Source organism: Tasmannia lanceolata, unplaced genomic scaffold, assembly GCF_043159265.1.
Source record: "Tasmannia lanceolata isolate RefF3 unplaced genomic scaffold, GAP_Taslan_0.1 ptg000003l, whole genome shotgun sequence".
NCBI lineage: Eukaryota > Viridiplantae > Streptophyta > Magnoliopsida > Canellales > Winteraceae > Tasmannia > Tasmannia lanceolata.
Window position 1 is genome coordinate 15,870,768 of NW_027518680.1, and position 121,896 is coordinate 15,992,663.

The 121,896-nt window shown below is 39.0% G+C and overlaps 6 protein-coding genes across 7 annotated transcripts; 2 read left to right on the plus strand and 4 right to left on the minus strand.

The window, feature by feature from the left end:
* Nucleotides 1-28,675: 28,675 nt before the first annotated feature.
* On the minus strand, nucleotides 28,676-30,469 carry LOC143861539 (uncharacterized). Its single transcript, XM_077372453.1, has one exon. It carries the CDS (start codon nucleotides 30,342-30,344, stop codon nucleotides 29,781-29,783), a length of 564 nt encoding a protein of 187 aa, XP_077228568.1. The 5' UTR covers nucleotides 30,345-30,469; the 3' UTR covers nucleotides 28,676-29,780.
* A 17,292-nt stretch (nucleotides 30,470-47,761) lies between these two features.
* On the plus strand, nucleotides 47,762-60,791 carry LOC143852460 (alpha/beta-Hydrolases superfamily protein). The gene is made up of 7 exons (XM_077361846.1): nucleotides 47,762-48,222; nucleotides 51,014-51,052; nucleotides 51,257-51,327; nucleotides 53,459-53,523; nucleotides 53,740-53,829; nucleotides 53,913-54,005; nucleotides 60,063-60,791. Exons 1-7 carry the CDS (start codon nucleotides 47,834-47,836, stop codon nucleotides 60,477-60,479), a joined length of 1,164 nt encoding a protein of 387 aa, XP_077217961.1. The 5' UTR covers nucleotides 47,762-47,833; the 3' UTR covers nucleotides 60,480-60,791.
* A 5,491-nt stretch (nucleotides 60,792-66,282) lies between these two features.
* On the plus strand, nucleotides 66,283-100,523 carry HMG (high mobility group). The gene is made up of 16 exons (XM_077361854.1): nucleotides 66,283-66,441; nucleotides 66,809-66,994; nucleotides 72,380-72,485; nucleotides 75,805-75,941; nucleotides 77,530-77,613; nucleotides 77,704-77,798; nucleotides 77,967-78,075; nucleotides 78,271-78,357; nucleotides 78,466-78,558; nucleotides 79,582-79,779; nucleotides 80,041-80,192; nucleotides 80,286-80,433; nucleotides 81,048-81,146; nucleotides 81,366-81,551; nucleotides 81,882-81,960; nucleotides 100,271-100,523. The coding sequence occupies exons 1-16, from the start codon at nucleotides 66,388-66,390 to the stop codon at nucleotides 100,393-100,395; spliced, it is 1,938 nt and encodes a 645-aa protein (XP_077217969.1). The 5' UTR covers nucleotides 66,283-66,387; the 3' UTR covers nucleotides 100,396-100,523.
* A 1,930-nt stretch (nucleotides 100,524-102,453) lies between these two features.
* On the minus strand, nucleotides 102,454-103,056 carry LOC143866141 (uncharacterized). The gene has a single exon (XM_077375953.1). The coding sequence runs from the start codon at nucleotides 103,054-103,056 to the stop codon at nucleotides 102,454-102,456; it is 603 nt and encodes a 200-aa protein (XP_077232068.1).
* Nucleotides 103,057-103,826: 770 nt separating this feature from the next.
* LOC143861545 (uncharacterized) lies at nucleotides 103,827-105,928 on the minus strand. 2 transcript variants are annotated; one of them, XM_077372460.1, is made up of 3 exons: nucleotides 105,825-105,928; nucleotides 104,640-105,388; nucleotides 103,827-104,372 (listed from the first exon to the last, which is right to left on the minus strand). In XM_077372460.1, exons 1-3 carry the CDS (start codon nucleotides 105,866-105,868, stop codon nucleotides 103,894-103,896), a joined length of 1,272 nt encoding a protein of 423 aa, XP_077228575.1. In that variant the 5' UTR covers nucleotides 105,869-105,928; the 3' UTR covers nucleotides 103,827-103,893. The 2 variants fall into 2 exon arrangements, with proteins under 2 accessions (XP_077228575.1, XP_077228578.1); XM_077372463.1 differs by lacking the exon at nucleotides 105,825-105,928 and adding an exon at nucleotides 105,509-105,800.
* A 10,692-nt stretch (nucleotides 105,929-116,620) lies between these two features.
* LOC143866157 (protein FAR1-RELATED SEQUENCE 5-like) lies at nucleotides 116,621-118,996 on the minus strand. Its single transcript, XM_077375954.1, has one exon. It carries the CDS (start codon nucleotides 118,994-118,996, stop codon nucleotides 116,621-116,623), a length of 2,376 nt encoding a protein of 791 aa, XP_077232069.1.
* Between the last annotated feature and the right edge of the window lie 2,900 nt (nucleotides 118,997-121,896).

A 121,896-nucleotide genomic window follows, 5' to 3' on the forward strand; every position in this document is an offset into this window, starting at 1 on the left:
AAAATGTATCGTTTTGGGTTACTCTCGTACTAAAAAAGGATATTCCACTGGGGAAAACCTTTGTGTCTGCATATGTTACCTTCTTTGAAGATACTTCATATTTTCCTGCTCCGTTACACATCTAGGAAAGCAGTAACATCCGCACGCACAGCTACAGCTAAGCAGATAATCAAGATAAGATGAATAAATGCTACAACTAAGCAGGTGAGAGGACAGATAAGCACAACAGTAAACTACCAAAGCAATAGAATAAACACACTAGCATGCGAGCCTATGTAAGAGATAATGTTAAGAAAATAATAATTAATCTCATGCTAGGAAAGTAAGCAAGCTAACAGTAGCACATAAGAAGCCAAAGATAAACACACAATGAGCTAAAAGATACAGGGGAAGAAATGAATCGTAAAATCAACGGTACATGAGGACCAAGAATGCTAGGGAAAAGAAAGGGGAGCATACGATAGGCTCAGGGAGCGATTCTAATGAATCAAGCTCAGCGATCCTGATCCGCTAAAGATCGGATAAGTCTCACGATCGTCATAGCCTCTCGTTGGGCTCAGCGAGGACAATCCCTGTGAAGGGGCCACGCTACGTCGTCATCCATCCCAAAACCCGATAAAACGTCGAAAAATCGATAAAACCGGAAAACCACGATTGAAATCGGTAATTGAATGAAAAGCAGGCTCCGAGTGACCTGGCAATCACCATCCTTGCCCATTTTGATTTTTTGTTTTGAAAGATTTTTTAGAAAATGTTTGAATGAAGGGTTTAAATGATTTTATTGAAAAGTTTGAATGATTTTTTGAAGGGTTTAAATGATTATATTGAAAAGTTTGACTGAACTTGGGATGAAAATCCCAAGCTGCCTACGTACTTTATGGAAAGGGATCAAGCCAACTGTAGACACCCCATTTTGACCTTACCTTGAGCCTCCCGTGTTTGAGCAAAAACCCAACCAAATTAATCAGTTAGGGTCCCAAACTTCACCCTTAGCTAGGTCAATGTCCCACCAAGGTCCCTGTAAAATTTCGTCGAGATCCGAGCACGTTTGCCTAGCGAACGGGCTGAGACAGTTTCGTAGTGCAAGTTCAAAATGGGGGTGGATTATCCTGGATGGTGCCGAACCTGGATCGAATGGGACAAGAATGGCGGGCGCGCCATATCAACTTTCCGCTCACCCATCATTTTCGAGTGCCATTATCAACATTAATTTTTTTTTTTTATAAATACAAAATCAGATCTCATTTTTTTAAAAAGAGAAAAAAAGAAAAATTCGCTAGAGAGAGAAAGTGCGAGAGAAAGAGAGGATTTTTAGAGAGGGAAACCGGTCTTCTTCTCCGATCATCCCAAGCCAGATTCCGGCCACGTTCCGGCTGACTATCTCCCTCAATCTCTCCAAGCTTCGACTGGCCAGATCCACCGGAGCTCAGAGAGAGAGAGAGAGTTTCTCTCCAAATTTCCGATCCAAACCCTAACCCTTTATGTCATCTTCTCCGATCATCTCCGGTTAAATTCCGGCTATTCTCTGGCCAATCCACAGTCAAATTCCAAGCTTCGGTCAAGATCTGGTCTCAGCAAATGTTGATTTGTCTCTGCAATTTCTTTGTTGGTTAAAAGAGAATAGAGAAGAGCTTCTCGGACATAAAACGAGATCCAAATTCCAGAGGAATCGTAGAGAAGGTTTCGGAACTCATTTTCTCCATCAAATTGTTATTGTAATCTGAAAGAAGGAGAAGATCAGATTTTCTACTATGAGATCTCAAAGCAAGAGGAAAAGAGGATCAAATAAGAGAAGGTTTGAGGCTTGTCATTCTCAGGTACATTTTTTTTATCAGTTTATTATTAAATGAATTTTTGTTAAAATCAAAAGTGTGTCTATATACAGAGTATATTTCAAACTTGAATTTATCATGTTTTCTTACTCTTCTTACTCTTGTTAGCATTAGATACCCCATGTCCTTCTTGCAGAATAAATCTCTGAATCTTGACAAAGAAGGTCATTAGTTGTATCTTATTCTACTAATGGTATGGTATGTCAAAATGAGTAATTTTGTGGTCATTTGATTATTTTCTGTAGTATGAATATGCTCTGTTACTTATTGTTTTTTATAAAATAAATATTCAAATGTTGTACAATATTGTTTTCTTTCAGCTTTACTATTATATTAGTAAATGAAATTTTGTCCTAAAAGATAGTTAAGCAGGGAAGAAATTTGATCTTGCCTCATATTTTAATTTGGATCTCAAAATATTGTTATCTTGATCTAACAGTCCACAAATTCGTTTGTTGTTGCTCTCTTATTTTGGTTTTTGCATCGGAAACTGGAGAACATAAGTTTTCAACTTCCATTGTCATGACTTGAATTTTTGAGCCCATTCCCCTTCTTTATATGCCTGTACCCATTGTTCCTAAGTTTCTAGATGTGCTATCAAAATAATTTTCCTTCTTGCTAATATGATTCCATTAGATTTTGATAAGCAGCTTGCTTTTAGCTTTTTGGTAAACATATGATAATATCATATCAGATCATCTAATCAGCTGTGTAATAGACTATTTGGGCCTTTGATCCTTGTTTCGAATCATGTCTTGGAATTTATTTTTCAGATAAAATTCACGAAATATGTTTCATGTTATTTTTATGATATATGTTTTGTTTATGTTCATTTGAGTAATATGGTGGTAGGCCTAAGTCCATAGCTTCAGTTTTATTTAGATTTAGCAGTTCTTGTGGTGTTCAATGGCATGATGCAAACATTTTTTTTTTTTTAAAGGAAGAGAGGAGACCATGATTCAAGTGAATTTTCTTCATGTGTAAACCATTTTGGCAGCTGCTTAAGTGACCATGAGATGTAAAAAAAAAATGTCAAGTTCCTAGTTGTTCTACTGTCCTTTATCTTTCTTTTTAGATAAAGGACATGGATGTCTCTAGTTTAATCCTATTAGCTTTGGGATCTAACAAATGTATTCGTACTATATGGTTTGTCCGCATCAAGCATTTGATGGAAATTGAGTAAACTCATCATTTCACAATTCGATGGTCTCATTCTTTCATTTCATGGACTGTCCTGTTAAGCTTAGAATTAAAATTGAGTGCTCCTATCAGTTTTATGGCTTGACTGTTCTATTTTGTTAATTAAATAGAATGCCTTTACTAAGTTTGGGATTAAATAGTCCCATCAATCTATGATCCAATGGCTGCATTCATTCATTCTATAGACCATTTATTGAACCATCTTAAACATTTGCTCCTTTGATGTTCATTGTTTATTTCAAAAAGGAATAGTTGATATTAACACTTGAAGTTATCATTGATAGTCGGTACCTTGAATAGTTGCTGATGTTAATCGTTGTCGATTATCCTTGATATTCTTTGTTCATCATATGTTGGATCCTTTACACTGCATTTTCTTTTCTCTGTCAAGTTTTCAAATCACTAGTGGTTAGAAATCAAATTTTGGTCTTTCGGTCCCTCATCCTGTTCGGCTCGGAAAAATATGAGTAAAAGAAAAATGATAATAAAAAAAAAGCACTTGAATTAATTTGGCAATCGATCTGACTTTTGCATCCTATCAATGTGATACTTGATTTGCTTCTCTTGTTGTGTATAGAAAACTGTGGGCTTGGACACATATGATGAAAAGAAAAACCCCAGATCCTAAATAAATGGATAATTCACAAGTGATGAAATAGGGTTCAATTCAAGACATCAGACAATATATTTTTGGGTATTCAATTAGCAAGCAAAATATCTCCTTTCAGTGTAAAGGTAAAGGGCGATGAAGGCGTTAGCCCAAGCCCATCCTTAGGGGACTTGCTCAGTCCAAGTAGCACTCCCCTCTTTTATTCAAAAGACTTGCTCAGTCTTTAAGATAAGTATCCCCTAGACCTCAGTAGCCTTATCATCGCCAGGGCGATGAAGGCGTTAGCCCAAGCCCATCCTTAGGAGACTTGCTCAGTCCAAGTAGCACTCCCCTCTTTTATTCAAAAGACTTGCTCAGTCTTTTAGATAAGTATCCCCTAGACCTCAGTAGCCTTATCATCGTTAGGGCAATGAAGGCGTTAGCCCAAGCCCATCCTTAGGGGACTTGCTCAGTCCAAGTAGCACTCCCCTCTTTTGTTTAAAAAGACTTGCCTAGTCTTTTAGATGTACATTCCTTAAATCTTAGGTCCTCATTCATTGCAAGGGCAATGAAAGAGATATATGGAGCCCCTCTCTTTTTGGAGACTTGCTTAGTCTCATTGACACCCCTCCTTGTCTCCCCTCTTATTTATTTTTTTAGACTTACTCAGTGTTTAGAAACCATTAAAATTTGTCCTCTCATTGCAAGGGCAATGAAGGAGTTATCCAAAGCTTACCCTTTTAGAGAGACATGCTTTGTCTTGTAGGAAAGCTTACCTTCAGGGAGACAGGCTATGTCTCATGCAGAGAAAATTGTATCATTTAGAGACAAGTTTTGTCTCATTAGCGAGTCCATCTCTAGGAGACATGCCATGTCTCATTAGCACTCTCCTCTTAGGGTTGTGCATTGGGAGTCAATCCTTCCGTATATGAGTCTGTCCTTAGCTCAAAAGTCTATTTTTAGTTAAAGAGTCAGTCTTTCAGGAGTCTATCCTATCATCCTAGGGGTTAGGATTATGTCCAACCTCTCATCAAATCATGTGATTTTTTTATCCGCTCCTGCAAGGTATAGGATGCTGTCCAACCCTTGCAAAGTTGTTATTCTGTTCATTCCCCCCGTAAAGCATAGGATGTTGTCCAACCTTTGCGGGATATCAGGAGTCCGTTCTGCCCTTATGATGATAGGAGTCTGTCCTCTTGTGTCAAAAACATTTCAAAAACCAAAAATCTTAAAAATCTTAAGTCATTCAGAGTAGTTAGGAAAGTCTGTTCTGAACTACGTTGGCTTGATCCCTTTCCACAGGGTACGTAGTGCAGCTTGGGATCTTTATCCTAAGTCCAGCCAAACCTTTCAAAAAAAATAAGCATTTCAAAACCTCTAAAAATACAAAAACATTTCAAACCTTCCAAAAATACAAAACTTCTTCAAAACCTTTTTAAAAAGATCTTCCCCTAGAGTTAGGAATCTGTCCTAGTTATTTGGGGTGTTTAGAGTTAGGAGGCTGTCCTGATTTGTATTGATATGGTGTGTCCTGTCGTATGAGTGTCCCTAGAGTTAGGAGGCATCGAGTCGATCGGTTAGACATTTAGTCGAACCAATGGCTAGACTAGGAAGCATATAGTCAGCCCATGATTTTCATTAGGATGCACAGCCTAGATACACATAGGATGTAGGGCCCACCTGCATTAGTTTAAGGCTAACCAATTTGCATTAGTTAGGGCATATAGAAGAGTTCCAAAACTTACAATTCACATGAACTTAAGCAATCGTACAAAAAAGCTTTAAAAATCAGTCGAGTCTAGTGGATTGAGTCTAGGATAGCGGTTCTAGATGGTTAGGCATCGTAGTTTAGAATGGGTCATCGAACTACGTCGACTCTGATCCTTCCCGAGGCCAGGATACGTAGAGCAGCTGGGATGGACGGCCATCCTGGTCCGAGTCAAGTCCTGCATTAGAGTTTTATGATTTGTTTTGTCCAGTCATGTATAGAATTGATTTGTGTTGTGTGTTTTGCTGTGTTTTCTTACTTTCATGTACATATCCTATACCTTTAGCTGTAGCATGCATGTGTTTGCACGCCAGAACTCAGACACCAATTAGGTATGACCCTCATAACTTAGATATTCTTAGGCGACACTACTTTCATTTATTTTGTGTGTGCTTATTATTCCTCCGAGACATGCATGATTAGATAGACGTCTTCTCGGAGATATTCGTTCCCATTTCATATGACTTTCGTACAAAACTCTTCAAAATCAATAAGTAAATGGCATAAGAGACCAGGTGCTTGCACTTGGGAGGACGAGGTGCTCTTCGGACCTTCCAAATTCGTAACCAGGCACGAACCTTCTTTTTATATCTCTGGTTATCCGTTGCAATAGAGCATAGTATGGGATCAATGGCCCATTTCCTTGGATGGCGACTCTTCTTTGTTTAAGGTACGCCTCGAATCTGGGCTAGTCCCCGAATCGAGAGGTATCTCCCTTTGTATCGCCACTCATGCTGTGAGAGGCACATTCTTTCGAGAGTTCCTTAGTAGAGCTCTCTATTCACGTGGATGATCCTGAGACTTGTGTGGGGCTCGTTCTCCCACCTCTCTCGGATCGGGGTCCACACCAACGTAGTTCGAAACAGCTTTTCAAAAAATGCTTTTATTGTTTTTTTTATGTTTTTGTTGTTTTTGGATTTTTATGTATTTTTTATTCCTTTTGATTGAAAGAGGGTTTTGGCTCAAGAGGTTGCCGTCCGTCATCGCCTAAACCCGACGAGTGTTCCCAAAATCGATGGGGATCCCGAAATGCGAAGAGAATCCCAAGGAACGTGTGAAAAGATGAACACGAAGAAGGAAAGAAATGAATCTCTAACCCTGTAGAAAATGATCATCTCGGAGAGGAAAAAACCTTTAAGTCCTGTAATAAAGGATGCCCTCTAAGAAGGGAAAATCCCTAAGTCCATGAGAAATGATGAGATAAGTAAAGAGACATGAAGGGCAAAGGGATGGCTCAAGAAACATTCCGTCATCGCCTAAACCCGGCGAAGATGTGTTCCCATAATCAATGGAATCCCGAAAGTCGAAAAGGATCCCGAGGAACGTGCAAACAGTAATCCCGAATAAATGAAGTAGATCATGAATGATAGAGATGATTCAGAAAGTCCTAATGGACGACGAGTAAATTAAGATCACAAAAACCCTACAATGATCCCAAATGTCGAAGCAAAATCAATAGGAGAAACAAAAGAGAAGAGAATGAGGGGTTCGCCCTTTCGACCAACTTTTCCCTACGAAACGACGCTGGGCTTGACCAAGATATATCAATCACTTCGACCGACTTATTTCACGAGAGACTAAATTGATTCTACCTTGGTAAAAGAGGTCAACCTGTTCCATATCAAACGAGGCCAGCTCAATCAGTAAGCACAATCATTTCAACCCACTTGCCCCATGTGAAGCGAAGTCAGTTCGACCAAGGGAGAATGGAGGAGACCCCTTTTTTTATCATGAAAAGGACAAGGATACATGACAGATGGAGATTCGAGCATTCATGAATGGACTTAACTTCAAATGAACACAAGACCATTTAGCCTATAGGAACAGATGAAGAATCAATTCTTCGAATGGGGTAGAATATTAAATGCTCTCTAGAAAGGTCCCATCTAAAATCCTCTACATTCACTTCATCAAACGGTGGGCAAATGCCATGAGGGTCTAATTAAGATACTAAACAAGTGCCGTAAAAGCCAAACATTCTTTTCCTTGTCTCATTTACAATCAAATGCTCATCGAAAACTCAAGGACAATCAAAATAAAAATCTGATACGAATTCAAGCCCATTATCCAGAACACACCCATTTTACTCATTTAAAATTGAAACCCACAACCGCCAACAATTAAGCAAAGCCCAATTTAGAGGGATCTACTTGCGTCTGTCAGGTTTCTTCCCATACAAATCGAATGAAGACTGAAAGCAATAAGAAAATGTGAATCAACTCATGCGATCAAAACCCCCTAGACATCGGCTCGAAACCATTCGAAATACATGAATCATTTAGGAAAAGAGTAGATTAAGCAAGCATTTCATTCCCGAATTATAACTAAGGTATCTAGGATAAGAGTTGCACACCAAAAAAGAAAGAAATGAATAAAAAATCACTCACAGAGAAGACGGACAAAGATCAGTGAAGCCCAACCCGAATTCTCAGCCACAATTGCTCGTTCAACTTGCGAAGTGAAGCTGCCCCTCTATCTCCGCTGTTTTTTTTATATAAAAATGAGAGCCCCATGCTCAAATCTCTCTCTTTCACACCCCTATCTACTTCTCTCGATCTCACACCAGCCCTTTCTGCTCTTCTCTCTATTTCTTTGTGTTTCTCCTCTTTTACAGATCTGAAAAATGAAGGAGGAGAAGAAGGGGGTCGGTTGTGGAGATAGGAGGTGGAGTCGAATTTGTAGAGGTGGCTGACGGTGGAAGAAGAGGCCGGATTCCGGCAAAATTTTGACGGAGAAGATGGAGTTGCAGAGATAGGAAATGGAGATGGGTTTTGGGTTTTGGTAGATGGTTTTAATGGTGGTGGATTTCAAAGGGGTTTTGGTTCGGGATTCCGGCGAGGGTTCTTGGAGAAGAAAATTGCAGCGGTGGCTGAGAAATGAAGGTGGAGGTGGAGGTCAGCTAGGGTCGCAATCGGATGGGGTTGGATGTGTGGGTATATGCCATGAAAAGCTTGGAGATGGTGGTTGGTTTGGATGTTTGAGAGTGGAAATGGGTTAGAGGTGGGTATTGAGGAGAGGGTTTGATGGGTTTTGAAGAAGGGTTTGGGAATTTCAATGGAGGAAGATGAAGATGGCTTGGCCGGATTTGGAGTACGGTGGCTGAGGGAAGAGGGTATGGTGGTGGAAGGGTTTGGTGGTAGGAGATTTCAACGGACGTTTGGGTGGTCGGATTCCGGCAAGCTTGCCGGAATCAATGGAGATGGTGGTTGCTGCAAATGGAAAAAATAAAACAAATGGGTTTGACGGTGAGGTGGGTTTTGATGGTGGAGATTGGTGGTGGATGGGGTAGATGGAGGTGGTGGCAAGATGGAGATGGTGGCGATGGAAGCCAAGACCAAGCTCCCTTTCTCCCTTCTTCCCTCCCTCTCTGTGTATTCTCTCCTCCCTCTGCTATCCTCCCTCTTTTTTAGAAAAATCTCTACCCCCCGGTGTTCCACGAGATTTGCTATTTTTATAGCTAGGGTTGCCACCCTCCTCTAATCTCAGCCATCCATTTCATTCCCTTCTTGATCCTATGGCCCTTGCTTCGCTATCCCTCTTGCCCTAATTCTATCCTAGAAACCCTAAAAACCTAGAGTGTTTAGTTGATCTAAGACCTACACCTCACCTCTTTAATCCAATGGCCCATGCCTGTTGCTTGCAAAGAAAGTAATGTCCATTTTACTAAATATCCCAAGGAGAAGGCAATTTTACCCTCTTGCCACTATACTCTATTTAGCTTTTCTTCTCTTAAAGGGAATGGTATATTATTCCCTCTCTCTTCTCCAAGCAACCCCAAGCTGGCTAATTCACTCCCCTCCTGCTTAACATGGGAAAGTGATTTAACACACGCACGCTTTGATAAATGCACTCCTAGGGATATTAGCAGCCTCTTAGGAATTTTGCACTGTAGTGGGTGGGTAACATTTTGAGTTTTCTCTGCACTTGGGGCCCACCTCTTCAAGAATTTCGGGATTGGGATCTCGGAACTTCATTCGGGAATTTACTCGATTTCATAAATTTATTCGATTTTGGGAAAAATGGTCGGGTCAAAATGGGGTGTCTACATCTAGTCATCAGTCGGCGATGTGGATCACCAACAGAGATGAAGGCGTAATAAACTCCTAGCTAAAACAAACTCCTAACTCTAACACAAACACAAACCATACACAAAATCAAACAACACATCAAGGACAAACTCCTGACTCTAAAACTCTCTATCTAGGACAAACTCCTAACTCTAGAGAAAGAGCTTTTCGAAAACATGTTTTATGAAAGATTTTAGTATTTTTAAAAGGGTTAAAATGATTTATTTACAAAATTTGACTGAACTTGAGATAAAAATCCCAAGCTGCCTACATACCTCGTGGAAGATGATCAAGCCAACGTAGTTCAGAAACAAACTTCCTAACTACATTCCTAAAACTATAAAATCTTTTGAGTTTTTCAGATATTTCAGTGTTTTTGAATTTTAAAATGTTTCCAATGTTTTTGGATTTTTAAATTTTCAAGTGTTTTTTAGATTTTTAAAATTATTTTCAAAAAGGGTCAAAAATACCAAACAATTCATGAAAATTATTCAATATATGATTTAAAACTTGCTCCTAAGCTCAACACATCCAAAACAATCATTAAAATTGAATAGAGCCCATGTTGTCCATGATTTTTAAGAAATGGCACAATTATGTCATAAAGTGTGAAAAATACAACTTTGCATTGAATTTCGGACCCCTCAAACATCAAAATCATAAAAACCCTACTAATCAAAATTGTAGATCTCAGCATTAGTGACATTATCTCAGTTGACCACTTCACTTGGATCCAGCCAGAAGTGGCCGGAAAATGGCCGCTTCCGATCCACGCCATTAAAAGACATTAGTGTTTTAACCAAAAGTTCAGACTCAGTTTTGACATTTAGAACATCGTTTCTAGAAAATTTGCTCAGAAACAAAGTTTCAGGAAATCACCAAGGAACAACTTTGTCTTCTAGGGCCCTGGCCACATCCGGCCAGAAACGCCTAAAAAATAACCGATAATCTGCTGTTATAACGAACACAATTTTTTCAGAAAACTGAAATTTTGAAAGTGATTTTTGACACACCGGACATTGTTTCTGGAAAAATGCACACATTGACAAAGTTTTAGAAAATATCTTAACGAACAACTTTTATTTCTACGGCTCTAGCCGAATCAGGCTAGAAGCGGCCCAGAAGTTACTTGACGCGATAAATTTCCATAAAACTTGAAAAATTAACACATTGAATGGCTGAAACAACTCCACACCCCCTGCTACCTAGACATGCCCTCAAGCAGGAATTAGAAGAGGAAACTCTTCTTTTGAGCACACACCTTTCATAATAATATACACACACATGTACTCTCACAAATGCATACTCTCTCTCTCTCTCTCTCTCTCTCTCTCTCTCTCTTTCTCTCTCTCTCTCTTTCTCTCTCTCTCTCTCTCTCTCTCTCTCTCACACACACACACACACACACACACACACACACACACACACACACACACACACACTCATACACGGGCGCACATACACACGTAGACGCACACACACATACACGCATTCACATACACATACTCACAGACACTTACTAACACACACACATACACGTACACAAAACTCACTCACTCACACACACACACATATTCAAGCATGTATTCACATACTCACAAGCACATACACACACATACTCTCACAGACACACTCACATACATTCATGCACACACTCACATGCATACCTGCACACACACACACACACACACATGTATTCTCACACACATATTCGCAAACACATATATACACATATAAGTAGAAACACATACACTCACACACATATTCATAGACGCGTGCACTCACACTTATGCACACAAACACTCACAGACACACATTTACATATTTACAGACACACACCCACACGCTTACACACACATACACTCACTCACAGCTACACACACTTACACACATATGCACACTCACACACACAGACACACTAATGTGAACATTACCACATATCATTGGAGCAAGCTGCTCCCATTCACGCCCACTAATTTATGCATTTACAAACACCATCGTGACTGTAATTATCTAAGTGAAAATATGGCTGCCAAAATCAAACTCGTAAGAGGGCAGTCATTATCGAAGTGATGATATTGCTGCTCATATCAAAGTGGCAAGGGCTGTACATATCAAAAAAGGTGAGGGATGTACATATAAAAAAGGTGAGGGCTGTATATATCAAAATAGATGAGGGTTGTACATATCAAAAGGGTGAGGGCTGCACATATCAAAATGGATGAGGGTTGTACATATCAAAAAGGTTAGGGGGCGGCAAATATCATAGTGGAAATGGTTGCCAAAAATCAAAATGGTGAAAAGGGCTGTGCCATTATCAACATAAAGAGATGGTTGCCAAAACAAGGTTCATCTATGAGGGACTCAATTTAATATTTCCAGGGCCTTACACACAACTTGTTTTGAAAAAGAAACAAGACAAAATCTGCTAAAAAGTGAGCTTGTATGGCTGTTATCTCTTGCAAAAGTAAGTTACCAAATAGCATTCCTCAAAATTGACTTAGCAAATAAATTCGTTTCTAAACCTAACATAAGGTATAATACCCAACAAATATTATCATCCTAACCTCAATTGAAAAATGCATTTCTATTCAGCTCAAAACAATAATTTATAATTTTTAAAGTCCACCTATCTACCCTCATTCATTTTTTTTTTAAAATTTTGCAACCATGAAGATAACCTGTTCAGGTAACACAAAAACCACATCCTCATATAGCAGGTTCACCTTGCATCACCCAATTCATACAACAATCAACTTAATTCCAGACATAAGTGATATCTAATTTTATTTACATTCAAGATGAACAAGTTAACACCGCCATTAAGACAAACACTGGTTATCAACATCCAAAGAACTTTCAAGTAACATTATGACAGCAACTCAGTTCGGCCGGAAAAAAATGGTGGACAGGTTATTTTGAAGAATTTCTCATACTCTCTATTTCTCTCCTCTCTAGTTTAGCCCAAAAACGAGAATGAAAATAATCCCCCCTCCTTTCCAACCCGGATTCGAATGGGTTTTATAAGAGAAACAAAATATTATGCTTCTTTTTTTATTCGGACAACCCCTCTCTTGAATAATCCACTCCCCTGCTTTGAATAACGATGGAAAGAAACTGTTTTTACCTTTTTTTCTTGGACAACCCCACTTAGCTAATCCACTCCTCTTTCACCTTTAGAGTATTAATTTTATTTCCTTGGGTCGCCTAATAAGATAATTCACACCCCCATTCCACGACCTCACACTACACTACGCTACGAATTAGGCTCGTCATATTAGGCAATTTATGACGGATTTCGATGAAACTTTACAGGGACCTACTTGGGACACTGAACTACCCTAAAGTTGATTTTAGGATACTACTTCACTGGTTTAAAGGGATTTTTATTCAAAATGATGGGTTTAGAGTTCGGTCAAAATGGGGTGTCTACAGGTCTAAACTTGAACGTGGCGAACGATCAGTGGAGGAACACTATGGTTCTTATGTTGCTCTCTGCCAGCAACTTGATCTACTTTGGCCCTTTACAGTTGATCATGTTGTTCTTGCTAAGCGTCAGGAAGAACTGCGAGTTGTTCGGTTTTTAGACTCCTTAGGGCCAGATTATTCACAGCTTCGCCATCATATCTTCAGTTCGGGTTCCATTCCCTCTCTTGCTGAGGTATTCTCCAGGGTGCGATGTATGAGGGAAGCTCCGACTATTGCTTCTTGAGTCGACGAGGCTGCCCTTGCCACCTACACTGGTGGAGGTCGCAGACGTAGTTTTGGTCGGTTTAGTCGTGGTCGTGACGGTGGTGGTCGTGGCCGTGGGCATGATTCAGAGGGAGGCCGTGGCCGTGGCCATGGGTCACGATATTGTACCCATTGTCGATTGGAGGGCCACAATATAGATTTTTGTTATGATCTACATCCGGAGGTTCGCCTTCGCCATGCTATTATTGCTTCAGTCGCTACATCTTATGACACCCATCCTACCCAATCTACTCAAGCTGCATCAGCTTCTGCTGACTCCATGGTTATTAGCTGTACGGACTATGAGGACCTTATGCGCATCTGAGATAAAGGAAAGCAGCCCGCTGCTACATTTGCCCAACCAGGTAGCTTGTCCTGTTTCGTCTCTGGTTTTGCCTCCGAGTCATGGCTCATTGATTCAGGGGCGTCTCATCACATGACTAGTAACCTACATCTTCTTTCATCATTTCAAATAGATATTTCTCGGCTTCCTCCTACAGCCACATTAGCAGATGGAACCAAATCCCCTGTCTTTGGGGTTGGAATGATGTCCATCTCACATGACATTCATTTATCTTCTGTTTTACATGTTCCTTCATTTCCAGTAAATCTGTTATCTGTTCATCAACTGATGAAATCACTAAACTGTTTTGTCTCTTTCTTTTCCTCTTATTGTCTGTTTCAAGATCTGAAGACTGGCACGAGGATTGGCTTGGGCCGTGAGGTTGGTGGGTTATACTACCTTGATTTGCCACATTCAAGTGCAGCTCTTCGATCTTCTGTTGATGCCTATCAGTGGAAATGTCGCTTGGGTCATCCTCTGGCTAAGAAGCTTCTCAAATCCCCCTTTATTACTTATTATGTTGAGTCGTTGTCTTGTGAGTCCTGTGAGTTGGGAAAACACCATCGTGTGTCCTTCCCTTCGCGTGGTAGTCGTAGGTCGTCCCGTCATTTTGAGCTTGTACATTCAGACATATGGGGTCCATCTCACACTATTTCGTTATCTGGTTTTCGTTATTTCGTTATCTTTGTTGATGAGTATTCTCATGCTACATGGTTATTTCCTCTTAAAAACAGATCTAGTGTGTTTAATGCATTTAAATCATTTTACTTTGAAATTGTAGATCAATTTAAATGTTCTCTTTCTTATTTGCGTATTGATAATGCAAAAGAATATTTTCCGAATTGTAATGGCTTTAATCAATTTCTCGAATCACGAGGTATAATACATCAATCATCATGTGAATATCGTCACAGAAAAATGGTGTTGCTGAGAGAAAGCTTCGTTACTTTTTAGGAGTTAGGATTTGGATTGTTATTTTCTTTCGCCCATCCCCGGGTCATGCATGCTTAGATAGACGTTTTCTCGGGAATACTCGTTCCCATTTCACATGATTTTAGCCCAAAACTCTTCAAAATTAATTAAAAATGGCATAAGAGACCAGATGCTTGCCCTTGGGCGAATTGGGGGCGCTTAACACCTTCCCCATTCGTCATCAAGCACGAACTTTTGTATCTCTGGTTATCTGTTGCAACAGAGTATTTCATGGGATCCAGGGCCCATTTCCTTGGATGGCGACTCTTCTTTGTTATAGGTACATCTTGGTTCCGGGCTGGTCCTTGAATCGAGAGGTATCTCATTTATATCGCCACCCATGCTGTGAGTGGCATCATTTCGAGAGTTCCTTGGTAGAGCTCTCCTTCACATTGTGGAGATCTTAGAGGACTGACGGGGGATCTCGTGTCCCTCGCCCACCGTCCTCGGGATCTAGGTCCACACTAGAGTAGGATGCGTTAGATAGCCCATTATTTTCCTAAGGTTACAGCCTGTGGACCCCGATTCGAGAGAGGCGGGGGGGGGGACGAGCCCCCAGAGAGTCTTTAGATCATCCACGTGAAGGAGAGCTCCACCAAAGACCTCTCGAAAGAGTGCCCCTCACAGCATGAGTGGCGATGTAAAGTGAGATACCTCTTGATTCGGGGATTAGCCCGGATTCGAGGCGCACCTTAAACAAAGAATGAGTCGCGATCCAAGGAAGTAGGCCCTGGATCCCATGCTATGCTCTGTCGCAATAGATAACCAGAGATACAAAAGGTCTGTGCCTGATGACGAATGAGGAAGGGGTTAGGCGCCCCCAATTCGCCCAAGTGCAAGCACCTGGTCTCTTATGCCATTTATTATTAACTTTGAAGAATTTTGGGCGAAAATCATGCGAAATGGGAACGAATATCCCCGAGATAACGTCTAGCTAATCATGCATGTCTCAGAGATGAATAAGAAGCACACACAAAAGAAATGAAAGACATGTCACCTAAGAATAGCTAGGTTATGAGTGTCATGCCTAATTGGTGTCTAAGTTCTAATGGGCAAACACATGCATGCTAAAGCTAAAGGTATAGGGTCTGCACATGAAAGTAAGAAAACACAGCAAAACATACAATATGACAAACCCTAGACTCTAATGCGATACTTGACTTGGACCAAGATGGCCATCCATCCTGGCTGCACTACGTATCCCGGCCTCGGAAAGAATCAGAGTCAACGTAGTTCGGCGACCTATGCTAAACTACAATGCCTAACCCTCTAGGACCGTTATCCTAGACTCGATCAACTAGACCTGACTAGTTTTTAAAGTTTCTTGCTATTACTTAAGTTCAAGTGAATTGTAATTTTTAGGACTCCCTATATGTCCTAACTAATGCAAGTGGACCCTACACCCTATGTGTGACTAGGCTGTGTGTCCTAAGGAAAACCATGGGCTATCTAAGCGCATTCGAGTCTAGCCATCGGCTCGACTAAGTGTCTAACCGACCACGACTCGAGGCCTCCTAACTCTGAGGACACTCACACGACAAGACTAAGCATATCAACACAAACAGGACAGACTCCTAACTCTAAGACACCCCAAACGCCTAGGACAAACTCCTAACTGAAAGTTGTGAAAGATGTGGAAGTTTTTAAAGTTGTGAAAGTTGTGACTGAACTCAAGATGCCAGCTGCACGCCTGAGCTGCCTACGTACCCCTCAGCTAGGGATCAAGCCATCCGTAGTTCGGACCTAAAAGGATGATGACCACACTCAAGGTATTTGGAGAAACTTCGGCAATATAACGGCTATACCAGGAGATGTGGTAAGGTAAGCACATGGTTTGTCAACGAACCCAAAAGGATAATGATTACGCTAAGGGTTCTGAAAAAAATCGACAGCATGACAGCTATACTAGGAGGGTCTCAGTAACTAAACATGAAGAGTATACCGTCATGGTCAAGATAAAGCAAGGCTCTCAGCAAGAACACACACTCCAGTAATGATAATGGCAAGATAGACTCATAATCGACATGCAGAGTACATCTGATCAGGATCAATCAAATGATCAAGCTCATGAGAGATAGATCATGGCTAAAAGAGCCAAGCATCTGATGATAATCCACAGAATGGACAGAGAGGAATAATTGATTAGATTATGAACGAAAACTTAACTAGGAAGTAAACCCTAATCTATATATATATATATGAGGAAAAGGATTGTGAGCTTGAGCATTGGAACATATTCGTGAGCTTGAGCTCTCAAACCAATGAGGCCCACATTGTTAGGATGATCCAAAGCATTCACTAGAAAGGGCCTTACATAGATAGGGTGTGTACAAAAAATCAGCTCCATAGGATCATCCTAACCCATCCATTTGTGGAGGTCAAAATGGACAGACCACAAATCTGCCCATTTTTGCCCTCCACTTTTGGAGGGGTTAGGATGATTCAATGGAGCTGATTTTTGGTACACACCCTATCTATGATAGGCCCTTGCAAATGAATGGTTTGGATCATCACAGAAATTGTGGGACCCATGTGATTGGTGCACTCAAGCGCACCATTCCTTATTAGAGCTTGAGCGCACGAACATATTCCTCTCTCTCTCTCTCTCTCTCTATATATATATATATATATATATATATATATCCTAACCAGGGGCACCAGCCCTAATCCTAATCTAGCGGAGTCAATTAAGTCCCGACTCAAGACAGACTGATGAGTGTACTAGGACCGTGCTATAGCCATATAAAATGAACTACCGTGGTCTACAAAGGGGACAAGGTTCCTGACTCTAAGCTTTACATGTGTAAGCAACACATGTTCGACCATAATATGAATGCAATATAGATGTATATAAACACGGGTACTTCCTAGTTGAGTTTCACTAAGTCAGTAAGTATATACATAATATATAAAACAAAGTAGGGCTCCGGACTCAATCTATCGGGTACTATGCGTATGAACCATACTTAATATGTATAACACAAGTACGCCCCATGTTATACATAGTATGCTTCATTGCTCATCGGCTGCTGTAGACAAAAGTACGCCCAATGTCTATGGCTACAGCACCGGTGCATAGCTTGAAAATAAATCTAGCAGTTCCGTCAGGGTAAAGAACTGCCAGTCTGGTACGCACTGTATCTATTTTCGTAGAGCCAATAACGAAAACAATGAAAGAAATAAAGAATATGACAATGTATGATGTACAGTGTGTGAATCCCTCGTTTTATTTACGCACCTACTTGGTGCCCTTGGATTTTTATCTATAAAGTTCCCATTTAACTTGGTTTTGACCCAAATTTCTTCAAAATTAATTAAAATGGCATTTTTACAGAGTTAGGCAACATTTTAAAAATTCCCCAGCAGAGTCGCCATCCTGTGGACCCCGATCCAAGAGAGGCGGGGGGGACGAGCCCCCAGAGAGTCTCTAGATCATCCACGTGAAGGAGAGCTCCACCAAAAACCTCTCGAAAGAGTGCCCCTCACAGCATGAGTGGCGATGTAAAGTGAGATACCTCTCGATTCGGGGATTAGCCCGGATTCGAGGCGTACCTTAAACAAAGAATGAGTCGCCATCCAAGGAAGTAGGCCCTGGATCCCATGATGTGCTCTGTCGCAACAGATAACCAGAGATACAAAAGGTCTGTGCCTAATGACGAATGAGGAAGGGGTTAGGCGCCTCCAATTCGCCCAAGTGCAAGCACCTGGTCTCTTATGCCATTTATTATTAACTTTGAAGAATTTTGGGCGAAAATCATGCGAAATGAGAACGAATATCCCCGAGATAACGTCTAGCTAATCATGCATGTCTCGGAGATGAATAAGAAGCACACACAAAAGAAATGAAAGACATGTCACCTAAGAATAGCTAGGTTATGAGTGTCATGCCTAATTAGTGTCTAAGTTCTGATGGGCAAACACATGCATGCTAAAGCTAAAGGTATAGGGTCTGCACATGAAAGTAAGAAAACACAGCAAAACATACAATATAACAAACCCTAGACTCTAATGGGATACTTGACTCGGACCAAGATGGCCATCCATCCTGGCTGCACTACGTATCCCGGCCTCGGAAAGAATCAGAGTCAACGTAGTTCGGCGACCTATGCTAAACTACAATGCCTAACCCTCTAGGACCGTTATCTTAGACTCGATCAACTAGACCTAACTAGTTTTTAAAGCTTCTTGCTATTACTTAAGTTCAAGTGAATTGTAATTTTTAGGACTCCCTATATGTCCTAACTAATGCAAGTGGACCCTACACCCTATATGTGACTAGGCTGTGTGTCCTAAGGAAAACCATGGGCTATCTAAGCGCATTCTAGTCTAGCCATCGGCTCGACTAAGTGTCTAACCGACCACGACTCGAGGCCTCCTAACTCTGAGGACACTCACACGACAAGACTAAGCATATCAACACAAACAGGACAGACTCCTAACTTTAAGACACCCCAAACGCCTAGGACAAACTCCTAACTGAAAGTTGTGAAAGATGTGGAAGTTTTTGAAGTTGTGAAAGTTGTGACTGAACTTAGGATGCCAGCTGCACGCCTGAGCTGCCTACGTACCCCTCAGCTAGGGATCAAACCATCCGTAGTTCGGACCAGATAGCGAGAAATATTTGTAAAAAATGGTGACTGGACTCAGGATGCTAGCTGCACGCCTGAGCTGCCTACGTACCCCTCAGCTAGGGATCAAGTCATCTGTAGTTCGGACTGGCGATTTTCCTAACTACACTCCTAATGACTCAAGATTTTTGTTTTTCAGATGTTTTTTGACTCAACAGGACAGAATCCTATCATCATAAGCGGTAGGACAGACTCCTGATATCCCGTAAAGGTTGGACAGCATCCTATGCTCTGTGGGGGAATTGGACAAAATTACGACTCTGCAAGGGTTGGACAGCATCCTATACCTTGCAAGAGCGGATAAAAATCATATGACTTGATGAGAGGATGGACAGAATCCTAACCCCTATGATGATAGGATAGACTCCTGAAAGACTAAAGGACTGACTCTTATGCTGAAGACTGACTCTGAAAGATGGAAGGACGGAATCCTAAACTTTATGAAGGGATAGGACAGAATCCAAAACTCTACAAGGGTAGGACAGACTCCCAAACCCTAGGATGGTAGGACAGACTCCTAAACTCTTTATGACAGACTCTAAAGAGGAAGAAATCCCTTAACCTGCGAAAACTCTAAGGCCGGAAGGGAAGGGGTTGGCTCAAGAAGCATTCCGTCATAGCCTGGTCCCGACGAGAAATGTTCTCAAAAGCCGATGAAGAGACCCAACACTGATGTTAGCCTAAAACTCAAATGAAGGTCCTGAATATATAAAGAAGTGCCAGAACACAAAATCGAAACATGATCATTAACATAAAATCTGCAGGGAGACTGAAAAGAAGAGATGGTATGGTTACATAGATCCATCATCAATGAAAATAGACCAAATGAAATCCAAATCAATTATACTGACATTCATGGACTGACCTTAAGACTTTAAAAGTTCATAAAACGAAATAACATCCGATTAGCCTGAATAGAAAACATCCTCAACCATATCTAGCTGGCTACTCGGAAATAAAAATAATAATAAAAAATCATCTAGAGTTCATATTGCAATTTCTTAACATAATGAGCTAATTAGACCTGTTGCTTTAAGAACCAATTAGGATTGTAACCATTGGATGAAATAAAACTCCGGGCAGAGCAAATTAAATGAGAGATGACTATAGGATTTGATACCTGCTCGAATGAAATCGATAAAGCTCAGTTTCTTCTTCTTCTTCTCCCTTCTGACCTTTTTGACTACGCCCGACGAGAGTGAAAGAAACAACACCCGGCAAGGTGGATTTTCCGGAGAAAATGGCTGCAACGGTTGCTCGATTTTGATCTACGGACAATGCAAAAGGATGGTCGGAGTTTGCAGAGCTCGGAGATGGAGGATGAAGCTGGCGCTGGGTTTTTAATGGGATCGGATTTACATCTTGGGGGAGTTGGAGATGGTGGTTTGGAAAGGGAGGTGGTTGATGGGGTTGAATATGGGTTTTAACGGGGGGTACGGTGGCTGTGATGGTGGGAAATAAAAAAAAAAGAAATGGGTTTAGAGTTGAAAGGAAGAAATTCCCAAATGGTGTTAATGGAGGTGGGTTTAGAAGTGGTTGTGGAGAAGAAGGAAGATGGTTTTGATGATGAGGCTTGTGGGAAGGGAGGTGGCTGAGGCAGAGGAGAGAAGAAAATGGGAATGGGTGGAAATGAAATGGGTTTGGGCAAAAACAGGGGATGGGCTCTTGGGTTTCTAAACGGGATCGGAGCTGGTTTGGTTTTGAAATGGAGGAGGGTGAAGGGAGAAGAAGACGATGGTGGTGAATGGATGAGATGGGGGTTAGATGTGGAGGAGGAGAATGGAGGGCACGGCCGGAGCTCCGGCGATGGGCAAATTGCAGAGATGGTGGAGATCGGTGAGGTGGGTTTTGACCGGATTTCATGGAGAAGAAAAAGGGGTGTAGTGAAATAGGGTCGGAATCCGATGGGGGGTTTGTCGGAATCCATGGTGGTCGGGGTTTGTAGGAGTGGAGATGGGTGCGGTGATGGGGTACGGGTTTGGTAGTGGTGGTTGAGAAATTAGTGGTGGTGGTGATAACGGTGGGAATGGCAGAAATGGTGCTGCCGGATTCCGGCCGGTGGATGGTCGGAGGTAGAAGAAGGGAGGTGGTGATGGGGGTTGCCGGTGCCGAGATGATGGTGGTGTGGATGGTGGGTTGCCGACGGCAAGGGAGATTGCTGGAGGAGATGAGGATGGTCGGCGGCTTCTTCTCTTCTTCTACCCCTCGTAATGAAGAAAATGAGCCACCTTTTCTAAAGCCCTAATTCGACGCATATATAAAGGGGAATGAAAATCCCCCCCCCCCATCCTCCATGGACACCCCCATGGTTTGATTTATGACCACTCTTTTTCCCCTGGGACAACCCCTTCAAGTGTTATTCACTCCCCCTTTTACATTGGCCAAATTACAATAATAGCACAAACTTGGCTCGCCCTATTCGCCATTTCTTATCCGATTCTTGCGAGATTTTGCAGGGGTACTCTTTAGAATATTAACAACTTCTCAGGAAATTTGTACCTATAAATGTACACAATAAGTTGGTAGAATTCGGGCTCTCTCCTCGCCTGGACCCACTTTCTCAAAATTTTATTCAACTTCGCGAGTTTTATTCGACTTTGGGGATTTTAGGGCCTTGTCAAAATGGGGTGTATACACAGCCTAGTTACACATAAGATATAGGAACCACTTGCATTAGCTTAGAGTTAAAAAACTTGTATTTAGTTAAGACATATAGGATGTCTTAAAATCTATAATTTACTTGAACCTCAATATCGCTCAAGAAGCTTTAATAACCAATTTGGTCTTTTAGGTGAAGTCTAATTTAGTGGTCTAGATGTCTTAGGCATCATAGCTTAGAATAGGCAAGAACTACGTTGCCTTAATTCTCGTTGAGGCGGGGATACGTAGGCGGCTTTGGATGAATACCAGACCATCCAAAGAATCAGGCGAAAACGTTTAGAGTTTTAGGGTTTGTTAGTATTTTAGGATTTGAGTCTCTTATTCAGCATTATTTCGTTGCATAAGATCATGCTAGTGTGGTTACCTCTTTCTTTTGATTATCTTTATTTCTTGCACAACTTCACATGTTTAGATATAATGTATTTATTTTTTTACTGCTTATCACATGCTTAGTTGTAGCATTTATTTACTTGCTTATCTCCTTTATCTGTTAGTTATAGTTGTTTACTGCTTTTCTTGCTTATTATCTCTCATCATATCTGCAGACCTTATACATTTAGTTGTAGCATGCATGTGTTTGTCCACCAGAATTTAGACACCCATTAGGCATGTCACTCATAAACTAGCTATGCGTAGGTGACACTTATCTTTTATTATTTTGTGTGTGCTTGTTATTTCTATCCCTGGGTCATGCATGTTTAAGTAGACATTTTTCTCGGGGATATTTGTTTCCATTTTACATAATTTTCACCCAAAATTCTTCAAAGTTAATAAATAAATGACATAAGATAACAAGTGCTTGCACTTGAGCGGATTGAAATGCTCTTCAGACCTTCCTCATCCGTAATCAGGCGCGGACCCATATATATTTCTAGTTATCCATTGCACAGAGGATTTATTTTTGGGGTTCCATGACCTATCCATGGATAGCGACTCTGATTTATTTTAGGTACGTCTTGGTTTCGAGCCCTGATTCCAGATCAAGAGGTATCTCATTTATATCGCCACTCGCGCTATGCTATGAGGGTAGCACCGTTTTGAGAGTTCTTTGGTAGAGCTCTTCTTCATGTGGATAATCCAAAAGGACTGACGGGGGACCCGTTCTCTCATCGCCTCTATTCAAGATCAGGGTCCACAAAACCAATCAGAAAAGAGATCACATACTTGAGTAACATTATCAGCGCTAGAGTATAAGGTCACTGCATAATCCCAGACTGCTTTCGATGTCTCAAGATACATCATTATAGAAGCTACAGCGGGAACCGTACAACTCCAGAGAAACGACATAATCGTAGCATCTTCCTGGCACCATCTCTCATAAGAAGAGTCTGTTTTAGCAGGAGGACCATGCATAAGAAATTTGAGCTTCCCACGACCTACCAGGTATGTCTGAACTGCTATCTACCGAGGAGCATAATTCTTCCCATCAAGTTTAATGGAGGTTATCAAAAGAGGAACCTCCACAGGAGAATAAGTAGGAACAAAAGAATGTGATGAAGAGGGAGGAACAACCCCATCAACTACTGGTGGAGAGGAGGAATCCATAAGAACCACAAAATGCAACTATCTGCAATCACACCACTAGAACCGAGAAACAAACACCCACAAACAGATCCAAAGGCAGCAAGATCAACACAACATCACTTGACCAACAATGGGAATGCTAAAAAAAAAGGAATCAGACATCCATGATCACCAACTGCGAGTGCCAATATCAATGTAAGATAACCAGTATCCCAAACACCAAAGCACCATATGCAAGAGAAGGAGCACAACTCGAGTAAAATCAACCCGTTGTAAATCTCAATAGAGACAACCCAAATGAACACCAACGATCTGCACCAGTAGAGTTACCTCCACCACCAGGAAGTGCCAAGCAAGACAGCACCACCAACCAACAATCAACGAAGACCAATCACTCCACTACTGATTATCACCAATAACGTCACCAACAAGAATCATTAACAACGAACAATACAATCACCACAACACTAACAACAACTCCACCAACTCCATTCACCTCAATCTTCTCATTCCCTCTAAAAAAATCTTGGTTTCCAAAACTCGCAAGAATTGCAAACTATACTATTTTCAAGCACTATTGCGTTTTCAATGTTTTTTGAGATTTTTTTTTCTTGCTATTTTTTAGGCCTTCTGCCGTTTCAAAGATTTTGGGATTTTTTCGTGCTATTCCTCCGAATATAAAAGCAAATACTTTTTTTTTGGTAGGTTCTTATACATTGTTAGTTCTTATACATTGACCATTGTTAGCCCCCACCAATAGCGTGGAGAGAGAGTGCACTTGGTCTTGGTCCCACAAAGTATGGAGAGAGAGACCCGGGGCAGCACGTAACTGGTGTTAAATTCTTGGGATTTTTGCAAATTAGTCCCTGACTAGCAAAATAAATGCTAAAACTGTATTTTTCAAAAAGAATTGCACGGACCACATCATAGGATGATTCGAACCATCCATAAGATGGAACACAACGTAAATAGGTTGTTCCCCAAAAATCATTTCAGTAGGATGATCCTAGCCCTCCAATCAACAGAGGTTTCCATAATATGTAGTTACTCTATAGATAGGAGGGTTGGGATCATCCTATTGAAATGATTTTTGGGGAACAAACTATTTACTTGTGTTCCATCTTATCGACGGTTCGGATCATCCTAGATGTGGTCCGTACAGTACTTTTTGAAAAATAAGGGACTATAAAGGCTTACACCATATAAAAACTCACATAGTTAATTTATCCCAATTTCGGCAAAAATTACACTAAACGTTTTAGCTTCTCCACTTTGATTAAAAAGTAATTTCAGTTTTTACCAATGATTAAGATCACATAGTTAAAGATGAGAAATTCTAAGCAGTCCAAAAATACAATGGGGTCCACATTGTTTGGGTGATCTAAACCATTCATTTGTTGGGTCCCAACGTAGATAGGGTGTGCCTATAAAATCATTTCCATAGGATGTTCCGAGCCCACTGATCCGTTGATGTTTCTATATTGTGCCGTTCATTTTATACCTTCGCAAATTGGAGGGCTCGGATCATCCTATGGAGAAGATTTTATAGGCACGCCCTATCTACGTTGGGGCCCAACAAATGAATGGTTTAGACCATCCAAACAATGTGGGCCTCTAGTAAAAAAAAGAGCTAGAGTGAAAGCCGACAGAGTGAAGTTGCCACAGAGTGGGCCGCCGCGGAAGGGGCGACCTGTGGAAAGAGCTACCTGGAAAAAAAGGCTAGAGTGAAAGCCGTCACAGAGTGGGCCGCCGAGGATGGAGGGTGCGGAAGCGTGGTGGTATGTTACGGTCCTAAGTGGGGGGGCCTGCCTAGGTATGGGACTGGGTGGGACCCATCTTGGTATGGGACATGTTTAAAGGGCTTTGCCTAACGCGTTTCATCAGCTCTGGAGTTTTTGGTGTATCGGTAAGGTACCTAACATTTGGAAAACATGGATTTTGTTTCTTTGGTTTTGGGGCCAATGGAAAGGATATTGTACCCACGTATCTGATAATGGCACTCCTAATACAAGTAAATTGTAGAGAAATTTTATGGTGGACGGTGTGCGTGCAGGTGCAGCCCCAAAAAAAAAGCAGGGCCCCACACTGTTTGAGCAATCCAAACCATTCATTTGTTGGGCCCTGATGTAGATAGGGTATGTCAAGAAATATTTATCCCATATGATGTTCCTAACTCTTTGATTTGTGGAGTTTTGAAATTGACACAAATTTATAAAAACCTCCACGGATCGGATGGTTAGGATCATCCTATGGAGAGGATATACTGGGCACAACCTATCTACATCATGGCCCAATAAATGAACGGTTTAGATCACCCAAATAGTGTTGGCCCCACTGTTGTTTTTGGCCATTGAGGTGGCTGTAGACATATATAAATGCCCTACATTCCAGAAACTTGACCCTATTTTCAAAGGGAAATGTTATCAGCGCTACCATATTTTGATGATCACACTCCTCACTTTATTAAAAAGTAAGGTATGACCCACACCATAGGATGATCCAAATCGTCCATTAGATGGGCCACAACCTAAATAGGTTGTGCCCCAAAAAAACATTTCCATAGGTTGATCCTAACCCTCCTCCGATCTATGGAGGGACTGAATGTTAGAGGGTTGATCCTAACCCTCTATAGATCGGAGGGTTAGGATCAACCTACGGAAATGATTTTTGGGGCACAACCTATTTCGGCTGTAGCCCATCTAATGGATGGTTTGGATCATCCTATGGTGCGGGCTATACTGTACTTTTTTATAAAGTGAAGAGTGCGATCATCAAAATATGGTAGTGCTGGTAACATTTCCCTTTTCAAACCAGGATATGTTAATGGGTAATTTTGTTATTTTGAAAAAATATTAACGGAGAAAACTAGCGATAGTTTGTTTTAGGGACTTTTTGACAATAATTTTCTAAAAGCAGGACTATTTGAATCCACAGTTCTTAGTAGGGGTGGACATGGTTCGGGTCCAACCTGAGGAACCGAACCGAACTGGTCACTTTGGTTTGGTTCGGTTCGGTTCCAATTTTAAATAGTTTACCTCAGAAAATTAGTTTAGAATTTTTTTCATTTACAAAATATGGTGGGGGTAAAATTGGAAAGTTGGCCAAAAAAATGTTTTTAAAACGTTTAAACGCATTTTAAACGTGTTTAAAACGTTTGCCTCAGAAAAAAACGGAGTTTTATTTGTTGTGAAAGTTTTAAACGGCACACCAATAAAACGAATTTTTTTTAAAAAAAAAACGGAGTTTTGCTAACTATGGTCCCAACCTTGTAAAATCCATGGTCAAAGCTCAATGTATAAACCATCCATCCTACCATCCAATATGTGCACTTGCCTATTGATCCAAACCATCTGTTTGATAAATTAGCGCTTAAGTGGACCATATATATCCCCAAAATTGCACCAAACAAATAATTGTAAATATTGGATTAATGGGTTATTTCAGATTGTCGCCCATAACTTCTGGTAAAATGGTACGACAAATCACTAGGAACATCGGATTGGTGCCCTTCTACGCTACGGTCCGATTGATTGATCGGGCCATCCTAGTTGATGGTTTTGATATGAATTACCATTTTCGCGTCGAGATGTATTATTCACTGAATTTCTGTGCATAGCTCATAGCCTTATATAATGGATCAGCAGCAAATAAAAGAATCTGGGACTCGGGGGGGGGGGGGGGGGGAATTTCTTAGTTAAATCTTTCTATCAACACCTAGTGTCTCTTGCTGCATCCTCCAAAGTAGCCAAGGTATGGAGCATCCAAGCACCACCCAAGGTACAAGCTTTTGCATAGACGGCTATTTTGGAGAGAATTCAGACAGTGGATTTCCTTCGATTGAGGAATATTATAATTGTTTATCACTGTGGTCTTTGCATAGAAGAGGGGGAATCAGTAGACCACTTGCTCCTGCATTGTAAGATAGCTAGAGAGGTATGGAATAGATTGTTATCTAGATTTGGTGTTCCATGGATTCTCTGAGAAAAGTTATTAGAGCTCTTTGAACATTGGCAGTGGTGCCCATGGAAAGGCAAGGGTAAAATTTTGTGGAGTATTTCCTTTCTAGCTATAATATGAGTGTTATGGAATGATAGAAATGCTAGGTCTTCAAAGATTTCTCCGGGCGTCCCTCGTTCTTCTTCAACAAAGTTGTAGCGCTTATCATTTCCTGGGTGAGACTCATCCCCGGCTTTGCTTTCGTATCGACCTTCGATTTGTGGCATGGTTAGCGGATGATATGTAATGAAGTTAGGGAAAATCTGAAGGTGGATCAAGTATGGGAACCACCTGTACAAGGTTTTTCGAAATTTAACTTTGATGGATCTAGCATGGGGAGTCCTGGTCCACCTGGTATTGTGGGGTGTTAAGAGATGATCAAGGGAAGGCTATATGGGCCTTCTCGGGTCCAATTGGGATTTCGGATGCGAACGAGATGGAGGTTCTAGCCGCACATTATGGAATAAAGCTTCTTAACAATGTCTTAAATAGGGTGGAAATTGAAGGTGATTCAAAAAATGTCATTAGTTGGATTAATGGGTCACACTCTCCTCCTTGAAGATTTGCGGCTTTATTTGATGAGATTCAAGATATAATTGGAGGCTTTCATCTTACGCATAAATTATCTATTTGCCCTTTAAAAAACAAGTGATATATCAACCCCTCTTCATTACTTAGGACACCCACTTTCAGTGTATCTACGATTGCGAAGGGGCTGTTGTAAGTATTCAACGGATTTGATTGCCAACGTACACTGCACGTGTCATCCGAGGCTTTATTCTTCTTCTTCTTTTTTACGAAGGGGATTCCCGTTAGGTCGTTAGCTCACCCATCAAAAAATAAAAATAAAGGGGGATTCCCGTTTTGCTAGCAATTTCCGGTTTATTAGCAGTTCTCTTAAAAACACATTGAGCACAAATAAAGGAGAATTTGAGGACACATTAATAATCGAGATTTTACATGGTGTTTGGCGTTATTGTCCAGTATTTTTAAAAATGTACTGTATGGCCCACTTGACCACTAGTACTTCATAGAATGATTCAAACCGTTCATTTGTCAGGCTACAATGTAAATAGGTTGTACCCCAAAAGTCATTTTCATAGGATGATCTAACCCTCCAATCTATAGAGGGACCACACATGATGAAAACCTCAATGGATCGGAGGGTTAGGATCATCTTGTGGAAATGAATATCTGGGAACAACCTATTTACATTGTCACCTGACTAATGAACGGTTTGGATCATCCAATGAAGTGAGCCGTAAAGTACTTTTTGAAAAATACAGGACTATAGGGCCACATATCAAATAATTTCTCTGAACATCATCTTAGCCAACTTAAGAACAAGAAATTAAGTAGAGTTATTTGTATTAATGCAATATAAGGGCACTGATTACACTTTAAGGCATATAGCCAAATTACAAGTGTTCTTAGTAATTAGAAGTCATCCATGCAAAATAGGGGCACATCATCTATTCGGGGAGCCTCGGGAGTCCAGGCCAAGATAGTTGCTCATCTCAACCTCTAACATCGAATCCGGGTAGAATCATGGAGTAGCCAATAAGCATTGATTGCATGTGAAACAATATATTGTTTACAGCTTTGATTCCTGATAATATATATGATATTGGTTAGAACTTAGAAGTGGGTTGGGAATGGGAAATTAAAGGGTTTTGATACAAGAGACACAGAGATATATAGGGGAGGGGGTGAATGTCAGCTAGAGAAATATACAAAGGAGAAAAGTCTGATCAACAAGAATGAGAGTCAGTTCATCACCCAAAAACGAAAAGCCCTCATGGGTGAATTGCTACCCTCCAAGAAGAACTCACTATGGGCAAAAAGGTGTTGATCAGCAACAAAAGTCTTCAAGAAGGCAGTTGGTCACTCAACAAGAAAAGCCCTCATGGGTGAATTGCTACCCTCCAAGAAGAACCCTCTAAGGGGAAAAGGTGTTTATCACCCAACAAAAGTCTTCAAGAGAGCAGTTGATCACTCAACAAATTAACCAAGAGATAGAGAAAGAGAGGAAAAAAGGGTTTGATCACCGATGAAAAGCCTCAAAGTTAGAAGTTCATCACACAATAAAAAACCCTATCACACACAGAGAGGGAGAGTGAGCAAAATAGGGTTTGATGACCCAAAAAAGCCTCATAGAAACAAGTTTACCCCACAAAAGAAACCATAGGGTAGAGAGAGAGAGAGAGACCAAAAAGTGGTTTGATCACCAAAAAAAGCCTCCGAGAGAAGTTTATCACACAACAGAAACGCTGAGAGAGAGAGAGTGAGAGAGCCAAAACGTGGTTTGATCACCCCAAAAAGCTATATCACATAACAGAAACACTAGGGAAGAGAGAGAGAGAGAAAGAGACAGAGGGAGAGGGAGAGAGGGGGAGAGAGATTTACTATGTCCCTTTATATCACCCTTGCCCCCCCGCCCCCCAACTACATACATACACACATACACTTCAACCAATGAACCCATCTTTCATGTCCTTGGTAATCGCTGGAATGCAACTCGAGCTCCTAGCAATCCCTCCCTTCTTTGAACTGCTCTTATCCCTAGGGCTAATAGACTTTGCCCTCATCCTCCCATCCAACCCACTACACTTCTTCAAGATCTCCCTCACAGCCTCAGCATGGAATAGAGCCGGATAAGGCCTACCTATCCTATTAAACCTCACACAAACACTCATATGAGCATCCAAAGCTTCTTGTACTCCCCCTCCCTTATTCTTCCCCATCTCTTCCTTCACTGCCTCACTACAAAGCCCACATATCCATTTCCCACAGAATTTCTCACGCACACGCCGAATGTACTCCGGCGTGCACTCCTCTGACATGCTACAGCACTCGCACTTGGCGTTCTCCACCTCGCAAATTGGTGGGAGCTTCAAATCCATCCCTTCTTTGCTCAGTTCCAAAGATAGGTCTGAAACTGCTCTTTGGAGCCCTTCCATTGAGAGCCTTGCAGGCTTGTAGAACTTGTCCCTAGAGTAAGAACCCACCAAAGTTTCTCCATTTGGTGCCATGACAATATATAGAACCTAGAAACAAATTGAGTGGTTTCAAGCTATTTATGTGCCAGAAGAGAAACACCCAGTTGAGGAAATTGAATTAGTTTTAGTAATTGAGAGTGGTGAAGGCTTTGCATAGATAGGTGAGAATTGTATGGAAGGGAAGTTCAATCCCTAGGGCCTAATTTATAGCATTTCTCTTCCCCTATCAGAATCCTAAAAGTGAAAATGTGTGTGGCCCATGGCGACCTCTCGTGTCTGCAATCAAGTCTAAATCATGAATGGAGTAGATTTTTCTTGAAAATGTTGAAACTTAAAATGTGCCATTATCTTTTAAGAGGAATACTAAACTGAAAGGCACCCTTACAAAAACCAGTTGCAATGGCGCCTCCCCACACCACCAAAATGCATTTGTAGTTTCTTTAATTACTTTTATTTTTTTCAGTGCCATTATAAATGGATATTGGTGATATGCATCCAATAGAGGAGCCCTTGCTGCTAGTTGTTTGCTAGGGTGCCCTTAAACTTAGTGCTCCTCATCTTTTAAGGTGGAACACTAAACTGAAGGGCACCCTTCCAAAAACCCGCTACAAGACCCCCTCCATTGGACATCTCACAAAAGTGCATTCATAATGGCATCGAAAAATGTAAAAGTAAAGAAATAAATAAATAATAAATTCACTTTGGTGGTACAATGGGGCGCCCAAGGGCGCCCTTCACTTTAGCATTCCTCTCTTTTAAATTATTTACTACTCATGCATGCATCCACGTAGATATGCACTCATGTGTTCTCAAACAAAGACTAGTAGTCAAGTAGACATGTGCTTACGTATTCTTAAACAAGATTAGCATTGGTCAGGGTTTTAGTCCTCTCATTTGTTTCTTAAACACCAAACAATAGTTTAGAAAGCTTTCTATATATAAATTCAAAGGAAAAGAAGCTGTGGTCCTCTAGAACTTGGAAGTCACATCCATATTTTGTGGTAATGAGAGTTCCCTTACATGTTTGCAGACCCCATTGAAGTAGGTTAAGAATTTCAGAAGTGACTTCCCATGTCTCTACGACCACTGAACAGGACCTATTAAAATTTTAAATCAATTAATAAAATTAAGAATGACAACTATAACTCATATTTAAAAATAGGAGTTTTTATACGGTGCCTGCATGTAAGTGGGCATTTTTAAAAAAATACGATGGGCCTTACCTTCTCCGAAGATTCAAATCATTTATTTGTTGGACCATTAACGCCAAAAGCCCCTTAACTTATGGAATGCGTTAAGCTAGGCTCTTAAGCCAATTAGGACCTTAACATTCGACCACGATCCATAGTCAACAGCCCACTCTGTGATGGCTTTCACTCTAGTTGTTTCACTAGTGATCACTTTTTAGTTGCGAACCTTCTGTCAGTGGTACACTATGTGAGTGCTCTCACTATAGCTGTTCCAAGCATGATTTTAATTATCTCGAAATTTACTTGAAATGATTGAAATGTTTCTGTTTCCATCCCTACCAAAACGAAATCTCAATGAACTTCTTCCGCATCATTATTTTCTTCGAAATTTCGACTTAAATTCTCAAAATTCAATCGGAATTCTCAAAATTCGATTGAAATAGTTAGAATGACGAAAAATGGAAAGATGTAATGTTTTATATTGTATAAAGTTATTTTCCCTCCAAAAAAAAAAACATGCCCTAATCTGTTATAAATAGAAAAATACTGCAAATCGAAGAAATACATTTCCCATAGAACTGAGGTCCTTGACGAGGAGACTGATCATTGTACTTTCTTGTACTTTATTACATTGTACTTCTTTATTAGCTTTAATGTTCCAAACATGTGCAATAACACATGTCGCATAGCATTCGATGTGATTTAGTTATTATGGATAGCTTTCTTGCTTATGTGAATGTTTCTAAGTATGTATTTGTGCTTATTCTAGCATTTTCCAAAGTTTCATCTTGAAATTTCATCATTTGCATATGTTTCCATAAATTTCTATGATTTTACAAAATTTCCAAAAATTTCCGTCGAAAATGAAATGTTTTCGTTTTCGTGCCATACGAAACCGAAATAAAAATTGAAATTAAAACCTTGGTTCCAGGTAGCCAGCCCGATCCTCACAACCTGCCTCTTTGTTCGGCAACACCCAATGTAAATTTGTTGTGCTCGAAAAATCACCTCCACAGGATGATCCTAACCCTATGTTGTTTAGAGATTTTTATATAATGCTATCCCCTACAAATTGAAGAGTTACCATCATCCAGGGTAAATGATTTTCAGGGCATATCCTAGTTACTTGATAATTAAAAATCCCCAACTCATGCAAATGCATCATGTAAGAACTCTTAAAAGCCATTCAAGAAGAAAAAAGAAACTCTTAAGAATGTAATAGGATAGCTTAAAGCAAATTAAGAAATATAAAGGAAGATACTTCTATTCCTCTAAGAACTCTTAAAAACGTTTTAAGAAAGCTTTAACCCAATTTAAGATATATAAATGGAAGGTACTTTTGTTCCTAAGGTGAAATACAAAGCTTCACATGTCGCACTATCTCAGCCATGTGTCTCTTGTTCTCTTTTAGGGCTTCTCTTTATGCAAGCTAAGCACCCACTAGAGATAAGGATATGGAGGATATGATTGTTCCTCAGCCATAGAACAGATAGATCAAAAGAACATTAAAATCACGAGCAGCTCCGAGAGAGAGGAGAGAGAGAGAGATCTCACGGGATGAGGTTTCTAGTCCCTTTTTCACAGATGTTATTCACAGATGTCTTGGACTTGGGTGTAAAGCAAGTGGTTCTACTTTTCATTTGGGATTAAAAGAAGGTACTCACTCAACCACCTAAATTGATACTCCCTCAATCTTGAATTTATCAGCAGATCAAAGGTGGTGATCAATGGAAACAATAATTCAATGCCTAGGATCTTCTAGTCAACAATGTTTATTGATTATTGCCTGTCGACGGTAGCTCCCATAGGATGAACTACTTTGTTTGCTATATGGACAACCAGTGTTCATGTTAAATAAATTTTATGGACTGATTTTCTTCAATTACTTCCACGTTGATTACTTTATACATAGGGAAGTGATATATTCGCACCCTCTTCTTCCCCAGGCCACCCCATCTAGTGTATTTATGACTACTATTTTTCCACAACAAGGGGTGGCCGGAGCAAGAAAATGAGGTGGCTCCTAAAAGAAAATACATGGCCCAATGAGAATGTAGGATAGCCACATCGGTTTACTGATGGCTATCCTAAGTGAGGTCTTTGAACTCCATATGCCCATGCAATTGCTGCATGATCAGGTTGGTGAGGTGGCTCCCATAAGATAAGAGATAGTTCTTTTAGATTACGTAGAGCTCTATCTCTTAGGTGAGGAAGTTGAAGCATGTGTCCAACTTGATGAAGCATATCCTTCTCTTAAGGAGGTTGTTCAAGAGTACGTACTTATTATATTAGAAAGTAGCATCCCCTCATTTTGATCTCTAATGCCTGGTTTCTTATGTCCGTTGGAAAATATCTGCCCTATAATTGATAATGGCACCCTTTTCATTTCTAAAATTTCCTATTTTTCTCTTACAAATTTTAAAGTGCCTAATTTTCTTGTAAATATCTCCTTCCATTGTCTTTTGTAAAAGACCCCCCAAATTTGATATCGACACTCCCAAAAAATCCTTGCACCGTCCCAAATTATTAGGTCGTTCGTGCTATCATTGATAATTGCCGCTATTTGCCGTCAATCATTTGTTGTCGCTCATCAGAATTTCTTTTCTCCCGATCCTTATTTTTTAAATCTCTATTTCCTATTTCAGTTGAGGTACCTCATTTGATATTAGAGCTGGCAACGGGGCGGGTCGGGGCCGGATGTTGGGGTCCCCTACTCCTTCCCCTCTGCGGGGAATTTTCCCCCTCCCCTTCCCCTCCCCACGGGGAATATCTAATCACCATCCCCTCCCCTTCCCCGCCCCGCATCCTTCGGGGACAATCACTTTACTTTCTCATTTTACTTTGTTAAATGTTAGGTTTAAAACTAAAGATTTGCTAGGGACAATCACTTCAGGCATGTTGAGGCTTGGCTGTTGCATGTGAGAGTAGCGACACAACCCACATAGGCTAAGATTTTGTCTTATTCATTTTATTAACCTGGGGACAAAGGTGGTTGCTCTCAGATTCATTTAATTGATCACTAGTCCCTAGTAGATCCCTAATTCCCAATCCCACTTGCCAAAAAGTACTGTACGTGCCACACCATAGGAAGATCCAAACCGTCCATTTGATGGGCACACCATACTACCATAGGCATAGGATGATCCAAACCTTCCACTTGATGGGCACATTGTAGGATGATCCAAACTGTCCATTTGATAGGCCACAACGTAAATAGGTTGTGGCCCAAAAATCATTTCCATAGGATAATCCCAACCCTCTGATCTATAGAGGAATTGCATATTATGGTACCTTCTATAGATCGGAGGGTTACAATCATCCTATGGAAATGATTTTTGGGCCGCAATCTATTTACGTTGTGGCCCATCAAATGGACGGTTTGGATGATCTATGGTGTGGCCTGTAAAGTACTTTTAAATTGTAGCATATCAAATGGACGGTTTGGACCATCCTATGGCGTAGCCCATACATTACTTTTTGAAAAATAATGGACTGTACGAGCGCACACCATATAAAATCTCATCACTCATCAGAGAGATGCTGCCTTTATTTGAGGGAGAGATTTTAGGGATTTCTAAGGGTAATATACTAATATAATGAGGGACAATGCCCAATGGATTATGGGTAAAAGAAAACATAAAAAGCTATGTCAGGGACAAAACTGTACTAATGGAAATTATGAAAATTTTGGGAGAATCTTGTAAATATGTTTTGATCCAAGGGGTTTCTAGTAGTTTTCCCAAAAAAAAAAAAAACACTTAAAAAAATACAAGAAAAAAATGACATTAATGCGGGGCGGGGCGGGGCCAACTCCATCCCCTTCCCCGCACCGGGTAATTTTTTAAATCCCCTTCCCCTTCCCCACTCAAATCGGGGAATCCCCTCCCCAAGCGGGGCGGGGCGGATCCCTGCTTTTCCGGGTGAAATTGCCAGCCCTATTTGATATGCGTGTCTGAAATAGAAATTCCTTTCAGTAGAGGTGCCACTGTTATTTAGAGGTGTGTGCCTGAAGAATTTCAAGCTGTAATTTATGTGGTCATGTAAGTTTCACTCAAAATCAATACGAAAAAGCCCATGTAACTGAGGTGGTTCCTGGTCTCTATTGGTGCAACTTGGGTCGGGTGAGCTAGAACCCGACGACTTCAGCCCGATTTTGGCTCAGGTTGGGTCAGCATTTCCTCAGGTTTGGATGGGTTAGGATTGGGAAAAGCCAACCTGATTTACTTTCGATCGAGTTGGGTTAGGGTTGAGGCTTTGGGACTGGAACCCAACCCCGTCCTCTAATTTTATTGTGATTTCTCAAGGTTATGCATTTTTTTGTTTTTTCTGTTTCGACCGAGGTTAATCGAAACCCAACCCGACGCAGCCCGACCCAATTTGGAAAAAAAACAGGTTAGATGGGTTGGTTAGGGTTGAAAGATTTAGAGGCGAGTTGGGTTTAGGGTTGACCATCCAGAGGCTTGGGTTGGGTCGGGTTAGGGTTGAAGGAATGCTATCTCAGATCGGGTTGGCCTCAACCCGATCCAACCCAAGGTTTTAAATTTCGGTTACGGAATGCGTTTCGGTCTTCACCGAAACCAAAATTTCAGCCAAAATCCAACAAAATCAAATAAAGTATTGTTTGGCCGAAATTTTAGTAATTTAAGTTGAAATTTTGGGAAAATATTAAATAATGAATAAATTCCAGATTTTTTTGGTGAAATCCCTTAAATATATGACCAAAATTTTGGGAAAACAAAATTTCGACCGAAATTTTCATCGAATAATGTAAGGTTTCGGGTAATATCGATTTTGATTTCTGAATTGACCAAAATTTCAGTCGAAATTTAACCTGGCCTTAGTTGCACAGGTCTCTTCTCTGATCACCTTTTACAATTTTTTGTAGTTTTTTTTATTGGATTATTGCGTGCCTGCGCATCTAACGTGCAAAAGACACAAATGGCGACTCTCTATTTATCCCCCAAATCCCAATCCGGCAAATATTGTCTACATTGTCTAAGAATCACTACATGGACTATGTACACCTCATGTTGTGGTCTTGTGATTCTCAGGTCCATCTCAAAAACAATAAAAAGTGGGCAGCTCAAAGATCTATGCGTGTGAATCGTGTATAGTACGCCTTAACTCCTGTTGCTCCTCATGCGCATACGCATCCAAATGGGGGCCAAGCAAGCAACTTGGGCTTCGTAACTTGGCTTCACAATGGCTAGAGAGTAATGGGTTTCCTTATATATAAACCTAGGAAACTTTGATTTTCAAATGTTTGACTAAGTATTAGGTGAGCAAAACCCAAAGTTCATAAAGGAATAATTTTATAAAAATGCCCTCATTTGACTGTTCAAAATCCAAGCATACAACGATAAACATGGAAAATAAAAGTCTAATAAACCTTTTAAACTTAAAATAATTGCAACAACTAAGTATATTATATGGTTATAAGTATAATTGGGGACCCCGTCAGCCTAGGTGAAGGTCGGCATAATAAAAATAAAAAGAAAATAAAAACAGGAAATTGGGGAATCGGGTCTCCCCAGGAAATTTACATCATGTTTTAATAGTGCGGGTTCCACAACTCCACTCAAACCCGTGCACAGGTGGGACCCACCATTTTACCTCATATTTTGATAGGGGTTGGGCCATTATTTTACTTTTTACACCCATGCCATGATCCAAGAATTCTAGTATTTTTCTAATTTTGTTTTACGCCACATAGCCTTTTGGAAAGTTTTGAGAAGGAAGTTCTTTTAAGAGAAACGTGATAGTGTACTCGTAGTTGTAATAGGTCCCACATTCTTCATAAGCATGAGGGAGGGAAGGAAAGAAAATGGCAAAGAAATGGAGAGGGGCATGTGGTTGGGGGTGAGTAAGAGGTTGCTTCTATGAGTTGTCAATTGTGGAGTGAGAGTTTAGAAGACAATGAGAACGAAAGACGAAAGAGAAAGAAGGGTGTGGTGGACCCATGTTGAGTAACTACTATCAACAAAATCAACCCTACCACGCCCCTTCACCAAACTCCTCTACTACTCTTCCCTCCTCTCTTCTTTACTTTCTTTTAATTAAGACTACGCTTCCTATTTATCTATTTGAGAGTTGTTTAGATGCAAAGGGACAAAAAATTAATGAAAAATTATCTTAAATATTAAAGAAATTTATATAATTTTATTTTCAAAAATTTATATTAAAACCCAAGTGATGAGAATATTTGTAAGCAAAAAAAAATCTCATTTTCTGCATTTTACAGCCATGCTCGAAGCGGAAATGGGACTGATGGTTTCAACTTGCCCAACGGCTCCTCTACTACTCTAGGCAGCAAAAATCCTCAAAACCCGAATGCAACCTAACTATTTTTATTTACTTCCTGTTAGTTTCTATTATGCTATATGATTATGTCTTGGAGATTTTATATGTTGTGTGGCTGTATAGTCCATTATTTTTCAAAAAGAACTTTACGGCCCACTCTATCGGATGATCCAAACGTAAAGATTGGAGGGTTAGGATCATCCTATGGAAGTGATTCTCAGGGGACAGCATATTTATGTTGCGGCGCAACAAATGGACGGTTTGGATCATCCTATGGAGTCCTTAATGTCAAGGATTTACGAGGGCTACATTGAGAGAGAGAGAGAGAGATTGTCACATTAGGGCTTTTTGCGGTAGACTCGTATCTAAAACATGAAGAGAGAGAACGAAGAATTGGAAGGGAGAGAACAAAGCAGAGGCAATATACATAAGAAAAAACAAAAAATCTTGGACTTTTCATGTATCCCTTCTTAATCGTGCTATATATAGATATAGATATATACATAAGCAAAGTAGTAGGAATTCCTAGATCATTGTGTTACCCTTCTGCTTGTATACCCATGCTATTATTGGATGGAAAAGTATTGTTTAGTATGGAGGCCCTGCGTGAAAATCATGAGTAAAGAGTAACTGTTGTGCGTGGCCTTAAAGAATGACTTTGTAATATGGCTTATAGAAACTTTAAAAAATAGAGAATGCAATGCTCTTGTTGCGGCAACAACCTGCTGCTAGAAATCCGATCACCGCTGACCACTCAAAACAAACAATAACAAATGGCCACCGGTAAACGACGGAATTAGCTCAAACGAGTGTGTGCAACAAATCAAGAGCGTAGTGAAATAAAGAAGGGAAATGATAAATGCGCCCCTTTTCATCACTTGGGAGACCCAGCAGCAGTGTACCAATGACTGCAAAGGGGCTGGTGTACTTCACGTCAGAAAGATTCAACGGATTTGATTGCCACGTACACTGCAGGTTGGGTGTCCCATGTGATAAAAGGGGCGCATTTATTATTTCCCATAAAGAAAGGAACAAGGAATCAAGAGACACAAGAGATTTACGTAGTTCAGCACTTGACCTACTCTACGGGCAATCCGGCAAGTAGAAATTTACTAACAATGATGGGAAATTACGAAAAAGGGTAAAAACCATTACCTCTTCAACAATGGTGAAAAACCCCACCAACATCCTCTTCTTTCAACCCAGGCAAAAACCTAATACTTTCTTCCCAATGTCTTCACAACCCCGAAACACCATAAGAAAATCCCAAATAACCTTGGATCAAAGCCCTGCAAGAGAAGAAGAAGAAGAAGAAACCCTTGGAGAGAGAATACCCCTTTTCTTATAGAGAAAAGCTCTTAAACTTCACTAAATAAACAAGTCACACCAACTAAAGATAAAAGACCTCTTCAGTTAACATATAAAAAACACATTCCAGGAATGTCCGAAGTTAACCCAAGTGATTTTATATCACAAATCCAACATTTGTGTTACGCTTCTGCTTGTATACCCATGCGGTCATTCTATTATTGGATGGAAAAGTGTTGTTTAGTGTAGAGGCCCTGCGTGAAAATCATGAGTAAAGAATAATTGTTGTGGGTGGTCTTAAAGCATAACTTTGTAAGAGTGGCTTATGGAAACTTAAAAAACTAGAGAATGAAATGGTCTTGGCTTCTTGGGTTGGCCTAGCAAATATAGAAACTTTCTAATTATTTCAATTTACAGCTTTTTACTGTTTATTTATTTATTTATTTTAGTAGCTTCTTACTGATTTTTTTTTTTCAAATTTAGGTTTTTAATAACAGCTACCATGATCAACCTAATTGGCAGTGTTGACTATTTGCATGTTAGTATTCTCTTCTCTCTTTTTTTTTGTGATACCAAGATAATGTGGTCTGTCTCATAGTGAAAGAGTTTTTGCCTACTTCCTTGGTCTTGGTCCTATTTTTATTTTGTTTTTGGTTTTTTCCATGAAAGGTATTTCTTGGTCATGATATGTTCAGATGAATTGTTTATTGGTATCCTTTTCAGAGTGCTTGACCGATATTACATTTTGAGTTTGGGTCACAATATATTTTAAATTGAACGGTCGATCAAAGTCTCCCCAGTCATACTTACGTTGTAGAGAGACTTCACATTATATAAATCTATATAGATCGGAGAGTTAGTATCATCTTGTGGAGATGACTTAAAGGGTACAACTTATTTACATTCTGGCCCAACAAATACCTTTTGAAAATTACTACATTTCACGCTCACAGATTTTATAAATTCTCTTGGGCCACGTTTGGATACCTCATGTTTTTGTATTTGGATTTGGATTTGTGTTTTGGATACAAAATACATCAATCATCCTCATGCTCATTTTGTACAAGAGAGAGAGAAAAGAGAGGGGGAGGTCTGGCTGCTGCAGCTCCAGCGGGGGTGAAGGTAATTGCTACAAATATTGATTTCCAAATAATGTCTTGCTGAAAAGATTTGAAAATCAGATTTATTTATTTTTTCCCACTGTTGTAGCTGATTTGGAAATCTAAGGATCTGAACAGTTCCAAATCTCAACTGCAAATGTGAGAAATCCAAATCTAAATCTTGTGAGTATCCAAACTAGGTCTTATATTATATAGATCTTGCATGTATAGGCCCACATGAAACATTGAAGGGCCCATCTTATATTAACAGAGGGGCCCACTAAATAAGAGAGCAACAATCCTACATTGAAAAATGATGCCAGAGGGACCCACCAAATGGACGATCCGGTCAGATGTCAACCCCGTTGTTTGTAGTTTTCTAATGGCTTCAAGCAAGTGTTAATACTACTTTCCTCGTCATTGTCCAAGTCATACTCATATGTTTCAATCGCCCCCCTCTTCTTTATTTTGAACGGAATACTTCTGAATGGATGAAAACGATGACTATAAAAGAAGAGGCGAATGAAGACTCGCGTGTCATTATCATTTCGTACGGGGAAGAAAAAAGGCTGAAGGGTTGCCTAATTCAACTTTTATTTTTGACTATTAGTAAAGGATTAGATCTATTAGGACCCACTTCTTGTAGTAAATAGATCACATAAATTAGGCAAGATGGAAGGCTAGGATCATCAGATTAAAGTAGGTTCAGTGAAATTGTGGTCCCCATCTGGATCAGGAAACCCAATCACGTCCAAGTCTAAATGTGGGACCCAAATAGTGTCTGTTAGGAAAGAACCTAACACCACCGTTTTTCTTTAGCACGGCAGTACTTTCAAACTGTATAATATTAATATGGCTTGCACCGTATATGTGATGATTTTTTCGCCCAACTGTAGGATAATGCGCCCCCCTTGTAACGCGATTTGACGTCAAAAAGGTTTAACACTGGAGCGCATTACTCTACAGGTGGGCGAATAAATAATTTACCTAAAACTGTACACGTGTCCAGCTGTCATAAAAGAGGAATTTTTCTCAGAAATCTGTAACGTGTAGATCGGGAAACGACACGTGGGAGAATCTAAGTGGCGAGGATTTAGAGGACTTAGAGCGTAGGAAGGTCCGTCCCTCTTTGGAAGTCTGTGAAGCGGCTCGGCTCCATGAGAAGTGAGAACTCGTATAAGCCGAGCCAAACATAATAGAGAGATAATTACACGCGTGAAATCTAAGCCGTTGTTTGTGATCAAGATTATCCAGGTGGATGGGCCCTGTTTTGGATGATTCATCCTCTAAAAATCACCACATCGGACGATCTTAACCATTCAATCAGCCCTAAATATCAAAATTGGGTCCCACACAGGCATATACATGTAAATGGGACCGTTGATCATCATTGATCTGGTGGGCCATCCCATCACCAAATGATTTTGGTCCTCTCTCTTCTCTCTTCTCTCTCTCTCTCTCTCTCAATTGCCATTTCACTTTCCAAAATAAATTTGGGTCCCCACTTTTCCTTTCTTATTTCTTCCTCGGGAAGTGATATATTTGCCCCGGTTTATTCACCGGACCACCTCCTTGTGGTGTAAATTACTAAATTGGGTGCAACTCGGGCTGATTTTTGGTAATTCGGGTCTAGCTTTTACCTTAAAATCAGGTTGGGTTCGGGTTGATTCCAATTCATTTTTCAGCAAAAGCTCGACCCGGCCCGACCCAAGTTGCAACCAATGGCACTTTAAAAGTACAAGATTTCAAATTTCAGTTACGGTATGCGTTTCGGTCCTCACTGAAACCGAAATTTCAACCAAAATTTTGAAATTTCTGCCGAAAGAAACTACTATTTCAGATTTTATCGATTTCGGTATCGACCGAAACCCGAAATTTCGGACATCCGATTCCGGTTGAAATTTGAAACCTTTGTCGTAAATACACAATAGGGGTGGCCCGGAACGAGAAGAGAGGTGAATATATCACTTCCCCATTAAAAGAACAATTAAAGCTAGAGTCCGCCGCCTCCCCCTCTCTCTTCTACTCAGGGTCACATTGCACCACTATGCGTTCGATGTTAGATTTAAAATGAGGGAACTGATATATTTGCCCACTTTTCCTCCCCAGCCATCCCTTGTTGCGTTAAAAGGGTCATAAATACACTATAGGAGTGGCTCAGAAAGAAAAGGGACTATCACTTCCCTTAAAATAAGCATGGTCGGACTCTACCAGTAATTGTAAAGAAGAACATTAATATTGGTAGGTAAGCAGGGGTTGAACCTCCACCTCAAGGTTGAAGACCAAAGCCTTAACCAATTGAGCTGGTATGCTTTTATGACAAATTTTTATGAGGTGAGAAAACTGTTGAAGCCAGAGGTTGTCATTTATAGCTATAAACAAAGTACCATCTAAAAAAATAAATATATAAGATATTTAATAGTTGGGATTTGCTAGTGTCCATCCCAAAGGGCATTTTGCAGATGGTCTGTTGAGTCTGTGTGGCTAGTCTGACATCCAACAGACCATATGCGAAATGCCTTTTGCGATGGACACTAGCAAATCCCTTAATAGTTATAATTGTATTTACATTTATAATTTATTTACTAGTTAAAGCAAAATTTACACAAGGTTTTAAATTACACAAGGTTTAGCAAAATATATAGCATATATAAGATTTTGATAAAAAAAAAAAATTGTGCATGTTTGTAGGTCATATATAATTTTTGCATTGCCCAAATTTGTGCAAATTTGTGCCTGATTATTCCAAATTCGTGCATGTTAGTTCATATATAAACATGACCAAACCGATTATAAATACGATTAGGCAAAATATCTACATTTGGTGAAGGTTGGGTAAACCCAGAACCGAACCGAACCGATTATATATGGTTCTGGTTCGGTTCAGTTCCAAACATATATGGTTCGGTTCAGTTCCAAACATATATGGTTCGGTTCTGGTTCCAATTTCAGGGAACCGATTATATGGTTCGGTTCTAGGGTTCTGGGTATTCCCCAAAACCGAACCGAACCGAACCATGTCCACCCCTAATTATTACCTATAACACTATTTGAGAGTGAATTTTTTTTCGGCCGGGCGTATTTAGCTCTCATACATTTAGGGCATGATTGGCAACTGTGAAAATTAAATTCATGAAATTGTTTACTCAAGGTGGCAGAATGGTAGCTGGTGAGAGAAAGGTAGAGAAGGCCGGTAACAGAGATTTGAGAGGGACGTGAGTAGGGAGGGGTGTTCATTATTCGGTTATAACCGAACCGAATTGGTTTGGTTGGTTTGGTTCGGTTTCGGTTATCTCAAAAAAAAATTCAGTTCACCAAATAACCGAAATTATGACAAAAACAATTATTTTTTCAAAAAAAAAAGTGCTATATGGGCACTCCGTAGGATGATCAAAACTGTCCATTTGATTGATCACAACTTAATTCTGTTGTGCTCAAAAAATCATTCCGATAGGATGATCCTAGCCCTCTGATCCAAACGGAGATTTTGCTTTTTCCCTCTTTTTCTCCCACTATTTGGTTATTCAGTTATAACCGAATAACCGAATTTTTAATTGTCGAAATTTGATAACCGAAATAATTTCGGTTATCAAATTTCGGTCTATTCGGTTCGGTTATAACCGAACAAACACCCCTAGACGTGAGTGAGGAGAGCATGTGGGAAGGCTGGTAAACAAAGAAAATAAATCCATGTTTAAAATAAGATTTTTATTTTCCACGCATGTCTTCCAACCCTATTCCATGCTCTCCTCCTCCTCACTCACCACCCCCTCATATCTCTCGTTCTCTCTCAGCTCTTTGCCCCTCCCTTACATTACGTAAACAAAAATTTCATGATATTGACATGCCCTTAATCGTTTGACTGAACTTGTCCTGTTAAAAGAGGAGTGTGCATGTAATGGAGAGGGGGTGAAAATATCATCACCCTTTTTTTCTTGTTTTAACATACAATAGATATTAAGCTTTTAATAAATTGTCCTTATGCTTCCACACAAGGAGTGTAAAAATCCAAGGTATGGTAGGCTTGCAGATTTTCCTGAAAACAGAGAATATTTTCAATTTTAAAAATTCATGGAAAATGAACTTACCAAATGCTAAAAAATTATTTTCCATGAAAATATACCTAATTTTTTCCCTACATTTATCTGTTCTTATGAAAATGTCAATAATTTAGTATGAGAACAATGAATTAAATACTAAAATAGTTTTTTGGAGAAAAATTTTACTAAGAAAGAAAAGGGGGAAATCCCCAAGCCGAAGATGGTCGCTGCAAGGAGAAACAAGGAAAGTCAAACAGAATGCAGATGATGTGAAAACATAAGCCCTGGCTCGGGGGAGGGAGGATTGCAAAACTCCATTATGACCCTAGCTACTCTATCTCTTGCTAACCGACCTTCCTCACTATTTGTTGATCTTTTTACACGATGGAAGGAAATAGAAGAACCCCATGCTATATCCTCGATCTCACCCAACCAATGAGCAAACCTCCATAGATGTGACCGGCTGGCCTTCAACCACCTTGATACATTAAGGGAATCACTTTCTACTACTGGGTGGTCAAAGATGTTACTATCTATGGCTCCAATACCTTGAGGAAGTGAGGAACTACTCTCAGCTCTGCCTCGTTGGAATCTGATATGCCAATACTCCAATAGGTCTTGAGAATGCCCAACCCCAACTCGTCACCACATGCTCATCTTTAAGCGTCCCTCCTATACCTATGGACCATAAATTGTCCATACTAGATCCATCAAAATTGAATTTTATCTTGCCCTAGTTAGGTGGTGAATGCTAATACTAAAATAGTTTATGCAAAAAAATCACAAATTTATAATCATAAGATGGGATTTTGTCAACTAAAGTTTGATGCAGTACCTAGGGAATTCTTGAAAATATTTTTGAGAAAAGTTTGTCCATTTCACATTTTCTCTAAGAAAGATTTTGCAAATTAAATAAAGATACTTGAGGAAAAATCCATTTCAAAAATGAGGTCCAATTTTGTTATTAAAAGGCAAATAATTTTGGACTAAAATTAGGGGTGTCAACGGATCCACTTCGGATCGGATCCACCTATGTCTTAGTCACAATCCATTCAAATCACTTATTTGTCGGATTGGATTCGGAGTGTTCTTCTGAGCCTACTTTTTGTGTCCCGATCACTATCCATTTCAAATCGGACCATCCATTGGAATGTCCTTGTAGGTCCTTCTTACAAAACAAAAAAAATTCTCAGCTTTCTTCACTTGAAATGAACTCCGAAACTTCCTCAATTCAGAAAAGAATTAGTCACTACATTTAATTACAACCCGTGATTTTGATGAAAAATAGAATTTTATTGTTGAAAAGAACTCCAATGTTCGAGGGTGCATGACGATAAAACTTTTCTAGTAACTAATCCTTGTCGAGGGTGAGTGGTAAGTTTACAGGAAGAAAAACTGATTGAGGAAAGGAAGAGAAAAAGATGTCTGGAAAAGGGGGAAGTTGAAAGTCGTAAGCTAAGCAATATCTACTTCATTTTTAGGAAAATAGCCCTCATTTAAGACTTAATATAAGAAATATATTAAGGGTATTTTAGTAAAGGACTTCGGATCGTGACGACCCATCGGATATTTCTGTCATGTATTGATCACAATCCGAAATTTCTCAGATCTTACGAAGAGGATCCAAAATATGTCCATGGATCCTTCTAATGTGCCTAGATCCTATTTATTAAGATTCGGATTCGGACTATCCATCGAACCATCTGGTCCATTGACACCCCTAATTAAAATGCCATTATATGTTGGGAAATGATATCAGCACAACCATGTTTTGATAATTGCACTAACCCATCTTGTCTTTTATCATTTAAAGAGCTGTCAAACGTTATTGCAGTTACCAAAAAGCTCTCAGAAGCCGATTAAAAATGAAAATACAGGCTGAGTTTCTGCAATTATAAAAACATGGTGGTGCTGATGTCATTTCCCTATATCTTCCCATAATATGCATTTCTACATGTCCAACCGTTATGATAGACCGCACTATTTCTAGTTGGCCGATTGAATCTAAACTGTCCGATGAGTTATGCTCATCGTGTAAGCCCATATAGTCCTTTATTTTTCAAAAAGTAACGTACAGCTTATGCAATACGATGATCCAAACCGTCCATTCAATGTGCCACAACATAAATATGTTGTGCCCAAAAAATGATGATCATAGCGATCCGATCTGTAGAGGAAATGCATACTATGAAAACTTGTATATAGATTAAAGGGTTCGGATCGTCCTATGGAAATTATTTTTGGTCCACAACCTATTTACGTTGTGACCCATCAAATGGAACGGTGTGGATCATTCTATGGTGTAGCCTGTAAGGTACTTTTAAAAAATAATGGACTATACAGGCTTACACAATACAAAATCTACTCTTTCACATGTTTTAAGTTCTAACTTCTAAGTAGGGCTGCAACTTGGGTCGGGTGGGTCAGGTTTTGAAGAACCCAACCCAACCCGAGAAATATCTCTGGTCGGGTCGGGTCGGGTTTTTTTTTCCGGAAAACCCACGATTCCCAAACCCAGCCCTATCCATTATAAATCTCGGGTCGGGTTTTTTTACGTTGACGCAATTTTTTAAGGAAAACTCTTGTTTGACAAGGCAACTCAACTCATAGAAGTAGAAAAACTCAAGCATGGCAAACTCTTTAGTGCATTAACTAATAACTAGTCCAAAGAGAATAAATTGATACATTACCAAATGAAAATGATTTTACTCATATGAGATAACAAGAAACTATTTAGTGCATTAACTATTTAGTTGAAACTTGAAACCCTAGAGCTAAAGTGGGGAAACGAACAAAAGATGGAAAGAGTCACTGTGATTGTGTGCATGCGTGAGTTTTACTTTTAAGTTTTCACTTTTAACGTAACAAAGTTTTAGACAAAAAAAGTACATACTATAACTTAAGTAACTCTGGTCGGATCGGGTTGGGCCCCTTCAAACCCGGCTCGACCTGAGATTCATGCGGGCTTTTGGATCGTTGACCCGGCTCGACCCAAAACCCGAGAAACATGAACCCAACCCAAGCTATTTTCGGGTCGGGTGGTCGGGTAAAACCCGACCCAAGTTGCAGCCCTACTTCTAAGCATGGTTTTAAATTTCGACCGAAATCCGAAATTTCGTTGGAGACCGACACCGAAATCATGAAAACCCGATTCGGAATTTTGGTCGAAATTTCACCAAAAAAACCTATTTTTTAAATTAATTTAATATTTCACCAAAATTTCGACCGAAATTTAATATTGAATAAAATATTCTTTCCTTTGTTTCACGCCGAAATTTCGAAATTTGAGGGGTCCGAAACCCGTACCGAAACCGAAATGTTAAACCATGCTTCTAACTTCTAAGAAATAGACTCGAGTCCTCTTAGCAACGCGTTTGAAACATGTAGGAAACGCCGAGCCGAGCCAACAGCTTTACAATCCAATTAAACCCCAGTTAACTTCTAACCCTTCCCTTTAGTTAAAAATTTAAAACCTCCAAAACTCCATCGCCTATAAATACCCACCCCCGATAAATTAGCCGCGGATTTCCGACCCCCCTATTTCTTCCCCAACACCCCCCTCCTCCCTCCTCTCTCCTCTCGTCATGGAAAACCTCCCCGTAGAAGAACTAACCTCAGGAGCAAGCGGCCGTATAATACACGTATTCCGCAACCTCCGTAGGTCCGTATCTCTACGTTCCGTAAATCGTATCCTCATCTTCCTTCAATCCTTTTTCTTATGGTTCCTCCTCATCTTACCGCGAAACCGCTTATCAAAATCCGCCCTTCCGAAACGGAGAGCGGTTTTCCGGCGGAAGGAGGAGGAGGAGGATGTTTTGAGGCGGAGAGCGCTGGCTGAGGGATTGGAAATGGTGTCGTGGATGGATGATGATGATGAGAGCCAGGTGTGCAGATCTGGAACGTCAATTTTCTTTGGATCGAGGAGGAATGCGTTGTTCTCTCGTTCGTGGATTCCAGTCTCTGGTGATATTAAGTAAGGTCTTGATTCCGTTCTCCCTCACGCGGTTTTGTGTTTCTTTTTGGGCGATGATTTTTTCGCCCCCTTGTAGGATTATGCGCCCCCTTTTAGTTTGATTTGACGTCAGAAAGCGTTAAAGTGTGCCCACAGTTCACGTTAAAAGTGGGGGGCATAATCCTACAGTGGGGGCAAAAAAAATCATGACCCTTCTTTTTTTTTGCCCTTTTTGTTGTTTTGGATTGTGTGATTAGGGTTTTGAATTAGTGGTAGGAATGATTACTGTTTTGATTGAGTTTTTACTTTTATGAGCAATGGAATTTTGCGTTCCTGCTTAATGCCCTGTTCGTTTGAGATTATGACAACCGATGGTGAATCCCCAATCCGATTATTGGACTCATGATTACATTAATTTTGAGTCCAACATTCGGTTTTAGGGCTCACAATCCGTTGCCACAATCTCAAACGAACAGGATTAATTTCTGAACTCTAATGCACCGTTTGAATACATGAATTTTATAATCTAGGATTGTAAAATCCTGGATTTTACAAGCTAAAATCTTGAATTTATAAGCTAAAACCTAGAATTTATAAGCTAAAATCTGGATTTTGAAAGCTAGAAGTTGGATTTTACAATCCTAGATTATAAGAATTTTACAAGCTAAAATCTTGATTTTATAAGCTAAATCCTGGATTAGCTTGTAAAATCCAGGGTTTGGCTTATAAAATCTAGGTTTTAGCTATAAAATCAAGATTTTAGCTGGTAAAATCCATGCATCCAAACAGTTTCTAAGGTTCGATGTAAATTCTTCACTTAGGCAGTTGATTTCTACTTCTTTGGAGCATTTCTCATCCCATTTTATTGGTCGGGCATCTTAATTGGAAGAATTTTGATTGCTTGTTGAAGTTCTGTCTGGTTGTTTTTTCTTTCTTGAATGGTAATTACTGTTTGATTCGTTTGTTTTCTTATTTGTTGTTGACTAACTCGTCAGTGATAAGAACAGCCAATCTTGGTTTCCCACCATTGCTGTCATCATTATCATCAAAAACAGTTTCTCTTTGATACCCAAAAGACCTTGAAACTGTTGTCACAGTCAACAAGGTTGAAACTTCCATGAAAAAACTTCGAATTGGGAGGGCGATCCTTGGGTAGTAAACGTTACCAGACTTAAAAACTTGGGACTGGGAGCCTTGGCAAAAATTAGGCTGAGTACAAAACTGATTATTGGACTTAAATTTACGTTTAGGAACTTTGAGATTATGACAACCGATGGTGAGCCTCCAAACCGATTATTGGACTCAAATTACATTAATATTGACTCCAATAAACGGTTTTAGACTCACAATTGGTTCTCAAAATCCAAAACAAACAGGGCCTTATAAATCATATAGTTTGTAAACCCAAAGTACATGTTGAGATTAAGATTATGGAGTTGTAGCAGACCCAAGTTGAAGATCTATGCAACTGTGGTTATATGCACTTACCAGTGCATTCCCCTGCCATACCTGGTGGCATAATCATTGACTATCATAAGGTTAGCGCAAGCAACAATACATAGTAGGTTGTGTTATTTGGTCTGGAATTTGATGCCTCAACAGTTATTCTTTGTATTAAACCTTGTTATGGTGTTGGTACTTGATGATGCAAGTGTAATAATCGATTCTTGTCTGCTCTTACCAAGTGGCTTACCAAGTACGAGTTGGATCAAGGTTCGATCGATTTCCGCTATGCTAAAGAACTTAGGATTAACCACTTACCAACTTATTGTAGCTCCTAGCTTGTTATTGCAAAAGTACAATATCATATGCTATATGGTAGAACAAATATCATTTAGTGTTACTTAACATAGGCTAATTACAAGTGCCATATTGAAAAATGCAATTTGCGCTAGTGTTTAGACTTTAGAGTTTAGACACTTGGACTTGGACAAGAACTTGGCTAACATAAAAGGGAGTCAATGATTGGTGTGGTCAAATTTTTTATTAACGTGTGTAAGTCCAAGGAGTTTTGAATTTTGATTGACTTGTTAAGTCAAATAATTACCATGTACAATTTTATACCATTTGTTACTATCAAACAACCAATTACTCCAAAAGCTTAAGCGGTTGGAGAAAGGCGTTATTTATCTTTTATACTTTAACACTCCCCCGCACGTGTGGCCCACTTGGCAAACACGTGGCACATGTGGTCCCACTTTGGGCCGACCATCACAAATGGATTTTTGCTATCCGGGAGGTTTGAACTCGAGACCTTTGCTCTGATACCATGTCAAACAACCAATTACTCCCACCAACTTCTCCAAAAGCTTAAGCTGTTGGAGAAAGGCGTTATTTATCTTTTATACTTTAACACTCCCCAGCACGTGTGGCCAACTTGGCAAACACGTGGCACATGTGGTCCCACTTTGGGTCGACCATCGCATGTGGATTTTTGGTATCCGGGAGGTTTGAACTCGGGACCTTTGGCTCTGATACCATGTTAAACTTACCAACTTCTCCAAAAGCTTAGCTGTTGGAGAAGGGCAGTGTTTAATCTTTTATACTTTAGCACTCCCCCTCACGTGTGGCTCACTTGGCAAACACGTGGCACATGTGGTCCCACCTTGGGCCGACCATTGCGTGTGGATTTTTTTTTTTTGACATCGGGGAGGTTTGGACTCGATACCATATGAAACAACCAATTACTCCAAAAGCTTAAGCTGTTGGAGAAAGGCGTTATTTATCTTTTATAATTTACACCTTAACAATTACTTTTGTTTTCTCTCTAATTTCTGGTCTTAAACTTAAAGGCATTCTTCTATGTTTTCAGGGGCATGTTGATTATTATACATGGGCTTAATGAACACAGGTAATGGCAACACACATGGAATTTATTGCCTTGTGCACTTTACATACAATTTCTTTTACCTTTTTTTTTCTTGTCGGTAGCTATGCTATCAAAGTCATGACCTCAAGCTTGCATCAATCGTAACCTCAAGCTTGATTATTCTCTCATTTTATCTTTTGCAATTTGGGTCAAATTGCTCATTATTCTCTGATGGACCTTTTTCAGTGGAAGGTATGCTCAGTTTGCTAGGCAACTAACTGGATGCAACTTTGGAGTATATGCAATGGATTGGATCGGTACATATTCCTACTGGTTACTTTCAGCTCTCATTTTCATTTTTGATTGGTTTTCAGTTGTCGAATTTTTCTTTTTAGATATGTGCATGTGTTATATTTATGGGGCTACCCTTCTTTGAGTGTAGTTTAGTCTTTTGACAAAAGCTTGTATATATATGTCTATGAGGTCTGTATTTTTACTTAATAAAAACTGCAATCACTCTCCATGAAATGTCCCCTCTCTTCCTCTCTTCCTTCCTCTACTCCATTTGATTCAAGTACATTTTACTTGGTATCAGAGTAGACAAGATCACAAGGGTTGGATCTATATAATGAAAGAGGTGCATTATTTCTTTTCCATAGATCTTAATATTCTTACCTTCAAAAATCCCTATGGATGATAAGGATAAGGCTTGCTATACAGTTTTGGGATTTGGCGACGAGTACGTGATGTTTAACACATCAATTATCATGCATTCAGAGTACTCGACATTTTGTGTTCTCCTCTTTCAACCTGATGGTTTCCTATCAACTACAAAGACTTCCGCAAGGCCTCCCACACCACAATTTTCTCCATAGGACACCTTTGAGGCCTTATACACTATCGGCTCCTTTGATTGTGGTTGTGGCCTCGTGGGAGGGATTATGGATGTGGTCATGGTTGAGGCTACCACCAGAACTAGCAGTCGTGGAGTTTCTATAGCCCTAGCCTTCTACCTAGCTACTTCGTTGCTTGTCTTGAGTAGAGTGGTCCCCATCATGGGTTGTTTCCCACTCCACCCGCTGAGTGGCTGATGCCTCTTTTTACCACTGCACTCTCTACTCTCTAGGCTTCACCACAACATATTGTGCCAGCACTACACTTTTGACGATTGTTAGTTGCCAAATAGCCTTTGAAACCATAGAACAATTGAGTGCCATGACTTATTCACCACTTAGATGTTCATTCTTAAGAGAATTCCCTCATGGCTCACTCATATTTTTATATTCGAGAAGTAGTGAACAATTAAACTCTTAATTAGCTCTCCGTCTTCGACTAAGAGAGTGTGTGTGTGCGTGTACGTGTGCGTGTGCGCGCGTGTGTGTGCGTGTGTGTTTAGTTAGATGTAAACATAATTGTTGCATAGATATTGCTCTGTGGAAAAGGAAAGTGTTATGTGATGTCTTTCTAAATTTATTTCCATATAATGTCCAACATATCTGTCTACAATGAGTGGTTGGCCCTATTGTGGATCGCTACATCGCAAAATTTCAATCCAAGAATCGCAAATATCAGATCATTGGGCTGCAAATGGAAGGGTTCAAAAAGGCGTGGTTGGTTGGCCCTTTTGTGGATCGTTGCATCTCAAAATTTCAATCAAACAATTGAAAATATCAGATCATTGGGCTGCAAATGGAAGGGTTCAAAAAGGCATGTTTTGTATTTAAGTTACCATCCATGGGCCATTGAATCAGATTGTTAAGGTCATTCTGTGCAGGGGCGATGGCACTTGAGAGGGAAGGGGGACAATTGCCCCCCTTAATTTTTTTGGGGAAAAAAAATACCTTTATTTTTTAATACTTACCACCTTTTAAAAAAAATACGCCCCCCTTTCCAATCATCCCTAAGATAGAAAAAAAAAATTACTATAATTTTTGCCCCCCCCCCCCCCCCCCCGTGCAAAATTTCTGGTATTGCCCCTGATTCTGTCCATATATTTTTGCACTGTGGCCCATATTTACTGTGGGGCCAGCTAGATTGGACGGTCCTTTATGAATGATGGGTGACAGGCAGATGATTGAAAGTTGAAACAAAAAAGGCTTCTTTTGTTTTAAGAATCTGTTTGCACACCTCCAAGCAAATTGTCTAGATGATATCCTTGTGCCATGTGAGAGTCCTGTTGGGCGGGGCTTGCCTTGTATGATTACTTTTTAATCACTCTCTAAACAGCATTATTGTTGAAAAGCTTGATGAACAGTGTAATTTCCTTGCAATGCTCTCATTCTACATGTACACAAGTGACACATGACTCGGCTGAGTCACATTTTTTTATTCGTGTTTGTATAAAATGCCAATAAATTATCTTCATAAACTGGTTACTGCTTTATTGCCAGTTCTAATTAGTGTCAAGATACATCACAAAATGATCTCTAGTTTTGTAATCTTTTGTAGGCCATGGTGGAAGTGATGGATTACATGGATATGTACCTTCCCTCGATCATGTTGTGGAAGACACTGTAAGTTCTTTCATCATTGTGATTTCACTTCTTTCTTTCAGCATGTCATTGCTCTATCTTGTTTTGAGAACATGGGGTCTGTAGCTTACCTAGAGACATTCGGTTTTGGGTCTGCCTTAAATGTAGCTGAACTCCGATGTTAAAAAGATAGCTTCATTCTGCAATATTTTACTTGCCGACATTCTACTTGATCTCTCTGTATTTCCATTTATACAGGGAACATTTTTGGAGAAAATTAAATCAGAGAATCATGGTATACCATGTTTTCTTTTTGGTCACTCGACAGGTGGAGCTGTGGTTTTGAAGGTAAGATCGTGGAACTGTACTAGTTGAAAGTTTTGACTGGCACTCAATGCAAGGTTTCTCATTGCTCACAATGGTACTTATAGGCAGCTTCATATCCCCATATTGAGGGCATGTTGGAAGGAATTGTCCTGACTTCGCCGGCTCTGCGTGTGAAGCCAGCACACCCAATAGTCGGGGTAATTTTCTTTTTCTCCTCCTTTCTTGTATATAATACATGTGCAACTATGACGGATAGTTTTCTTGGTCAGTTAATTACGCTGTTTGTTTTTTTTATCAACAAACCCAAAGTCAGGCCATTTTTCTTAATTGGAAGCTATATAGGCAACCTTTTGCGGGAATAAGCGGTAAAAAAAAGATTGTGAATCTACAGATTTTTGAGTTTGGTTTGGCTGTGTTGTTGAAGAACTATGACCAAGTCTAGTCAACGAAAAGAATGGGAGAGGAGTGATGGGGAGAACTGGGAGAGGAAAAGGTCGGTAGTTTGATGCTTCCTTTTGGGCTATTTTTAGAAGAACAAGGGAAATCTTTGAGGGGTTGGAAGGAGGGAGTTATAAAAGGATTCATTAAAATTAGTTACTAAAAGCCATAGTTATCACTTCCTAGCTAGATAGGAAGCTCGCTTCCCCCGAAACTCGCTTCCCCCGAAACTCGCTTCGGAAGCTAAGTTCTTCTCGCTTCCCAAATTTAGAAGAAGTGCCTGCCCTACGCGTTTCCTCTTAATTAAGAGTGTTTCCTATTTAGGTGATTATCAATTCCTAATAGAATATTTTGTTCTTTTGATAATTCTGAAGGAGTGTATTTAAAAAAAAAATAGTATATTTAAAACTTGAAAACTCATCTTAATTTTCAAATAAAAATTACATGGATCTTTTTTCAAAAGCTTAACATTAAATATACATGAATAAAACATGTGAAACTGTAATTTCGTAAAAGCTGTAATTCCAATTAGTCATGAACTCTTCTTTTCTACTTGTAATCCTTCTTTTTTTTTGAATGATTTCTACTTGTAATCCTCACCTATGTTAAACTCCTTCTCCTTAACCTACTGCAATCTGACTCTTTCTATGTACTTTTTGGTTGCATCCAAGTTCCAATGAGGCTTATTATATGCTTCACGTTGGCTTTAAATGACTCTTCCCACACATTTTCTGTTTACTTTCTTTAGAGCTTCTCGCTTCCTACATTTTCTCTTTTCTAAACCCATCGCTTCCCGCACTCGCTTCCCACTCTTGTAACTATGTTAAAAACCTCCCATCAAATAGGTGCAAATTACACTAAAAAATCAACTTGGTCCAACAAGTAAACACTTGAGTTCGACTCTTCTTAACCTGGTCTAAGTTTACAAAAAATGGGGTTTCTGCTTAGAATTGAGTAATTGTCCTTTACCAGTACATATTGCCCAATTTCCTCTCTTGGGTATTATAACTAAAGGGGTGTGTATTCATCTGACATATATTGTCTACACATATTTGTGTTGGTATGTGTCAGTGAAATTCATCACCTTTCGGATGTTCATTATTTAATATTTATTATGTTTCCAAAGATTTTAATCCCTGGGGCAGACTGATTTGTTTGTCCGAGTTTTGCTTTGGGACCCTGCTTTTTTGTCAATATTTTAAAAAACTGGACTGGACCAGCTGGTATGGCTGGGTACAACCTGAACCAGCAATTGTTGTGGTGCGGTGGGACCAACCTTCCTCAGATGTCTGAAAAGTGCATGAGACATTCTATTCAACTGCCAAACTGCCAAACCAGATGAAATTTGGTTCTATTCTGCTAGAGATGTAAATTGCCCATATAGCATGGGGTTCTATAGGGCAAGAGAAAATCCTCCATTGGAGGTGGTTTTCATGCCACTAGAATTACAAAGAAAAGCCTTGTTAAAGATTTTGTCTTGGAATCATAGTTGTAAATTCCGTTTCGGTCACCATTTCGTTTTGGCCACCGAAACGAAATTTCGGTGGGATTTCGGTCATTTCGGTGCATTTCGGTCGAAACTTTTCGTTCACACAAAAAATATATTAAAAAATATGAGAAAAATTCAAAAAATATAAAAAATCAATAGAAAAAGATGAAAAACTAATAAATAGTCCAAAATATGTGTCCCAAAAGGCATATTCATTACTTAAACACATAAAGTCTTGCACAAGTCCAACTGATGGTCTGATACATAGAAAAACATAAAAAAAAAGAGATACATGAATGTGAAACATAGACAATAGCTAGTAGCAACAACTCTCAATCATTATAACCCGGATGATCATACTCAATGTCTTCTTCGTCGTCGCCGTCGCCGTCGTCGTCACCACCTGGACCACCAATAGGGACATCTTCTTCAAGAGGCATGAGAAAGTCGTCGTCGTCATCCCCGGCCCCAACCACAGCAGTAGGTGCTTCAAGATTTTCCCACCCAATGTCTTCCGGCGTGAATATGACATCTTCTTCTTCTGCAACCCAATCCATCATGACATCCAGATAGTCTATGCTCAAAGGGTCACTAGTGGTAGATGATTTCCTCAACAAGTCCCTGAAAAGGAAAACATTAAGTTTAATGTCAAAGGTTAAACTTAAAAGCTTAAAGTGATGGGGTGAGAGTTGAAAACATTATATTACGTTGTATACCTTTCTCGAAACTTAAGATTGTAATGGACAAACACCAAGTCATCTAATCTCTGGTGCTCCAACCTATTTCTCTTTGCAGAGTGAATGTGTTCGAAGGTGCTCCAATTCCTTTCACACCCAGTAGCACTGCAGGTCTGACTGAGGATTCTGATCGCAAAGGTCTGTAATTCTTCCACGTCACCTCCGAATTGATTTCACCATGCAACTGTAAAGTAAAAAATAGTAAAGCATTATTTGTTGAGAAACTGAAAGTTAAAATGAATTATACTTAATCAAACAAACAACTCAAATATACCTGGTCCCAATTTCGTTCGGTTGCGGATTGCAAGCTTCATTCCAAACATACCCTTAGCCTCTTGATAATCCTCAATCTGATTGGTGATGAGTTCTTGTGTAGCTTCATCAGGTACCAGTCGAATGATGCATGCCAACAAGCCTCTGGTTACTTCACTTTGCCTAGAGAAGGTAGGAGTGAAAAAGAGAGCAGGGTTAAGAAAATATCCTGCTGCATGGAGGGGACTGTGGAGTTGCCTATCCCATCTTTGGTCGATGATCCTCCAGATGGGCATGTAATCTGATTTTCTCTTCAACCTCTCCTTGATGTTCTCTTTGGCCTTATCCATGGCCTCATATAGGTAACCCATCGCCGGTTTGTCCTGCCGATCTACCAAACGCAGCACTCTCACTAAAGGCTCGCTGATGTTTAGAATGTACTTGCATTGGTCCCAAAAAGATTTATCCAACACAGTACTAACTACCCTTCACTCAGTGGGTGTTGGACAAACCTACTAGTACTATACTCATCAGACACAAACATCTGCTGAAGTGCTTTCCGATTCAACACCAGACTTTGTATGCTAATGAAATTTGTAGCAAATCTGGTTGCAGCAGGGCGGCACAACTCCTTCCCACTTATGAACTTCTTCCTCATCAAATTCAAGAGGCTTCCATGGTTGTAGATGAACTTTGTAATCGTCCGAGCCCTCTCAATTGTGGTTGCTATGTGAGGAAATACAGTCGGTTTGCACAGATGCTCCAAGATGAGATCTAAGCAATGAGCTGCGCACGGAGTCCAGAAGAATGTACCAAACGCGGCTTCTAGTCTTTTCCCAGCAGCTTTGTAACTTGGCTCACTGTCAGTTACAAATTGCACCACATATTCCGGATTCACCTCTCCGACAATCTTTTCTAAGATATTGTATAATTCATCGGTATTCTTCACTATGCCAAATGCATCAACGGATTTGAGGAATATGACTCCTTTAGGGCAGTACACCAAAAAGTTGATTAGGGAACGTTGTTTGGTGTCTGTCCATCCATCTGCCATAATGCTACAGCCAGTGTATCTCCATGACATCTTAATCTCCTCCAAATAGTTGTTTACCTCATCCACTGTATTCTTCAAAATGGAACCCCTTAAAGCATGATAAGTAGGTGCCTTATAACCCGAACCCACGGCATTCACAACATCAAACATAGGTTGCCAGAAAGGTGAATTGGCAACGTTGAAAGGGAGATTAGCATCGTAGCAAAGCATGCCAACCGACATGTCTGCTCTATCCATTGTTTCTTTGGTAGCCAAAGCACTTTTAATGCTTGGCTGGGCTCCAGGGGTTGTTTGTGGTGCAAAGAAATTCTTGATCCCTCCTGTGATTCCCTTCTTCTTCCTCTTTGTACCACTCGGTTCTACAAGAACTTCCTTACCTCTTCGTTGAGGCAATTGTGTGCCAATGTCTTCTTCATCCTGCTCTTCTTCTTCGTCTGGTGTGCCATAAAAACCTCCAACCTCTGCTCTGGATAGGCTCATCCTAGCCCTTTCTTTTCTCTTTGCATCTAAAAGTTGCTTCATTCGATATTTTACATATTCAGTCACTTTTTTGCATGATGCTACTTCACCAGGAACAGCCGCTAAATGTTCTTTCAAGCGGGTTATACCTCCACCCGATATGACTGGCACAGAATATGCAAGTTACTTTATTTTTTTGACCCGGAACCAATGTACCATAAGCCCATGCCGGGTCATCCGATCTAGCGGGTGCCGAACCAATAGAGGATGCTCCTGCAGAAGATCCCGAGCCCGACCCACTCATTCTGAAATGAAGTAGAAGAAGGGGAAAAATGAATTAGAAGAAAGAAAATTGAAACAAATTACAAAAAAATGAAGTAGAAGGGGACAAATGAAGTAAGAAATAAAAGAAAGAAAATTGAAACAAATTACAAAAAAATGAAGTAGAAGGGGACAAATGAAGTAAGAAATAAAAGAAAGAAAATGAAAAGAAATAAAGAGAACCTTGAGGTTGAACTTGATTTGAAGAGAATAAGATAATATTAGCCTTCCCTCACTTGAAATTTGTAGTGTAACTTGTAAGCCTTCACTTGAAATTTGTAGTGTAACTTGTAATTTGCAAGCCTTAGGAAATAGTTCTTGTAGTTGTAAGTTGAAGGTAGGCCTTCCCTTTGCTCCAAAATGGATTTGGATTGAGTTGAAGAAGAGTGTAGATTTGTAGGAAATTTATTAGAATAGATAGTGTAAGTGAAAGTAGAAAAGAGAAGGAGAATCACTTATGTGAAGGTGGAGGAGAAGAAGGTAGGGAAAATGTTATTTATAGAGTTTTTTATTGTTTGTGCAAGTAAAAATGACTAGAATACCCTTCCCAACAGCTATAAACGGTCACATTTGGAGGCTAAAATGGTCAAAATCCCAAAAGAGCCGTTACAGGGGCATTGATGTAATTTCTGCAAAAAACAGTCAAACTAGCCGTTATAGCCAATTTCGGACGAAATTCAAAATTTCGTCCATTTCGAACAAAATCCGAAATTTCGGTCAATTTTGAACGAAATGACCGAAATTGACCGAAATTTCGGACGAAAAGAAATTTTGAAGATTTCGTTTCGTTTTCGTTCCCGAAAACGAAAAGTTTCGTCCATTTCGGACGAAACGAAACGAAATTTATAACCTTGCTTGGAATCGATGATGTTGATTGCAATGCCCAAAGAGAGTGAAGGGCTTCTTTAGATACCACCAAAATGTGTCTGGTTTTGTAAGATTATTTTAAGGTAATCTAATTTGCAAATGAGACTTTTAAGGCCACTTTGGAAGCCATTAGCTAAGATACGTATAAAGCTATTATAACTATTATTTGTTTATAGGATCATATGTAAATATTTAGGAGTATCCAAAGAGGCCTAATGTCTTCGAATATGTTATCAGTGGTAATGCCATAATAGTGATGGCGGCAATATGGCTGCAGCAACAATGGAGGGTGTGGAGATTTGGAGAGAGGCATGTGGAGTGGTGTAGGGAGCCGGAAATGCTTTGACCTGTTAAAAAGAATAGCTTTTCGCCACTTTTTTGCTCTTTTTTTTTAGCATTTTTGTTAACTTTTTTTTTTTTTTTCTTAAAATGTTATAAACTCGGTATGGCATCATGGTTGGACCAGCTTGAACTCTCGGTTTAACCGATTTAAACGAAACCATCTAATCGAATAATAATCCAGTTTTCAGAACACTGTTTTGTATACAGTTTTAACAAATACTAATGCTTTCATAGTTTTAACAAATACAACACCAGACCCACTCTACTAATGGGCATTTCTTTCAATGTCTTGCAGGCTGTGGCTCCTATATTTTCTCTTGTTGCTCCCAAGTTTCAATTCAAGGGTGCTAATAAAAGAGGCATTCCAGTGTCAAGGGACCCTGCTGCCCTGGTGGCCAAGTACTCTGACCCATTGGTCTATACTGGCCCGATAAGGGTTCGAACGGGCTACGAGATCCTCCGCATCTCCTCACACCTAATGCAGAACATGAAATCCGTCACCGTCCCATTCTTGGTTCTTCACGGAACGGCAGATAAAGTTACCGATCCTTTGGCTTCACAGGATTTGTACAATGAAGCTGCCTCAGAATTCAAAGACATAAAGCTCTATGAGGGCTTTTTGCATGATCTTCTTTTCGAGCCTGAGCGTGAAGAGATTGCGGCCGACATCATTGACTGGATGGAGAAGAGACTCGAGGGCCGAAGCCTGTGAGAATCATTGGTAAATGATGGTAAATATTGTTCTTGTGATCAGCTTTAGCATTTATGGGGGCAAGTGTGCTGATCTGATTTAAAATTCAAAATCATTTCATCTGTACTGGGTTTCTTATATGAATAGGATTTAAGCTTGTATTATATAACAGTACATTTTCTTTTTCTTTTTTATATATGGATAGGAATGAAACTTGTCTGAAACCTAGATATAGTGGGTGCATTGTAGCGCAGATTACATATTTATCTCTGAAAAAACATTAGTTGTTGATGATTTTCTGTATTGTTCCCCTAATGGTATCTAGTTCTCTTATGACTCTGCATCTTTGGGCCAGCTTGGGTGTTTTGTTGTTTTCTATTTCCTTTTCTCTGAGGATCTGTATCAAAATTAAAAATTCACTTTGTTTTCTGGTTCTCTTGCTCACCTTGCTGTATGAATAGAAAGCGAATCCAGCTTTCGCCCTTGAATTATCACTGTGAAATATTCAATAAAACAAAAATTGGGTAAGATAATATTCCAAGAAAAAAAATTCATGGTAGCCAAACGTGAGCTTTGTTTCTTTTGACCTTCTCCCCCACAGGCTCTACCTTCTCTCACCACTTGGAAAAACTAATTTATCATTAAAAAAAATCATGGTTTTTAAACGCGGCCTAAATGAAAAATATCCCCTTACTTTATTACACACGAGAGGGAGATTTTACTTGCAGTGGATTTGAAGCAATGGAGAAATTAACATTAAAGCTACCGCACATTTCCTCAATACCTAAGTTCAAGTGGTTGTTTCTTGAACTGAATCCATTGGTAATAAGAGTAAAGAAAAAAAAAACCCACATAAGAGATTTAACAAACATATTTGGAAATCTAATTAACATAGGGCAATGATAAATTCACTCCCTTGAAAGAAGAATACTCCCCCAAGAAAGAAAAGAGAGGGAAAGAAAATCAAAATAAAGAATTAAAGAAAAATAATAATAAATAAGTAGAAGAACCCAAATGGTGCTTATAAAGAGCACTTACATGATAAAACATAGAAATAAATTAAAATAACTATGGAAGGAGATATGTGTAGAATATTCTAACCTAATTACTAATCATATCTAGTATCCTAATCAATCTAGGTTACCTCTTCTAGCCAACTTGCCTAGTATAATAAGATAATCCAACGGTGAGATCTCCACACAATCTACCAATGAGATCTTATGAGATCTCACATATTCTAACACTTAAGGCTACTGATGTTGGCACTACCAAGTTTTAATAATTGCACAACCCCAGCTTGTCTTTTCTTTTTTTAAACAACTGTCAAATGTTATTATAGTTCCCAAAAACCTCTCAAAAGCCAACTAAAAAGCAAAACACAAGCTAAGCTTGTGCAATTATTAAAACATCGTAGTGCCAAATACTCTTATTTTTTAGAGGTTTTTGGGAACTTTAATAACATTTGGCAGTTGTTTAAAAAAGAAAAGACAAGCTGGGCTTGTGCAATTATTAAATATGGTAGTGCCAAAATCACTAGCCATCACTTAAATACTCTTATTTTTTTAATAAATTACAAAATTACCTAAATACTAGTATTTTCAAATTTCAAAATAAAAAGCATTCTTACCAGGTTGGGTTTCCAAAGGCCCAACCCGGAAAAAAATCGGGTTGGTTTTTTACAACAATAACCCAACCAAATATTCTATAATGAAAACCCAACCAGTTCCAAAATCGGTTGAGCCTGCTTCAGGTTGAGCCGATCCGCCCCTAGACGAATGCATAGCTATTGGTGGGGCCTAACAAGTGAATGCTCATTGATAGACCTGGCAAACGCGACCCGTGCCCGCGGGTCGACCCGACCCACCCGCAAATTTGCTGGCACGGGTCAGAGTTTTAGTGACCCGTCAAAACTAACCCGCGGGTGACCCAACCCGCAAAAACACGGGTCGGGTCGGGTCAACCCGCGGGCACCCGCTTTTTTAAGGGTGGTGATTTTGTTATGCTAATCTAGTTAGATGGCTTTTTTTTCTAATGCCAAGGATGGTGATTTTGTCATTCTAATCTATTTTTAAGGGTTTGATGCCTGAATAAGTTATGGCTAGCACCATAGGTTGATCCCAACCCTCCCATTTGAATGTTAGAGGGTTGATCATTTGATCCTAACCCTCTATAGATCGGAGGGTTAGGATCAACCTATTGAAATGATTTTTGGGGCAACACCTATTTAGCTTGTGGGCCATCTAATGGACGGTTTGGATCATCCCACGGTGCCGGCCATACCGCCCTCATCAAAATCCAGTGATAACATTTCCCAAAATAAGCAACTGTTTGAATTTACAGGTGACCCGCGGGTCACCTAAATTCTGACCCGCAAAAATGCGAGTCATTTCCTCACCCGACCCGTGTGACCCGCACCCGCATCACCCAAGGGTTGACCCGGCCCGACCCACCCGTTTACCAGGTCTAGGTCTACTTATTGAGCACAAAACTGTGGTGCTGTAGAAAACTATGTTGTTGTAACAAAAGGAAAAGCAATAAATAGGATGATTTCATTCAATTAAATAGGTACATAGATATACAAAATACAAGACCAAATTAAATCCCTAAATCAAGGGATAAGTAAGGAAAGAATAAAAGAGAAATAAATTAGTATCTTATTACATAGTGCACATGATTTAATTTTCCAATATCCTTGTTTCCAATGTTGCCGAGCATGCCAAAGTTAGCTAGATTTCCAACATGCCAAAGTTGCCTAGTTTTCCAATATTGCAGAGTGTTGGTGCAAATAGGGAAAATTGTAAAATGAAAACTGCAAATATATGAACTTAAAGAAAGATGGAAAAGACCAAATCGAATATAGATGATTCTCAATATATGTTGAGCTGCTATACGTCTTCTAACGCTTCGCTTAAGACGTTATTCGGCCTTATTCCGGTGCAAGGATCTGACGACCGAACCGTTTCCAGGAACAACAACTAAGTGTTGGTGTGCACCTACCAAATACTTTAAAGGCAAAGCTTCGAGTCTCTTTAGTTAAGCAAATCGGGCTCTACACAGCACTTTGAGCCTTCTTGTGTGGACTTTAATCTCACACCAAAATATAGGACACACCCTTGGTTGGCTTTTCCTTTCTCACACCACAACAATGGTAGAGAACCTTTCTCCTTTCTCTCTTTTCTCACATTTGAAAATCTGTACTTTTTCTCTCTATTTAGAAGCTAGCTAAGAGTCTCTTCATTATTTTTGGAATCACCCTTAATGAGAGCACTTAAGACATTCAACTAAAATGAGAAAACCAAAGAGCCACCATTAAGGGAATACAAAGAGTCACCAAGAACTGTTTTGTCATTTTGTGAATGACTCTTGAAGTACTAAGGAATATGAAAAGCCATCTTAAAGCCTCAACCCTTTTATTAATATTTGAAACTTAATTTTGGATACAAAATCCAACACATAGCTTACTAATATTGCATAGCTTGCTAACATCATTGTTGCCGATAATAAGATATCCAAAATCTATCCTTTCCAATAATAAACCAGCCAGGGGTGGAGCAAGGAATTTGTTATAGGAGGCCAAAAAATGGTTGTTATAGCATGTTAGGGCTCACCATTTTACACATCATGTTTTGATGGGAGGGCCACCATCTCCCCCAAATCCATGCATAAGGTGGAGCCCATAATTTACCCCTCATATTTTGGTATAGAGGGCCACTACTTTACGCCGTGCATAGCACGGTCCAAGAATGTTAGTAATTTAATCAATTCCAAGCACCCCAATTCCTGAGATTTTATATGCGAGTGAAGTGAAGAATTTTAGAGAATTTCTATTATTCTTGAATAAATTACAAAGAGTAGGTTAGTGCTTATATAGAGCACTTACATGATAAGGATAGAAGGGAAATCAAGATAACTATAGAAGAAAGAATCCTAATCAAATCTACTTTTCTAATATTTCTCACTTGCCTCTTCATATCCACTTGCCTAATCTATGTAGTCTCCTCATTTAGCCAACATACCCAATCTACCTCCAAGATGATCTAACGGTGAGATCTAAACACAATCCAACCTTTGGATCCCACATATTCTAAAAGTCCAGTATTTTTCAAAAAGAAAAAAAAAACTGTGGGGCCCATTTCATTGGATGATCCAAACCACTCATTTGTTGGGCCATAATATAAATAGGTTGCACTGTGTAAATCATCTCCATAGGTTGATCCTAACCATCTGGTCTGTAGAGGTTTCAATTCAGGCAATCTCATCATACATAAGAGGGTTAGGATCATCCTATGTAGATGATTTACCGTGTGCAACCTATTCACATTGTAGCCAAAGAAGTGAACAATTTCGATCATCTTATGAAGTGGGTCCACAGTACTTTTTGAAAAATACTAGACTTTATATGCACACAACATATACAATCTCGAGTTTTTATACGGTGTAAGCTTGTATAGTCCAGTGTCTGTCAAAAAGTGTTCTATAGGCGGCACTGTTGGACGATATCATTTTCATAGGATGATCCTGCCTTCGGATCTATAGAGGAACTTCATATTACGAAAAAATCTATAGATTGAAGATGATTTTTTTTTACCATTTCAAAAAAATTGAAGATGATTTTTTGGCGCAACAACTATTTACGTTGTGGCCCGTCAAATGGACCATTTGGATCATCATATACTTTGAGCCGTCTAGTGCACTTTGAAAAATAAAGAACTAAATGGGCTTACACCTTATAAAAACTATAAAATCTGATAAACCTATGTAGCTAGCTGCCGTGCCATTCATTTCCTCGGCCACTTATTCAATATTTTTTGTCAGTTACAGATAGAGAGAGAGAGAGAGAGAGGCTTTGCATATAAATTCATCTCCGTATGAGGATCAGCCTCTATAGATATCATATGGAGATATTTATTTACATTGGGGACATTAAATGAACGATTTGGATATTGGAATAACTTCACTCACAGTGAATTTTCTAATAAATATGCATTTATCTGGTCTGTTCGAAGGTGCACGAGTTTTACAGTGGGGCCCACCTTGTTCAAAGATCTAAACCATTCAATTGTTAGGCCCCCAAAATAAATATGTCGTACCACGAACTTCAACTCCATTGGATGATCCTAACTCTTCAATCTATAGAGATTTCTATATGCTGTAGTTTATGTATAGTTTACAAGGGTAAGATCATCCGATGAATTTAAAAAAAAAAAAAAATCATCCATTGAAGTTGTTTTTTGGGGGAACAATCTAGTAACATTGGGCCCAACAACTAATGGTTTGGATCTTCAAACAAGGTGGACCACTTATTATATGACACCTATATGTATAAGGTATGTTTAGAAAATTCATTGGGACCACTTTGTTTGAAGATCCAAAGCGTTCATTTGTTGAACGTCAACATCCGATCTAGTACGACGGCACCTTATATAAAATCTCTAAGGATCGAAGGGTTAGTGACCATTCTTTGGTTGTGAGAACCCTACTCTGTTCAAAGATCTAAACAATTTACTTGTAAGACTCTCTACCTTTTGTAGAGGAAGAGAGAGGGAGAGCGGTGTACTGGTTTGGGACTTCTGAAGCCCAAGGCCCACAGCCCGTACAAAGCCCACAAGGGGGGGAATTTACCAGCCCCAGGCGCTGATAAATTCGCACCCTCAGTAAGATAATTCGCAACCCTGTAATGTTAAAGAGTTAAAATATGTCACATAGTACTTCAACGCCTTTTTTAACGTTCAAGCGGTGCGAATTATCCTATAGGAGGTGCGAATTTATCAGTAAACCGTAAAATATTTCAAACCGCTTCTCCCTTAGTTTACTTGTATAAATAAGAGAGAGAGAGAGAGAGAGTGAGAGACAGCTTTGTTCGTGGTACAAAATTTCAGAGAGAGAGAGAGAGAGAGAGAGAATTTCTTGGTTGGGATTTTCAGTCGAAATGACGGACGGTCCTCTCTTCAACAACATTCTTCTCGGAGGTCGTGGTGGAACCGTGAGTCTCTCTCTCTAGGGTTAGGGTTAGGGTTTTCTTTTCTTTCTCCTTTGTTGCAATGTCTATATTTATTACGAATAGAATTTGTTTCAGTTCTTCTTCTACTCCTAGGGTTTCGAATTTTGAGATTTTTTTCTCGGAATCTGGAAATAAACAAGAAAGATGTTGGTAGAGTATAAATGGTTTTAGGGATTTTTTATTATTATTATGAATAGTATTTGTTTCAGTTATTCTATTCCTAGGGTTTGGAATTTTGGGATTTTTTTCTCTGAATCTGGAATTTAAGAAGAAAGATTTTGGTAGAGTGTAAATGGAATTAGGGTTTGTTATAGGTATTGATTTTAATGTGTGTTTGGGAATGGTACAGAATCCAGGGCAGCTGAGGGTGCATTCGGGAGGGATAGTATGGAAGAAACAAGGAGGAGGGAAGGCGGTTGAGGTTGACAAGGGTGATATTGTTGGGGTCACATGGATGAAGGTCCCAAGGTCCTTTCAGATTGGTTTTAGGATTAAGGATGGTTTGTTCTACAAATTCACCGGGTTCCGTGAGCAGGTGATTCTTCAATTATGTACTTATTGATATTGATTTCTGTCATTCTTGTTGTTTTTGGTTGGTGGGATGTAATGGTTTGTAAAATTTGGGATTCTGGTTTTGGTTTTTTTTGCTTCCTTTGTTAGTTTTAGCACGAATGCTTATTGGTTAAGAACATTCTAGGGGAGGATGAGAAGAAATCCCATTTGTATCAATATAATCACCCCAGAACAGGAAAAGCAAAGGGGAAAAGAAAATTAGGAAGCGACACAAAAAATATATATTTTATCAACAAAATATAACACCAAAAAGATTGAACAAAGAACCCCGCTACCACACTCCTTAGAATATGAGAAAAAACAGAGTATGTGGCACAAAAAGGAAAAGAGGATAGTTTGAGGCATAAAAGGAATTGAAACTAATTTGAAGTCATTAAAGTAATAAAAAACTATTCAAAAGCTAATTCAAGCAAGCGAAACTGATCAAAAGATGAGAAAAGAATTCTGTGCAATCATAAAAAGCATGAGAAGGTAAATGGTGATGCAGAAAAGGTTGTCATTCTTCTCCTCTTTGAAGCTAAATTCTCTGTTGATCTCCATTTTCATTGTTGAAGATGGGAAAATTTCTCTATTTTGGAAGAGAACAAAAAAACTTAAAAATAGGAAGAAGGGTGTTTACTAGCTACTTTCTTTGAATTCTTCTCTCTTTCTTTTGTCACTTTGGAGGAAATGGAAACTTGTGCAGAAGATGGTCCCTTTTTTTTGGCCTTTTTATGGTGCATTGAGATTTACCATTCCAAAAAAAAAAAAAAAATGCTGCATTGAGAGTGAAAAATTCAATTAGTTGGGTTATTCTGGAAATATAGCCTGCCTTCTTCGACACTTCTCATTCTCCTATCTTCGGAGTGGACGAAACGAAACTGGCAAAACAAAATCACTTGGAGCAACTCCGCTTCGCTCTGAAAATTTGGCGCAAAATAAAGCCAAATAGTAATCGAGATTCTGAATTTGGAGATACAGGCAGAACAGGTATGATTTATTGAGTGCCATTCTCCTTTGTTTTCTTTCTCTGCGATGGAAAAAGCAAAGAAGCACTCCCAAGAATTGTTAAAGAATGAGACCATAATAGCCATTAGTGGTCCAAGTTAGGGAAGACCCGAATTGAAATGCGTTGAAAAAAATAAGGAAGGGTATGCTAATTTTTTAGATGGAAAGGATTTCATTGAAATTTTAGTGTTTTGTGAGGGGTTTCATGTTGTCCCTTCCCATTCGTTTCTTTTATCACCTTAAATTTTTTACTTGTAGGTTCGTTGCTTTATTATTCATTTTAATAATAATAATATTAAAATTTTGACTAGAGGGTGAGCCTTGGCGCAACGGTAAGGTTGCTCCAATTGTAACCTGGTGGTCACGGGTTCGAGTCACGGAAACAGCCTCTCTACAAAGCAAGGGTAAGGCTGCATACATCTAGCCCTCCCTAGACCCCGCAATGGTGGGAGCCTCGTGCACTGGGCCCTATAATATTAATGTGACGCTTCCAAGTAGTTGTTTGTGTTTTTATTGTGTTTGTTCTGATACCATTAGGTGATAATTATTGGCTTGGGTCGATATGGTTTATCTCATCAAAATGATATTTTATTTTTTCCAAAATCATTATTTTTCTCCACAAATATTGCTAGAATTTTGGAAAAAATATCCTTGGCTGGTTGGCATTGATTGGGTCTTATTGCACTAACTTCCTAGACTTGAAGAGCTAGAAGGTCGTTTTTGTGTGCGAATGGCTATATCTTATGGATTTTTGTTCAGTTTGCAATGGCGTGTGGTTTGGAATGAGAGAAATCGAAGATAAGGGGAGATTAGTGAGGAAGCTTATTTGGGATGTTAAGAGCTTAATGGTTAATTGGTCATTAGGGACAAAGGAGTTCAAGGGTTACAAGATTCAAGATATTTTAGAATGTGGGAAGGGATCATGAAGATTAGAAAGTACGCAGAGAAAGATAGATGAACTGAATTCCCCCTCTATCTAATACATTAAGCTAAACTCTGATGGGTCCTGTATTATGAATTTAGGCCAGGCGGGTTAGGGGTGTTTTATGGGGTACGGGAGGTCTATGAACCCAAATATAGATACACATATGAACGCGAGCCCAGGAGCACGGATACCAATCGTCATTTTCTAAAATGTAGGTCACATATACAAATTCCCACGCCATGAAATAAAACATTAGAATTATATAAATAAGACATTGGAAACCGTAGCTAGATTTAACTTAGAAGATGAAATTAGGAACGTGTATATGTGTCCTACGATTAATTGTGCTATCCTTTTCTGGACCAATAGGAATGGCGGATTCAAATGAAGCAACTGTTCTGACAATTCTTACCTGTCTACATATTATTGTTGGTAAGATCGGTGGTCGATTAAGATAGGAGGGTGACACATCTAGCATAATTTTTTGGGCAAATAAGAGTAGTATGTGTTGTGGAAATCAGCACATATTACCAATAAAAAAAGGGCAGCCCAGTGCACAAGGCTCCTGCCATTGCGGGGTCTGGGGAGGGCTAGATGTACGTAGCCTCCTTTTTTTTTTTTTTTTGAATGGTAAATGTACGCAGCCTTACCCCTGCTTTGCAGAGAGGCTGTTTCAGTGACTCAAACCCGTGACCACCAGGTCACAATGGAGCAACCTTAACGTTGCGCCAAGGCTCGCCCTCTACATATTACCAATCTGATTTGGAATTTATGTACTATAAATAATTCATTTTCACTTATTCCTAGATTTGCAAATGATGGAGCATAGTCACTTATTATCAATTCAGAGTGGGGTCTATAGTGATATACTTTTAGCGGGGTAATCTTTGACCTCTTTGTAAATCATTTTCTCTTTAATAAATTCCATTACTGTCTCAAAAATGGTGGTAAATCTACTAAAATTTCTTTTCTCTATGCGATGGACAAGTATGATAGGTGCTTCTCGTTTTAAAAACTTCCTTTTTGGGGAGGTAAGAGTGGGGTTAGATATGAATCCTACGAGGTTTATTAAAATATGCAAGAGTTTAGCCTTGTTACAATCATCATTAATAACGCTTATCAAATTGTGTGGAACAATGTTTCAAAATGCGGATGCCAGTTAATCTTCAAAAAAAAAAAAATGCGGATGCCAGCCAAAATGTGACTATCAAGTACTCGGTTGATGCAGCCAGGTAATCGGTTGACGCGGCTGAGTACTTGGTTGACATGATGATAGCTCATGATAGTCAAAGGTGTTTTGATTGACTTTGATGGGCAAAACACAGACTCGGAAGCGAACACGACCAAGGTAAAAGGGAGTCGGCTTGGGTGAGTCGATGTTGACATGGAGTTTTGAAACCTGTGGAGAGAAGAGGAGAGAATATTAGTGTTGTGAATGGGAAATGACTCCTTCTGGCAATGAATGAAACTATGAAGAACTTTCTTGATATCAGCAACAACACTTCTCGCTTTCCATGGGAATGAGAGCTTGACATGAACTATGTTCATGGCAAGGAGGGAGTCAGATTTGATTCATATGTTTGTGATTAGTAGCTTTGGTCAATGTATAATCTTTCTCAATAGTCAATGTTATGCAGTAACACTTGTAAATTACTGATTAGTAATCATAAGTTGTCACTTCTCAACTCAACTCAACAAAGCCTTTGTCCCAAACTAGTTGGGGTCACTTCTGTTCAAAATGTTATAATTTGTCACAAGATAAATGTGATATTTCCATTTAAAAAAAGAAGATAAATGTGATATTTTTTTTAAAAACAAAGAAATTTGAGGATTAACCAACTGCAAGTCTAAAACAAACGTGAGATACTCAAATAACAATGCATTCATTAACTTAAGCTATAACGAATCTGAACAAAAACTTGTTGTCAATAAGCCACTAACAAGTATTTATTTAACCTTTAGAATTAACCATATCTGGATCTCATGTAGATATATGACCAAGTATGTTAGATACTTTAGATTGGTACTTGATAGTGCCAATGGTCAATGTATAATCTTTCTCAATAGTCAATGTTATGCAGTAAACTTTCAAGTGTTACTCATTTAAAAACATTTCAACATACCTTTAAAATTAACCATATCTGGATCTCATGTAGATATATGACCAAGTATGTTAGATACTTTAGATTGGTACTTGATAGTGCCAATGGTCAATGTATAATCTTTCTCAATAGTCAATGTTATGCAGTAAACTTTCAAGTGTTACTCATTTAAAAACATTTCAACATGCCCACTTTATGTCGACATTCCTAGCAGTACGTTTAACCATGTTGAAAGTCATGTGGACATGCACACGTGTCAGCATTAAATTCAAACTGTTGGGTAAACATAGCTAATAGCTAATGCACAACTTGGAATGACTACCTCTATATAAGCATGTAGTCCAATTCACAGACCCTATTTGGAGATATTAGTAGGAGAATTTAGTTTGATTTTGGGTGTTTTCCTTCTTATTTTGAACCTTAATGCTATAAAGCTCTTTCTTTGAGCGTTTGATACCGTATTCGTTTTTCATTTCATTTTAAATTCCTTAATGATCAAATGCATTTATATTGCATTTTTGGAGTAGCTTGGGCTTAGTGAATGCTTCTCACTTGTATCATAAGAGCAATTATTTATGTAACTTCCATGTTTCGGAATAAGAGCTGGGTTTTATTATTAAACAGTGGCACTAGCTGCTTGGACCATAGAGCTCATGCAGCAGTGAAAGTAAAGGCATCAGTTCTTATGGAGAGAATTTTCTGTGACAATATTCCACTCAACTCAACTCCACTAAGCCTTTGTCCCAAACTAGTTGGGGTCAGCTAATGAATCCTTTAGAAAATTTTCATAAAGAAGGTGAAAGGATCTACCCGGCTCAAATTGACTAAGTCTAATCCTGACACTAGTTGGGTTCCTCTACATGGATCATTTTCTTCCATTCTATCCTATCCATGGTCATGTTCTTTGTTATGTTCCTAGCCCTCAAGTCTTTCCTTACTATTTCTACCCAAGTTGTTTTTGGTCTGCCCCTACCTCTTTTTACTCCATCAACTTGGCACGAGTCACTTCTTCTCGCTGGAGCATCCAAAGGCCTACGTTGGATATGCCCAAACCACCTTAAGTGGTGCTCTCTCAATAAGTGTGGGAGAATTTTCCGTGACAATATTCTGGAGAGAATTTACTGTGACAATATTTTTGTTTTCAAAATGAACTCAATAAGTGTGGGACTCTGAGATATTTCATGTCCCATTGCTTAAGTAGATTAGAGTAGTTCACATTTAGTATGTTGAGAAATTTGGAATTTTATTGAAGATCTTTTCTACCGATGTTATTTACAACACTTTCAGTAGTTAATTAATTATTCATGTCTTGTTGGTACGTCTTCTTTTGTAGGATGTCAGTAGCGTGACAAATTTTCTTCAAAATTCCATTGGAATAACACCAGAAGAGAAGCAACTTTCTGTCAGTGGCCGGAATTGGGGAGAGATTGATTTAAGTGGTCAGTTTATCATTTCTCTCAATTTCCATTCTTTATTCCTCATTTTTTTTGAATGGTATGCTTTATTCCCCATTAATTTCTGTTTTGGGAACTATGTCATCCTTCAAATTATCCTATGCGTGTGGCAATTCCATCTTAGCAGGATTTAACTTGTTCTCTATTATTTCACATATTCCATGTCCACCCACCCTCACCTTTTCCAGCTTCCTTCTTTACACTGTACTATCACTCAGTCTGTCAAGGGGATTGCATCCTTGGGAGGTCGTTTTTTTTTTCTTTTTTATTTAGGACATTCCATCAGCTTGCACGTGCAAATGCGTGTGAAATCACTAGTTATAAGCATTTTAGAAGAAGCAATTGTGCTTTCTCCTGTACCTTGGATTTGAACATGCTTACATGGTATGTTGTCTGGCACTTCTCATGGTTCCTATCTCACTTTTTTGCTGTTGAACACATTGTGGCATTTTGGATCCTAATTAATGGCTTAATGCATTATCTTGCACTTAATATGGGGTTGATGCATATTGTTTGGTAAAATTGTTGTGTTTACCCTTCTTACTTTCCATGATACCGGTTTGAATTGTTATAAATCAATGCTTAAGTAATAGAGAGGAAGAAAGAACAGATTAGAATAAGAGAAGCGAATGGGAGGCCCCTCCGATCGGGCTGCTAAAGCTCAATTTTGATGGCTCGAGTATGGCTAGCCCCGGCCCAGCTAGAATAGGAGGCGTTCTATGGAATTCTAGTGGTGAAGTGCTTTGGGCCTTTTTAGGTCCTGCAGGAATTGCAGATGCTAGTGAGGCCGAGGTTAGAGCCGTTCATCAGGGAATCAAGTGTTTGAATTATGAGTGGTTGGATAAGGTAATATTGGAGGGCGATTCCAAGAATTTCATCCGATGGCTTTGTGGATCCGTGGTTCCTCCTTCTCGATTTGCTCATTTCTTTGACGAGATCCAGGACCGGGTGGAAGGGTTGTCAATCATCTTTAAGCACATTATTAAGATCAGCAGTGAGGCTGATAGACTTGCCAGAGAGGGAATGGGGAAGTTGGGGTTGGAGATGTTTGATTTTAGTCTTCTTTTGATTTTGTTGGGTTTTTTTTTTTTTTTTTGAATTGCCTATACCAATCCTCAAAACCTCAACCTATAAGGTTTAAGAAACGTTCCAAGCCATCTCGACAAAGGAGAGAATTGATTGATTTTGTTGGCTTATTTTCCTTTTTCGTTATAGCTTCTCTTTGTATTGTTCGGCTGACCACCTCAGTTTTCCGTTTTTCTATTTGAATGAAATTGCAACCATTCAGAAAAAAGAAGAAGAAGAAGAAGAAGAGAAAGATGAAGGACAAGTAGAGCGAGAAGGAAGAAAGAGATGAGAGTGGAAAGTGGAGAAGTTGTTCATGTGGTTGGAAAACCCAACTCACGAACATCTTATTGCCGTGCAAGTCAAGAAAACCCAAAGAGGACCAACAATAAGTCACACTCACTTAATTGACTAAAATACACAAAAAAAAAGAAGTGAAAAAACTGACATACCCCCCTTTACAATAAAGTCCCTTTACAATAAAGTCCACGATTTCCCATTGTGGTTAAATGATGGGCCCCATCTATCTTTATTCTTCTACACCCCCCTCAAGCTGCTGCATTGATATCACACATGCTTAGCCTGTCAATAATATTATGAACATGAGCCCAAATTGTAGCCTTGGTAAATATATCAGCCAACTAAGCAATAGATTCAACAAATGGGCGGAGATAGTCTGAGAAGACACTTTCTAATGAATAAAGTTGCAATCCACTTCTATGTGCTTAGTCCTCTTTTGGGAGACAAGATTAAAGGCAATATGTATGACGGTTTGATTGTCACAATGGAGCTTCTTAGGAATAGAAACCTCAACACCCATATTTGTGAGAAGTGAGCAAAACCACATTAGCATGAGCCATCGACCAATGTTCAACTTTAGTGGAAGAATGGGCAATAAAAATTACTTGCTTCTCCTCTTCACCAAATTATTGCTAGCAAACATTTTATTATTACCCATAGAGAAAACCCAAAGAGGGCCCACATAGTAACACCCAAGCGATTCAAGTTACGGGGGAAAAAATGAAAATTCTAGAATGTTCCCCTATGCTATAAAACTCACGATTTCACCTTGCGGCTAAACGACGGGCCGATCTACTCTTTATTTGTCTATAGTAATAAAGTCCATCAAGGTTGAATTCATTCCAAAGTTCATAAGTAAAATATTTGTAATTTGCGCTTGTCTCTAGTCAATTATGTTAATCGTATGGATTCTTATATTTTGCATGTTAAACTGCTTGTGCAAAGTGATGGTTTATTTTTTTAGTCTTTATTGAATCCTTGGTGCCGGCACTTTTAAATTTTAGCAGACAAGGATGTCGGCACATGTCGACACGGAGACACATATTGATTTATATCAACACTCTTTTCTATACTTGTAAACGTACTGGTAGCATGGTTTTAAATTTCGGCCGAAATCCAAAATTTCGGATTTCGGTCAGGACCGAAACCGAAACGTTCGGAAACCAAAATTGCTGAAATTTACCAAATTTCAGTCAACGGCAATTTCGACTTTGATAAGATATTAATATTTTATTTCTTTACAGAATTTCGGCCGAAATTTTGGTAATTTCGGCCCTAAAACTGACATTTTGAGAACTTATACCGAATTTCGGGATTTCGGCCAAAATTTCAGTTTCGGTGAGAACCAAAATTAAACCCGAAACTGAAATTTAAAATCTTGACTGGTAGAACTGTTGGACATAATGTGGGCTTGTTGAGTCATTATTGTACAGTGTCAAGTGAAATACTACTTATTATCGAATGTTGGGTTTACCTCCTGTTTTAATATGCACTGTTCTTATTTTTTTTATTAACTGTTCTTTTAATTCTTTCGTAACTAATATTTGTTGTTATCCCCCCTCCCCTAAACCTAAAACACTAGACAAATACTATTTCAATATTATCTTCATTATATCCTATTGGTCTCTCTTTCTCAAGGCATATTGGAGACTAAAGACAACTAGATAAGATTGATGCATGCAATATTAATATATGATCTGATTATCTCATGTTTCTTTTATGGTCGCTTAATCTTAAGATTCATTAGTTTGTTAAATGAATGCTGTATTTATTTTGTTGCAAATTATGATCAGTAATTAGTAATTTTATATATAAGTACGCATACGGGCACCTCGTATCCATGTTGACACTCGACACACAAATCTGTGTCCACAGATCATAGCAAAAAAGGAAAAAAAGGAGATCTAGAATGTTTTCAAATCTTGGTTGTGCCTTGCAGGGAATATGCTGACTTTCCTAGTCGGTTCAAAGCAAGCATTTGAAGTATCTTTAGCGGATGTCTCGCAAACACAGCTGCAAGGGAAAAATGAGGTTGTTTTGGAGTTTCATGTTGATGACACCACCGGGGCTAACGAGGTCACTTGCCAATACTTTTTTTGCTTCTCATGATTTTCGTGAAACAAATCTCATGGTCTATCTGTTTTGAGAATGTAGTCCTATGTTGGCATTTTCTATATTTTTCCTTGTTCCATTTGAATTTGCAGATTTTGAGAGATGTTGATTTACTGAATTTGTTCACTGTGATGTGGGCATGGTTGTGTTATATATCACAATTTACTATGCCCCAAAAACTCTGCGACATTTGGGTGAGTATGCTAGATATCTCAACATGGCGAGAACCTAAAATGTGCCCAGCCTTGGTCATTTCTGACTTCCACGGGCTTCTGAAGTGATTGTTGTTCCCTCTTTTCCAATGACTTTGATAGGAAACTATTCTAAAAGAAATATTTGCTACATGAGATTGGTCAATTGGCAATCCAGTTGCTTGATGATCAGTGTTGGTTTTCCAATTTATAAGGCATGAGGAAATTCAGACAATCATTTATAACATCAATTGCATATGAACATAGGACAGTTATATGAACATACGAAGTTTCTTTGTAGGACTAGTTAATGCCTTATGGGACAGTGACTCATAGGATAGTTCATAACTAAACCTTGTCGTATCAGATCTTAGAAATCTGTTTCTTGTGTCGTCCTCATCATAAAAGCTTAACTGTTTGCCGTGAGTCGTGACAGCAAAGAACTATGGCAGTAATGTATTATAGAGAGGGATGGAGGGACAGAAATCATTAGTTTAAGTATCTTTTGGGACACTCCCCTTATGGGTTTTTGACATTTTGGTCGTTTTGTTGTGCCTTTCTCCTGGAGAATGTTCTCTATCTTATATTACATCTTGGGATGTAGACGGATGGTTAATCTTTTCCTCTAGCCGGACATTTCTCGGGAACACACCTATTGGAATGGGCCTCGTGCTCTTGTTGCTCAGGACACAAGGTTCCTGCATCAGGGTCATTAGAAAAAAGGATACAGCAGGGAGTTGTCCAAAACTCCGAATAAAGTTCAAATAAGGAACACATTGGTGGCTAGTTTAAATGTTTTTGTGCAGAGTTAATTCTTCCTCTATTTGAAGTTAGAACCTTTGATAAAACATTATTCGATCTAAACAAGCTCCCTGAGCATATCTGGTTCGTCCACAATCATATGTTATTTGACTGGAATTTCCTATCCGAAATACATTTCTGCCGGTATTACTCCCAAAAAATCCTCTGTTCATATATTTATTTCACTACTCCTCTTTATGACCATCGAAATTCTTCAGTTTGTTTAGACACCCCTTTTTCCTTTGTATTGTTGTAATGTCAAATATTTACATCCTTGGTTCTCATTATTCTTTTTTTTTTTTAATTGTTCCTTTGCCAAGTGTACCTACATATATTACAGAGTTTGTTTTGTCTTTTACATAACATCCTTTTCAATTACGAGTTGGGTATAATAGTTATATGTTATCAAAGGTTAGCGGGGTCAGTCGTAATACCAAAATGTCAAATTCTTACCACCCCGGCTGTCTTTTTTTTTAGAGGGAAAAATGTCTCTGAAAGTTACTGCTTCTGGAAGTTATTTATTATTTATTATTGTGACTGCTTCCATATTGTGATCACAGAAAGATTCATTGATGGAGTTAAGCTTTCACATACCAAATTCCAATACACAATTTGTTGGCGATGAAACTCGTCCATCAGCCCAGGTGAATTGGTACTCTGGTTTTAGTCAGATATGTCTAGCTACATATCCAAAATATGTCACTATGATTGTTGGATTTACTTCTTATGATTAGGTTTTCCGAGACAAAATTGTCTCTATGGCTGATGTTGGGACAGCAGGTGAAGAAGCTGTTGTCATGTTTGAGGGGATTGCAATTCTTACACCAAGGTACATATCGCATAATCTCCAACCTAATAATAGTCTCTTCAGGCATTCATTATTTTTTTAATGGCTTCTAGGCATTCGTTGTTACTTTCTTATATCGTTGATATGCCCCTTCAAGTTGCATTTGCTATTCTTGTTAATCTAAGATAATGGTTGAAATGCTTTCTGCAGAGGGCGCTACAGTGTTGAACTTCATCCTTCATTCTTACACCTCCAAGGACAGGCCAATGATTTCAAGATTCAATATGGCAGCGTCATGCGTCTTTTTCTACTCCCAAAGGTTTTGCTTTTAGCTATTCAAAGCAATATCAATATTTAAGATCTTTTAACAGAATTATCTCATGTACATGACTCTGTCTGGCTGATTTTCAATAAAAAAAAATTGGCTGGTTACTAGCTCAACACATTCATATGTTTTTTTGCATTGAAATTGGGTTTTATATCTCATCCATTTCTTGTGTTGTGGTTTATTCAGTCCAATCAACCGCATACCTTTGTTGTGGTGACTCTTGACCCACCTATCCGTAAGGGTCAAACTCTGTACCCACATATTGTTTTGCAGGTATTGTAACTATAACTAGTTAAGTTTATATACTCTGCTAGTTTTTTTTGTTATGGTTTCTTATTGGCACTTAAGATGTGTTGCTTTTTTGTCTTCCATCTTGTAAAGTTTGAAACAGATTATGTCATTGAGAGGTCCCTATCAGTAAGTGACGATCTCTTGGCTACCAAATACAAGGACAGATTAGAAGCTTCGTATAAGGTAATATATTAATTGGCAGGTCTAGTTACTAGTAAATCTCCACTGTATTTGATTATCAAGGAATTTCCTTGCTGTTGATTTTATTCTCAATAAAATAAGTAACTGTTGAGTTTAGAAGGATTGGAGCCCTGGTTCAAGATGTATGCATTTATATTTTAATTCTCAGATCCAGATTCCTTATTCGTCAGTAGGCAACTTGCATCCCATTTGTGTACCACGAGTTGTCTTTAGCTTCTTCCATATAGGTGTTCCTTTTTTGTGTGCTAGTTGTCTTGCCTGGTTGGCTGCAAAGGTTATAGATGTCTGGGAGAGTCTGGAATAGTTGCATAGAAGAAAAATCTTATAATTTCTGCCGAAATTTTTAAATTTCGGTTTCGGTTTTAAATTTTGGTCCCAGTCAAAATTTCTGTATTTTGGTCGAAATTTAAAACCATGGTTGCATAGAATATGGTTTATATTCTGCTATGTTCTTCCTTTATTTCATATCCTTCTGTTAATATCAGCATTGAACTTCACCTGAGCGCGGCATTTCATTCCAAAGGAGGAGTTTTAAAGAGAGAAATGATATCATAATTTCTTTTGGCATCAAATGTAATTCATTGAACCTGTCAATTCTGTGGCCTCACAATTTATCGTTTGGGCTTCAGGGTTGTTGGTCTTGGGTTGTTATACACTGCCTGTTTCACATTGTGTTTACATGCACATTTAGCTTGATTAAATGATTGAAATGTTGGTTTCAGTGTCAGTCAGTTTCGTCCACAGCCGAAACTGAAATTTTTCGGTTTCGGCCGAAATTATTTAAAAAAGAAAACAAATTTTGATTTTTTAGAAATTTTTAAAGAATTCTTTGGGAATTTTGTAAAAAAAATTTAAAAATGAAATTTCGGCTGAAATCCAGACTGACACCGAATCTATGTACTTTCGGAGTCGGTCCAGCCTGAAATCTGAAATTTCAGCCGAAACATTTCGGTTTCTGCCGAAATTTAAAACCTTGGCTTGATTAATTTCTCTATGGACCTTCAGGGACTAATTCATGAAGTCTTCACTTCAATATTGCGTGGCTTATCTGGTGCCAAAGTTACTAGGCCCGGAAAGTTTCGTAGTTGTCAAGATGGATATGCCGTAAAGTCGTCATTGAAAGCTGAAGATGGAATCTTATATCCCCTTGAGAAGAGCTTCTTTTTTCTACCCAAGCCTCCTACTCTTATTCTCCATGATGAGGTAAGTATTCCTTGAAACTACTCTTCAGCCCTGTTTGTTTTAGATTATGACAACTGATTTTGGAGTCCCAACCGATTATTGGACCAAAAATTGCACTAAATTTGAGTCCAATAAAGTCGGTTGTCATAATCTAAAACAAGCAGGCCCTTCATATTACACAATTTCACTTCTCTGATATAGTGTTCAACATATACAAGATGCCGGCATCACATTTGGTGGAGAGTTGCATGCTTCTAATTTTAATTCATTTTTTTTGTCTAGATTGAATATGTTGAGTTTCAGAGGCATGGTGCTGGAGGCTCAAGTGTGTCATCTCACTATTTTGACCTTCTTGTAAAACTGAGAACTGAATCAGAGCATTTGTTCCGTAACATTCAGCGGAACGAATATCATAACCTTTTCAACTTCATTAGGTAGATTCTGAAATTATGTATTCATGTAAAGGGAAAGTACCTTGTTGGGTTCAGACTTTAAGTAAACAAATTTTCCACTCCGCTTTTTCACAGTTCAAAGGGTTTGAAAATCATGAATCTCGGAGAAGCGCAAACTACGAATGGTGTTGCAGCTGTTCTTGACAATGATGACGATGACGCTGTCGATCCACATCTTGAACGAATTAAAAATGCAGCTGGTGGCGAGGAAAGTGATGAAGAGGTACTCCCCAATGACTTGTGTAGATTTCCCATACAATGCCTCTAAGTAAATGTATATTTAACATGGGTCGGGTTTAGAAATCATAGGTCTTGGGTAGGGCTGGGTTTTAGATTGAAAAACTCGACTCAATCTTTGGCAGGCTCGGGTTTAAAGAAAAAAAGCCCAAATCCGAAACTCTACCGGACTCATATATAGGTGTACTGTGACTTACTTAAATATCTCTTGAATAACGTAGCAAATTATTTCCCAATATATTGATATAATTGTTTTCATTGAGGTGATCATGTTTGTGATGTGAAAATATAGTTTCCTTAAATTTATACACCGGATGACACAAATTTAATGATTTTTGGTGTGAAGATTTGTTTTTTTCTACAATCTTTAAAATTAGTCACTGTCCTATGCTAAAAAATGAAAACCCGACCCAACTCGAGAAACTATCTTGGGTAGGGTCGGGTTTGCGAATCTCGGGTTTTCCTATAAAAAACTGGACCAGATCCGACCCAAGGTACTTTCTTGGGTAGGGTAGGGTTTGGTTTTGGAAAACCTGAGCCGCCCGACCCGAGTTGCAACCCTATATTTAACCTCTGCTTTCACTTTTTCAATGTTTGCAGGATGAAGATTTCGTTGCAGAAAAGGATGATGGAGGCTCTCCGACTGATGATTCTGGAGAAGAGGAATCTGATGCTAGTGAAAGTGGGGATGAGAAAGAAGTAAATACTTTCTGAACTTTTTTTTGAACTACTTTTTCACTGAATTTTTTCTGCTCCGGTAGTGTCTGAATTTCAAGTAATCACATGGAAATGCACCAGCCATTTTCTAATGTTTTGCTTCATCTGTTTGCTCGTGTTAGTATTTTCTGTAGCTCTTTGTTGATATCATTAACCCACATTTAACACTTGAACTTGAATGCTCTGATTTGTATACTTCAGAAGCCTGCCAAGAAGGAAGCAAAGAAAGATGCTGCTGTTCCCAAGTCATCATCTTCTTCTAAGAGGAAATCCAAGGACGGAGATGAAGATGGTTCAAAAAAGAGAAAGCAAAAGAAGAAAAAAGATCCTAATGCCCCAAAGAGAGCAATGCCAGGTTTCATGTTTTTCTCACAAACTGAAAGAGAAGTAAGTCTTTTTTATACACATTGGATGTGTTGTGGACATGCATACACCCACTTAATCTGTGTACTGGAATTGATAATATTGCACTTCAGGACAAATTTATACACATTTGTGCAGTAGTTAAGAAAACACGTGCAAGGGCTGGAATATTTTCTTAAGAGAAGCAATCTTGAACAATCTTACTATTTGCAACTATTATCTTCAGTTAAAATTGAAAATGTAGACCACAAATGGGACGATTAGGGCGTTTTCTAATCAACTGAGCTTTCTTTTACTTGATATGCTTTCTCTATTCTGGATCAAGGGTGACTTATTGTGCTTGCATGTTTGCAGAATATTAAGAAAAGCAATCCAGGAATGTCATTTACGGACGTGGCGAAAGCTGTCGGGGAGAGGTGGAAAAAAATGACAGGCATGTTTCTTTAAATCCTAGCTTTAACTCTTCAGCTTTCCCATTTTTTAGCACCACATAACCCAAGTTTGAAGAAGTGGAAAAAGTAGCTGATCACTATGGGCTGTTTGAATAAGCGGAGTTTAGAATCTTGGATTTCCTCAAAATCCTGGATGGGAGACGAGAGAAGGGGACCGTCCGTAGTTTTCTGATTTATCGCCCTTCTTTCCGTCAAGCGAGAGAGTAGGAGATCGCCCCATGTTTCCAGGTCTTAGAAATTTCAGGATCGGGAGGGATTTCTAAAACCTGGATTTCTTACTTAAACCCTTCATCTGCAACCTACTTCCCCCACATCTGCAACCTACTTCCATTGTAAAATCCAAAATTTTACACTGCTTTCAAACTAGAATCCAAGATTCTAAAATCTACGTATCCAAACGGCCCCTAAATGTTTTTCTTTTTAGTATGTCTCCCGATGTATGCATGTATAGGTGCAGATATACATGATACTTATTAGGGAAAATGACCTAAAAAAAGCTCTTTTTTGGACTATTATTCAAAAAGCAGTGGAGAGTTGAAAACGACCAAAGTGAAGTGCTTTCACTGTTCACAGCTTTTTTCCAGACAAAAATGCCCTTCTTGCCCATTCACCTGTCACACATCATTTCAGAGAGAAAAAAGTGTTATTTTATCCCTTTTTCCCTTCTTTAGACGTGACTTTCACCTACCACCAAAGCCGCCTTCTTCAACATCTACACTTTTTCTTTCTACCTCCATTAGAGCTACGTTTGGAGTTTGCAAGCTAGGTAAATCTGTGTAGCTAAATATGTCTGTGGTTGTGGTTGATTTAAACGTGTTTATTTTGTGCTTTGTATATTGTGTATGTAGTTTTGGAGTGTATGTAGTTTTGTAGAGTGTTTGTAGTTTTGTAGTGTATGTAGTTTTGTGGAGTGTTTTTTGTAGAGTGTATGTAGTTTTGATTTGTGTTATAATACTCAATCTTCAAATATGTGTTATAGTCAATCGTTAAACGCTATTAACGATTGGATTGGATTGGATTGGATTGTAGTTTTGTAGTAGATATTGTCTCATTGGATTGGATTACATCCTTTAATAGTCTTTGAGGATTGTTGGAATAGTGGTTAATAACTGTGTAATTATTGTTAGATTGGATTGGATTGTGTCATTGGATTGGATTTGTGCTACTTTAATAGTGGCTGAAGATTGTTGGAATAATGGCGATAAAACTGTGTGTCGAGGGTATTTATAGTGGTTGGAACACTATCCGTAGTGGTTAATGTTTCAAACTTACAGTAACACTGGTTTAGGGTTGTCCAAATTTTGTTGAAACTCTTTGGGTTCCATCTAGTTCATATAGTGATTGGATTGGATTTCATCTACTCTACTAGTGGTTGAGGATTCATGGAATAGTGATTGAAGCTGTGTAATGACTGGTTGAAATGGTATCAATAGTGTTTGCAACACTGTAAGTAGTGGTGTTATTGTGCATAAGGAGTTGTCCAAACTCTTTCCACACTGGTCCAGGATTGTCCAAATTTTGTTCATTGATTGTAGTGGATTCCATCTACTTCATACTGAGTGATTGTTTTAGATTCCATCTACTCCACTAGTGGTTGAGGATTGTTGGAATAGTGGTTGAAGCTATGTAATTACTGGTTGAAATGCTATCAATAGTGTTTGCAACACTGTGAGTATTGGGGTTAGTTTGCATAAGGAGTTGTCCAAACTCTTCCCACACTGGTGCAAGATTGTCCAAATTTTGTTCATTGGATTGGATTCGATCTACTTCATATTGAGTGATTGGATTAGATTCCATCTACTCCACCAGTGGTTGAGGATTGTTGGAATAGTGATTGAAGCTGTGTAATTACTAGTTGAAATTGTTAGAATATGTGAGATCTCATAAGATCTTATTAGTGGATTGTGTGGAGATCTCACCGTTGGATCATCTTATTATACTAGGCAAGTTGGCTAGCAAAGGTAACCTTGTTAGTTTAGGAAATTAGATTTTATTAGTAATTAGGTTAGAATATTCTACACATATCTCCTTCCATAGTTATCTTAATTTATTTCTATGTTTATCATGTAAGTGCTCTTTATAAGCACACCTTGAGATTATTGTAGTACATTCAAGAATAATAGAAATTTTCTAAAATTCTTCAGAAATGGTATCAATAGTGGTTGGAATACTGTGAATAGTGCTCAATGTCATTAAGAAGTTGTAAAAACTCTTCCCACACTTGTCCAGGGTTGTCCAAAATTTGTGGATTGTATTGGATTCCATCTACTTCATGTTGAGTGATTGGATTGGATTTCATCTACTCCACTAGTGGTTGAAGTTTGTTGAAATAGTGGTTGAAGCTGTGTAATTACTGGTTGAAATGGTATCAATAGTGGTTACAACTCTGTGAGTAGTGGTTAGTGTGCAGAAGGACTTATTCAAACTCTTCCCACACCCGTTCAGGGTTGTCTAAATTTTGTTCATTAGATTTGATTGCATCTACTTCATATTGAGTGATTGGATTGGATTCCATCTACTCCACTAGTGGTTGACGATTATTAGGATAGGGCTAAAGCTGTGTAATTACTGGTTGAAATGGTATCAATAGTCGTTGCAACACTGTGAGTAGTGGTTAGTGTGCATAAGGACTTGTTTAAACTCTTCCCACATTGGTTCAGGGTTGTCCAGATTTTGTTCATTAGATTGGATTCCATCTACTTCATATTGAGTGATTGGATTGGATTTCATCTATTGTACTAGTGGTTGATGATTGTCGGAATAGTGGTTGAATTGGTGTCAATAGCAGTTGCAACACTGTCCGTTGTGGTTAGTGTGCATAAGGAGTTGTCCAAACTCTTCCCACTGGTCCAGGGTTGTCAAAATTTTGTTCATTGGATTGGATTCCATCTACTCCACTTGTGGTTGAGGATTGTTGGAATAGTAGTTGAAGCTGTGTAATTACTGGTTGAAATGGTATCAATAGTGGTTGCAACTCTGTGAGTAGTGGTTAGTGTGCATAAGGACTTGTTCAAACTCTTCCCACACTGGTTCAAGATTGTTCAAATTTTATTCATTAGAGTGGATTGCATCTACTTCATATTGAGTGATTGGATTGGATTCCATCTACTCCACTAGTGGTTGAGGATTATTGGAATAGTGGCTAAAGCTGTGTTATTACTGGTTGAAGTGGTATCAATAGTGGTTGCAACACTGTGAGTAGTGGTTAGTGTGCATAAGGACTTGTTCAAACTCTTCCTACACTGGTTCAGGGTTGTCCAAATTTTGTTCATTGGATTGGATTACATCTACTCCACTTATGGTTGAGGATTGTTGGAATAGTAGTTGCAACCACTATGGTATCAATAGTGGTTGCAACTCTGTGAGTAGTGGTTAGTGTGCATAAGGACTTATTCAAATTCTTCCCACACTGGGTCGGGGTTGTCCAAATTTTGTTCATTAGATTGGATTGCATCTACTTCATATTGAGTGATTGAATTGGATTCCATCTACTCCACTTGTGGTTGAGGATTATTGGAATAGTGGCTAAAGCTGTGTAATTACTAGTTGAAATGATATCAATAAGTAGTGGTTAGTGTGCATAAAGACTTTTTTAAACTCTTCCCACACTGGTTCAGAGTTTTCCAAATTTTGTTCATTGGATTGGATTCCATCTACTCCACTTGTAGTTGAGGATTGTTGGAATAGTAGTTGAAGCTGTGTAATTACCGGTTGCAATGGTATCAATAGTGATTGCAACACTTTGAGTAGTGGTTAGTGTGCATAAGGACTTGTTTAAACTTTACCCACACTGGTCTAGGGTTGTCTAAATTTTGTTCATTGGATTGGATTCCATCTATTTCATATTGGGTGATTGGATTGGATTTCATCTACTGTACTAGTGGTTGAGGATTGTCGGAATAGTGGTTGAAGCTGTGTAATTACTGGTTGAATTGGTGTCAATAGTGGTTGCAACACTGTCAGTTGTGGTTAGTGTGCATAAGGAGTTGTCCAAACCAAGGAAGCAGGATTCGTTCCTCTAGGCGGGGAATCCGATTCGGGATTCGATTCGAATCCTCGAAAATTGGGAATCGGGGTTCAGATTCGTCGGAACCCCGATTCCCAATTTTGGGAACCCCGATTTCCACTTTATAGGAACCCCGATTCTCAGGCGATTCCATGCGAATCCCAACTCCCCAGCGACTCCCGGCGATTCCCCTTCGAGTCCCGGGCGAATCTCCGTCGACTCTCTGTCAAACCCACGATTCCCGCTTCCAACCTTCCCCCGGAGCCTTCGATTTCCGCTTTCAAATCCCAAATCAAATCCCGCTTTCAATTCCCGCCCTGGCAACCTTGGTCCAAACTCTTCCCACACTGGTCCAGGGTTGTCCAAATTTTGTTCATTGGATTGGATTCCATCAACTACACTTGTGGTGAGGATTGTTGGAATAATAGTTGAAGCTGTGTAATTACTGGTTGAAATGGTATCAATAGTGGTTGTAACTCTGTGAGTAGTGGTTAGCGTGCATAAGGGCTTGTTCAAACTCTTCCCACACTGGTTCAGGGTTGTCAAAATTCTGTTCATTGGATTGGTTTCCATCTAGTTCATATTTTGTCATTGGATTGGATTTCATCTGCTTAATAGTGGTTCATAGTGTTTGAATAGTGTTTCATAGTTCTAAAGTGGTGGTTTAAAGTGGCTTTTCATCCCGCATGGACTGCGCAAATGGTAGGGGCAAAGGCTTCCTTTATCTGGTTGAAGGATGCTGTGTCATTCGAATATGTTGGGGGGACGAAGATGTGTTTAATTGTGAATCGCGAAATAAATTTTTTAGATTTTCAGTCTCTAATACACAAAAAATTGAGACCAAAGTAGTCGAGGTTTCATTATCTTTAAAATTTCGATATGTTGTAGATCCATATGAGATTCAATACGACCTTTCGGCTTCCCTTTTTCTTTTCTTTTTTTAAATCGCTAAAGTCGACTCCAGAGTCAAATGTAAACCTACTGTCTAACTTAGAGTCGTCTCCGGAGTCGACCCTCAACCTATTGTTTACATAAGTGTCGACTGTGACTACTGTTACAAAAAAATTACACTTTAAATTATGTCCGGATTACATTATACAAAGTGATTCGTTTACAAGGTCGTTTATAATCAGTTACAAAATTTCAAGGTCATTTCCAACCATAAGTACAGAGTTCAACCACTAATTAAACCAATTTCAACCAGTAAAATAGAATTCAACCATTATGTCAACACATCTCAACTGCTACAACATATTTCAAATACTAATTCCTCACTACAAAGAAGACACAAATAACAACTAAAACAGATTTCAACCAAATTCAACCAAAAATTCAAACCCATTTGAAACAATAAGTACAGAGTACAGATTTTAATTGCTATTTCAACCAATTTCAACCACTAAAACAGATTTCAACCACTATTTCAACCATTAAAACAGATTTCAACTACTATTTCAACACATTTCAACCATATTTCAACAACTAGAACAGTTTTCAACTACTAATTCAACCAATTTCAAGTACTAAAAAGATTTCAACCACTATTTCAACCACTATTTGAACCAATTTCAACCAGTAAAACATAATTCAACCACTACAACAGATTTCAAATATTAATTCCTCACTACAAACCACTAATTGAACTCAATATCTTTAGAGAAAAACTTTAACAAAGCTGTTGCAAAACCCTAACAAAACCATAAAGGAATAGTACTCGAAATTGGTTTTCAAAAACCCTAACTATTTGAAATTGATTTTGCAAAACCCTAACAAAAGCCTAAAATAGTGGTGGAAATCAGGTTAGCAAAACCCTAACAGAATTGTGGCTGAAATGAGTTTAGCAAAACCCTAAATAGTGGTTGAAATTGGTTTAACAAAACCCTAACCAAACCCCATGAAAAAAGATTTCCAAAAGCAATGGAAGATGAGAAAAGATGAGAAGAAAACCTACTTCAAGTTCCTTCAACTACGGCGGTCGGTCTCCAACGGGATTCACCGGGTTGCAAAAGCGGTTCAACGGCGTGAATAAAGCTTTTGCGAAGTGAAGGATTCACCGGCGTGCATAAATGGGGTTTTCTTCTCCGTCGAAGGGGATTCACCGGCGTAGCGAAATGGGGTTTCTTCTTCGTCGAATGTGATATAATTTCCATAGGCTGATCCTAGCCCTCCGATCCGATCTAAATAGAAACTACATATTATGCAACCTCTATAGATTGGTGGGTTGCGATCATCCTATGGAAATGATTTTTGGCGCACAACCTATTTACATTGCGGCCCATCAAATGGAGGGTTTGGATCATCCTATAGAGTTGGTCGTACAGTAACATTATGGCCCAATCGTAGGCTCCACCCATATTTTTCAAAATAAAGTGTACGGTCCACACCATAGGATGATCCAACCTCTATAGATTGGAGGGTTGTGATCATCCTATGGAAATGATATTTTAGGGCGCAACCTATTTACATTGTGGCGCATTAAATGGATGGTTTGGATCATCCTATGGTGAGGGTCATACAGTAACATTAAGGCCCAATTGTAGGCCCCATCAGTGGAAATGATAATTTGGGGTGCAACCCGTTGCAACCCTCCATTCTATAGAGGTTGCATAATAAGTAGTTTTTATTTAGATTGAACGGCTAGGATCAGCCTATGAAAATGATATTTTGGGATGCAACCTTTGTGGCCCATCAAATGGACGGTTTGGATCATCCTATGGTGTTGTGTTCTTTTTAAAAAGTATGGCTAGGGTTCAAATGATGGGCCCACCAACGGTTGCTGTTGGGAGAGAGAGAGAAGTAAAAAGTTGGGAAACCTGTTATATACGTTACACTTAAATGTTTACAGCCTTCAAGGGGAAGAAAAATGTTTTTATTAGGTGAAAAGATGTCTGTCAGAGGGAATGGGCAGGAGGGGTAATTCGGTCCTCAAAAAAGTTGTGAACAGTGAAAGCACTTCACTTTGGTCGTTTTCAACTCTCCACTGCTTTTGCGTGAATAGTACAAGAAAGAGCTTTTTTTAGGTCATTTTCCCTACTTATTATGCAGGTCGCATATGTACTTACATGTATTCCCAGACACATTGAAATGCATCTGGAACAAAGTCACAAATATCGTTCTCGAGAATTCCTCGGCAAGAGAAAATCTCGGGTATATTAAAAAATTGTTGTTTTTGGGTTTATATCTGGAAAATATGATAAAATAAAATCAGTTAAAAATATATAATTTAAGAAAAAATATAAAATAAAATTATCGAAAAATATCACAATATTGTCTTGATATTTTCACAGCAAATGATAAAAATTGGAAATATTGCTATATTTTTTTAAAATCTCAGGATTTTGCTGTCTTGTCAAAATGTCGCAATAAAATCACGATAGTTGTAACGACCCGATTTCCGTCGAGCCGCTACAAGCAAAAGAAAAACCCGCTGAAAAATACCATAATTTTTTTTTTTTTATAAACTAAATTATTACATTTTTAAACTTGCCACAACCGCAAATCTTATTCAAATTTGAAACCCAAGTAAAAGTCGTAGTCTGAAATTAAACATAAGTCTTGCAAAATAAAATAAAATTTAAAGACAATGACATAGCACGTCATCGGAACCCAAGAACCAAACTCCACTACGCTCTCCTCTCCCCTTTCTCCTTCTAGGTCTCCTCATCAGCAAAGGCAGCATTCCCAATACTTTCGTTTCCTGTGGTTTAAACAACGTAAGCAAGATTTTCCAGTAACTAAGCTCAAGTACATCAAACAATAATGGTGAGAGGTAATGTAGAAGATCCCATGAAGAATATGCTGTTAAATGAAATATGAAACTATAAAGAAATAATATAAACCATAATGAAATAATTAAAGGAACTCACATCTTTAATGTATAAACTCTATAAATGACAATTCTATAAATGACATGCGACGGCTACACCCCGGGCTCATCTGGCATTTTCCCTTCTTTGTTTTATTCTTTCATTTATTTCCGTCCAGGTACCCTGCCTCACGACTTATCCACTACCCCCGTCTAAAGGTAGTGGCGGTTTTGGACTTTTGATTACGGATGACAGACATCATGTCAAGCCGCCTTAGGGATTATTTTCCCTTCGGTAAGATTATCAACACAAGGCTGCGCACTCTGATCGTGTTGACTTTTGACCATTTTGGTCCAAGGACGACACAACGGCCTCCCTTATATCCCCAACTATATGCCCATGACAAAGCAGAATAAAGCATAAAGTAATCCATTTTTTTGATATGCCCATGACAAAGCAGAATAAAGCATAAAGTAATCCATTTTTTTGACTTTTGATAAACATCATGCAAAGCTAACTAGAATCAATCCAACATTAACAAGCCCATATTGAGAGATATACAAGAATAGTATACTGTCACTTGCCTTACACTTTTGCCGGATGAGAGAACCCACGAAGTCCTAAATAAGGATAAAGGATCACTCAACCTGAAAGTGAGACCAACACCCGATCACACTTGATTCACACCATATTACTATATCTAGCTTATAGAGGTTTTGGGGTGTTAAATATTCTTTCATTTTGGGGTTTTAAGTCATTGCTGAAATTTCAGATTCAATGAGTTAAATTTCATATTTAATGAGTTCATAAAAGTGCTGAAATTTTCGTTTTAAAAGGGTTCATAAGTGCTGAATTTTTTTTTTGTTTTAAAAGGGTTCATAAATGTGCTGAAATTTCAGTTTAAGTTGCTGAAATTTCAGTTTTAAAATGGTTTATAAGTTGCTGAAATTTCAGTTTTAAAATGGTTTATAAGTTGCTGAAATTTCAGTTTAAAAGGTAAGTTTAAGTTGCTGAAATTTCAATTTTAAAAGGGTTTATAAGTTGCTGAAATTTCAGTTTTAAAATGGTTTATAAGTTGCTGAAATTTCAGTTTAAAATGCTGAAATTTCAGTTTAAAAGGTAATATCTTCGTTTTAAAAGGATTCATGAAGTTGCTGAAATTTCAGTTTTAAAAGAGTTTATAAGTTGCTGAAATTTCAGTTTTAAAAGATAATATCTTAACGTTTTAAATCTTGATCAAAGGTAATATCCTAACGTTTTAAATCTTGATCAAAGGGTACAACACTATGATCCATTTTTTTAGGTTAAGCAATATAGGGTACTTACTTGGAGTGGATTGAAGTTGGAATGGTTGGATCACCCACCTTCTTCACTTCTCCTCCTCTCCTTCTTCTTCTATTTCTCACTTTTTCTTTGCAAGGGAGAAATGAGCACACATTCTATTTGAAAGGAAAAAGAATATTTTCGTTTTAAAAGGGTTCATAAGTGCTGAATTTTTTTTTTGTTTTAAAAGGGTTCATAAATGTGCTGAAATTTCAGTTTAAGTTGCTGAAATTTCAGTTTTAAAATGGTTTATAAGTTGCTGAAATTTCAGTTTTAAAATGGTTTATAAGTTGCTGAAATTTCAGTTTAAAAGGTAAGTTTAAGTTGCTGAAATTTCAATTTTAAAAGGGTTTATAAGTTGCTGAAATTTCAGTTTTAAAATGGTTTATAAGTTGCTGAAATTTCAGTTTAAAATGCTGAAATTTCAGTTTAAAAGGTAATATCTTCGTTTTAAAAGGATTCATGAAGTTGCTGAAATTTCAGTTTTAAAAGAGTTTATAAGTTGCTGAAATTTCAGTTTTAAAAGATAATATCTTAACGTTTTAAATCTTGATCAAAGGTAATATCCTAACGTTTTAAATCTTGATCAAAGGGTACAACACTATGATCCATTTTTTTAGGTTAAGCAATATAGGGTACTTACTTGGAGTGGATTGAAGTTGGAATGGTTGGATCACCCACCTTCTTCACTTCTCCTCCTCTCCTTCTTCTTCTATTTCTCACTTTTTCTTTGCAAGGGAGAAATGAGCACACATTCTATTTGAAAGGAAAAAGAATGGCCAACTCAATTGGTTTCTTTCTTCCTCTTCTTTTTTTTTTATATTTTTATTTTGATGGTTAGATTCCTCCTCTTAGGTGTCATTTTTATATTTGTTGCAATAATAGGTAGTTGTTGAGTTTTTGTTTAATAGGTAGTTGTTGGTTGTTGAGTTTTGTTTAATATGTAGTTGTTGGTTGTTGAGTTTTGTTTAATATGTAGTTGTTGGTTGTTGAGTTTTGTTTAATATGTAGTTGTTGGTTGTTGAGTTTTGTTTAATAGTTAGTTGTTGGTTGTTGAGTTTTGTTTAATTTTTATATTTGTTGCTAAAACAAGGACCCTTGATTCTTAGATCATTAGATCCAAGATGGATTGATGATCTAGGCCATTGATTTGACAATAAGGATAAAAATTTAGATTTTACAAAAATCATAAGGGAGATTGAAAAAGGTGGTCTTTACATTCTACCCCCCTTGTAAAGGAATTTCGTCCCCGAAATTCAACTCCCACAAGTATAGATTTAAAATCCTAGAGGTAAAACTGGAAAAATCCTTTTATCTACAAGCATAACTTGCAAAAGACAAAGACAAATCAATCTACTCTAAAATTTATTTTATTTTATTACCTTAGAAGAGTTCCGGAAATTTTTTCTGAACTTCCGACTCACGCTCCCAAGTAGCCTCTTCGACGCCGTGGTGACGCCAAAGCACTTTGACTAAGGGAATTGTCTTGTTCCTTAGGACTCTCTCCTTGTGCTCCAAAATGCGCACTGGCCCCTCGGAAAAGGACCAATCTCCCTGCAGCTCTACTTCGTCATCCACAAGAATGTGAGAAGGGTCGGGATGGTATAAGCGAAGCATGGACACATGAAATACATTATGCATCCGATCAAGGTTTGGAGGCAACTCCAGCTCATATGCTCGAGTTCCGACTCGCTTAGAGATACGATAAGGTCCGATGTAACGAGGGCTTAATTTTCCTTTTCTTCCGAATCTCATCACTGCCTTGAAAGGTGAGATCTTTACAAACACTTTATCTCCCACAGCGAACTCGAGCTCTCTACGCCGCTGATCAGCATAGCTTTTCTGCCTACTCTGTGCTACCTTCAATCTGTCTCTGATTAAAGTCACCATCTCTGCAGCCTCTTGTACAATTTTTGGCCCAAGCAAGTGCTTCTCTCCGGCTTCTACCCAACACAACGGGGTTCTGCAAGGACGACCATACAATGCTTCGAAGGGGGCCATCTGAATGCTCTGCTGATAACTATTGTTATAGGTGAACTCAGCCAAGGGCAAGTGCTGCTCCCAGTCTCCTCCAAAATCAAGAATGCAGGCTCTCAATAGATCTTCTATAATCTGATTTACCCTCTCCGTCTGGCCATCAGTTTGAGGGTGATAGGCAGTGCTAAAGTTCAACTTCGAACCCAAGGCCCCATGCAATTTACGCCAAAAGTTGGAGGTAAATCTGGTGTCTCTATCTGATACAATAGATGAAGGCACACCATGCAATCTGATGATTTGCTCAACATAAACCTCTGCCATCTTGTCCAAAGTCCAAGTCTTCTTCATGGGAATGAAGTGTGCGGACTTGGTAAGACGGTCTACTATCACCCAGATGCTATCAAATCCACGCTTAGATCTTGGCAATCCCATGACAAAATCCATGGACAGACTGTCCCACTTCCATTCAGGGATTTCCAAAGGTTCAAGAGTACCCCCAGGTTTCTGGTGCTCGATTTTAACCTTCTGACAAGTCAAGCATTTAGAAACATAATCAGCCACATCTCTTTTCATTCCACTCCACCAGAAGTTCCTCTTCAAGTCTTGATACATCTTAGTGCTACCCGGATGGATGGTGTAGCGAGACTTATGAGCCTCATCTAAGATGCTCTTCCTGAGATCTTCCTTAGCCGGTACACAAATCCGACCTTTAAGATAAAGACAATCATCTGGTCGAATAGATAATTCTGGCCTGGAATCTATAACAGTCCGCAACTGAATAATCTCAGTATCAGCAACTTGAGCTGATCTGATCGACTCTAACAAGTCCGACTGTACTCGTAAGTTGGCTATGAACGAACTTTCACCAATCTCACAAGTCCCCAGTGATAGATCCCTAAATTGTTCCAGAAGTCTCCATTCCTCCATCATCAAGCAAGCCATTGAAGTACGACCCTGCCTGCTAAGGGCATCTGCCACAACATTGGCCTTCCCAGGATGGTAGCTCAAGTTGAAATCATAATCTTTCAGGAACTCGAGCCACCTCCTCTGGCGCATGTTTAATTCCTTCTGATCAAAGAGGTACTTGAGGCTTTTGTGATCTGTGAATATTTCAAATTTTACCCCATACAAATAATGCCGCCAGATTTTGAGCGCAAATACCACCGCTGCTAGCTCCAAATCATGAGTGGGATAGTTTACTTCATGCCTCTTCAATTGACGTGACCCATAGGCGATCACCCTACCTGTCTGCATGAGTACACAACCCAATCCCTTGATGGAAGCATCACTGTACACAACATACTCCCCTCCTTCAGAAGGAAGAATGAGAACTGGCGCAGAAGTTAACTTCTTCTTCAACTCCTGAAAACTTTGCTCACATTCATCATTCCAGACAAACTTTGCATTTTTCTAGTCAACTTTGTCAAGGGACCCGCCAATGTAGAGAAACCTTCCACAAACCTTCTGTAATACCCTGCCAAGCCCAAGAAGCTCCTGATCTCAGTCGCATTGGTGGGTTGCTTCCACAATGTAACTGCCTCAATTTTTGCTGGGTCGACTGAGATACCATCTTTAGAGACCACGTGACCTAAAAATGTCACGCTCTCTAACCAAAATTCGCACTTGGAGAACTTGGCAAACAATTGATTATGTCTTAAAGTCTCAAGTACTTGCCTCAAATGATTTACATGATCATCCCTGGACTTCGAATAGATGAGGATATCATCAATAAATACTACTACGAACAGATCTAAGAAGGGCTTGAAGATTCTGTTCATCACATCCATGAATATTGCCGGGGAATTTGTCAACCCAAACGACATCACTACAAATTCAAAATGGCCATAACGGGTCCTGAATGCAGTCTTAGGAATGTCATCATCCCTGACTCGCAGTTGATGATACCCTGATCTGAGGTCAATCTTGGAAAAGTAGCAGGCTCCTTGCAGCTGGTCAAAGAGATCGTCAATCCTCGGTAAGGGATATCGATTCTTAATGGTGACTTTGTTCAGCTGTCGATAATCAATACATAGACGGAGGCTACCATCCTTCTTCTTAACAAATAAAACAGGAGCACCCCACGGCGAAGAACTTGGCCTGATGAATCCCTTCTCAAGTAATTCAGACAATTGCTCCTTCAGTTCCTTTAGCTCAGCAGGGGCCATCCTATATGGTGCCTTGGATATAGGCTTGGTCCCTAACTCGAGGTCGATGGTGAAGTCAACCTCTCTGTGGGGAGGTAGATCAGTGAGGTCCTCGGGAAAGACATCGAGAAACTCCCTCACTACAGGAATATGTGCCGCTGAAAGTTCAAGTTTATCATCTTCTTTTTTTACATAAGCGAGATAGCATTCGCAACCCTTGCTTATCAATTTCTGAGCCTTGAGCGCTGCAATTATTCTGATCTTCTTAGGGCATTTCACACCCTCAAATACAAACTCCTCCTCTCCAGGAATACTAAATTTGACCAACTTATGGAAGCAATCAACACTGGCGTGATAAGATGCCAGCCAATCCATGCCGAGAATGACCTTGAAGTCATTCATATCCAATAAGACAAGGTCTCCCAGAAGCTCCCTATCCCTTATCTTAATTACACAACCCTTACATACTAAATCTGTAACTACTACATCCCCTATAGGCGTAACAACTCTTAAAGAATTCAGCAAAGGTACAGGGATTAGATTTAATTCTTGAGCAAAGACAGGAGATATGAAGGATAGAGTAGAGCCAGAATCAATCAAAATATGAGCAGGCACATGGTTAATAAAGAGCTGACCTTCGATAACCGCATCTGAAGCCTCTGCATCCTGCTGGCTTAGGGCAAAGACTCGATTCACTGGTGTCTGAGGTGCATTTCTTCCCTGGTTCTGGGTACGGTTCTGGTTTTCCCTCCACAGGATTTGCTGCTGTGCAAGTGGGGGTCGAGGCTGATTCTGCTGCTGCTGCGGATTTCCCATTGTCTTGCCATTCTGATTCACATAGGGCGGCACAAATTTCTGATCCCTCCCTGTTGTTCTAAACTCCTGGCGCTTGATCCTAGGACAATTTCTCTGCTTGTGCGAAGGATCTCCGCAATTAAAACAAACATTCATAGTCCTCCAGCACTGACCACTATGAGCTTTTTCACAAATAGGGCATACTGCTCTAGATGGAGTACCACTATCTGTCCTTTGCTTCTTAGGGGGAGGCATCTGACTTCTATTTGCAGAAAACTGAACTCGCGTCGCCTGCACTAACTTTTCACTGCGCTCTGCAACTTCAGCCATCTCACAGGCTTCTACCAAAGTCTGAGGTCTCAGATTGATGATGTTCGCCATGATAGAAGGGCGAAGACCATCGATAAATTTCCTTACCTTGTCTTCCTCGGTAGCGGCGTACCCGGGTGCATACCTCGACAATTGTCTAAATTTGGCCCCATACTGGGCCACAGTCAATACTCCCTGACTCAACGACGCAAACTTAGATGCCAATGCGTTCTTCACATGAGCTGGGAAATACTGATTATTAAATCGTACCTTGAATTGAGCCCATGACTCATCCTTCGCTGCAGGATAACTTTGCTCAACCGATCCCCACCATACACCAGCGTCAGCTTTCAGCAAGAAGGTGGCAAGACGAATCCTCTGAGCATTGGAGCAATCCATGACGGCGAAGATACGCTCAACTTCTACTATCCAATGGTCCGCCGCCAAGGGATCCCCTGCCCCGGAGAATTCAGGAGGGTGATAATCCCTAAACTGCCGATGAAGTAAGGAGGAGTCTACTACTGCCCTCAGCTCCTGACCTGCTACTGCCCTCATCTCCTGACGTCCTGCAAGTGACGCCGCAATGTTCTGAAGCGCAGCCTGATTGGCTTCCTGAGCCTGTGCTAAGGCAACTTGATTGGCGGCTTGCGTCTGAGCCTGTCCTCTCAAGAGCTCTGCAATCATAACCAACGGGTCCTGACCTTGACCTTCCTCATTCTGGTCATTTGCTGAGCTAGCATTCCCTCTTCTATGGTATGTCTTGTTTGGTTGCATCTGTAAGATGAACAAACCAAATTAATTGTATACATAAACAAGGAGTATTCCTTGTAAGCTTCTTGCTAATAGCATAGTATTTTAGACTCTTATATCTTGTCCTACTACCCCTTTCCTAGACGTACCCAAACTCACAACCCAAGTTTTTCGAAAACCTAGGGCTCTGATACCAAAACTGTAACGACCCGATTTCCGTCGAGCCGCTACAAGCAAAAGAAAAACCCGCTGAAAAATACCATAATTTTTTTTTTTTTATAAACTAAATTATTACATTTTTAAACTTGCCACAACCGCAAATCTTATTCAAATTTGAAACCCAAGTAAAAGTCGTAGTCTGAAATTAAACATAAGTCTTGCAAAATAAAATAAAATTTAAAGACAATGACATAGCACGTCATCGGAACCCAAGAACCAAACTCCACTACGCTCTCCTCTCCCCTTTCTCCTTCTAGGTCTCCTCATCAGCAAAGGCAGCATTCCCAATACTTTCGTTTCCTGTGGTTTAAACAACGTAAGCAAGATTTTCCAGTAACTAAGCTCAAGTACATCAAACAATAATGGTGAGAGGTAATGTAGAAGATCCCATGAAGAATATGCTGTTAAATGAAATATGAAACTATAAAGAAATAATATAAACCATAATGAAATAATTAAAGGAACTCACATCTTTAATGTATAAACTCTATAAATGACAATTCTATAAATGACATGCGACGGCTACACCCCGGGCTCATCTGGCATTTTCCCTTCTTTGTTTTATTCTTTCATTTATTTCCGTCCAGGTACCCTGCCTCACGACTTATCCACTACCCCCGTCTAAAGGTAGTGGCGGTTTTGGACTTTTGATTACGGATGACAGACATCATGTCAAGCCGCCTTAGGGATTATTTTCCCTTCGGTAAGATTATCAACACAAGGCTGCGCACTCTGATCGTGTTGACTTTTGACCATTTTGGTCCAAGGACGACACAACGGCCTCCCTTATATCCCCAACTATATGCCCATGACAAAGCAGAATAAAGCATAAAGTAATCCATTTTTTTGATATGCCCATGACAAAGCAGAATAAAGCATAAAGTAATCCATTTTTTTGACTTTTGATAAACATCATGCAAAGCTAACTAGAATCAATCCAACATTAACAAGCCCATATTGAGAGATATACAAGAATAGTATACTGTCACTTGCCTTACACTTTTGCCGGATGAGAGAACCCACGAAGTCCTAAATAAGGATAAAGGATCACTCAACCTGAAAGTGAGACCAACACCCGATCACACTTGATTCACACCATATTACTATATCTAGCTTATAGAGGTTTTGGGGTGTTAAATATTCTTTCATTTTGGGGTTTTAAGTCATTGCTGAAATTTCAGATTCAATGAGTTAAATTTCATATTTAATGAGTTCATAAAAGTGCTGAAATTTTCGTTTTAAAAGGGTTCATAAGTGCTGAATTTTTTTTTTGTTTTAAAAGGGTTCATAAATGTGCTGAAATTTCAGTTTAAGTTGCTGAAATTTCAGTTTTAAAATGGTTTATAAGTTGCTGAAATTTCAGTTTTAAAATGGTTTATAAGTTGCTGAAATTTCAGTTTAAAAGGTAAGTTTAAGTTGCTGAAATTTCAATTTTAAAAGGGTTTATAAGTTGCTGAAATTTCAGTTTTAAAATGGTTTATAAGTTGCTGAAATTTCAGTTTAAAATGCTGAAATTTCAGTTTAAAAGGTAATATCTTCGTTTTAAAAGGATTCATGAAGTTGCTGAAATTTCAGTTTTAAAAGAGTTTATAAGTTGCTGAAATTTCAGTTTTAAAAGATAATATCTTAACGTTTTAAATCTTGATCAAAGGTAATATCCTAACGTTTTAAATCTTGATCAAAGGGTACAACACTATGATCCATTTTTTTAGGTTAAGCAATATAGGGTACTTACTTGGAGTGGATTGAAGTTGGAATGGTTGGATCACCCACCTTCTTCACTTCTCCTCCTCTCCTTCTTCTTCTATTTCTCACTTTTTCTTTGCAAGGGAGAAATGAGCACACATTCTATTTGAAAGGAAAAAGAATGGCCAACTCAATTGGTTTCTTTCTTCCTCTTCTTTTTTTTTTATATTTTTATTTTGATGGTTAGATTCCTCCTCTTAGGTGTCATTTTTATATTTGTTGCAATAATAGGTAGTTGTTGAGTTTTTGTTTAATAGGTAGTTGTTGGTTGTTGAGTTTTGTTTAATATGTAGTTGTTGGTTGTTGAGTTTTGTTTAATATGTAGTTGTTGGTTGTTGAGTTTTGTTTAATATGTAGTTGTTGGTTGTTGAGTTTTGTTTAATAGTTAGTTGTTGGTTGTTGAGTTTTGTTTAATTTTTATATTTGTTGCTAAAACAAGGACCCTTGATTCTTAGATCATTAGATCCAAGATGGATTGATGATCTAGGCCATTGATTTGACAATAAGGATAAAAATTTAGATTTTACAAAAATCATAAGGGAGATTGAAAAAGGTGGTCTTTACAATAGTTTGAAAATGTCGGAGATATTTGTGATAGATCTGGAGCACAATTGAGCATGCATATATACATTGGCACTGCCGGACACGAGAGATGCATATTTGGTACGTACATTGTGCCTATGGGACATGTTCATGCATGCATAACATCAACATGGCTATATGCAAACACATGTACATAATGGAGCACATGCATAAGGGGTAAAACTATGCAACTTAGACGCTGACTCAATATACACACTTATGCAAACACATTTTCGTCTGAATGTGTGGATTGAGCTTTTACCTTGTTACCAAGTTGGGTTTTTGTTGAATCCAATTCATCTTTTGGCAAAAGCTCGAAGGACCCAACCCAAAATGTTTTTGGGATTTTGGATTCATAGGATTGAGCTTTTACCTTGTTACCAAGTTGGGTTTTGGTTGAATCCAATTCATCTTTTGGCAAAAGCTCAAAGGACCCAACCCAAAACATATGCATAACAGCTCATCATCCTAGTTGGATGAGTTGGGGTTGGAATCTGACGTGCCGTTGAGGACATGAGCCACTCAGGCGAGTTTGATGTGGCTACTCATTGAGTCATGCATTCATAAATTCGTGATCCAACTATATGTAATAGTTACCGATTGTACCTTATACAAGTTACCTTTGTGGATGCAGCTGAGGAGAAAGAACCATATGAGTCTATGGCTCGGGCTGATCAGAAGCGTTACAAGGATGCCATGGCTGGTTATAAGAATGCTCCCACAAATATAGACTCTGGAAACGAGTCTGATAGTGAGTAGCATGTTGAGTGCTTAAAGCTTTTACTTCTTTCTTATTTTGCTAGCACACAACACATTTCTTTTTTATCCTATGATGTACTAATGTAGGAGTCTATGCATATGTAATATAAAATTACCAGTTATCACTACCAGATCATGTTTCTCATCATATATTTTTTAGATGACCTCCTAGTGAGCAGATTACGAACTGCATTTCATGAGATTGTGCTGCACTATCTAGGGCTCCTTTTAAGAATACTCAAACGAGATTCGTTTAATTCCTTGGCAATGGTCTGAGATATCGCAAAATTTTGGGGTTACTTGAGATTTTATGGTAAACTTGTTTTTGCAAACACCATCACCACAAGCTAGCATACGTGAACCTAGAACACACCTTAAGTTACAAAATAAGATTTTTTGAGTAAACTTCTGATCCATTTTTTAGGAATTTGGATTGAGATTTTTGTTTTTTTAATCTGGAACTTATTTGGGTAAACTCTTGTTCCTATTTCACGAGTTCAGGTTGACAATGATGTGTCAGATTCACCCAAAAAACAAGATTTGTGTGGGACACCTGTACGAAAATAATCTGGATGCGTCCCATGTGAATCCATGTCCCACCAATCTGTGTTGCATAGGGGGCATAGAAACCATGCAACACAAATTGGTGCTGCACAGGCCTCTTTCAAGGCCTCCGTATCAGTTATGCACATAGAATGACGCCATCAATGAGGTACATACTGGCTATATTAGGTTGACATCCTCCAAGGAGTTGGACACTTCTTGCTTAATTGTGTCCCCTTCTTTTACTTTCTGGACTTGTCCTTGCTCAACTTAGGTGGCACACCTCATTTGCTGCTAGTATGCCCTATTGTGGTGATCTTTATAATTGATGCTTCCATCTCATATTTGTTTTAGATTATGGCAACCTATTGTGGAGTCCCCAACCGATTATTGGACTCAAATTTAGTACAATTTTCGGCCCAATAATCAGTTGGGGGCTTCACAATCGGTTGTCATAATCTAAAACAAACAGGGCCTAAGATGTTGTCCTCCTTTGTCATGAGCCTACTGATCCTTAGCCTCTCACCTGTGTGGCATTCGGGTAACACCTTCGCGTTAAATTGGGTTATCTTAGCTTACCCTGTACCTATGGCACATGACAATAATCCAACGTTCTACTCTGGGTACTCTAGTTTCTTCCATTCTTTACTATACTATTTTATAATCTTCCATTAATCACATATCTATCTAGATGTCTCTAGGCTAGCCTAGCACCATTTAGAGAATTGGGCTATGAGAGAAGCTTCAAAGCCTCGAATTGTGCCATGAAACCCACCTCACCAAAGTTGCACCTCAATACACAGGGCTCCCACTGTACATTAGAAGTGGGAGGCCACTTACCTTTTGGGTGTTACGGCCGAATTTCCTCAACTTCTATTGGGTCCATTTGGTTGTATCACTTTCCCGGGAAAGAACGTCGAAACTGAATTTGTTGATGGATTTTCTTTTTACCATTTGATCCATCAATTTTTTTATTTATTTATTTTTGGGTGGGGCAATTTTTGATGGATCAAATTATCAAAAAAATCTGCTTTCACATACTTTGCTAAGAAAGTGATGCAGCCAAACAGGGATCAAGGCCTCTTATTGTCTTTGATGAATCAAGCTTCATGGGGTATGCTGGAAAGCAGGAACGATTCATTATGGTGCTACCTCATTGTAATACCATATAATCAAAGTGACCAAAATTTATTGAGATGCCCCAAATACCCTTTTTTGAGGCTGTTCTGATGCAAAGCAGATATATCTTGGAATTTTTTCCCATTGAAATGAGTTTAAGTGTTTAAGGTGATTCATTTTCCATGGATTTTTTCCGAAAAAAAAAAAATATTTGTTTTCTAGGAAAATTGCAGGCCTAAGTAGACTCTGGATTTTTTTCCATCCAATATTGTCTTCTTCTTTTTTTTTGAAATGGCATATATTATAAGAGAAATAGAAGGGACACCTGAAAGGGAATACCCAAAGATACAGAACAAAAAATAAAAAATAAAAACTAATTACAAAATGACTAGGCCATCAAATAGGAAATTGATCAGACCAATTCATCGAGATGCATACCACCCCTCTTCTAGCCAAAGCGTCCGCCTTCTCGTTAGCAGACCTTCTAACATGAATCAACTCAATATCTGATTCCACCAATATATCTTCCATTTCATCAAAAAGATCCAAAAACCTCCAAGGTGGAGCCATCCCACCCCTCAGCCACCGGATAACATTAAACGAATTCCCTTCAACAATTACACTCTTCGGACAGTCCATACTCACCTTTTTTATGCCATTGAAAGCCGCTTGGACTTCCGCCTCCGTAGCATCAGTCACACCTAAAGGGCCCCAAAAAGACCAAAGAATCTTGCCGGCATCATCACGACATAAACCTCCCACCCCGGCTGGACCAGGATTCCCAAAGCAAGCACCATCGAAGTTTATTTTTAACACTCCTTGAGGCGGTGGTTCCCATCTCTGCACAACTTTATTAGCCCACTCACTACTCAAGCACACCACCCCCCATCCTTCCCAAAGATCATACGCTGAGACAAACCGGAAAGATTGATGGCATCTCGTCCAATTAATAACCAAAGCAATTATCCGCATATAAAGATAATGAGGAGCCTTGGACATTCCCTCAAGCACCCGTGCATTTCTCTCATTCCATACCACCCACCAAGTGGCAAGCAAGCATACTTCCCACAAAATTTTCCCTTTCTTCTTCCAAGGCACAAAGCTCCATTGTTGCAACAACAGTTCAATAGATCTAGGGAAAATCCAGCTGATCCTAAATCTCAGAAATATGCGACCCCATATAGACCGGGTGAACGAACAATGCATAAATAGATGATCCGCAGATTCCCCATCCGCAAGACATAGGGGGCAATGATCAACAAGCCACATACCTCGGTTTCTCAGAAAGTTAATGGTTTGAATCCTGTCGCGACATGCGGCCCAACCAAAGATACTAACCCGCGGCGGACAATTCCAATATTGTCTTTTATGTAAAAAACTATATTTTTTTTTCCCCAAAATCCTAATGGCTCATTGCTGCTTTAAGTTTGATTGGTACCTTGCAGTGTTGATACTTCCATTTATCTTTTTTGCTCTCCTCTTCTCATTCTGAAGAACATTAACTGCTTGCAATACCAAAAGGCTTGATGAAATTGGCCATTAGTCTAAAGAGAAGCAAATTCTCTGAATGATCTAATTCTAAAAGTTTGCTTCCAAATAGGATTTTGCATAAAAAATCTTTCAGTTTGTGTTTCTAATGTTTAAGCTGATTTTGCTGAGGAGATTATGTGAAGAAAAACAACATACAAAAGTTTCTCAATGACTTTGTCATTTGATTTGAGCAATTTGAGAAGACAAATACAACCAATCAAATGGAAATTTTTTAGGAAGAGAAAAAAATGGCTTCCATAGATATGCTTTTGTCTTGGAAAGCTAATAAGGTATCAGCATTGCAGTTTATTCCTCAGAAGCATTATCTTCTTCAGATTCAACTTCCTCATTTTCAACATCCTTAGTATCAGTAGGCATCTTATTGTAAAATTCTTCCTCTCCTGTTATTTTATGTTCACCAGGTTCAGTTTGATTATCTGATTCTGAAACAATCTCTTCATCTAAACTTACAGGATCATTACCATCTTTCGGAATCCCATTCTCATCCTCGAAGTCATGGATTCTGTTTCCCGTTTCCCTCTGATCAACAATAGTTTCATTCCCCATCACATTGTTCTGCAATGGAGTTTCCTCCACTCCTCCATTGGCATCTTCATCTCTCCCTTCATTTGTATCCTCATCTGAAACTATATCTCCATTAGCATCTCTTATTTGAGCATCGGCATCCTCTTCTTCGCTGTCATGGCCCTCCCTTTGTCCAATTTCTGACTCATTTTCATCCTCTTCCTCTTCATGAATTGTGACATTTTCATCTCCCTCTTCATCTGAAACCATGGATTGAATTGTCGGTTTCGGTAATTATGAGAAAAACAATAACAAATTTCAGTTTTTTACAAAGATTCCAAGGAGAATTGGAAATTTGTCAAAAAAATTTCAAAAATGAATTTCAGCCAAAATTTCCTAAATTTTAACCGAAGTTCGGACCGACGCCGAATGAATGTACTGTCGGTGTCGGTCCTGACCAAAATCTGAAATTTCGGTATTTCAGCCGAAATTTATAACCTTGTCTGAAACCGTATCTCCATTATTACCTCTTATTTGAGTATCAGCATCATCTTCTTCATTGTTATGGTGATCCTTGTGTCCACTTTCTGACTCCTTTTCATCTTCTTCCTCTTCTTGAATTGTTACATTTTCCTCTCCCTCTTCATCTGAAACCATATCTCCATTATTACCTCTTATTAGAGCATCAGCGTCGTCCTCTTCATTGTTATGATGTTCCCCTTGTTCAATTTCTGACTCCTTTTCATCCTCTTCCTCTTCATGAGTAGTGACATTCTCCTCTTCCTTTTCATCTGAAGCAATATTTCCATTATTACCTATTATTTGAGTACCAACGTCATCGTCTTCATTGCTATGGTGTTTTTTGTGTCCATTTTGAGACTCCTTTTCGTCTTCTTCATCTTCATGACTTGTGATATTTTCCAGCAGATCTTCATCTCCCAATTTGAAAGCCTCCTCTTCTGATTTTTCTTCTACATGCCAATCTAATTCATCATCTCCACCCCCTCCATCTTCTTTTACTTCTTCTCCAAAATACATGTTTGTGTCCTCAACCCCATTTTTAAACTCCAGTTTCCCTTTACGCCCAAAACCCGCGCTCCCATATCCCTTACTGAGTTTGTTTTCACTACTTTCAGTGTAATCCTTACCAAATGTGTTATTGATTTGGTAGAGCAACCAGAAGCACACAACCAAAAGCAAAGCTAGCTGAAATACACACTTAACTTTGAACCATTTGGGTCTCTGAGTCCCACTAACAGCTGGTTGAAACATTATTCTGTTTGACATTCAAATGATTAAGACATCAGCATTACATCAAGATCAGCAAATGAATACTTGAAAGGGGGGGAAATTAATAAAACATCAATTAAACTTAGTTCAAGAATAGAAATCTAACATGAGAAAGTAGATAGTGATAAGCCATAAAAGGAATAAATGATCAAAAACTCAAGACGTGACCCAGGAATCAGTCTTCCACTTTGCATTTTCAAAAATAAATATCCAGATTTGATCATAAAAAAGGCTTAATTTTTATAAAGTTGTAGTTCGGCCTAACTACTCAAGTCCCTTAACAGATCTATCGTTCTGTTCGGGAGGGAGCTCATGTAAATCAGCAAGTTTTGAACATTTAATCCAACAAAAACAGGTTTCTGCTTCAAGATATGATCAAATACATAAACCCAAGAAAAAGATCAACAAAACAAAGAAATCACATGGAGAGAAATGCCAATTGTTGAATTGTGTGGCCATCAACCATTGAGTGGAGATCCAGGATGATATGATCGTGGCCATTGGCGAAACTTCAGACAGATAATGCACACACCCACGTGCATTGATTTCTACATTATAATTATAATTATTATTTTTGTATAAAAATTAGCTTTCCAAAATGGGTGTCTTTATCAATTCCATGGGATGTGCATCGGGGATTTTGGGAGAGGATGAGTCCTACATTAGATGATGAATCATCTCGTTATGGATAAATCATCATGTGGTTGACAAATATCCCACCTAGTATGAGGGGGTAGTTATCTTATGTGAGTGTGTTGCGATTGGCGGAGACAAGGAGCCTTGATCATAGCCCTTGATATGAAAAGGAAAAGACCTAAAAGGTAAATGTGTAAGAGAGGAAAAATATCCTTCCATTGGTGAGAAGAAATATCCCACCAGGGCGTTGCTGTTGCAACAGGTCACCAAAGGGAGTGTACATCCTAAATCAAAGAAAAATCAGTTTTGAGAAAATCCACACCCCCTTGGGAGAACAAAGAGTTTCCATTGAAAGACCATCACCCTAACTATCGCCCAATATTCATTTTGCATTAGGATTGTTTCAAACACCTCCGATCTTCACCGGCAAACTTATACACTTATTCTATTACAGTTATAAGTGGGGGCCTGCCTAGGTATGAGACTCCCAGTCTGGTATGGGACAGGTTTAAAGGGCCTATCCTAACTCATTCCATCAGCCCTGGGCTTTTGGTATATTAGTTAGGTACCTAACATTTGGTATTAGATCAGTTACAATGTCACATGTTCAAGTAACAAAAGGGGCAACATGTGGAGACGACTACTTTTGTAAGAAAGCTAGTGAAAGTCGTCAAAGTGAAGTTATCACAGAGTGGGCAGCCACATAATGGGTGACCTGTGGAAAGAACTACCTGAAAAAATGCCATAGTGAAAGCTGTCACAAACTGGGCTGCTAAGGACGGTGGATGCAAAAGTGTGATGGAATATTACTATCCTTAAGTGGGTCCTAAGTGTGTGTGGGGGGGGGGGGGGGGGGGGGGGCTCAATATGAGACCAGGTGAGACCCAGCTTCATTTAAGAAAGGTTTAAAGGGCCTACTCTAATGCGTTCCATCATCTCAGGGGCTTGTGGCGTATTCATTAAGTACCTAAAACATTGGCATGGATTAAACATTAAAATGTTGCAACTTGACTCAGAACAAGGATCCCACAGCTTACTATTTTGCGAGCTGCTTTAAGAATGGAACTGGAAAGGTTCTACACAAACACACACACCCAAAACCAAAAAAAAAAAAAAAAAATTAGCCCCCAAATGAATTGATCGTTAAAGCTATTATCAAAATTTCCAACTTCTACTCAAGTTTAAAAGCTGTAAAATTATCAGACTCAGATTTCCTAAACAAATTGAAATGGGCAGAAAAGAAACAGTAGATTACCGTTTTGAGAGTAACGAGTAATGGATCGTATTGAGACTCGAGAGAAGCCCAAATTATAGACCTGGATGAGATTTATTAGAAGAAACTGGAGAAATCAAATTTCTCCTTGTAAAATCCACCCAAGATTTTTTTTGTTTTGTTTTGTTTTGTTTTTTTAGATGCTCGCATTGGAAGTTAAGCTACGGTTGAGAACCCAATGTAGCGGTTATTTTTCACTCGTTATTCCCAAAATGCCCTTTCAGTCGATGAAAATCATAAGACTACCCCCACCTCTATTCTTGGTGGAGGGGAGTTATTTATCACTTGTTATTCTCAAAATACCCTTTCAGTCGATAAAAGTACTGGTTATTTGAAAAAAATGAGTCTTTTTTTCCAAAATTTCTTGTTATTCAATTTTTTGAGTAAAAAAAGAAAAATAATAGATCCGCCAATAGGAGCGCCCTTCATTCTATCATTCCTTAAAATGGTTCAAGTTTTATCCAAAGAGACCTCCAATTTACAAGATACCCCTTTAAATAAGCCATAACCATGTCATGTTCCTCCAAAGTATAGACATAAGAAAAAACTTCCTAGGAAATTTTTTTGTGGCAGACATTTTTCTTGTACCCCAGGTTCCTAGGTAAATTTTCTGCCAGAAGACTTACCGATACACGTGGTGAGGGGGTCGTTGCGTGTATCCGTAGGGACTAGTCCTACTCCAGAAGGGGGTGGGGACATCCTAAATCATCAAAAAAAAAAAAAAGTCCGGGTAAAAAAAATTTGGTTAACTTATTTTTTATGGATTTTTTAAATTGATAATTTTTACTAGTTTCTAGGCAAATTGTAAACCTAATGGATCCTGGAATTCCTTGTTGTATGGAATATTTTTTCTATGTTTTTTTTTTTTTTTTTGTAATTGCTTTAGCCATAGATCCAAAAAAAGGATTTTACATTCACATCAAATGTAATGGGGATAGAGAAATTAAAATAACATAGTTAGCTTCGTAATGTGTCCTCATTTTAGTCCACTATGTGTAAATTACCTCAAGTTTTTTGGAACTTTTATGTCTTTTCACAAATTTAATGTGTAGGAGGGACTGAATTGATGATTTGGTAGTATTCTATTAGATGTGATTTTCAAGAAGGGATTTAAAATAATCCGTCCGGCTTAATTAATCACTTAAAAAATGAAGGCTAACCTCATCCATATATTACTTTTTTGTAATTAAATAAACTCAGCCCTTCAACAAAATGGTCAAAATATCATGTTAAAATTGAACAAAAAAGAGTTATTCGATTGTAAAATCCAGGTTTTAGCTTATAAAACTTAAGATTTTACAATTCTGGATTAAAAAATCCGTGATTCCAAATGGCCCAAAAGAAAGAGTGCCAAAATATTTCTATTTTAGGATTATTTTTTTAACAATAACCAACTGTGTTCGACGTGGTTGACCAAGTCAATTAACCTAATTTTATATGGTGAATGCACATGTAGATCGATCGGTATTGGTGGTATCGCCCTTGATATTTGATCCAATATCAGCGCACTTTCTAAGATGCTGCTGCCGGATCAAATATCAAGGGTATTGGTGGTATCGCCCTTGATATTTGATCCAATATCAGCGCACTTTCTAAGATGCTGCTGCCGGATCAAATATCAAGGGCGATACCGCCAATACCCATGTACATGCACATTCACCATATAAAATCTCATATTTCATCATCACATTTGGATCATTAATCTATTTACCTTCAACTCATGAGGGTTAATTGAATCCTAGTGATGCATCAATTGGTTCTTTTCTTTCTCTCCAAAGCCTAATTTCCTCATATCTCTAGAAGTTGAAAGTATTCAAGCATGTGGGAGATCGGGGAACACAGCATATATTTCCCTTTAGGCTTAGTTATTTGTTACTTTTCCGTTTGTAAGGAAGTATTTAAGTTGGATCTCATATACAAATTTGATCGGACGGGGTTGGTGCTTATAACCTTCAAGATTTCATAGCCGGAGAATGAATCTTTCTGAGAACGTATGCCTGATTCTCTACAGGATTAAAATTAGAGTCCCAGATCCTAGTTTCAACTCTTGGTGGTGATTCTAATTTTTGGCATACATAAATATGCATAACAATAAGGGATCGGGTTGGGAGGATATTCTTAAAGTATAATTGATTAAATAACACCAACTCTAACAGCTTAAGTTTTTGCAGTAATTGGTTGTTTCACATGGTATCAGAGCCATTGCCTCATGGCGGGTCATGGGTTCTAAATGTACTTTTATGGACTTGCATAGTACATGTTTTGGCTTTTGTAAAACCAGATTGTACATAATGGTTGAGTAAAGAGAAAACCAAATCGGCTCATATACGGATAATGATAAATAAGATTTGAGCCGGGAATACCATAGCCACATGTGTTCACATTGGAAGTGCTATGGTAATGGGTTAGTAATATGTGTGGGCCCGTTGTAAGTCCAATAAGGTTAGTGGGCTTATTTGAGGAACAAGAGTTCATAATGGGTGGATTCTGGGGTGTCCTTTTGAGTTATTATAAATACGGGATTGGTCCATACTCTCAGACAAAATTAAGGTTGTTAATTCTTCCCATTGGAAGTGGAAAGAGTAGAAGACTGCCTAAGATTGTTCTTCCTTCTGCATAGGATCACGCGCAATGTATTTATGCACAATCTCTTCTTGTGTTTAATTTATTGAATGAGTATCTTATGATTTGATCACGTGCAATGTAAGTTTTATACAAAACCCAACAACTCCTTAATATCAAGAATCCACATGTATGGCCAACCCCAAAGAGGGGCTACATGTGTCATGCACATGTACGGCCAACCCTAAAAAAGAGGGGTCACACTTGAGGGAGAGTGTTGAAGTATAAATGATTCAATAACAGCAGCTCTAACAGCTTAAACTTTTGGAGTAATTGGTTGTTTCACATACAGACAACCTCTTTGCCTTCAATCTTTCACCATATATGAGTATTTTTCTCCACATCGGTCATGGCATCTTCACTTCCTGCAAGGCCTAACATTGTTTTTGATGAAAGACATTTGACTCTTATAGGTCACAATAAAAATTTTCTTTCTAGGAAACAAACTCGGAGTGCCCTACCCTAAACCACAAACGACGCCCCTACTAGTATTCCTAAATCCCTATGAGAAGATACTTCTGACCACCATGTAGTTCGCGTAGCTAGGCCATGTTTTGATTGCAGAAAAAATATATCTGGTAGAAAAGTTTTCACTGAGAAATTTTTTCCTTTCTACAATTTAGAGTAAAATGATATGGTTATGACTTATTTAGAGGGATATTATCATAAATTGAAGGAATTTTATGGAAAAGTAAGAAATTCTGAAATAGTTTTTCCTTTCCAATTTTTTCCATAAAATTTTTGCAATCCAAACCAGGCCTTAGTTTCTAAGGTCTTGTTTGTTGTAGATTTTGACAGCTGATTGTGGAGTCCTCAACTGATTATTGGACCAAAAATTGCACTAAATTTGAATCCAATAATTGGTTGGGGACTCCATAATCGGTTGTCGTAATCTAAAACAAACAGGCCCTAAGTAAATCCTTTTATGTACAAAAAAAAGTTGATAACCAAGGACAAAAAATGGATTACATGCTACGAAAGCAACATACATAGTAGAGTTATATGATTTGCTCCCAATGATCAAAGAATTAATTAAGACCCTAATTGGATTATTGCAGGGATTTTCTAGAAAAGTGTGAAACTTAAAAATATATGTAGGCATTTCTACATTTTTACACACAAAAATGATAACTTGAACTAGACCTATTCAATTTTTATGTATATGGACCTTCAATTTACAATGATATTCGTCTACATTAACTATAATCACATCATTTCCTTCTAAATGAACTTCCCTCGTCGGCTTACTTTAGTACGCTTGGAGATGCTAGTTTGCTGTATTTTGTTTCTGAATTTGCACCCAGACCGATTTATCATGAAAAACAATTCATGGTAGCTGATGGGACATAAATATGGCGCGACTCCCAAATCTCACCACGTGTCGTCCATGCACCAATGGAGCTTAACCATCATGAAGAAAGGTGCTGATAAACGGCAAGACCATACGGTTACGACACGTGTCACCTTCTCGCCGTCCAAGCCTCATCATCACAAATTATGGAAGGGATTATCCAGCGAAACCACGCGCACCGTCAAAACAGAAGAACGACCCAATCCTGCGAATGAAGGTTTTCTCTCCATGATGATGAAAAAGCCCGCACGCCACCCTTTAAAAGGAGGAGAAGGGAAGAAGAAGACAGATTGAATCTCCCTCAAGATAATCGGAAAAGAAAAAAAGAGGGAAGGCAACGACAGAGGAGGCCGGGAGCTTAGTCCCACTCTCCCTGTTAGTCCCCTCCGACCCATCCACCCACATACCAAGAAAAGAACCTGCGCCTTGGCCTTGGTAAACCTGACCAAACCCCCGCCTTTTCTCGCTGTTCTTTATATTGTTGGTCAAGAATCTGACTTGGGTGTCGAAGTGGTCGTCTGGGACCCACCCCGGACCCCCTGACCCCTTTGTTTGTGATTGCAGACCCCGTGGAGGCTCTCTACCCACCGCGCAATCGCAGACCCGGATTCCGACGCCATCAATAGCCAAACGTGCCGTAAGTGAAATCTAAACAATAGACTTCATTCACATCAGTCTTTGACATATGGATTTATTCACTTACTCGTCATTGCATGATCTACGACATATTTTTTCAAACCTTCTCTCCGTCCAGGAGTTGTCCTTCGATAAGGATTGTGACCTGAAAATAACAACTATTTTCTAGGTCTTGCTGTGTATTCTGGTTAGGATGGTTATATTTCCCTATCCTTTTCTCCCATTATAACCCTGTTCGTTTTAGATTTTGACAACTGATTGTGAGTCCTAAACTGATCATTGGACAAAAGATTAAGGCCCTGTTCATTTATATTGTGGCAAACGATTGTGGGCCCAAATTTAATGTAGTTTTGAGCCAATAATAGGTTTAGGGTCCACAATCGGTTGCCACAATCTTAAACGTTAGGGTAAATGTGATTTTGAGTCCAATAATTGATTTGGGACTCACAATGTATTGTCAAAATCTAAAGCGAACAGGGCCTATGAGTAAATTCCCTTCGACCAGGATTGTGATCTGAAAATACGTACTCTTTTGTAGGTCTTGCCTTGTATTGTTTAGTGTGTATGTGCCCGCACGTTTCACACACACACACACACACACACACACGCACATATATATATATATATATATATATATATATATATATATATAGAGAGAGAGAGAGAGAGAGAGAGGAAAATAGGAAGATTTGTGGCAAACGGTGTCTGTCCATTTTGCCCTCCACTTTTGGATGGGTTAGGATGATCCAATGGAGCTGATTTTTTGTACACACCCTATCTATGTAAGGACCTTTCAAATGAATGCTTTGAATCATCCGAACAATGTGGGCCCACATGTGTTTGGGCCACTCATATAAGCTATATGAGCTTCAAGCTCACAATCATTTTCCTCATATATATATATATATATATGAGAGAACGTTTCCTGCGCACTGGCGTATGTAAGCTTCCAACGCACTACTTAACAGCAACGAGATCAAAGCTATCGTAGCCGTTCATTCCAAAGAAAATGAAATGTTCATAAAACCTAAACGAAAACCCGTTTCTCTAGCCGTTCTCCCTCCCCTCGCCTCTGCAAATCTCTGCAAAGAGCTCTCTTCCTCTCGCGGTTTTGAAATGGGGGAGAAAACCTAAACGAAAACCCTCGCCTCTGCAAACGGCTCTCTTCCTCTCGCGGTTTAGTTTCCCTCCCTCTCAAACCACGGCTACTCTGCAAATCTCTGCAAACGGCGATCTCCTCCCTCTCGCTGGAACGCCTCTCGCCACCACAGGTATTTCATTTTTCTCTCTCCCTCATACTCCCTCCCTCTCTCTCTCTCTCTCTCATATTCTCTCTCTCTCTCTCTCTCTCTCTCTCTCTCTCTCATTTTCTCTGCAAATGAATCTCTCTTTCTCATTTTCTCTGCAAATGAAAAGGGTTTGTCTTTGATCGATTTGATTTTCTCATATGCTCATACATTTGTTAATTGATTCCATTTTCTGCCTTTTCTAGGGCTTATGGTTTGCTCTCTCTCTATCTCTCTCATTTTCTCTGCAAATGAAAAGGGTTTGGATGGGTTTCTTTTTTTCCTTTTTCCATAATCTAAACTTAGAGTATTCTCTTTCAAGATTCAGTTTTCTTCCCAGGTTAGTGGAAACCATAAACCCAGTTTCATAGGTATTTTTCCTTGTAAAATCTTATTACTAAATTTCGTCTGTTCCTTAGTAAGAATCTGAACATTGTAAATTCTGCAGCGGAAGAGGCAAGTCTTTATTTATCCTACTTATTTTTCCTTGCTTTAATTCTATGGTCTTGTCAAAGATTGGCATCTCATATTCCATTGAAAGTCTTGCGATCATCAGGTCAGAAAATCTGCCAAATTGAAGAGAATCATGCAGACAATTCTTTCACTGGGAAATGCATTGAACCAGGGAACTGCAAGGGGTGAGCTGAAATTTGATGTGCTTAAAATTTTGACAGTAATTACTGAATGCAGTGCTTTGATGCTGACACAAAAGCTATCAGGAGGTTCCATTTTTTATTTCCCATTTCAAACAACTGATAAATCACCATAGGGAATCAACAATCACTTATGTGGAATTTTTTTTTGTAGTGTATAGTCTTGAACCAGTTTGTATTGTGATGGGGTTTCACCAATTTGTACCTCATTCTTGGAAACCCTTAAATGGCATGGTGATTGTATGACAAAATGTCAAAGTGAGCCCCCCCTTAATTAGGCTGTATTTTAGGTTCTGAGCATGATGAGGTTCTGAGCATGATGAGGTTTCAGTTAATTATTAATGGTTGTTTACGAGAAACAACAGTAGCTGTATGTTTTCTTTTTAGGGAAAAATACACTTAGACCCCCTGTGGCTTCTGACACATTCAACTTAACCCCTAATGTAGGCCCCCTCAGTTGATCCGTGGACGAACAGTCAACTGAGGATGCCTACCTTATACAAATTGAAACCACAGGGGGTAACTGAAAATACTTTTGGCATCTTTTTATAATCATTGTAATTTCTCATTATGCTATGTGTTTCTTGACGTTACTTCCTGATGCAGGTTGAGAAAAGAAAATAATGGCTTCATCTACAAATAGTGATGGAAGGTCAAATTTTTTCAGAATACCCGCACTAAAATGTCATTGTAAGAAGAAAGCCACTTTGAAGATAACCGATACGGATATCAACGATAACCAAGAGAGGGTCTTCTACTCTTGCCACTTCAATGTAAGTAGACATTGTTTGAATGAAATTTTGTTTGTAGCAATTTCTAATTTCTAACATTTATAAAACACGCAGGATGGTATCACTTGGAGGTGCTCTTATTTTGTATGGTTGGAGGATGTTTTATCTGGTCGCGAATTTCGGCCCCAGAGGGAATTCAATCGTCTGCGAAGGTTGAAGGATGAGGTATCTGAGTTGGAGGGGTTAATGCAACAGACGAAAGGAGAGGTTTCCAAATTGAAGGATGAGGTATCTGAGTTGAAGGGGTTAATGCAACAGATGAAGGGAGAGGTTTCCAAATTGAAGGTCGTCATCCAACGGTTGGCAGTAAAAGAGAACGGAAATAGTTGGAATAAAGTACTTGTAGTTGCAGTGTGTTTTTCCTTTTTCCTTTTTTATATGTCAAAGTGAATGTGTGGGATTGTAGAAGATGAATACGTGGGATTGACTACATACAAGATTGGTAGTAGTGTGCAATTTCCATTTCTATGTAATTTGAAAATGATTTGGTAGGTAATTTGGTTAGAACCAGGAAGTAAGATTGTCTCTTTTGTAATCTACAACCATAATTTGAAAATTTCTGAAACCATCTTGTCTTTTAAGTTTCTGTCTTCAAGTGTTGGCCGGCTTTCCCTCAAGTTTTGTATTTTAGAATGATGTTTGTCACAAGAAAAAAATGTTCTAAATTCCAAGGCAGAACCTGATAGCCAGAAAGAATAAGAAGCCTGGTGTAGTAAGTGTATGCTTCAGGACAATTAGCTAATCCGTTGGTGTCATATTGTAATTGTAACTACTCTCATTAGAGTATGGCTTATTGTAATTGTAAAGTTTTCTTAGCTTTGAGAAATCAACATTGGAGGGCACCCATGCGGATTATTGCGGAATAAAGATGTCCGAACAATAGCACTGCTATGGGGGCTGAAATGGTTTGTGATAAGGGACCTGGTTAATCAAATCGCACCTAATTTCAAACACAGAAGGCGATCAGCCAATGAAGACTAGGACAAGTTAGCTAAGGACGGAGAGTAGAGGGATGAGATACAGAACCACTGGATCTGTTATCGTTGTTTTTGTATTTTGTACTACTGTGGGATGGATGGTTAGAGTAAAATGTTGCCCATTTTATTATTTCTGGTTGTCGGTAAGCAATAGCTTGCTTGGGAGATGCTTTGTTCCCAGGGAGGTGACTGCTATTAAGTGGTGGTTTTAGCTATTAATATACACTGCTTTTGTTATCTTTCAAAAAAAATCCCTAGCCTCATGTGAGTGTTCACATCCCAGATGTGCATAATCAACCCCTTCTCGATCAATGCTCTTATCAGTAGAAGTGCCTTTTGAAACCTAATCTTGCACTAAAAACGCATTTAGAACGCTAGTCACTCCAGTTGCCTTCCCTGTTTGTCAGTGCAACATTCTGTGACATTTGTAGTTGTTATGGTACTTTCCAATTCCAAACAACCAAGTAGTGCTCTCTATCTGAAAGCCACCTTCTATGATTATCATGTACTGCAGTCGATTATATCCCCATGATCCTAGATTAAAAGCCACCAAGGCTTTCATACCTTATGCATTAACATTACCTCCAGTAAGTAGAAATCATTTAAAAATCGACACGAAGACTAAGAGAAAGGAAAGAGTAGAATAAAGAGCAAGTCTGGGACGCATGTAGTCCATCTGTCCATTTCAATGTTTCCCTGGCATTGAAACAATATTAAGTTGTACAACCCGAGGTGGGACTGAAAAAAACAAAATATATCATGTAACAGGGAGAAAATTTTAGGTATCTAAAATCACAATACAAATAACAAACCAATTCCTGGGATACAAATAAGTTCAAAACCATCTGTTGCAAACCATGTATGTTCAAAACCATACAAAAAACACACAAATAACACATCTTCTTCAACCACTCTACATCTAATCTACATGAAGAAACAAATTGAATAATGACAAGTATAAAATGTAATGAAATTACAATGATCTTGATTACCTCAATGCACACTCAAATTCTCTCCATCATCGTCACCCTTGGGTCTGTTTTTGCACGTGCTCGCATAATGCCCTTTTCCTCCACATTTTTTACACGTCCTTGGCTTGGGTTGAGATTGTGACACCTCTAATGGAGATTTAAACCTTGTAGCATTTTTTGGTCGACCCTTAGTCGTCACAACTTTGGGGTCGTGAATAAATATCTCGGATGTTTCAATCAGATGATTGGACTGTACTTGGCTGCCACTGCTTTCCAAGACAATCTCTCTGTCTTTCTTTGACTGTTCACATTCCGCCAACCATATATTTAAGTCTTCTTCAATCTTCTTAGAAATACTCTTTTTTCTCGGATGTTCGTCTAGTACTCTTTGAACCTTTGATGTAATGCACCATTTCTCAAATGGAGTTACTTCGTTACTATCGCCTTTACTTGTAGATTCCAAAACAGTCACTCGATATCTTGCCCCAATTGTCCACCTATTTAAGAGATATCGCTCGGGAAAGGTACGTAAACGCCTCATATCCATTACGCGAAGTATGTGTTTGCATAAAATTCCTTGGGTTTCAAACATTGCACACTCACAAGTAGCATTAACACCTTCAGATGCATCATATACAACCTTGTACCTTCGCCACTCCTCCTCATTTCGCATTCCTACCTTGTATTCCGTCATGTTCCCATTCTCACTCTCTATGTCCTCCCAACAATCCATACTGGCTATAAACTCAAGTTGGAACATGTCAAAAATTACCCTGGTATAATACTTTGCAGCATCTGCTTCTAATGTGCTCTTTGTCCTCAATACAGCACGTGATGATTTCGTCCTCCAATCTTCTTCAGCTTCCTTTTTCCTGCGATCTACAACGGCCTTTTCATATTGTACCACGAATTCTTGTAAAGTGGTACTCTGATTAACAAATCCATCGAAGAAAGCATTAATGCTTTCGCTACGGGAACTAGAGGTCATTCCAGCTGTGAATGTGTCTCTAAAATAAGCAGGAACCCAGTGCGATCGTAAATCCCACATCTTACCTAACCAACTTCTTTCCTCAATTTTATATTTCTCCACCAAAGTTCTCCATTCCCTCTCACTGTCGATTTTATATTTCCTATAAAACCAATGATGGTAGGCCTTTGCAAACTCACTATCTTCCTCTCTCATGGCTGGAACATGCTCAACTAGATGCCTATCGATATGCCACTTACAAAAGCGATGTCTAGTATTTGGAAAAACAATCCTAATCGCATTTCGCATGGCCACATCCATATCAGTTATGATACAACCAGGAGCCTTGCCAAACATGCATTTTAACCACACCCTAAACAACCAAATGAATGTCTCTTCCCTCTCATCTGCTAGTAGGGCACACCCAAATAGTGCAGACTGTCTGTGGTGGTTGACTCCGGTAAATGGTGCAAATGGCATCCTGTACCTGTTTGTTTTGTACGTGACGTCAAATACAATTACATTACTGAAGGTTAGGTATGCCTCTCTCGCTCTGGAATCCGCCCAAAACATCGATCTCAAGTTGCCCTCAACATCTACCTCCACAGCAAACTGAAAATCCGGATCTTCTGCTCGTTTTTGTTGGAACCAATTTACTACTGTGACAGCTTCTTTCCCCATATTGTTACTCCTTTGTTTTCTCAAATGAGACGACACCTGATCTGTTGTGATATCAGAACATGAACCACCGGATGCAATATTAATTGCCCTTGCAATGGTAATAGGCCCAAACCCTTCACTATGCATTTTGTCCATCAAATTCTTACATGATGCTTTCTTATGGAATGTAGTATGCGAATGATGCAAACGTGCTTTGTTAGGAGAAGTAAGATCATGACAATGATCCTGTACAAAACATCTCACTTTCCATTTCCCATCTTTTGTCAACTTGATATCCATCTTTGCCTCACACCCCTCTCTTACAATTCGACGTCGCTTCACTTCCCTATCAATATCTCTCTTCTCATTCTCATTTTTCCTTCCCTCTTTATCACAGACATAACTCTTCCGTATAGGTTCCCCTGTCTTCATCGACTTATTGGTCCTCCATTTTCTGATTCCAAAACCTGTAGCCAAAGCATAAAGATTATAGAATTCATATGCATCTTCACAGTTATCAAAAAGCTGGCCTTCAAATGGTTTGTTAGCTCCTATGCTCCCACAATCCTCCTTAATAGGTGTCTCCAAACCATCACAACATCCGTCACCACTACCAACTTCAACTGAAGCCTCTTGACATTCTTCGTCATCAACCAACTCTAATCTATTACCCTCAGCCACATATAATCCATCGGCTTGCGACAACGTATCATCAAGCGGAATTAACCCATTTGCATCGACCTCTACAATAGATAGCCCTAACGGATCCATTACGTAAAAAACATCAACTCAACGAGTAAACCAAAGATCGAACCTAGAAACATCAAACAAAATTAACTATTAAAACGAATAAGACAGCTGATTAGATTTTCATAAATTAAATCAACAGATGAATGCAATGGCAATGTATGGAGAGATAATGTAAAACCCCTGAAGAAATGAAGAAAGAACTAGAAAGTTTGCATTCTACAAAACTGTTAACAAAATAAATAAAGCAGAAGATTTTTGAATGATTGAACAAAATATTTTCTGCAACACATAATAAACAAGACCCAACAAAATAAATAAAGCAGAAGACTTTTGAATGATTGAACAAAATATGTTAAGTAGAAATTATCAATGACATTTCATAGCTTCAGTCCACAATCAACAAGACACACACAAAACCCAACAAAATCTATCCTTAAACTCCTTGCCCTATTTGTTTTGGATATTGAGAATCGAATTTCCTTCAGCCCAATCCCCCCAAAATTCAGAATGGAATTTCCTTCAGCCCAATCCCAACGATCTTGTGATGACAGCGAAGACATGGTCAAGAGGCCTGAAGTGGAATTCGAGCCCATTCTGAAAACCCCATTCATCTTCCTTGAAAACCCCTTTAAAAACCCCATTCATCTCATCAACAACTCATCCTCTTCCCTGTTAAAAACCCCTTTAAGAACCTTTCTTGTCAATTTTTTTCTCTCCATACCGTAGGTAGGTCTCTCTGCAAAACCCATTCTGCAGAAATAACAATGTTTAGATTCTTACTAAGGTCAGACACCTGAAATAAAGACTTGCCTCTTCCGCTGCAGAATTTACAATGTTCAGATTCTTACTAAGGAACATACGAAATTTAGTAATAAGATTTTACAAGGAAAAATACCTATGAAACTGGGTTTATGGTTTCCACTAACCTGGGAAGAAAACTGAATCTTGAAAGAGAATACTCTAAGTTTAGATTATGGAAAAAGGAAAAAAAGAAACCCATCCAAACCCTTTTCATTTGCAGAGAAAATGAGAGAGAGAGAGAGAGAGCAAATCATAAGCCCTAGAAAAGGCAGAAAATGGAATCAATTAACAAATGTATGAGCATATGAGAAAATCAAATCGATCAAAGACAAACCCTTTTCATTTGCAGAGAAAATGAGAAAGAGAGATTCATTTGCAGAGAAAATGAGAGAGAGAGAGAGAGAGAGAATATGAGAGAGAGAGAGAGGGAGGGAGTATGAGGGAGAGAGAAAAATGAAATACCTGTGGTGGCGAGAGGCGTTCCAGCGAGAGGGAGGAGATCGCCGTTTGCAGAGATTTGCAGAGTAGCCGTGGTTTGAGAGGGAGGGAAACTAAACCGCGAGAGGAAGAGAGCCGTTTGCAGAGGCGAGGGTTTTCGTTTAGGTTTTCTCCCCCATTTCAAAACCGCGAGAGGAAGAGAGCTCTTTGCAGAGATTTGCAGAGGTGAGGGGAGGGAGAACGGCTAGAGAAACGGGTTTTCGTTTAGGTTTTATGAACATTTCATTTTCTTTGGAATGAACGGCTACGATAGCTTTGATCTCGTTGCTGTTAAGTAGTGCGTTGGAAGCTTACATACGCCAGTGCGCAGGAAACGTTCTCCCTATATATATATATATATATATATACATATGAGAAAACGGTTCCTACACATATGTGTAGATAAGTTATCTACACACTAGCTTAAAATACAGTGGGGGCCACATTATTTGAGTGATCCAAACCATTCATTTTTAAGGCCCTCACATAGATAGTGTGTCCACAAAAAATCAGATCCATAGGATCATCCTAACCATTTGAACTATGGAGGCAAAAAATGGACTAATTTGTAAAGGTTTAAAGACATCCATTTTACCTGCACAAATCGTAGGGTTGGGATGATCCTATGGATCTGATTTTTTTTAGACACCCTATCTATGTGAGGGCCTTTAAAATGGATGGCTTGGATCACCCAAACAATGTGGGCTCCCACTGTATTTTAAGCTAGTGTGTAGAGAACTCTCTACACATATGTGTAGGAACCGTTCTCTCATATACATATGAGAAAACGGTTCCTACACATATGTGTAGATAAGTTATCTACACACTAGCTTAAAATACAGTGGGGGCCACATTATTTGAGTGATCCAAACCATTCATTTTTAAGGCCCTCACATAGATAGTGTGTCCACAAAAAATCAGATCCATAGGATCATCCTAACCATTTGAACTATGGAGGCAAAAAATGGACTAATTTGTAAAGGTTTAAAGACATCCATTTTACCTGCACAAATCGTAGGGTTGGGATGATCCTATGGATCTGATTTTTTTTAGACACCCTATCTATGTGAGGGCCTTTAAAATGGATGGCTTGGATCACCCAAACAATGTGGGCTCCCACTGTATTTTAAGCTAGTGTGTAGAGAACTCTCTACACATATGTGTAGGAACCGTTCTCTCTCTCTCTCTCTCTCTCTCTCTCTCTATATATATATATATATATATATATATATATATATATATATATATATATATATATAAGGAAAAGGATTGTACGCTCGAGTGTACCTAACCTTAGGTACGCTCGAGTGCCAAATCACATGGGTCCCACATTTGTTTTGGTCATCTAAACCATTCATTTGCAAGGCCCCATCATAGATAGGGTGTGTACCAAAAATCAGCACCATTGAATCATCCTAACCCCTCCAAAACTGGAGTGCAAAATGGGCAGATTTGTGGACAAACAGTGTCTGTCCATTTTGACCTCCACAAATGGATGGGTTAGGATGATCCTATGGAGCTGATTTTTGGTATGCACCCTATCTATGATGGGGCCTTGCAAATGAATGGTTTAGATGACCAAAAAAAAAAATGTGGGACCCATGTGATTTGGCACTCGAGCGTACCTAAGGTTAGGTACACTC

What these genes read in the sequence shown, in the direction of transcription:
- HMG (XM_077361854.1), top strand. Translation starts at nt 66,388, where the DNA reads ATGACGGACGGTCCTCTCTTCAACAACATTCTTCTCGGAGGTCGTGGT. An exon ending in ACACCACCGGGGCTAACGAG is followed by an intron (nt 75,942 to 77,529) that starts GTCACTTGCCAA and finishes TTGTGATCACAG; the next exon opens with AAAGATTCATTGATGGAGTT. An exon ending in AACCTTTTCAACTTCATTAG is followed by an intron (nt 80,193 to 80,285) that starts GTAGATTCTGAA and finishes GCTTTTTCACAG; the next exon opens with TTCAAAGGGTTTGAAAATCA.
- LOC143866141 (XM_077375953.1), bottom strand. Translation starts at nt 103,056, where the DNA reads ATGTCCAAGGCTCCTCATTATCTTTATATGCGGATAATTGCTTTGGTT.
- LOC143861545 (XM_077372460.1), bottom strand. Translation starts at nt 105,868, where the DNA reads ATGGTTGATGGCCACACAATTCAACAATTGGCATTTCTCTCCAT. An exon ending in CAATTGGCATTTCTCTCCAT is followed by an intron (nt 105,389 to 105,824) that starts GTGATTTCTTTG and finishes AATGTCAAACAG; the next exon opens with AATAATGTTTCAACCAGCTG. An exon ending in TGCTGATACTCAAATAAGAG is followed by an intron (nt 104,373 to 104,639) that starts GTAATAATGGAG and finishes CCATGGTTTCAG; the next exon opens with ATGAAGAGGGAGATGAAAAT.
- LOC143852460 (XM_077361846.1), top strand. Translation starts at nt 47,834, where the DNA reads ATGGAAAACCTCCCCGTAGAAGAACTAACCTCAGGAGCAAGCGGCCGT. An exon ending in CCAGTCTCTGGTGATATTAA is followed by an intron (nt 48,223 to 51,013) that starts GTAAGGTCTTGA and finishes CTATGTTTTCAG; the next exon opens with GGGCATGTTGATTATTATAC. An exon ending in ATCATGTTGTGGAAGACACT is followed by an intron (nt 53,524 to 53,739) that starts GTAAGTTCTTTC and finishes CCATTTATACAG; the next exon opens with GGAACATTTTTGGAGAAAAT.
- LOC143866157 (XM_077375954.1), bottom strand. Translation starts at nt 118,996, where the DNA reads ATGGATCCGTTAGGGCTATCTATTGTAGAGGTCGATGCAAATGGGTTA.
- LOC143861539 (XM_077372453.1), bottom strand. Translation starts at nt 30,344, where the DNA reads ATGGCACCAAATGGAGAAACTTTGGTGGGTTCTTACTCTAGGGACAAG.